General features: G+C 43.0%; 1 protein-coding gene across 2 annotated transcripts; it reads right to left on the bottom strand.

Moving 5' to 3' along the window:
* Positions 1 to 31,247: 31,247 nt before the first annotated feature.
* On the bottom strand, positions 31,248 to 96,046 carry UBE2E3 (ubiquitin conjugating enzyme E2 E3). Of its 2 annotated transcripts, none has more exons than XM_073646799.1 (6): positions 95,864 to 96,046; positions 94,274 to 94,499; positions 90,815 to 90,865; positions 41,816 to 41,948; positions 38,493 to 38,640; positions 31,248 to 31,860 (listed from the first exon to the last, which is right to left on the bottom strand). In XM_073646799.1, exons 2-6 carry the CDS (start codon positions 94,465 to 94,467, stop codon positions 31,763 to 31,765), a joined length of 624 nt encoding a protein of 207 aa, XP_073502900.1. In that variant the 5' UTR covers positions 94,468 to 94,499; positions 95,864 to 96,046; the 3' UTR covers positions 31,248 to 31,762. The 2 variants fall into 2 exon arrangements, with proteins under 2 accessions (XP_073502900.1, XP_073502901.1); XM_073646800.1 differs by lacking the exon at positions 95,864 to 96,046 and adding an exon at positions 95,635 to 95,658.
* Between the last annotated feature and the right edge of the window lie 48,133 nt (positions 96,047 to 144,179).

Genomic DNA, 144,179 nt, shown 5'->3' on the forward strand with positions numbered 1-144,179 from the left:
CCGGAGAAGACCTCATGGGGTTCACTCAGGAGACTCGGGCAGCCGCAGCGGAGCGTGCAGAGTGCTGCCGCCAGCAGCTCGAGGTCTTTGAGAGGGAGCGGAGAGAGAGGCGGGTCCGGGAACAACAAGCCCAAATAAGGAGCGCGGAGCAGAAGAGCCGGACCAGGAGAAACCCCCGTGCAGCGCATGGTCCCCGTACCATCGGGACTGTGATAAAGTTCAATCTGCAGCATGGGTGGGGTTTCATCAGGGATCACCGCACCCCAGGCGACGTCTTCGTGACCAGGAGAGACGTTGAGTCCCACCTACCGGAGGGACACAGAGGTCGTGACCTGTATTTAGGGGACGAGGTCACCTTCACCCGGCACAAGTGTGCCAAAGGACCCTACGCCCTCCATGTGCATCGCCTGACGGAGGAGGAGCTGCGGTGTGAGGAGGAGCAAGAGGACCCGGACGGGTCTGAAACTGAAACCAACCAACAAGAAAGAGCAGGAGGACGCCGTCGTTGAAGTACGGTAGAGAGAGACTGTATAAAGTTGCCCGTCAGGGTATAAGAACTGTTCTAGTTAAAATATAGTCCCCGTTGGGACCAGCCAAGAGTGAACTGTTAACCCCGTGTGTCCCTATTCCCACTGACCGAGGACTGAGAGCGGTCAATCCTCCCTAATACCTGGCCGAGGACTGAGAGCGGCCATATCCCCTTGTATATAGTTGCGCTTCCTAAAGCGCCCCCTACCGGTTTTATAGGAAACTGTTGTATTCCAAGAGAGACTGTCGCTCTTTACCCGGTCACAAGTTGCACCGTGACCGGAGGAACCAGAAACAAGAATGTTAATAATGAAAAGTTTTTATATGAAGAGTTTATTGCTGCTGATGATATATATAAAGCTTATATGTTCTATATGTTTATGTTATGAAAAAAAAAATTGTATGTTTTTGGATGTTTGTTCTTTTACAGCCCGAGGACGTGCTGTGATTTACCAGGGGGGAATGTAGCACCCTGAGGATTCGGCTGCTACAGGGGTATTGCACCTCAACCCAGAGGTGTGATATTCCACTCCCGGGTAAGGATGGAGTGTGGAACTGAGCTCAGTTAGCTGCATGCACTACACACATCCCATTTCCGAGGAACAGACCGATGGTACTCCCACTAGAGAAATGTGCAGGTACGACAGTGTCTGTTCCTGGCTGGAGTGGGAGGGGGGTGGAACATCCCAGTAGTGTAGGGGCAGATAGGGGGAGCAGCCTGGGTAAAGCTAGGAGCTCATTGGGTGCTGGTCACCTGAGCTCACACATAGAGGGAGTATATAAGGTGGGCACCATCTTAGATCAGGGTCAGTCTGTCAGTCTTTTGCAGAGTGAGGTCAGTCTGTCAGTCTTTAGTCAGAGAAGCAGAGCAGAGGAGAAGAGCAGCTCCAAGGCCAAGAGAGAGAGAGAGGAGAAAGAAAGACCCAGAGGGGGAGAAAGAAGGAACTCCAAGAGCCCAAATTAGACCAGAGGGTGAAGAGTTGGCAACAGGGTACCGGATCCCAAGCTGGCAGAGGCTACAGCACACCTTAGCCAGGAACCGGAGGTCGTGGGCAGGATCTGCCACGATCACCCACTAAATCCACCCGGAAGGCAGACCACGAATAGGGTCAGGGAACCCAGAGACAAGGGTTTACCACCAAGAGGCCCGAGGGAGCCGGACATAGGTGGATCCCTGGTGGGGAAGGCCAGAGAAGAGGACAGGACAGAAAGGGAGCTCAGGACCACGCTCCAGAATCACCTGGGGGTTGGCCGAGTCCAGGACCTGGTGGACGCAGCACAGCTCGGGTGGTCACTTAAGGCCGAAGTGACCAGAACAACTGCAGTAAGTAAACAAACCCTGAACTGCACAGCCCGACTCTGAGTCTCATTTCCATCCCCGCTGCACCACCACAACCCCCATCCTCTGCAACTGACCCCCTGAGGCTATACCCCTCCCGTTGGGGGTTATACTACCTGAGCTGCACATACATCACCAGCCTCAGCGGACCCTGCTGCAGCGGCGGCCGTATTGACCGCAAATCAACGGGTGGCGTAGTCGACACAAAAGAACATCTAGTAACATCATAAGGACTGCCACACACTGAGCTTGACACCCTGGGCACGGACCGGGTCACAGCCACTCGGAGACTACAACCCCCATCTGATCCGGCTCCGGGTATCCCTAACAGCACTGGCCCAGGGGGCGCGTCACATACATACATACTCCGGCAGGGCCGCCATCAGAGCATTACTTCCCTTATTGGCATATTGGGCTCGGTGAGCAGAGAGCGCCTGGTCTGCCGGTTCAGTGAACGTGCGTCCTTGGACGCAGGTTCACTTTAAATTTATTGCCGTGCGGGAAGCTTCCCTCACGGCAATAGTTAACAGCCGCAGGCCCAGCCAGCGGCTGAAGTCAGTGCGCATGTCGCTGGTGTATGATGTCACGGTCATGCGCCAGCGATCGTGCTTCTAGTGATGGGAGAGCTCGGCACTGGAGCACCGCAAGGTAAGGAGAAACGTTTCTTTATTTAACTTTTTTTTTAAAGCTGCACCAGGACAGGATGATGGACAATGAGGGCAGAAAGGAGACACATTGGGGCAGAAAGGAGACACATTAGGGAGCAGAAAGGAAACACATTTGGGAGCAGAAAGGAAATACATTTCAGGTCAGAAAGGAGTCACATTCGGGGTCAGAAAGGAGTCACATTCGGGGTCAGAAAGGAGTCACATTTGGGGTCAGAAAGGAGACACATTTGGGGTCAGAAAGGAGACACATTTGGGGTCAGAAAGGAGACACATTTGGGGGCAGAAAGGAGACACATTTGGGGGCAAGGAGACACATTTGGGAGCAGAAAGGAGACACATTTGGGAGCAGAATAGAGACACATTTGGGGGCAGAAAGGAGACACATTTGGGGGCAAGGAGACACATTTGGGGGCAAGGAGACACATTTGGGAGCAGAAAGGAGACACATTTGGGAGCAGAATAGAGACACATTTGGGGGTAGAAAGGAGACACATTTGGGGGCAGAAAGGAGACACATTTGGGAGCAGAATGGAGAGACAACGGGGGGAGAATGGAGAGACAATGGGGGGCAGAATGGAGACACATTTGGGGGCTGAATTGAGACACATTTGAGGGCATAATGGAGAGACATTTGGGTGCAGAATGGAGAGACATTGGGGGCAGAAAGGAGACACATTGGGGGCAGAATGGAGAGACATGGGGGGTTCAGAATGGAGTACATATGGGAGCAGGATGTGGGACATTATTACTGTAGGGGATAATTAAAGGATATTATTACTTCTGTAATGTATTTTATTTTTAAGGATACTGTTTTCAGTGAGGGGGGTCCTGTTACTGTGCAGGGTGGCGTTATGTCACTTTTTTTTTTCTTCATCTGGTGTCGTGTAGAAGTTGGGGGAATTGGGGAATGTGCTCTGTAAGCTGTTCTAGATAACTGTTATTTTATGCAGAGACGAGTCCCGGCTAGAAAAGGTGATAGCCATCTGCGCTGGATGAAGAGGAAAAGCGAAGATGAAGGACTTCATCTAGAGATGTCACTGGTGAGTCAGTGTGTTATCTGTACACTAACACTATACACTACATACTATACACAAAGCTCCTGTGTATAATGGCATTTAGGGTAATATTAGTATTCTGTTTTATTTATTACTGATCAGTATTGTAGTATTTGGTCACTATGTGGTGGTAATATATGATCTGGTGACGGTGTGGTGGTATTTGTCCCTTGTATGTGGTATTATTCGGTCACTATGTGGTGGTAATATGTGATATGGTCATGGTGTGACGGTATTTGTCTCTTGTATGTGATATTATTCGGTCACTATGTGGTGGTAATATGTGATATAGTCATGGTGTGACCGTATTTGTCCCTTGTATATGATATTATTGGTCATTTTAAAAAATGTATGTGAGAAATTCCCTAAATAAAAATATACCTAAAAAGAGTATTGGGTACTATAAGAAATGTTTAATAGTTTAGAGTAGAGTAGGGCCCAGCCAGAAGAGTCTCCTTGTCGTGGTGGCGGCTTAAAAAATCTTTTGGCGAAAACAAAAGCTGATGGCTATGTATGTGATATGGTGTTCTATGGGAACTGTTAATGTGTGATTGGTGAGGACGTGATGCAGAAAGTAGATTTTTTCCAAGAGTGGGTGGTGGGACTGTGGAAGGTTCGAGGGATGGAGGCGGAGCTGGGGTGGAGCCTGGGCGGAGTCTCAAGGGGGCCCGAAAATTTTGCCAGTATAGGGCCCCAAAAATCCTGGTGGCAGCCCTGTACACCGGTATCGTCACCGCCAAGCTTCCCAATAACCCAAGAGAAAATAGCTGCTACCACCAATCGTTTATACAGGCCAATTTGACACCCAACAGGTAGCGTATGGCTTCAAGAGTGCAGTTTACAGAGCAAGAGCAACGGAGCTATTAAATTTTATATATTTAATCTGGAAAAGTAGGCAGTGTTTCTAAAAAAAATATATGAACATGTTACGAAATGGGAACAAAAGAATACGGTATATACTATCATATGGCATAAAAGGGATAGTAAAAGAAAAAGTACTAAAGCTGTGTCATGGAAATGGCTCAGAGCTTAGAGGAGGGAAGCACTCCTTAGAGCAACAGCGAGAACCACAGAGCACTGTGTCTTCCAGACTCTGATTTTTATTAGATCAAGGATACGCTCACATACCTTCCTTTGGTGAACTCATATGGGGGCTGGTCATAGGATGTGCTAGGTCTTTAGAACATTATGATATCCCCAACTTTTGGGATATGTTCGCCCCTGGAGGTTTCAGGCGGTAGATATTGTTGTCATGTTACTTATCACGATTTTACCTTTCTATGGAGATGAAGCATCAGGGCCGTAACTACAACCGGGGCAGCCGGGGCACTGCCCCGGGGCCCCAACCACCCAAGGGGCCCCAAACTGATGGTAAAAAATTTTATTTTAATACTTTAATTTCTCATAAAATACCCAGCTCCTATATTCCAGTCAGACAATGTCACCCGGAGGACAGGAGAGACTATCATTTCAATAATTTCCAGGAGCTCTGCCAGCTGTCAATGAATGGAAACCTGCACTGGCCTGGAGAGTCTCATAGCACAAGATTTGTAACGATATGTTACTCTGGAGATCACAGAGAGTTGGCAAGGCAGGCACAGTGCACACTGACTGTAAAACTCTCAGCATCATTGAGAGGAGACAGTCTCAGCAGTCTCAGCAGACACAAAGATCTCTGTGACAAACTGTGAGAAGCCCTGCTATTTAATAAACATATACAGTTATTTGAAAATTGTGCAATATTTGGAATTATTCACCTTATTAATTTTCCAAACATATTCACTGAATATTTAACTTCTAAAACTTGCATCATAAACAACAAAATCTATTACAGGTCTTGCGGAACGTGGTGAAGCCTGTGTGTTGTATACAACAATGCGTAGCAGCTTCACCACGCTCCGCACAACCTCTAGTGATTGAAATGTTGAGGGGCCCCACTATGAAGTTTTGCCCCGGGGCCCCGAAGTTTATAGTTACGGCACTGCTGCAGGGCATGGATAGCATCATCCATTTGACGATATTAAGCTGGAGATGTTAAGACCGGCCTTACGGTGATGCGCGTGAATGCGTTATGTTCGTCACTTCACTACGACGCCAAAAATATATGTGCCATAAATATTTGATTGATGCAAACCCCAATATTCATCACTGACCACTGGCCCCAGAGTGTCTAAGATAATTCCTTTGAACAGTGGAATATTTTGCCTCGGGAAGTGTACATCTCTGCCTCTGAGTATACGAATCCTAGACTTGGTGGTTGGCTCTCAGCAGATCCCTTTGTAATTACCTGTTCACAACAGAAGGCCCCACTTCAATGGAGGTGGGCGTGTCAGCTTATTCTCTCTTCCCCAGTTATAACTAATCCCATATGTTCAATGTGAGGGTGATATGTCCCCTCTCCGGTGATATCTTTATGGATTTTACAATTTTTTTTCTATGAGAGTATGCCACCCAATAAAGACAAAGTAAAATAAAAAATATACAGCAGTTTATTTGGTAAATGTCTACAAAATGACACTTTCCAGGATATGTCTGGCCCATATCCATTTTGGGGCATGGCTTTTTCACCTCTAAGTTCTAAAGCTGAAATAAGTCACAAATGTGATGTATATAAAGTCTTATCTTGGTGCATGAACTGAGAGCCAAATCTTACTTGTGATTTCCAACCTTTCTTACCTTGAGAACTTGAAAACCACATTCTATGCAAAGAAATCTTAACACACCCCTGAGTAACCCTTTGAAGGTGATAATTCTCAGACTGTTAGCATATAAAATAATAATGCTGTGAGTGCCCCTTACTAAGTAATAATGACTTTTCAATGCACTTAAAAAGTAATCATGCTACTTAAAACGATCTTGGAGATGGGAATACCCTATCAAAATATTTATTATGTGTAATAATAATAATATTAGCAAATACCTCCAATTACAAATGTAGTATAGTTCTTCTGATTAGCTATGTCACTTATCCTATCTGCAGAGCATTGCTGTAGCTTATGTTATCATGGTTACGATCACTGATATAGTGACAGCTAGTTAGTTGCTAGTGGTCGTAAATATGGATATCTAAGCTACTGCAATGCCCTGCACATGGGGTAAGTGACATAGCTAATCAGAAGAACTATCCTACAATTGTAATTGGAGGTATTAGCTAATATTATTATTACACCTACTCCATATTGGGATAGGATCTTGGAGATGGGAATATCCCTTTAAGTATTCACTTATAAAGTAACAATGCCCCAAACATCCCTTACAAAGTAAAAATGTCTATTCAGTTCCACTTTTAAAAATAATGAAGCAAGGCGCACCCCAGAAAAAAAAAACACTTGCCAAAACCCAAGTTGGTGACAAGGACACCAGCTGAGTTTTCTTTCAGGGTCCAATTACAGACCGAGCAATATAATGACATCACTGTACCATCTGAGGCGGGACAGTGACCTCTCATGTGTGCTATGGGCTCCCTGTAAGGTACAGCCCTACAGCTACCTGCAGCCTACAAGACAGAAAGTGGAACAGCAGGGAGTTACAGGCTTTATTGGTGTGGCATCCTGTGGATGCCAGTACAGTTGAGAATGGTGCTCATCTTCTCACACAGACACACATCATGGACAATGGGTTTGGCACCCGTCTTACAGTATTTTCCCAAGTTGCTAATATGATGCAAGTTTTACATTGGAGATTTATGGGCAAAAAAACATACAGCAAATAACATTATCAGCAAAGTGGATGAGATTTACAAAATTGTATCCACATAGGACAAAAAATCCATCTGCAGTGTGAATTGCCCCATGTGTAGGTCTTAAATCTGCACTATACTAATTTATGCTGTCTTTTTTCACTGTGGAATTCACTCTTTTCAATGCAGCAAGTGAAATAAGTGGAAAATTCACAGCATAACTGCAACAAAAACAGCAACAAAAATGACACAATTTAATGCATCAGTCCCATCTGGATTTACCCAATCATAGAACAATAAAACAGAAGGTGATTGTTTCGAAAGCTGGGTGACGACAAAAGACATTATAAAGCAAAATGTAGAAATGTTTGTCATGCTAATCCCAGCCAAACTGCCTGTATATGTCAACTATCTAACACCTATAGTGGCAGATACATGACATATACAGATACTTTTCAGGATTTAGGAGCAAAAATATTTAAGGTCTATGGTTATTCCCATATTGGTTGTCATCTGGCATTCATTACCTTTATAGGAACAAATAATAAGTCAGAAATGGTAGACCAGTATATTAATGCAAGAAAACTTAGGGGTATATTTAATGTTTTATTCTAATCTTATTTTTCATTGTAGGTCTCATTTAGGTTCTGTTCAGATTTGTGGTTTTAGTTTATAAGAAATAAAGCCTTGCATCAACAAATCTTCACACGATGGACACAAATAGTATCCAATAGACCCTATAAATGTACATCAAGTTTAGTGTTGAGCGAGCATGCTCGACACTGCTCGGTACTCGCCCGAGCATCTCACTACTCGGGATGTTCGGCGAGCACCGAGCATTTTCGGGTTACTAGGGCGGGAGCTCGGGTCTCCGCCCTGCACGTTTGGCGCTCTTTACAGAGCCAATGAACATGCAGCGATTGCCAGCCAGTCACTGTAATGCCGCAGCCATGTTGGTTGTGGGCATTACAGTGATTGGCTGGCCGCACAGCGTCACCTCGAGTATTTAAAACTGGGCGCCCCCATCTTGGACACAGTCGCTCCAGATCAGACACTTTAGGGAGAGTGCTACTGAGCTAGGGAGAGATTTATACTGCGAAATAGGTAGTGTAGGGTCTCTAAAGCCTGCAAAATCAAACAAACAGTCCTTCTGAGGACTAATATCCATCCCAGATATCAGGCAGGCAGGCTGTATAGGAGACGCAGTGGATATATCAGCAAACGCTGCATTACAGTCCTGTGTGGTGCTTCTCAAATTGCTAGACTTAGCCCCAGGTCTCAGGGGTCAGGAAACATGCTTTTTTTTAATCTAAATCCTCTTTTTTTTTTTTTTCCTCAGTCAGACTGTACAAATACCCGTCTTATTAACCTTTTGGTATTCCCCCCCCCCAAAAAAAAAAATTGAGTGTGTCTGTGAGTGTTCAGACACAAATATATCTGTTTAAAAGAGTCTGGTTTCGGACAGATAACTAGAACTGTGGTTTTGCAGTTCCATGGGTCAAATCTCTGTATTATCCACTTTTTTGCCTTTTTTCCATAAAAAAAAACAGTTTGAGTTTCTCGCTGACTGTTCAGACACAAATATATCTCTTTAAAAGATTCTGATGTAGGCCAGAGAAATAGAACTGTGGTTTTCCTCTTCCACGGTTCAAATCTGGGTGTAATCCACCTTTTTGCCTTTTTTACAAAAAAAAAAACAGTTTGAGTGTCTCGCTGACTGTTCAGACACAAATATATCTGTTTAAAGGATTCTGGTGTAGGCCAGAGAAATAAAACAGTGGTTTTCCTCTTCCATGGTTCAAATCTGGGTGTAATCCACCTTTTTGCCTTTTTTACATAAAAAAAACAGTTTGAGTGTCTCGCTTACTGTTCAGACGCAAATATATCTGCTTAAAAGAGTCTGGTGTAGGCCAGAGAAATAGAACTGTGGTTTTCCTCTTCCACGGTTCTAATCTCCTTTTTATTACCCTTTTGCCATTGATAGTGCGAGTGTAAGCTATTTTACTTCATTTACAATGGGCAAGGCGCGTGGCAAGAGACGAGGAACTAGACGTTCAGGTGATGGTGCGTGCAAAGGATGGGGCCGTGGCCAAGGTGAAAATGTGCCACAACCAACAGCCACATCTTCTCGCTCCCACTTCTTGACCGAATTACTAGGGAACCACACAACAACACCACTATTGCAAACTGATCAGTGTGAACAGGTTATTAATTGGATAGCAGATAATACTTCCAGTTACCTGGGCACCACCACCTCCGGTCTGTCTTCCACACGGTCAAGTGTTAGTAGCCGTGAGTCTCGACCGCATACTCCTCCTCACCCTGATGCTCCTTCCTCCCATCATGCCGAGTGTCGTCAGACTGCAACTGATCCCACAGTTGTACACTCGGATGAGCTGTTCACTGGTCCATTTCCATATTTGGGCCCCTCGCCTGCTCCGCTTGAAGTGGTGGAAGAGGAGATCCCATGTAGCGATGGCCAAATATTTGGACAGCCACGGCCACAGGAAGGTGACGCTGGCAATTTGTCACAAGAGGTGGACGATGACGAGACACAATTGCCACGAAGTGAGGAGGAGGACCGTGGTGCGGAAGTGGAAGAGGAGGAGGTGGTGGATGATCTAGTAACTGACCCAACGTGGCAGGCGGACACGCAGAGCGAGGCCAGAAGCACACAGGGGGAGGGAGGCAGAGTACCCCAACAGGCAGGAAGAAGCAGTGTGGTGGCTGCAGTCAGAAGGCAGGCAACCGTTCCCCGTAACACCAACTGGAGGGACGTTGCCAGTACAACCGGTAGGTCTTCCAGAGCCTGGAATTTTTTTAATGACTCTGCTGATAACCCCAAAAAGGCCATTTGTACCACCTGCCAGGCCAGCATCAGCAGGGGTAACAAAACTACCAGCCTGACCACCACCAGCATGATCAAGCACATGTCAGCAAAGCACCCGACTTTGTGGGGCGAACCCCAGGGTCCACGACCAGTGTCAGCGGGTGTCACCACTGCTTCTTCCGCTGTTGTGCGTGTAAGAGAACCCCCTGTTGTGCGTGCAACGCAATCCCCTGTCCATACTGCATGCAAAGATGCCCCCTCCTCTCTGTCTTCACTTGTTATGGCAGTTTCTCAAGAAACAGCATCAACGTCCACGTCCCACCGCAGCGTTCAATTGTTCATATCACAGACCTTTGAACGAAAGCGCAAATTCGCAGCCAACGCCCCACAGGCCACAGTCCTAAATTCACACATTTCATGACTGCTTGAATTGGAAATGCTGCCTTTTAGGCTGGTGGAGACGGAATCCTTCCACAACCTTATGGGGGTGGCCGTCCCTCTGTACGCGGTCCCCAGCCGACACTATTTTGCCCGGTGTGCCAGCCCCGCACTACACAAGCACGTGTCCCAAAACATCTGCCGTGGCCTCAACAACGCAGTTACTGGGAGAGTCCACCTGACAACGGACACGTGGACAAGTGCTTTTGGCCAGGGATGGTACATCTCCCTGACGGCACACTGGGTAAACATAGTGGAAGCCGGGACCCAGTCAGACCTTGGGACGGAACACATCCTCCCCACACCGAGGATTGCGGGCCCTATGTCAGTCAGAGTTGCCCCCACAGTGTACAGCTCCTGCGCATCATCCTCCTCCTCCTCCTCATATTCAGCCTCCGTCTCAGATATCACCACATCAGTTACAAGCTGGAAGCACTGCAGTACTGCCTCAGACAAGCGACAACAGGTTGTGCTGAAACTCATAAGCTTAGGTGATAAACCTCACACTGCTTGTGAGTTGCGGACAGCTGTGAAAGAGCAGGCAGATCTGTGGCTGAGACCGCTGAACCTACATCCAGGCATGGTCGTGTGTGACAATGGCCGTAAACTGGTGGCGGCTCTGAGGCGAGGTGAGATCACACACGTACCATGCCTGGCTCATGTGCTTAACCTCGTGGTTCAGCGGTTTCTTAAATCGTACCCCGAGTTGCCAGATCTGCTCGTCAAAGTACGCCGCCTGTCAGCTCATTTTCGGAAGTGGGCTACAGCTTCCGCCGCCCTTGCTGTGTTGCAGCAGCGTTTGCAGCTTCCGGCACACCGACTGGTGTGTGATGTCCCCACACGTTGGAACTCTACCCTCCACATGTTGCAAAGGATTTGTGAGCAGAAGAGAGCAGTTGTGGAGTACCAGATGCAACAAGGCCGTCGATATTCAGGTCAGACTCCACACATAAGACCTCAGGAGTGGACCTGGATGTCTGACATATGTTCCATCCTGACAAACTTTGAGGAGTCCACCAAGTGAGTGGCGATGAAGCCATCATTAGCGTCAGCATGCCACTTGTCTGTCTTTTGCAACGCTCTCTGCAGAGAATTAAAGAGGAGGCATTGCAGCCAGAGTATGATGAGATGGATCAAGAACCCGTAATGGGCGATTACACACAGCCCAGCCTCATCTCATCCCAACGTGCATTGGGGGACAATGAGGGAGAGAGGGAGGAGGAGGAAGAACAGGAGCTTGTATCATGCACTGTAGACGGTAGTACCTGTACAACTGTCATACCATCGGCTCAGCGTGGGTGGCCTGAGAATAGGGGGGAGGAGGAGGAGGAGAGCATGGTCAGTCGTCATCTTGGTGAGGACATGGAAGTCTTGCCCGTTACAAGTCTGGCACCCATGGCTGACTTTATGTTACGCTGCCTTATCCGTGACCCTCGCGTTGTCAAAATGTTGGGTGACAGTCATTACTGGTTGGTGACACTTTTAGACCCCCGCTACAAGGAGAACTTTCACTCTCTTATTCCTGAGGTGGAGAGGTCTACAAAAATGCGGCAGTACCAGAAGGCCCTTGCTGCAGAACTGTTAAAAAAATTCCCATCTGAACACGCTAGCGGCAGAGGTCACAGTTCGTTGCCCAACCAAGGTGTACAGGCGAGAGAGACGCAACTCCAATCCAGCAGAGGCAGGAGAACACTGTCAACGTTCTGGGACAGTTTTATGAGACCCGCCCAGCTTACAGGCCCTCAGGCGTGGGGTACTCTCACAAGTAGTGGAAAGTTTCAAAAGATGGTGAGGGAGTACCTTGCCGACAATACCAGCATCCTCCGTGATTCCTCTGTGCCTTTTAATTATTGGGTATCCAAGCTGGACACTTGGAATGAACTCGCTCTGTATGCCTTGGAGGTCCTGGCCTGCCCTGCCGCTAGCGTGTTATCGGAGTGTGTTTTTAGTGCCGCTGGGGGAATTATAACTGATAAGCGCACTCGCCTGTCAACTGACAATGCTGACAAGCTGACCCTTATCAAAATTAACAAGGGCTGGATTGGGCCAGACTTCTCATCACCACCAAATGACAGCAGAGTAACATAAATTCAAATCCACTGTGTTATTTCGGGAGGTGTATTCCCATGCACCGCTTCACACGCACACATGGGTATACGCTACCTCATTTCGGCTGTTTTTTGCTCTTCTCCTTATCCTCAGCCTCCACCACCACTATACCACCAGGGTGACCGTGGTCCGTGTTGCCAGCATTGCAAGTTCCTCCATCCTAATTTTTGGCAGCTTTTGCTTGGAAGGCATAGGCAAAGACTATGGGAGACCCACTCCCTAACAATGGGAATGATGTTTTTAATATGCTGTACTGCATGGCTCTTGTAAGGGGCATTGCAAGTTCCTCCATCCTAATTTTTGGCAGCCTTTGCTTGGAAGGCATAGGCAAAGACTATGGGAGACCCACTCCCCAATAATGGGAATACTGTTTTTAATATGCTGTACTGCATGGCTCTTGTAAGGGGCATTGCAAGTTCCTCCTTCCTAATTTTTAGCAGCTTTTGCTTGGAATGCATAGGCAAAGACTATGGGAGACCCACGCCCCAATAATGGGAATAATGTTTTTAATATGCTGTACTGCATGGCTCTTGTAAGGGGTATTAAAATGGTCTTGTTAAGCTACTGTGACCTCCACGTCTCTTCCAAGGGTCATTGATATTGTCTTTTTATTCCACTGGGACCTCCACGTCTCTTCCAAGGGGCATTAAAACCGTCTTGTTAAGCTACTGTGACCTCCACGTCTCTTCCAAGGGGCATTAAAACCATCTTATTAAACCACTCTGAAGTCCACGTCTCTTCCAAGGGACATTAAAACTGTCTTGTTAAGCTACTGTGACCTCCACGTCTCTTCCAAGGGGCATTAAAACCGTCTTGTTAAACCACTCTGAACTCCACGTCTCTTCCAAGGGGCATTAAAATCATCTTGTTAAGCTACTGTGACCTCCACGTCTCTTCCAAGGGGCTTTGATATTGTCTTTTTATTCCACTACGACCTCCACCACTCTTCCAAGGGGCATTGATATTGTCTTTTTATTCCACTGCGACTTCCACCACTCTTCCAAGGGGCATTAGAACCATCTTGTTAAACCACTCTGAACTCCACGTCTATTCCAAGGGGCATTAAAACCGTCTTATTAAGCTACTGTGACCTCCACGTCTCTTCCAAGGGGCATTAAAAGTGTCTTGTTAAACCACTCTGAACTCCACAGCTTTTCCAAGGGGCATTGAAATGTTGTTTTTAATTACCTCTAACCTCCACGACTCTTCCAACGGGCATTGCATTTCCTCCTAATTTTAGTCAGCTTTTGCTTTTCAATGCATAGGCGAACACTAAGGGAGACCCACTCCCCAATAATGGGTAGAAGGTTTTTAGTACGCTGTAATCCACGTCTGTTTCAAGGGGCATTGCAGTTCCTCATAATTTTTATAAAGCCTTCCATTCACTGCTTAGGCCAACAGTGTACAGGAGACCCAGTTGCTATAAATGGAAAAAACGGTTTAGTTAAAGCCCTCTGACCTCCATGTCACTTCCAAGGGGCATTAGAGTGCCTCGAAATTTTTGGTAGGCTTTGCACTCACTGTATGCCCTATAACTGTGTAGCCGAACCACTCCTTTTGGTACAGAAACATATCCTGCAAGACATGTGTGGTTGACTGGCATGATATTGATGTGAATGGTCCCTGTTCCTCCTGCTCTTTCTCCTTTGCCACCACCTCATTCATCACCTGAAGCTTTGTTTTAACGGGAGTCATAGAACTGGGATAGTAGCAGGAAAACATCCAGCAATCCTCGGAGGAGGTAGGATATACGCCAAAACGCTAACCACCTCAGGACTAGCCGCTACTACATACATGCGCTTGTATTCCAAGGAACAGAAAGCTAAGGAGATGGATGGCCTCATGATCATGAATAATTTACTCGTTGTGTAGGAGGCCGACCACTGCTGCTGTCTACCTACTGAACTTTGTGTTGAAGCCTGATTGACCCAGGACCCGCAATCCTCTATGTCTGGAGGACGGGTTGCATCCCAGTGTCCAACTGTGTCCCGGCTTCCACAATATTAACCCAGTGTGAAGGTGTCAGTGAGATGGACCATCCCTGGCCACATTCACTTGTCCACGTGTTTGTGGTTAGGCTGTCCTTCCCACTAAATGCACTGGGGAGGGCACAGGTAATGTTTTGGTATGCGCGCTTGTGCATAAGGCGCACCGGGACAAATAGGGGCGGCTGGGGATTGTTTATGGACACCCGGCCGCTCCCAGACGGCTGGGGACCATGTGTGGGCACCCGGCCGCGGGGCGGCTGGGGACCGAGCATGGACACCCGGCCGCCCCCTGGCAGCTGGGGACCAAGTGTGGACACCCGGCCGCCGGGCGGCTGGGGACTGAGTATGGATACCAGGCCGCCATGCGCCATGACGTGGTGGCCAGATTCCCCCTCCACATGCCTAAAACGCCCAATTTAAAGTGCAAGCAAGCAAGCAGTATGGTATTGCAGCCTGGGGGTGGGTGGGTGGCAGGCTGCATACTTGCACTTGCATTGCAAGGAATGGGGGATGTACAATTGAACACTGCCCTGGGACAATGACTTGCACGGGGATAGTTGCAAGTCTGTATCTTCTGATGCGGCTAGGATCACTTCTGATGGGCACACTTTTAGGCAGTGACCTGGGTGTCAGAGATGCTTCCAGGGGTCTTCCCCATGCTGTTCCCATGTCTTTTCAGCACTGTATGCATGTGTCACACAGCACATGGCCAGATAAGGTTGTAAAATGTTAAAATGACATTTCCCGGTGAATGCATTTGTCACGGTTGAAAGCAATACAAAAGTGCAAAAACGCATTAAAAAATGCTACTTGTGAACATAGCCCAAGGTGTGGAGGAGTATTTTTGTTTTTGGTTATTTATTTTACCTTATACACAAGTCTTTACCCTAGAAAGGAAGTTCCTTAACATATTTCACAGGAAAACAGTTTCAGTTTCGTTTTTGAACGTTTTGTTGTGAGCCCGTAAAAGTGGCTTAATACCTCTGACCACGCTGTTGACAGCAGTGACCTGGGGGTCAGAAATGCTTACTGGGGCGATCCCCATGCTGTCCCCATGTCTTTTGAGCACTGTCACTATTGCTTTGGGCACTTTTTAGGCTTTCTACAGACTGCCGGGGGTGCCGCCGCAAAAATGCTCGGGTCTCCCATAGACTAACATTGGGCTCATTGCTCGGGTCGAGCACCCGAGTATCTCGGTGAGCTCGGCCCAAGCTTTGAGCACCTGAGCATTTTAGTGCTCGATCAACACTAATCAAGTTCCATCAAGGTGTACATCACTTTGAAAAATTCTGCTACTGTCAGAAATGCATAATTTGAGCTTAACATAGACACCTTGGATAACTTACATTTAGGACGGATGTTCCTAATCTGCCCTACATTCTGACCAGTTATAAGTGTTTTCTACTATATCGTCACACATCCCTTGTAGACTGTGAGCCCTTGCGGACAGGGTCTTCTCTCCTCCAGTATCAGTTGCTGATTTGTATTGTTTAAGATTATTGTATTTGTTTTTTATTATGTATACACCTTTTCATATGTAAAGTGCCATGTAATAAATGGCGCCATGATAATAAATATTAATAATAATACTTTCTGCATAGCTTCCCTGCCTCGGGGCTACCTGCTTTCAGGGGTTATTGCTCCCCTGTGTAATTGACAGTTCGGACCGGCAGCATCGTTGCACTCTGTGATGCTGCTTTGTCTCTGCAGCATTAGAGGAGCGCATTGGGACTGAAGTAGAAATCTAGCCAGCTTCAGAGCACTGCTTACAAGCTCTATTGGAATGCGCTTGTAAACACTGTTCTCCTTGCCTAGGAGACCAGTCACCTCTGATGGTTACAGGCTGCCACTGCAGACTTAGTCAACGAGTAGTAACCAAAATCTTCTTGTGAATGGAAAAGAGTTTTAAGAACCATTTATGATGGATGAGTACAACCATTTAAACCAACCAAGGTCTTCCTACATTTTTCCACCTCTTCCTTTAAACATGTTTTTTCTTCAGTGTTCTCTTTCACACTTGAAATCTTTTCATATAGTAAAAATGTATATAATATATTAATGTAATATATTCATTGGCTCAAATATCTGTTCCGTAACTACTGACCCCTAACTCAGAACTTTTATGACAATGCCTGATAAAGAGATCTGAGTATACTTAAAAGCTTACTATTTATTACCATCTTTTCATCTACTGAGGAGGACTCTCAAATTTTAATATTTTTCTATGAGATAGTCAGTACTTGGCTCTAATTTTCCTATTGCTGAATTATATTTCTTTGTAGGACCAGAGGTTTCACACACTTAGGTTGGATTTAAGCAAAGATTTTGATGCTGTATTTTAGGTCAAAGCCAGAAGTGGATCAAAAAATAGAAAGTAAAGACAGAAACTATTAAAAAGTGAGTATGTCCACCCAACCATATTGTTCCCATGAAGTACTGAAAATTCTTTCTGGTTCTGTTAAGTTAAAACATTTTAAGAATTGTGATACAATGCTTTCGTGTTTATTAGACAATATGTGTTATTCTTAAACACTCTTTTTCTAGATTAACTTTAGATAAGCCAAGCACTCTACAGCTAGTCTCCCCTTTGTCAATTTGACAGGTTCCTGGCATCCATCACTTTTAACCCAATGTAAACACACAAGCCAACTTGCTATTTGGAATGTTTCTTAGCAGACGTCTGGAAGTGAAATCATCATGACATCTGTTTTTTACAATAACTTTAATGATTATTGACCAGGAAAAGTCATGTTAAGACTATTGACTACACATATATTAGCTCACAAATCTGTCATGTTGCTGCTGGATTCAAAGCAGTCAAACATTCCAACTAGATCAAGAGGAATAGTAGCCATTACTGCAAATACAATGTGAAAGTGCAAGGTAACGATTTACAGAGAAGCACCCTGGATGTAAAACTTAAAACTGATACAACCCATAAGGGTTAAGGAGACAAGGCGTATAAAAGGCAAGCAGCAACTTTTGAAGAGAAATAAGCTGTAGGTCTTTAGAGCGGTAAATAAATACACACATGGAACAGTGCTCAATCAGAAGAGTTGGTCGCTGACCTTCATTGCTGTAATGTTTTTCAAACTAATGCCACCGCCATCCTTTCTTCTCCAATGCAATGTTTAGCCCCCAATACTACAAAACATCTTGTGATGTTATTACACGAGAGCATGATCTAATTACAGCAGGTCACGGTGATGTTTTGCCCATTGCCTTATCATTGGACATTTAAACATTAAAGAGAACCTATGACTACATCTAACGTGATTAAATTATAGTCAGTCTGCTATAGGGCTGGTAAACCCAGTTCTAACAATGTCCCTGTTTAACCTCTTAGTGACCTAGTCAATTTTGACCTCAAGGACCAGGCCAAATTTTTGAATTCTGACCAGTGTCATTTCATGCGGTAATAACTCTGAAACGCTTCAACGGATCCTGTTGATTCTGAGTGTTTTTTATTTCGTGACATATTGTACTTCATGATAGTAGTAAAATTTGTTTCATACGACTTGCGGTTTTTGGTGAAAATATCGGAAATGTTGAGAAAATTTAGAAAATTTCACAATTTTCAAACTGAATTCTTATGCTCTTAAACTAGAGAGTTGTCACCCAAAATAGTTAAAAAATAACAATTCCCACACGTCTACTTTACATCAGCACAATTTTTGAAACATATTTTTTTGTTGGTTAGGAAGTTAGAAGGGTTAAAAGCTGAATAGCGATTTCTCATTTTTCCAACAAAATTTACAAAATCATTTTTTTTAGGGACCACATCACATTTGAAGTGACTTTGGGGAGCCTATATGATAGAAAATACCCAAAAGTGACACCATTCTAAAAACTGCACATCTCAAAGTCCTCGAAACCACATTCAAGAAGTTTATTAACCCTTCAGGTGCTTCACAGGAACTAAAGCAATGTAGAAGGAAAAAATGAACATTTTACTTTTTTTTCACAAAATTTTTACTTTACCCCCAATTTTTTATTTTCACAAGGGTAACAGGATAAATTTAACCACAAAATTTGTTGTGCAAATTTGATGACTTTGTGAACGTAAAAATGGCTGGAATCGAGAGCTGATGCCATGTCACGTTTGGAGAGCCCCTGATGTGCCTAAGCAGTGGAAATTCTCCACAATTGACCCTATTTCAGAAACTAAACCCCTCAAAGAATATATCTAGATGTGTGGTGAGAACCTTGAACCCCCATGTGCTTCACAGAAGTTTATAAAGTAGAGGCATGAAAATAAGAAAATCACATTTTTCCCACAAAAATGTACTTTAGCCCAAAATTTTTCATTTTCACAAGGGTAACAGGAGAAAATGGACCCCAAAATTTGTTGTTCAATTTCTCCTGAGTACCTCATATGTAGGGGAAAACTATTGTTTGGGCGTACGGCAGGACTCGGAAGGGAAGGAGCACCATTTCACTTTTTGAATGCAAAAAAGGCTGGAATCGAGAGCGGATGCCATGTTGCATTTGGAGAGCCCCTGATGTGGCTAAACAGTGGAAACCCCCCACACGTGACTCCATTTTTAAAACTACACTCCTCAAGGCTTTTATCCAAGGATATAGTGAGCATTTTGAAGAAATAAGTACTACACAGAATTTGATATCATTAGGTCGTCATATGGCAAATTTTCATTTTTTTTCACAAAAATGTTGTGAAAACGGACGCCATAATTTGTTATGCAATTCCTCCCGAACGTGATGATACCCCATATGTGGTCAAAAACTTCTGTTTGGGAGCATGGCAGGGCTAGGGAGGAGCGTTATTTGTCTGGAATAGATTGTGAATGCCATGTCACATTTGGAGAGCCCCTGAAATGCGAAAACAGCAAAACCTCCCTCACAAGAGAGCCCATTTTGGAAACTAGAGCCCTCAAGGAATTCATCTAGGGGTGTACTGAGCATTTTTAACTTACAGGTGATTCACAAAACTTTATAACATTTAGATGTGAGAACAAAAAGTATTTTTTTTCCACTAAAATACTGTTTTAGCACCAAATTTATAATTTACACATGGAGTAATGGGAGAAATTGGACCAAACAATTTGTTATGCCATTTCTCCCGAATGTGGTAGTACCCCATATGTGGATGGGAAGGAGCGCTACTTGGCTTTTAGAACGCAAATTCCATTTGAATAGATTGTGGGCTCTATTAGCCGAGCCCCTGAGGAGCTAGAACAGCAGAAACCCCTCCAGGTTACCCCATATTGGAAACTTCACTGCCTAAGGAATTCATCTAGGGGTGTAGTAAGTATTTTGAACCCATAGGTGCCTCACAGAATTTTATAACATTGAGACATGGAAATATGACATTTTATTGGTAAAAATGTAATTATTGCATTTGCTGCAAAGTTTTCAGGTACATAAGAGTTAATAGGTGAAACTGGACCCAATAATGAATTGCGCAATTTCTCCCAAACATGGTGATGCCCCATATGTCATCAGAAATTACTGTTAGGCAACACATTAGGGTTGAGAAGGAAGGTGCGCAATTTGGCATATAGAGTACAGATTTTGATAGAATAGCTTACGGGTGACATTTGCGGAGCCCATAAGGTGCCAGAACAGCAGAGAAACCCCAAAAGGCGCCCGATTGTAGATATTGCACCTCTCAATAAATTTATGGCCGCAGTGACTATTTTGGAACATCCACGCCAGGCTTTATTCTGGAGAATTGCAAATATGCTTGTAGATTGTGAGCCCTTGCGGGCAAAGTCCTCGCTCCTCATGTACCAGTCGCCGTCACATTTTGTTCAAGATTATTGTAATTGTTTTTGCCATGTATACCCCTTTTCACATGTAAAGCGCCATGCAATAAATGGTGCTATAATAATAAATAATAATAATATGCCAGTCTAGTGCCCGTACATTGGGCCTCATATCCAGTTAAAACCAGAAGATTACATACACTATATAAAAAGACACATGTGCATATTTTTGTCAATATCTGACATGAAATCAGAATAAACCTTTCAATCAATTAGGATTACCATAATTTTTCAATATTTGCCAAATGCCAGAATAATGAGAAAGAATGTTTTAAGGCATTTTTATTACCTACTGCAAAGTGAAAAGTTTACATACATTTCATTAGTATTTGGCACCATTGCCCTTAAACTGAACGACTTGGGTCAAACGTTTGGGATATTGTTCCACAAGCTTCTCACAATAGTTGGTTGGAATTTGGGCCCATTCCTCCTGACAAAATTGGTGTAACTGATCCAGGTTTGTAGGTCGCCTTGCTCACACCTGCCTTTTCAGCTTTGCCCATAAATTTTAAATAGAATTGAGATCAGGGCTTTGTGATGGCCACTGCAAAACATTGACTTTGTTATCCTTAAGCCACATTGTTACCATTTTGGCAGTATGCTTCAGGTCATTGTCCACTTGGAAGACCCATTTCCGCCCAAGCTTTAACTTCCTGGCTGATGTCTTGAGATGTTGCTTCAGTATTGCCACATAATCTTCTTTTCTCATGATGCCATCTATTTTGTGAAGTGCACCAGTCCCTCCTGCAGCAAAACAACCCCACAGCATGATGCTGTCACCCCTGTGTTTCACAGTTGGGATGGTGTGTTAGGCTTCCAAGCTTCTCCCTTTTTCTTCCAAACGTAACGATGGTTATTATGCCCAAAAAGTTCAATTTTAGTTTGATCAGACCACAGGACATGTCTCCAAAAATTAAGGTCTTTGTTCCTGTGTTCATTTGTAAACATTAATCTGGCTTTTTTATGTTTCGTTTCGAGTAATGGCTTCTTCCCGGCAGAGTGGCCTTTCAGCCCATGTTGATACAGTACTTGTTATTGACACAATCTTAACAGCTTCCGCCATCATCTTCACAAGGTCTTTTGCTTTTGTCCTTAAGTTGATATGCACATGTCGGACCAAAAGCATGTTCATCTCTGGGACACAGAACCCGTCTCCTTCCTGAGCGGTATGATGGCTGGACATTCCCATTTTGTTTGTACTTGCGTATAATTGTTTGTACAGATGAACAAGGCACCTTCAGGTATCTTGAAATTGTACCTAAGGATGAGCCAGACTTGTGTAAGTCCACAATTCTCTTCCTGATATCTTGGCAGATTTCTTTAGACTTTCCTATGATGCTACACAAAGAAGCAGTGTGTTTCAGGCAGGTGTGCATTAAAATACATCCACAGGTGTGTCTCTAATTAACTTAGATGTGGCCAAAAAAGCTGTCAAAAGCTTCCAAACACATGACATCATCATATGGGCAGTCCAGAATTATTTAAAGGCATAGTAATCTTAGTGTATGTAAACTTTGGACTTTGCAGTAAGTACTAAAAATGCCGTATAACATTCTCTCTCTCTCATTATTCTGGCATTTGCCAAATATTAAAAATTATTGTAATTCTAATTGACCTAAAACGGGAAAGGTTTATTCTGATTTCATGTCAGATATTGAGAAAAACATGCATATTTGTCTTTTTATATAGTGTATGGAAACTTCTGGTTTCAACTGTATTGTAGCGCCCGTATACATTGTGCCAAGCTTGTGCTTCTGGCGATACGCACCCTGTAAATTGTTAAGTGCTCTGTCCCCACTACAATAATGCCAAACCTGTGGCTGCCTACTGCAGTTTAGGCACAGTGGGGCTCAGGAGGGGGGCATTTAGTTTTGGGAGTGTAGGATTTACTGGATTTTATTTGAGGGGGCAGGAGCCATGTCATTTTTCCAGTCTTTGTTCTACTAGTAACATGGGAACCCCCTATAGTTCCAGTGACAGATGACGGACCTGAGTGGGGACTGGTTTTGTGTGGGATAAATTAGGTTTTTTTATTGGTAACATTTTGGGGTACGTAATATTTTTGATCGCTTCCAGAATAAGGCTGGATCATATTCTTGTGTTCTACGCTGAGCACTTATGTCAGGGTTTCTGTGTAAATCCCACAAAAATGCGATTCAGACGAAATTCCCGATGGAACCACCGCCCATAATGAGGCAGATGGAGACACTTTGGGCTCCGTTTGGCGTCTCCTCCGGTGGTATCCATCTTTAGTGGAGCATTGGGTCAGACGATGTAGGACAGAGAAAAACTGTATATGGTAACTAAAGTATGGTAACTAAAGTACCTGTCAAAAGCTTGGTCACACTGGTTCATGCAACTGTTTTCCCTGTTCATATTGGAATGTGCACACTGTAGATTCAGACTGAAGGCAGCAAAACCACAAAGGAACACATAAGTAAATAAGGAGTACAGCCAAAACTTTCTCTTAAGTAGTTTCACCAGGTAGCCAACTGGAATGGCTTTCCAACAGTGGTGAAGGAGTTCCAAGATGTGCTGAGCACTTGTTGGCTGCTTTGCCTTCACTCTGTTTCTAAATCATCCAAAACCATATCAATTGGTTCAAGGTTGGGCGATTGTGGAGGCCATGTCATCAGACATAGCAATCCATCTTTCTCTTTCTTAATCACATAGCCCTTACACAGCCTGAAGGTGTGTTTTGGATCTTTTCTCTATACCAACACAAATAATGGTCCCACTAAGTGCAAACCAGCTGGATGGCATATCATTGCTGAATGCTGTGGTAGACCTTGTGTGACCAAGTGTACCTTGAATTTGGAATAAATCACCAATACTGTCATCAGCAAACGCCCCTCGCCATCACACATTCTCCTCCATGATTCATGGTTAGTAGTGTTGTGCAAACGTGCTCGGATAATGGGTTATCTGAGCATGCTCGAGTCCTAACAGGGTATCTTCAACGTGCTCGGAAAATATGTTCGCGTTGCCGCGGCTGCATGTCTCGACAGTTGCAACACATGCCGGGATTGCTCGTTTGTCAGACAATCCTGCATGAATCATGCAGCTAAGGCGACGAGAACTTATTTTACGAGAACACCGAAGATACTCAGTTACAACTCAAGAGTGTTCGGATAACCCCACACTTAGAAAAGGTGAGTGGATGGTTATTTTTGAGTATCATAAAGACGTGGTTGTTACGAAAATTCTAACATTTTGACTGATCATCCCACAGTACAGATTTTCACTTATCTAATGTGTATTCCTTAGCCCAAACATGTCTCTTCTTGTTTGCAATCCTCAATAGTGGCTTCTTTGAGGCAATTTGACCATAAAAGCCTGCTTCTCATAGTCTCCACTGTAAAATTGATTTTAAGATGGGTCTGCCAATTGAGGTCTGTGCGTCATTTATGAGGGCTATTATCTAAGCTGCAGTCAATTTGTGGTTTCTGAGGCTGGTAACTCTGATGAACATATCCTCTACAGTAGAGGTAATTCTTGGTCTTTACTGGGGGATTCTCAGCAGAACTTGTTTCCTCATAGTGATTGACGGATTTTATGAGGGCATTTGAGGATACCTTCAAGGTTCTGGCAATATTACAGATTGACTAATCTTTGTCTTAAACGTAATGGACAATTGTTTCTCTTTACTTTGTGGAGTGGTTCCTGTATGAAACGGTGTACCAACACTGCTTTTACAAAACACACATGGTGACCACAAACAATTATTGAAAACCAGTGATTCCACAAATGAACTCTTCACGAGGTACAACTTGTTTAGTGGAAGCCACTACCTGATGAATCGGCTTGCAAGAATTCCAAGGAAATGCAAAGCTTTCATCAGAGTAAAAGAGAGATACTTTGATGAATCTGTGGTTTAATACATAGTCTGGTCTGTTTCACAAGTATTTCTTTACTTCTTGGTTCCATATGTGTTCTGTCGTGGTTTTAGCACCTTTAGTCTGAATCTACAATGTGACCAATTCAATAAGAACAAGGAAAATTCTTGCATGAACAGGTGTGTTCAAACTTTTCACCACCAGTGCATTTAAGTACTAGTGGTTATTTATCTTGCGTTTTTCTTGGTAGAATTAAAAGAAAAAAAGACCAGAGGAAAAAAAATTATTTCTTTTTTATAATCAAGATTGTCATTTTTTTCTATAAACGTCTATAGCCCATTAATAAAAAAAATCCAGTGAAAAGTCTGCTTTACCAGAGCAGTTTGTCTTTATCTTCTGTGCCCCTCCAGTCAAAAGTTATTGCCCTCTGCAATAAAGATACAAATTTTCCCAACAAGGACTGGCGTATACCACAGAACTTCTCTGTAAACATTAGCATTTTCTCCTCGGATACGAACATGGCTGTATCGACAGAGGAGTTCTGTTATATATGCCCAGATGGTTGAAGGGAAAAGATGGATATTTTTTATTGAGGCAGGGAGGGCATAACTTTGTAACGGAGGGGCACAGAAGAAAAGCTGTTCCAGAATCAATGAAACGGTGGAAAACGGAGGAGACACAATTTAAATTAAATAAAAAAATCCAGCAAAAAGTCCTCGTTAAGAAAACGGTCAGCATAAAATGACTGTTCAGACCAAGCACAGGAATGCAGTGCTCCTTTGGTGTGGCCAAAAAGTTGAGCACACCTTCCCACCTACTGGTTTTCCATCTATTTCCACCCCCTCTTCCTTGAATGACAGCTCTGGCTGTACGGAAGCCAAAGGATGCCCAAGATTAGTGATGAGTGCAAGTGCACGCTACTCGAGTTTGCCTGGGGTACTCGAGTATGCACCAAGTATCGTGAGTGTTCGAGAGACATGTTCGAGTCCCCGCGGCCGCATGTTTCGCAGCTGTTATACAGCCACAAAAACATGTGGGGATTGCCTGACTATCGCCTCCTAATACCATTTTTAATGATACATTTTTTTATACCTAGATGCTACATTTACTTAAAAACTATCGTCATTCCTTTATGCCTGAGGATAGCCTATTAGTCAGCGATCACCATCAACCACTGCTACACTTGGATCATGCCAACAGCAGCATGACTGACATTCCAGCGGGTGCAGACTCCCAGCAGGGAGAGGTCTGGTCCTGCAAATGCAAGCTTCACAGCTGATCTGTTCATTATACGCTCCAGGTATGACAGATAAATAACTAATGATGCACATTACTGGACTGTATATGAGGATATTGCAAAATGTCCCTCCTCTCCCACATCACTCATTGCCTTGCTGCTTTTGACTAAAGTTAGCTCTCACATTTCCTGCACATATGACAATTAGAGAGGAGCGGACCCGTGGAAGTTGGGGGTTCTGGTACCCGACCCCAACTTTAGTCCAATGTTCAGTTACCAGAACTGTACCTGAACTTGAATCAGAACCTGAACCCCATTGAATACAATGGGAGACCCAAACTTTGGATCTGGAAAAGAAAAATCTCTCTCAACATTGCAACGGAATTCCGGCAGAAGTCAGTGTGCAGGCGTTTAATACCGGACACCAACTGTCTAGTACAAACCCTGAACTTTTAAAGTTTGGGTTCGCTCATCTATAAGGACTATTAATACTGAGTGCTTTCTACTCCCTTTTCCTGCATTTGGATCAGAAAGCAGGGGGAAGTAGCTAAAAGGAAGAGAGCCGTTCGCATAAAAAAAAGGTGTCCAGGTTTTTTTAAAAAAAAACTGATGCCGCTTGCTTTCAGAAACAGTGCCATGTCTGATTATGGATTCAGCTGAGCCAAATTCATTTTAATTGGGCTAGGTTGCAGTACCAGCCCAAATACCCGCTTTGCAGCCTAAAAGTCTCCTCACCTTGGCATGTCAGGCTTGTCATGTCACTCTCCGTAAAGGAGAAACATTACGCCTCTCACCCAGCCACACCAGATCTCACACTTTGCACTGACGAGGGGCAGTACCCCGAAACACAGTATCTGCAAATTGAGATTTTGGTTTTGGCTTTTTATCCTGAGTCATGTAACAAGGATCATTAGATAAATGAATATTTACCAGAGGAGCATTGTGGCTTAAAAGTCTCTTCACCTTGGCATGTTAGACTTGCCATGTCACTCTCCACAAGGAGAAACGTCACCCCTTGAAATCCTTAACATTATGTGAAAAGCTCAAGCAAAGAGACAGCTAGAGCAACAAGTTTTTGTTGTGTGAGGGGGGCCTACCATGTATCACGAAATCTCCATATTTTGTCTCCCCTTCCCTATTCCTCGCTTAGTGCTGATGCACATAAAGCAGTTTAGTAAAATGACTGAAACTTCGGCCATGCTAGTGTTGGCTGGAAAATAATTGGAAAACAAGGGCTCTGTACACATCTTATTGTGAAAACACATTTGGTGCATGCTCTAAACATAGGAACCCATCGGAGGGCAAGAGATTATCCATTCATCTTCTATAGGAGTTGAATCCGTATGAAATCCTTCTTTTATCGTATAGGCAAAAGCTGCAGATTGCCTTCTGTTGCCAATTAGGCCTAATGTACAGGTGCATCTCACCAAAAAGTTAATTCATTTCAGTTCTTCAATACAAAAAGTGAAATTCACATATTATATAGAGTCATTACAAAAAGAGTGATCTATTTCAAGTGTTTATTTCTGGCAATGTTGATGATTATGGCTTACAGCCAATGAAAACACAAAAGTCATTATCTCAGTAAATTAGAATATTGAACAAAAACCTACAAAGGCTTCCTAAGCGTTTAAAAGGGTTCCTTAGTCCATTTCAGTAGGCTCCACAATCATGGGGAAGAATGTAATTGTACATTTGAAGAATCATATTAACCAGAATAAAAGAGACAAAATAATTATGTTTTAAACTGGGACAATTTCAGGTTCGATAAATTTAATATGAAAATTACAATACACCGTAACGTGGACCTCTCAACGCTTTCTCACATTACATAAATGACTTACTGTTCCTATACCGCTAACCTCTCCAAATAATCAGCAGGAAACAACTTACTTGTTTATGTTCCCCCTTTAAACCTTCGTATGAAGCAATCAAACCTCTCTCTATCCATCAAGGCGTCCTTTATGCAATTTTAACTTCCATGTACACAAAACAGAGTAATTCAGAGTTAAAGTATTTTCCCTTCATTTTAATCAAGCGCTTAAACGGTAACAAGCATTTTGTAAAAAGGAACCTGTTCGGTTAGAAACAACCACTATAGCCTTATATATGCCGACTGTTAGAATAAAGCGAAGTCTTTTATGTGCCGTAGTAATGTTTCCATGCTTTAAAAAGAACTTTTACAACTACAAATGAATGCCAGATGTTACTTAAAAGCCTACAGCTAAATTATTTAAAAGTATCAACAATTAGAGGTTCAAAAAACGACTAAGCGAGCTTAGGACCACCGGCGTGTAACAGACATATATTTTGCCATAAATGTTTGAGATCTGAGAAAGAGATACCCCATTTAGGGTATGTGCACATGGCATCTTTTTTCAAGCAGAATAAGGCTGAAAATGTGCAACAAAAGTGCTCCATATAATGTACATAATGCACAGCAATGTCAAAACGATACTGCTGTGCACATGTTCTGTCATATATCATAGGGTTCGGAAATAGTGGGTAAAAGAAGAGGCATGATCATTCTTTGGACGGCTTCCATTTGAAAACCGCTCACTTTCTATACTAACAGTATAGTGTGGAATATGGACAAGAGAAAGGCTGAAAACATAGCGGCACTCACCACTGATGACTTAAAACTAGTGTTGAGAGAGTATGTTCTGTCCGAGTATGCTCGGGCCGAGCTCCGAGTATTTATAGCTGCTCGGTGATTAGGTTGAATCGCTCCCGTGTACATGATTTGTGACTGTTTGACAGCTTTATTACATGTGAGGAATGTGTAAGAAATTGACAGTTTTATTACATGTGAGGAATGTCTAACAGTTGCAAATCATGCACACGGGAGCGATTCAAGCATATCACCGAGCAGCTGTAAATACTCGGAGCTCGGCCCGAGCATACTCGGCGAAAGGGTTAATAGAACATACTCGCTCAACACTACTTAAAAAGCATCTTTATTGAGGGAACATGCACATGATCTGGAGCTAGGAAAGAAGATGAGAGACTGCTGTTTCGAGCGAAACGCGCTTCTTCCGGCTCAATGATGAGCCGGAAGCAGGTTTCACGCAAAACAGCTGTCATTCAACTATACTTTCCTAGGTCCAGATCATGTGCATGTTCCCTCAATAAAGATGTAGTTTTAAGTCACCAGTGGTGAGTGCCGCTATCTTTTCAGCCTTTTTCTTCTCCATATATGAAAACTTCTGCAGCTAAGTACCACCTTATACTGTTTTTTTTTCTGAACATTGTACAGATTCAGGTTTATTTTCAAATTTAACATGATACATCCCAATTATAAGTGATATGTACATGAAGGCACCTCAGGAAAATGATCACAGGCGTTTACCTGAAGTGGCTTTGACTGTGAAAATTTGGTGGCTGCGCTGGCATACGACACCGTGTCCACATAGCCTCAGGCTGTATTAAATGGTCTTCATCATGGAAACCTTCACAAGCCCTGTATTAGCACATTGAAAAAGAGATCTGCTTCCCCGATTCAATGACAAGCGCAGGAGCAGGCAAGAAAAACAGTAGTCCCATAAGATGAGTAGTCCCAACTTTTACCATGCAGGTACAGAAATACCATAGAAAATATATAAAATGTCTATTTTAAGTCAAGTAAATGTACCTTAACCTAAGACATATGGACAAATACATCAGTCTCCATATCCATGCTATAATGGTGACCCCTGAAATATAAAACAATCAGTATTAAGAGACCCCATGGTAAAGGAAAGCTAAAAGTGAATTTATCAACAGGCAGCAACACTTTCTCCCACTACTGTTTGCCACTTCCATCACTGATTTATAGGGCAGATGTTCAGAATGTTTTTTTTTCTCCCTAGGTGTCAGAGGTTAGTGCCCCCTACTCTTAGTCAATGAACACTATATAATGGAGAAAAGTATTTTGCATCCTCCACATTACAACTACATGGAGATTTTATGACTTCCCATTCTAAATCCAGAGATATTAATATGAAGATAGTCCCACGTTGCAGCTAAAACAGCTTCCATTATTCTGGGAAGGTTTTCTACAAGATTTTGTAAGGGGTCTGTGGGAAGTTTTGCCCAGTTATCCCGAAGAGCATTTGTGAGGTCAAAGGCTGATGTTTGAGGAGTTCTTTTTCGCAATTTCTTTCCTAGTTCTTCCCAAAGATATTGAATGGGGTTGATTAAGACTCGGTGGGGCCGGTTAAGTTCTTCCACACCAAACTCCCCCAACCATGTATTTATGGAATTTACTTGTGCTGATATTCTGACGCATTAAAGGGTTAAAGGGGTACTCCCATCTCCAAGATCCTATCCTAATATGGAGTAGGTGCAATAATAATAATAATAGTAAATACCTCCAATTAGAAATGTAGTATAGTTTTTCTGATTCACTATGTCTTTCCTCATGTGCAGGTATTGCTGGACCTTAGGTATCCATGGTTACTACCACTAGCAACTAGCTAACTGTCACTATATCAGTGATCATAACCATGGATACTTGAGGTTCTGCAATGCCTGCACATGAGGAAAGAGACATAGCGAATCAGAAGAACTATACTACATTTCTAATTGGAGGTATTTGCTAATATTATTATTATTATTACACATGCTAGATATTGGGATAGATTCTTGGACATGATAATACCCCTTTAAGATTTCTTTTTACTGGCCTGCCTGACTGTGCCATGCCAACTGCAAAAAGTATAGTAGAGGAGGTATAATGCAATCAAGCAGCTAACATCGACTCCTTCACCAAACTTTAAGGCTGGCAACATGCAGATAACATTCTCCTGGCATTCACCAGACTCATCCATCCGATGCCAGATAGAGAAGCATGATCAGTCATTGCACAGTATACGTTTTCTCAGGAGGCTTTACACCATTCCATCCAATACTTAGCATTGTGCTTGGTGATATAAGGCTTGCATGTAGAGGCTTGGCCATGAAGCTCCCGACGCGCAGTGTTTGTACTGATATTGATAGTAATAGAAGGCTGTGTGGCACTCTAAGATGAGTACTCAAGTAGGATCCACTCCAAATATTGTGAAAGTTATAGGCTTGACACTCCAGGGGTTGATGTGAAAATATGAATAAAGTTTATTTTTTTTGTATACTCTAGTTCTGATGAAGGCTAAATGACTGTCTGAAACGTCACTATATATACAGTGGAATGCCTGTGCTGATATTGATGCCAGAGAAGGTTTGGACTCTGCAGTTATTAAGCCAGCAGTCACTGACCCAGATCTGTAACTTTATGTGGTCTCCACTTTGTGGATGAGGTTCCTTTCACTTTATATCAATATCACTCTCAAGTGATTGTGGAATATTAAGGAGGGAAGAAATTTGATGACCTGTTACAATGATGACATCCCATTATAGGACCATGCTAGTGTCAGTGCGCTCTTTAGAAGAAGTCATTCTTCTACAAATGGTAGTAAACGGCAGAGGGCATGGTGAGGAGTCGGGTGTTATACATGACAATGGGACTGGATGAAAAACCTGACATTCAATGATCCCAATAGTTTTCTTCATATGGTGTACATATATCTGTCTGTCCTTCTATTTGTCTCAATTCCTCAGCAAAAAGAAGCAAAGAATAATTATCCCTTTTATAATTTCAGCCATAAATTACATTAGGAATCAAAATCCAAGATTATCACAAATTGTATTAAAAAGATCGATGCGTTGAATCCGAATAAAAGTCATTTCCACGCCTCTCAAAAGACCATTGATTTCATCATGTGGGAGCAAAGAAACGTACACCTTAGGGAACATGTTTATTGTGTTCGGGGTAATACATTGGGTGCTCTCGGAGCTACAAAGGGAATAAAGGAAATTCTTCAGTACAAACTGACAAAGGTTAAACAGTATTCACAACAGCATGTACCACATAATTGGAAATATTTCTGGGTTTAATACAAATGACATTTTCTAGTAATCTACAGCTAAACTTTAATAACGTCATCATACAGATAATGAATTAGGCTAAAATGCACTATAATATTTGGTTTGGAACGGTATCCTTAGTACATCACAAAATACATTTTGATATCCCAAAGAAGCAAGACTTGCAAGTAGGCATTTTAACATGACTAATCTACAGCTACAAACTTCTACTCTTGATAGCATTTACCTTTCTTGGGGCAGTATAACCATATAGGATAAAAGCAGAGAGTAGAATCAGTTTAACATATACACAGAAGTCCGTATTGTAAAGGCTATAAAGATTCCTTGCATGTTGTACAGATGCCTTGTGCTTCTTCCCGCTGTACAGCTTATGTAGCGTATCTCTTGGTCCACTGCCTGGCTATCCTGTCATGCTCTGCTCTGTTGGTCAAATACTGAGTGGCTATGCTTCCAACCAGGGGATCAGCTACAAGGAAGGAAAGAAAGAGGTTACATCAGCAAGATATTTCATGAGAATACATCCAATATGTGCCAACTAACAAGTCCAGCACGTGCAGCATCCTCAAATGCACTGACAAAACATGAAGTGGCTGCAGATGCAACTAAATTGTGTGTCCTATAAATATCCTTTGTCTTCAGTCGCTTTAAACTATTGGAAGAACTGACGTCATAAGCTTTAAAGCAAACTCTTATAAAGCCATACTGCCCTATGTAACTGTGGCGTAGTTCAGGCACCAGCTTGCTCTCTGTAAGGCTCCATTCACATTGCGTTTTTGCCCACGTTCAGTGGTCCCGTCAGGGCTTGCACCCGAACCACCCCGGAAAACAGGATTCAGCTTATGCACCAATTGAACTATAGACTATAATGGTGCCAACGTGTACTCTGGCGTGCATCATTTTTGGGCATGTACACCTACTGGACAGACAAGTAGATATAGTGGACTGCGTATGAGTGTCAACCTAGATCCACCCAGTGTCCTGAGTGTCCACTTAGAGTGTCTAGTAGATCATAAGTTGACTGTTGGCACCATTATATTCTATGGCCCTGTCGACGCATACGCCCGAAACATGTTTTTTTTGGAGGGGGAGGTTCGCAAACAAGCCCCGAAGGGACCACTGTATGCGAGCAAAAACGCAATGTGAAAGGAGCCTTAGCCAATAAGAGTAGGAAAAAAAGTGTGCTAAATAAGAGTATTTGAGGAATTTACTGGAATTGTAGGTATGAATCCAAAGTAGCCTTGACTAAAGTGTTTCCATGAAGTGTCCCGAAACCACTCAGCGGCTCACCAAATCACTGGAAGTAAGGGGAGAAGAGGTCGAGAGAGCGCCCCTTCTGACCATTTTGGACTCGTACCAATGAAACGGTTGTATTCTTTCGTCTCCCCTATTAGTAATTTTACATTTTTTGCACCATAATCACCAGTGGAGAACATCGGTCTGCCCACACTTGCACAGTTCAGCATAGTTTTTATTTATCTCGGCAACCTGAAGAGGGGGCTTTAAACCAGATGTGTCATTATATACTAATAGGCCAGGTGCAAACTTCCCAGTCACAGGTCTGAAGTCAGATTTGCTATAAATCATTGGAGCCAATTAGGCTGTGGATGCCTAGGTATCACATAAGGCGCCCACCAGAATGCTGGTATTAGAGTTCCTGCCAAGAAAGTTCACAGTGTCCTAACTTGGCTGCCGAGGACTATCGACGTGGACCCTGGACCAGGGCCCTGCAAATATTTTTTGCTCAACTGTATACACACTTCAATAGTGGGTATTTATGCCCTTATTAAAATCCGATTTGAATTATGGCGGCAATATGTACTAATTAGGTTGTCCCTAAAGCTGTATATAGCTGCATGATTGCTAGATCTACCATATGCCCATCAGAAGAGTCTAATAAAACGGCGGAGGTGTGCATGAGCAAGGCAAACCATTGTGAAGTGGTATTGAAATCTGAGAATGTGTGTGAAGCACAACCAGGGCTGCGGAGTCGGTAAGCCATACCTCCAACTCCAACATTTCCATGAGACAGACTCCGACTCCCTCATACATGGCTCATGTTTAAGTGATAAATTTACTGTAGCACAGATTCATCTCAGCTAAAAGTCTAGCTGAGATCAGGAATAGGACATTTCATAACTTTCCCAAATTCTTATGAAAAAATATTCCCCACAAACTGCATTGAACTACTGTACCCAATTTATTATATATTTTAGGAGTCGGAGATGGTCCATTTTGTACTGACTCCACAGCCCTGATACAACGACAATGGCGACATGACTTTGGAACAAACCCATCAACATGTCTGTCAATCGCTCGCATTTGTGATAAATTTGAAACCTTTGGCACTGACTGCACTACAGGAAGAATGGAAATGTCATGCAAAACTATCCGTGAGGACATTGCAACTAAAGTTGTTCCTACAGTAGTTTGCTGAAATCAGAAGTGTCTGGATGTGAATGGTGACCACTTGGAGCACCTAATGTGATTGCAGAAGTCAAACAGGTCTTATAGCTACAATTTGTTGTCTATATAAATCTAGTAATAAAGCTTTTATACAGATATTTTTCATGTTGAATTGTGTATAACGTTTTTTGGGCCACCCTGTATATTCGTTGCGTTTGATTTCTAGGAGAGATCAAAAAGATCAGGCACATAAGTAAATTGTGGGGAATGACAGCCTCCATTTCATAGCATCTGATGGGCTGCTGTGTACACAGGGCGAGCAGCCATTGCTAGAAGAGGCAGAGGGAACTCTCTCTGTAAAAAATGCTCCCTACTCATGAGATTGGGGTATTCGTTAAACATTTACTACAATTTTTTTGTGCAGTTTTGGCTCTAAGAAGAGAGTGCCTGTCGCCATACCATGCTGTTTAAGTGAGCAAAAACTTGCACATGATACACAACCACATTATGCTTTTGTCAATTAACTTCATCTCAATCCTAAACTTTGTAGGGTTTTTTTTCCACCATGAAATAATATTTTGGGTCACTGCCAGCACTAGGGAGAGGTGGGGGGAAGGTCGTCCAATCCACACACACTCTATACAGCTCACACATGAAGAATTGTCTGTACTATTACACTGACATGATCCAGAATTGAAGCAGGATTCCTAGAATCTCAAGATGAACTTTAGACATCTACAATCTGCGCATAGAGTAAAACTAGTGCCCTTCATGTGGCTGCACTCAGCTTACTGAATGTACTGGAGGAAACGTGCAAGGAGAGCTCTGCCAATCTGTATGACCAACTAGCCAGCGCGCCAACTGACCTCACCTGATGAAGCTGCAGTTGGATGCAGCGTAATGTGTGGGTTCCCTTTCCCTATTTTCCTAACCGTCCTCACCCCCATATACACAAATTTATTTTTTTTATTACGTTTGCAGATGTGTGCGTTTCTTTGCATCTTTTCAGTGAACCTTTTACTTTTGTATAATCATTGGTTTATATTTTCACATTGCAGCCCCCCCCCCCCCACACCACCAGTCTATTTTAAAAGGGAATTTTTCAACAGATTTTTCTATGTAATCTGAGTACAGCATGATGTAGGGACCAAGACCCTGATTCCAGCAATATTCCAGCTGGGATGCATACTGTGATTTTGATACAATCACAGTTTTCTCTGCTGCAGATCTAGCAGAGCTCAGAATGCCGAGCTGTGTATAACCCCGCCCACACCACTGATTGGCAGCTTTCTGTGCACTTGTGTTCTGTCAGAAAGCTGTTGATCAGTGGTGGGGGATGGGGCTATAGAGCAGATGACTAGAAGACAAGAAACACCTAGTCCTGTAGCGATAACCTCCTTCTGATAAAACACAGATTTTGTTGAAACAACAACACAACCTAGTAAGTGGGACATCCCTGGAATTGGGCTTTCTACCCCTACATCACTTTGCTCTCAGATTAAATAGCAAAATCAGAAAAGTCCCGGCACTCATAGAAGGTATAACCATATATCTTTAATGTTCAGTTGGGTCAGTGTTACGTAATACAGCCCATTCTGAGCTTTCTACAGCACTATTTACCCTCCAATTGCACCACCGCTATAGTGGAGTGCTGATTGTTAAACACCTACTAACAGAATCCATTTAATAGTGGTGCCTTCACCGAACATTTTTAATGATCTTCAATGTAGTCTGACCATAAGATAGCCGATACATTTGTACACCCCCGGTGAGACCTCAATATGCAGTTAAAACAGTTTGCATAGCTAGCATACAACTTTCGTGTGAGGGAGTTGGAAGGAGTTTTTCAAAGGATAGATAATAAATGTACACTGAGGGCCGGGCCCCTCTGCTAATTACCTTAAAGGGTAAGTTCATAAGAGCGCTGGCGCATGCGCACTGCAGTACTTTGCTCTGCCCTCAGCAGGGCAGAGAGAAGTATGCCTGAGAAGAAGCGCAAAGGGGAATAGTGTGGATGATGTAGGACGCGTCATCCACACGAAGCAGAGAAGGAGGACGGCATCGCAAGAAGAGAGGAGGCACCGGACCAAGACCAGTAATGCCCATCGGACTGGATCACCTGCAGGCGAGTACAAAAAAAGGTCTTTTTTTTTTGCCTTTCAGGGCGAATTGGTGTCATAGGTGGAGCATTATAGACTGCTGTAACAAAGGTCTGAAATGTGGTGGCTGTAGGTTATATCGGGAAAAAAAATTGTGACAGGTTCCATTTAACTACAATGGGGGTCTTATGTCCCCATTCCTCCTTACAGCATAAGTGCAATGCGTTTGAGTGGGTATACGATCAAGCAAGCCCCCCACCTCCCCAAGCTGATGGAGATCGCAAGAGTACAGCGCTCATCTGCTCCTTCAACCACTCAACTCTATGCAGAAAGGTCTTTCTTGAACCCAATTTTATTGCAAGGATCTCCCCAAATGTATGCTATCATTGAAAGAAGTTTTCCTCCATGAGAACGCAGCAGCACAGTATTTTTAATAGATACATTATTTTGCATTAAACCTTCGCCATCTGCTCTGCCCTGAAATGTAAGGACATCATTTACAGCAGAAATGATGACATGTAATTCAGGCTTGTAAGTGTATTCAATGAAGCAAAGCTTCAGATTCAGAAGTGATCACCACTGAAAGTGCTTGTGCTTTATGTAACATTTTTCAAACAAAAAAAACATTTATAGCAAATTATAAGGAAAATATTGTTTATTTCCATGATTTAATATTTCAAACTAAACTGTGTGTACAATTATTAGGCAAGTGTTTTCACCATATCATCATTTTTATGCAAATTTTCCAACTCTGCGCTGTATAAACTTGAATGCTTATTGGATCAAGCAGATCAGGTGATCTATATTTGTGTAATGTGGAGGATGGGGCCAAAGGATACAACGCCCTTTATCAAGGTGTGCAGAATTTTTAGGCAGCTTGTTTTCCTCAGGCAAAATGGGCCCAAAAAGAGAGATTTAACACTCGTGATGGTTCTGTGATTGCACCCCAACATCTGATCAATTTCACAAGTTTTTTTTGCAAATACTAAACAGGGTCGCAAAAAACATGTTGAGAAAAAAAAAAGACACATTAACGGTGAAAGATTTGAGAAGAATCAAACATGAAGCGACCATGAAGCCTTATCCTTCAGTGCTGTCATATCTTGAACTGTGACCTCCCTGGAGGCCCAAAAGTACAAGGTGTTCAGGGACGCGGCCAAGGAAAGAAGACTGAAACCCGACCACCACTGAGCAAGACCCAGAAGGTGAAACGTCAAGACTGGGACAAGAAATATCTGAAGACAGATTTTTCAAAGGTTTTATGGACTGATGAGATGAGAGTGACTCTTCACGGACCAGATGGATGGATTTGGGGCTGGATCAATAATGGACACAGACCTTCACTTCCACTCAGACGTCAGCAAGGTGGAGGTGGGGTACTGCTATGGGCTGGTATTGCTAAAGATGAGCTAGTTAAACATTACAGGGTTGACGATGGATTCAAAATCAGCTCCCAAACCTACTGACAGTTTTTAGAAGACACTTTCTTCAATCAATGGTAGAGTAAAGTCTGCATCTTTCAAGAAAACCATGATTTCCTGCAGGACAATGCTCCATCGCAGCATCTAAGTCTCCACTGCTCAGCTGAGAGTAAAGACCATAAAGATGAACAAATAATGACACGACCCCTTCCTCACCCGATTTAAACCTTAGGCCACATTCACACATTCAGTATTTGTAAACCAAAATCAGGAGTGGAACAATCAGAGAAAAAGTATACTAGAAACAAGTCACCACTTCTGTCTTTATTGCCCATGTTTGGCTTACAAACACTGAGGTAAAATACTGACCGTGGCCTTATTGAGAAGTTGTGGGCGACTTGGGTTGAAGGAAATCAGTCAACTCTCTGATTGGTATTTGGGAGGCTATGGTTGGTGCTGCCCAAAAAGTTGATCGTCCACAGATTAAGAAACTGAAAGACTCCATGGATGGAGCTTATGAATGTTGTTGAAAAGAAGGATTGCTATATTGGTCTCAGATATATTTTTGGAAATGTATTTTGCATATTTTGAGTTGTTTGGTCATTATTCTCACTGTAACAGATGAAAGTAAACAACTGTAATGGGAAAATGTACGTTTTTAATGTAGTTGCATAATAGTTCTGCACACTAATAGTTTTGAAATAATTCTGAACACATTCTCATAAGCAAGACAAAACCTCACTTTTACTTTTCGAAATATTCAGGTTTATTAACCTTTTGTATTGACCAACAACACTATATTTGATCAATAATAAAATCAATCAAAAATACAAATTGCCTGATAATTGTGCACACAGCTTACTTTGGCTTAGAAAATATTCATGCTTGAAATTTCTAAAATTTTCTTGCAGTTACCATGAATGTTACACTACATCCTCCTGGGTGTTGTCTGTTCAATGTCATCTTTTTTCTAGTCTATGGGGTAGGACGTTAGTGAAAACTGTCACTGTCACCCTGTAGTAAATGCGAGATCACGTGAAAGGCCAATGTATTCTATGGCAGCGGACAGCACGTCATGCAACCACTTCCGTCATACATCTAGCCTTTAATGCAAGTATTATTGGATTACTCCTATGACGTGTTGAATTGCCCATTTACCTAATATAATGGCTTACCAGGGTTGCAGTCTGTCAAGAGGGAACAAATAGATAGCAAAACTTTTGAGATAGTCAATGCCGGACTCCAGTTATCTTTCAGAATATCCAAGCAGATGACTCCTTGGCTGTTGATATTACAGTGATAGATTCTGGTTCTGAATGTGACCTAAAATTCAAGAAAGAGAAGGGTGCGTTAGGTGTAAACACACTGGATATACTGATAAGACACTGATGACATTATACCTTCCTTCTAAGTGTGTCACAGCCATGTGCTAATATTAATGACCAATCTTTATGAATTTGGAAACAATTGGAGAAAAAAAAAAACTGGAAATAAGTGGAAATGGGTTAGATAATGAAATCACCAGGTCATAAATATTAAAGGATGCGTCCAATTTTATAAAACTTTGATGTACCTTACATATATACTATTGGAAGATTTTAAGTTAAAGGGTTTCTTTCTTGGCTTTTGTCTTGAGTCGACAACGGTTGCAAAAAAGTCTCTCTGGAGGACTCGGTCTCTGCTGCAGTAGACAGGTAAACTATGGATTTAACCGAGTACTGTGTAATGCTTAATTTGTCCTCTGGTCGTGCTGCAGGGAAACTGAACACTTACTGCTAGGTCTCGTTACAGATCCCTAGGGTCCCTGCAGGAAGGACACTATGATCAGCTCTTTGCTTTAGACAACCCCTTCTTTGTTAGAGTCCATTGACAAAGAACCCATTTAGGTCTGAATTGACAGAAAAATCATTTGTTAAATTCCTTCAAACCAGGAGAAGATGAACGTTATTTTGCAGAAGAGTGAACATAGATAACCAATTAGGAAATTCCTTTGATTATGAGCGCAATATGAGCAGCAGATTGAGCGTTAACTGTCATAATCAGCTTTGTTCTCCAATGCTCAAGTCTGCTAGTTACTAGCTATAGGATCTCCTGCCTAATGTTGTTCGCCCCTACAATGTAGCCACATTCCCTCTTTCATTCGTATAGTATTTAGGGGCTGATTCATCAAGAGTCATGAAGAAACAACAGCTGGAGTAAGAAACGAGAAACTTATTAAGAGGCATTAATGGATTTGGTGCATCTTTCGGGGCAGATGTGTGCCAGAATCAGAAAAAACTACTGCTATGCGCCAGAGTCGATTCAAACTACAATTTAAGCTACTTTTCATTCTAACTTATAATGAATTTGTCGAAATGTGATTGGTAAACGTTCCTTTAACTTAGCATCACCAACTTAGAAAAGTTGTGTGTGACAGATAAAGCCACAAAAGTTGCAACATTTTTGCAGAACTTGCAAAATCTACAACTTTGTTAATAGATATTCCTATCTGATTGTTGCTTGGCGTTTACTTTTGTTTTGTTAGGATCACATACACATCATCCATGCTATTTGTGTATTTGCATCAACATTTTATTTTTTTTCCTAATTAAAAAGAACCAGTCACTAGGTTTTTCCCATATAAAGTAGGGCCAGCACCTGTAAGCCCTGTTAACAGTATTCGGGACTGCTGTATACAAGTCCCCAATAGGCTCTGCATAACACAAAAAATAGCTTTTATTATACTCACCTACGGCACAGTCCAACCCGATGGACGTCGCTAGACTTGATCCGGTTTCTCCTGTCTCCTTGAGATTGCCATCCTCCTCCATTCTTCGTGTGAATAACGCTTCCTACGGCATCCACAGTGTCCGCCATCGTTCTTTTGCACAGGTGTACTTCGCTTTGCCCTGCCGAGCGCAGAGCAAAGTGAGCATGCGCGGGAAAAGGACAAAAAGAACCAGCGCATGATCAATACTTTGCTCTACTCACGGCAGAGCAGAGAGAAGTACACCTACGCTGGAGCTCGATGGGGGACATTGTGTGGATCACGTAGGATGGGCCAGTCACACGAAGCAAGAGGGAGAAGGTGATTGCAAAAAGAAAAGAGGGGCCGGATTAAGACCAGCGAACCCTATCAGACTGGATTGTGCCATAGGAGAGTTTAATAAAAGCTTGCTTTTGAGTTCTGCAGAGAGGATTGGGAACTTCTATAAGGTTGCTTTCACATTGCATTCTGTGTCCCCGTCAGGGCATACGTCCTAAATTTCCCCACAAAAATGGGTCTGGACATATGCTGTAAGTCCAGACCCCGTTTTGAGGGAAATTTTAGGACGTATGCCCTGACGGGGACACAGAATGCAATGTGAAAGCACCCTAACATTGTAGAGTGCTGTAACAGATGGCGTACAGGCGCTGGCCTTACTTTACATGGAAAAAACTTGACGACAGGTTCCCTTTAAAAGGATAGTCTCTGCTTTCACCATGCCCAATCACAGCATGTGGATCATAAAGAAGGATGTCCCCCATTCGGGACTGCTTTCTATGGATGAAAAGTACAGCTGTTTAGGTTCCCTCTGGTAGATTGGGCCTGTCCAAATATTACGTGGAGGTCTACTCATCTGAACATCTGTCATGCAATATTAAATTTCCCCTTCAGCGACTAAAATTGATCATTTAGGGTTCCAAAAGCTGGACCCAAGGCTAAAACCAAAACAAAATCATTATGAATGGACCCTAGTCCAATAATTGCTATATATGTATATAACAGAAATACATCTATTAAAAGTTAACATATAATAATACTACTTCTCTTATTTAACTTCTGGAACAGAATAATGTCAGCCAACATATCTTATGGGGTAAAAAAGGTCCCTTGGCTCCTCGTACTATAATGTGTCTATAACACTTGTTAGAAGATATTTTGGATATCACAATTTACAGTTTTATGAGCCGATACTGGCAAAATATCTATTGGATAAGAATTCAGTATTCGTATGACCTAATCCCTGGTTTCTCCTTATAAAATAATAATACTTCTTGTGAGCCTTCCAAAAGAGAGCATGACTTAATAGAATACGGCTGAGCTCACTTATGGCAGTCATTTCTTTAAAAACAGAGAAGTAGAGTATTTTATTTCTGGCTGTACTAGATGTAAAAAGTCTGCTCGTGTCTTGCAATTTTATATTTGTCTCCTCCGAGTCAGATTTAGTATTGCGGTCTAGTCAGGTTACAGTCTCACGCCTCCACGTTACTGATCTGCTGGGACGTGCAGAAGTCTGCACTAGTCTGAAACTTCTGCCCAATTCTCACAGGCGACGGCCAAGTCACTGAAAGGAGCATCTCAAATACAAGCAACACAGCGTTAGATCGCCTCACGCTTTAATTAAAGGAGGTGGTATCCAAAACGGTGTCACTGCACAGCACAAGCTCCAAGAGATGACACCAGCCTCCAGAAATACTAGACCAGCTCCATTTTATATAAAGTGTGGGCAGAGTTTCTCTGAAGGGCTCGACTTACCTTTGGTGGCTTGAATGGATAATCGGATGAAAAAGTGATATCCAAAAAAAATACTCCTCCTTCATATACTGATCCAGGTGGTCCCAGAATAGTCGACCTCCACTCATATATGTTGTCTCCCTTTGGGCCAGCACTAGAAACAGGAAAATAAAGATATTTAATAGAGTAAACACCACAAACAATGGTAAACCTCGAAAATAGGTGTGTCAAAATGTAATTTAAAAGTGGACCAGTAAAAGAAAACCTGACCAATTTTAACTCATCAGGAAACAAAAATACATTCAGCAAAATAATTAAAATGACTAGAAATCATAAGGACCACGTCAAGAAACTGAGAAACAGTTGATTGTGTTAACTGCCTTCCGACCGCCAATGATAAATGTCGGCGCTTGCCGGGCTTTGTGCAGCGCCAACGTTTTACTATGGTCAGTGGTCTTGCAGCGCTTGGGACCCTCAAGCGCAGGAATTCCTAGCTCTGCACCGGCGACATAATCGGGACCTGATAGGGTTAACATCATCAGGACCTAAGCCAGTGTTATCTTCTTCATGCCATGATCAATAACAATCATGGCATTGAGAAGATTGTGAGAGGGAGTAGGCGTCTTCTCTCACTCCTTCAGCACCCCTGCAACATGATCATGCGGGAGAGGGTCATCACAGCAGTTGACAGTCAAGTCAAAATGATGAACTCCGGAACTGCCAGCTACGGTGGCCAGTTAGATCCTGCTGCTGGATGGGTCTAACAGGCGATCTGCCAGTGTAAAGCTGACAGGTCTCATGTATGGCAATACAGGTGTACTGCAATGCATGACACTAGTGATCAGTAAAATAAAAGTTAAAGTCACAGAGGGACAAAGTTCTTTTTAAAAAATATATTTTTAAAAATAAAATCACTAAATACCGTAATATAAAAAAAATGATACCAATAAACACGTATGTTTATGTAAAAACAAAAAAAGTACACATATTTGCTATAGCCGCTTCCGAAACGACTGGATCTATAAAAACCTGTCACATTAATTAACCCAGTCTGTGAATACTGTAAAAAAAAAAAATGTAATAAAAAACTTGACAAAAAAAACCCCTATGCTTTTTCATCATGCTACCCCCCCAAAATGTAATAAAACACGATCAAAAAAACTCGAATGTAAATAAAAATGGTATTCTTGAAAACGTTTTCTTGTTCCACAAAAAACAAACCGCCACACAGCTCGAGCAACGGAGAAATAAAAAAGCTATAGCTTTCAGAATAAAACTATGCAAAAATCATTTTTTTTTGTAAAATAGTTTTTATTGTGTGAAAGTGGCAAAACAAAAAATAATATAAATGTGGTATCGCTGTAGTAGTAAGGACCATAAGAATAAAGCTGTCTTAATCACTTTTACCACATGGTGAATGGCGTAAAAAATAAATAAATACATTTCCTGAATTGCTGGTTTTTGTTCATCTCCCAAATATTCAGAATAGAAAGCGAACAAAAAAAAAAAGGTTTAATGCCTGAAAACAGTACCAATAAAAATGTCAACTGGTCCGGAAAAAAAACAAGCCCTCACATGACTGAGCCCAAAAGTATAAAAAAAAATTATAGCTCTCAAAATGTGTCAATGCAAAAAAAAATTGTTGTTTGTATATAAAGCATTATTGTGTTATATCAACATAAAAAAAATAAATATAAATCTGGTATCTCTGTAATCGCACTGACCCAAAGAATGAAGTGGTCTAATCACTTATAAAAGCACAAGGAATGGCGTAAAAAAAAAAAAAATATATAGAAGAAAGTCTTGATCTGCTGTTGATTTGTTTATTCTGCCTCCCAAAGATCACCGTAAGGCTCGGCTCACATTTATCCTGCGCGCTACACTGAGAGCTTACACCGGGGTTTCCGTGTCTCTGAAATAAGTGATTCAAACGGAAGCCCCAGCGGAAGATTCCCTATAATGAGGCAGATGGAGACATTGTGGATTCTTTCTGGCCTATGATCAAGCGGTGTCAATCTTTTTAAGCTTGCATAAAAGCGCGGTCGACCACAGTTTTGTGCATGTCTGAAAAGAAGGCCTCCGCTGAACAGAGGGCAAACAGAACTCTGCTGCCTTATTATAGTGAATGGATCCTTCTGGCTTTCAGCTGAATCACGACAGTCGGAGAATTAGATGGAAACCTCGATGTAAGTGCTCAGCGTAGTGCGCAGGATAAATGTGATTTAAAATTTTATGTAAAAGGTTTCCAATAAAAGCCTCAACTCCATCCACAAAAAAATAAATAAATAAATAAATCCCCACTCAGGTCCGTCACCTGTTAACAGAATTATAGGGGGCTGCCATGATTTTTTATTTTCACAGTTTAACATTATAAAATTCTATGATGCATCAGTAGGTAGAAGGTGCTCACCACACCTCTATAGTTTCCAAAATGGGGTCACTGGTGAGGGGTTTCGGCTTTTTAGGCACATCAGGGGCTCTGCAAACACGGCACAGCGTCCGCTATCTATTCCAGCCATTTTTTGCGTTACAAAAGTCAAATGGCGCTCCTTCCCTTCTGAGCCCTGCCGTGCGCCTAAACAGTAGTTTGCCACCACATATGGAGTATCTGTGTACTCAGGAGAAATTTCACAACAAACTGTATGGTCCATTTTCTCCTGTTACTCCTGTGAAAATGCAAAATTTGAGGCTAAAAGTAACATTTTTTGTGGGACAAAGGTTACATTTTATTTTTTTTCCCTTTCACACTGCTTTAATTCCTGTGAAACACCTGAAGGGTTAATAAACTCCTTGAATGTGGTTTTAAGGACTTTGAGAGGTGCAGTTTTTAAAATGATGTCACTTTTTGATATTTTCTGTCTCTTAGGCCCCTCAAAGTCACTTCAAATGTGATGTGGTCCCTAAAAAATTGGTTTTGTAAATTTTGTTGGAAAAATGAGAAATTACTGATGAGCTTTTAACCCTTCTAACTTCCTAACAAAAAAAAATGTTCAAAAAATTATGTAGATGTAAAAGTATACTTGTGGGAAATGTTATTTATTAACTATTTTGTGTGACATAACTATCTGGTTTAAGGGCATAAAAATTGAAAGCTGAAAAATTGGGAATTTTTCAACATTTTCACCAAAATTCCGATATTTTCACAAATAAACGCAAAAAAATAATTGACCACTAACATGAAGTACAATATGTCCCGAAAAAAACAAATCTCAGAATCACTGGGATACGCTGAAGCATTCCAGAGTCTGGCCGGAAGTATGAAAATTGTATACTTGCAGTCACTTGGGCACCCGCTCGCACAAGAAATACCGGTGAATCTTGACAGTGTGCGCACCGCAGGGTACTTACACATCCGCCTCCTAATGATTTGAATAGGAGGTGGATGTGTAGTACCAAGCCGGGGGACACTATGATGAAGACTGCAAGCTCCGCAAGTGAGTACTTACAGGCGGCGACCAACGACGACACAGATAACAGATGATCGGCGGGTGTGTCAGGTGTCTGACCCTGGCCGATCAGACCTATTCTAAGAATAGGTCATCAATGAAAAAGTAGTGGATCAAGTCTTTAAAGATTATTAGGTCTCTCTGTCTACAGAAAAGCAAAAGAAACAGACTGTTGTTGCTTCAGTGAATAAATTGACCATCTCTATACGTCTACCATGATGGTGGCTAACTTGTCTACCAAAATGAGCCAGCAAGTTAGCCCCCTTAATATACTGACAAAGAGGCAGAAGTAGATCTCAGTGTATCAAAACAAAGCAAGAAGTTTAGCTGCTAGGCTAGAGGGTTTAAATTTTTCTCTTGAGCAAAAGCAATTTTTGTTTATCCTGAAAATCCCTTTTAATGATCACACATTATCATTTTAAATTTTAGGAATTCGCTGCCTGCAAACCCCACTGTAAAGACTGACATCCTCCTAATAGGAAAACATGGCCCAACAACCAAACATGTCCGCATACAGATCATCGCCACACGGCATTGTGCTGGGAGAGAGAAGAGCAAATGCAGCTGCAGATTGGTCACACCACAGGCTACTAATGTATTAATGAGATTTTTGCCATTGTTTTAATCCATACCAGCAGTGATCAGTAACACGTCATTCTGCTCTATAAAATTAACAACCACAATAAAATCAGATGGCAACATTCCTGAGTTTTATAAAACGTAACTCGATCACACAAAAATGTAATAGATAAGAGTGGCTATAAAACAAGTAATCTGTACCAGTGCTAGGTACTCAGTAATAGGCAGAGCGCAGGCAAGAACACAGCTTCTCTTCTAGGGACAGTAACCCACGTAAGTGGCATTCACCATTAATAAGTCCTCCTGCCGCCATCTGAAGAATGGATGAAATATGTCATCAAGTACATGTACAGAACATCCACAGAAATCATTATCTTCTTCTCGGTTTGTCAAATATAGTAATAAAATGTTTCAGACAAGAGTTCCAGGAAATCAAAGAATATGCAACTGTTTTTCAGCCTATTCTATGCTACAGAGTTATTCTGCATTTAACCATTTTTTTTTGCTCTACATACTCTGCAATACCCATGATTTAATATATGCCATCTGCTTTTTTAAAAGGGTTATGATGACCTAGCAACATTATTTTCCATGCAAATATGATTATGGTGATATTTGTTTTGCCATTTTTGTTTGCGTCACCAAATTTTGAGTAGTCGTTTTCTGAGACCAGTAAGTTTTTTTTCTCTCCTACATGGAGCGGCTTTTTGCACGGTGAGCTCTTTTTTATCATTACTATTATGGTATAAATACAATGTTTTGATGACACTTCGCTGCATTTTGGGGGGGGACAGGGAGTGTGGCGACCGACAAACAGCAATAATTACATTTTATTTACACGAGGAGCAAAGTTTTTTTTTACATTTTGAAGCATCAAAATTAATATACACACACACACACTATATATATATATATATATATATATATATATATATATATATATATATATATATATATATATATATATATATATATTATTTTTTTTTTAAATTTCTTCAGGCCCCACATGGCAGACTTGAACCTACGATCATGGATCAAACCCTACATGCTGCAATAACATAGTATTCTATATGCTACAAGTATTGTTCAGGTCCCATATACAGCAGTACCATAAAGAAGAAAATTAAATCATTAGAAAAATGGAGCACTGTACCATAAATTGATATTAAATTATAAAGTACAGAATTAAGGAACTGTTAGAAAAAAAATAAAATAAAAAACAAACAAACAAACAATCTAAAGTCAACTCCACCTGAAGGCAGAGCTGTTTGAGACAAAACCAAAATGAGCAAATACCCTGCAGTAAGTAAATAAATTAATAATAATAGTACATATAAATAACATAAGACCCGAACTCTTGAGCAAGAGTTAGGGTCTGTCCCTATTGGGTACACCTTGTCGTGGTGGGATGGGTTTTACTCTTTTTTGATTAAAATAGTGTCAACTAAGCACCCCATGTTATTTACAAGGACTATTACTATTCATTTATTTACTTACTGCAGGGTATTTGCATATTTTGTTTTTAGGTCTTAGGTTCTGTCTGTTAAATGGCCACAGTGTGAATGTGCACCTTCACGTTCACTTATACAGTGGGGAAAAGAAGTATTCGATACACTGCCGATTCTTCAAGTTTTCCCACCTATAACAGAATGGAGAGGTCTGTAATTTTTATCATAGGTACACTTCAATTGAGAGACAGAATCTTAAAAAAAAAAAATCCAGAACATTTTTACACAATTAATTTGCATTTTATTGCAGGAAATAAGTATTTGATACAATAGAGAAACAGAACTAAATATTTGGTCCAGAATCCTTTGGTTGCAATTACAGAGGTCAGATGTTTCCTGTAGTTCTTGACCACGTTTGCACACACTGCAGCAGGGATTTTCTCCAGATCTTTCAGGTTTCGGGCTTGTCGCTGGGAAACATGGAGTTTCAGCTCCCTCCAAAGATTTTCTATTGGGTTCAGATCTGGAGACTGGCTAGGCCACTCTAGGACCTTGAAATGCTTCTTACAGAGCCACTCCTTAGATGCCAGGCTGTGTGTTTTGAGTCATTGTCATGCTAGAAGACCCAGCAACGATCCATCTTCAATGCTCTTACTGAGGGAGGGAGGTGGTTGGCCAAAATTTTGCGATACATGATCCCATCCATCCTCCCTTCAATACGGTGCAGTTGTCCTATCCCCTTTGCAGAAAAGCACCCCCAAGTATGATGTTTCCCCCACCATGATTCACGGTTGGAACTGTGTTCTTGGGGTTGTACTCATCCTCCTTCTTCCAAAACACTGCGAGTTGAGTTGATCCCAAAAAGTTCTATTTTGGTCTAATCTGACCACATGACTTTCTCCCATGCCTTCTCTGTATCATCCAGATGGTCATTGGCGAACTTCACTGGACATGTGCTGGCATGAGCAGGGGGACCATGCATGCCCTGCAGGATTTTAATCCATGACGGGGTAGTGTCTTACTAACGGTAATGTTTGACACTCTGGTCCCAGCTCTCTTCAGGTCATTGACCAGATCCTCCCGTGTAGTTCTGGGCTGATTCCTGACCTTTCTCAGAATCATCCTTACCCCACAAGGCGAGATCTTGCATGGAGCCCTAGACGGAGGAAGACTGACAGTAATCTTGTGTTTCTTCCATTTTCTACGCAAATTGCCTCTTCAGAGATGAAGAGGACTTGAAATCTATTTTCTAATAATTGCGCCAACAGTTGTTGCTTTCTCACCAAGCTGCTTACCTATTGTCTTGTAGCCTTGTGCAGGTCTACAACTCTGTCCTGGGTGTCTTTAGACAGCTCTTTGGTCTTAGACATGTTGGAGAGGTTGGAATGTGATTGAGTGTATGGACAGGTGTCTTATACAGGTAACAAGTTCAAACAGATGCAATTAATACAGGTAATGAGTGCAGAGTATGAGGGCTTCTTAAAGAAAAACTAACAGGTCTGGAAGAGCCAGAATTATTGCTGGTTGGTAATTGATTAAATACTTATTTCATGCAATAAAATACAATTTAATTATTTAAAAATCATATAATATGATTTTCTGGCTTTTATTATAAGATTCTGTCTCTCACAGGTGAAGTGTACCTACGATAAAAATTACAGACCTCTCCATTCTCTTCGTAGGTGTGAAAACTTGCAAAATCGTCAGTGTATCAAATACTTATTTTCCCCACTTTACCAACATATGTTCCAGCTCATCTGTTTGGTTTTGCTTTCGTTTTCTAAACTTTGTACAAACAGGGGTATGGTCCCCCCTTTTTGGACTGGGCATTTTGTCAATATTGCTCTCCAGGGTCATGTGAATCAACAGACGGGTCTGGGTTCTGCTCTGCCGCCATCTATATTAAGGTCTGCTGACATATAGTGAGGTGAACTACAAGAGTTGGGGACCGTCCCGATAGGGTACACCTTGTTGTGGCAGGATGGCTTTTACACTTTTTTGATCAAAATAATGTCAAACTAAGTTCCCCATGTTATTTATATTTATTACTATTCATTTATTTACTTACTGCAAATATTTGCACATTTTGTTTTTATATTTGGCCATTTAACAGACAGAACCTCAGTGTAAATGTGCACCTACACATTGCACTTATACCAACATACACTGCTCAAAAAAATAAAGGGAACACTCAAATAACACATCCTAGATCTGAATGAATGAAATATTCTCATTGAATATTTTGTTCTGTACAAAGTTGAATGTGCTGACAACAAAATCACACAAAATTCATCAATGGAAATCAAATTTATTAACCAATGGAGGCCTAGATTTGGAGTCACTCCCAAAATTTAAGTGGAAAAACACACTATAGACTGATCCAACTTTGATGTAATGTACTTAGAACAAGTCAAAATGAGGCTCAGTATTGTGTGTGGCCTCCACGTGCCTGTATGACCTCCCTACAACACCTGTGCATGCTCCTGTTGAGGTTGCAGATGGTCTCCTGTGGGATCTCCTCCAAGACCGGGAATAAAGCATCCGCCAACTCCTGGACAGTCTGTGGTGCAACGTGACGTTGGTGGACGGAGCGAGACATGATGTCACAGATGTGCTCAATCGGATTCAGGTCTGGGGAACGGGCGGGCCAGTCCATAGCTTCAATGCCTTCATCTTGCAGGAACTGCTGACACACTCCAGCCACATGAGGTCTGGCATTGTCCTGCATTAGGAGGAACCCATGGCCAACCGCACCAGCATATGGTCTCACAAGGGGTCTGAGGATCTCATCTCGGTACCTAATGGCAGTCAGGCTACCTCTGGCGAGCACATGGAGGGCTGTGCGGCCCTCCAAAGAAATGCCACCCCACACCATTACTGACCCACTGCCAAACCGGTCATGCTGAAGGATGTTGCAGGCAGCAGATCGCTCTCCACTGCGTCTCCAGACTCGGTCACATCTGTCACATGTGCTCAGTGTGAACCTGCTTTCATCTGTGAAGAGCACAGGACGCCACTGGCGACTTTGTCAATCCTGGTGTTCTGTGGCAAATGCCAAGCGTCCTGCACGGTGTTGGGCTGTGAGCACAACCCCCATCTGTGGATGCCAGGCCCTCATACCACCCTCATAGAGTCTGTTTTGTAACCGTTTGTGCAGACACATGCACATTTGTGGCCTGCTGGAGGTCATTTTGCAGGGCTCTGGCAGTGCTCCTCCTGTTCGCCCTTGCGCAAAGGCGGAGGTAGCGGTCCTGCTGCTGGGTTGTTGCCCTCCCTATGGCCCCCTCCACGTCTCCAGGTGTACTGGCCTGTCTCCTGGTAGCGCCTCCAGCCTCTGGACACTACGCTGACAGACACAGCAAACCTTCTTGCCACAGCTCGCATTGATGTGCCATCCTGGATGAGCTGCACTACCTGAGCAACTTCTGTGGGTAGTAGAGTCCGTCTCATGCTACCACGAGTGTGACAGCACAACCAACATTCAAAAGTGACCAAAACATCAGCCAGAAAGCATTGGTACTGAGATGTGGTCTGTGCTCCCCACCTGCAGAACCACTCCTTTATTGAGTGGGTCTTGATAATTGCCAATAATTTCCATTTATTGTCTATTCCATTTGCACAACAGCATGTGAAATTGATTGTCAATCAGTGTTGCTTCCTAAGTGGACAGTTTGATTTCACAGAAGTTTGATTTACTTGGGAGTTATATTCTGTTTAAGTGTTCCCTTTATTTTTTTGAGCAGTGTATGTTCCAGCTCATTTCTTTGGTTTTGTTAAAACAGTAACTCCGCCATATCTCTTCATAAAAGTCAATGGTGTGATTGGTAATAAATATCTAGATGATAATAATGGCAGAAGCAGGGAACTCACGTCAAATACAGAAAAATAATAATGCAATGTAAGAGAAGTAGGACCAACTTCAAATTAATAAATCAGATATTAAAAAAAAAACATAACATTATAAATCTTTGACAAATTCTCACTACATACAACAGGACGGACAAAAGGGACAGTCATTGATGCAAGTGTTATTTACTGTCTCCCTCAATTGGAGAAGATCCGCTCTGAAAAACCTCATAAGTGGGATATTATTTCCTCAATGTGTTTATTTTTACGGCTGGAGGTGCATTATGTCCAATAAATCAATGTAAGGATTTCTAGCGCACGTTGAACCGATGACATTTACGGGAGCTTACTGAAACATTAATGTCACGTGTGAGCCAAGCTCAGATTGGGAGTCACTTATAGGGCCATTATTATATGTAGAGAAGTATAATGAAGTAATTACCGATCAAATACAGAAATTGTTTAAAAGATCCATTGTCAAAACAAAACTGTGCCTGAAAAAAAATAAACCAAATCAAGCTGCTAGTGAGAAGGGTCTACATACAGTGAGTGGCATGTAAAAGTTTGGGCACCCCATATCAAAATTACTGTTATTTTGAACAGTAAGGCTATGCTCACACATTGCGTTTTTTCAGTGTTTTTTTATGAAAAATTTCTGATGCGTTTTACAGTACCAGCAAAATCTATAAGATTACAAAAATCTCATGAACACGTTTTTTTTATCTTTTAAATCAGGATTTTGTGCTTTGCATGTTTTTTTGCAGAATGGAGCAAGGGAGCAAGTCACTTCTTTCAGCGTTTTTCACCCATTGGAAGTAATGGGTGGTGAAAAAAACGCAGGTGTCGTTTTTTTCAGCGTTTTTGGTGTCAAAACCTGATGAAATAAAAAAAATCTCATTCTATTATTATTTTTACACTGGACCGCCTGCCAGAAGTACTTACTTGCAGAACTGGCCATCTACTTGTAGTTGCTGCCGCAGGGTACTACACATCCGCCTCCTATTCAAATCAAATCAATAGGAGGCGGATGTGTAGTACCCTGCCTCGGCCACTACAAGTAGATGGGCAGTTCTGCAAGTAAGTACTTCAGACACCAACAGCTGATCAGCGGGGGTGCCGGGTGTCAGACCCTGGCCGATCAGACATTGATGACCTATCCTAAGGATAGGTCATCAATGTAAAAGTAGTGGACAACCTCTTTAATCAAGTTGAAGACTAAATGATCTCTAAAAGGCCTAAAGTTAAAAAGAGGACACAAAATGCCAGGCTACAGCTTTTGATGACTTGGATGGATGGACGGACGTGACCATGCCCCATCCTGGCTTTTACCCAGGTCTGCCCATTTTGGCGGAGCAGATTCAAACTGGTGTGAATAATGTAACAAGGACAAAGTTTTATTTACAATTCAAACAGTCCACAATAACAAATTTGAGGTTTTGATCCAACCGAAACCATCTTCAAAATGTTCTTGAGACACAATAACTGTGTCCTACATACATTAATTCCCTATCCTGCACAATCCTCTAGTTCCGATAAAGGTTCAGGTTGGATCGAAACGTCAAATTTGTTATTTTGCACTGTTTGGATTGTAAATAAAACTTCATCCTTGTTGCATACCCCGCTTGAGTGCAGAGTTCTACTTTTATTATTCATCGCTGATTGGAGCCCTACTCAGGCACCTTCCCATAGATCTGGAGTGTCAAATACTACTAGTATCAGACTGGTGTGAAAACGCCAAAAGTTCAATTTGTGACTTCCCAAAGCTTTTACAACATTTTTTTGGCATAAAAGCCTTTGATGAACCGGTCCCCAAGTGTGCAGCTACTGCAGTTCGTCAGTAGCAGGCCAGCGCTCGGAGACACTGAGAAATCAGAAGGATATATAATGATTTTAGACTTCATTCTTGCAAAGAACAATACATTTAAAACAGATTTTCATTTACAATTTTTGATTTTGCTGCTAATATAACTAAAAGAACTAGAAAAAAACATTATAGCATTGAAGCATATATGATTTCATAATGCCAATCCTTTTGTTCTCAACAAGATAAGTCGCTGCCAGAAGAGTCTAGTTGCAACTCTCTAGTAGAGAGCACAGGAGCGCTCCATTGCTCGGAGAAGTGGAGAGAGACCGCTTCAGCCCAATCGATCGGTTTGGCTGACAGCCATCTATTGTGTATGAGGTCCCTCACTGTGGCTGTATACCTTAGTTTCAAGTTGCTTAGGAAGGATGATTTCAACCAAAAAATCAATGACAAAAATATAATACAATAAATTTTAGCTAACTGATGACACAGCCATCATGCATAAAGAAGACAGCCATGTTTAACATTTTTGTCTTATAGTCTGTAATCTGAAAAAGATCTTCCCAAAAAAAAAAAAAAGTTCCCAGAAACATAGTTCATGCTTTTACCGGTATCATTGAAAATGTATGACCAGTTTGAGAGACTAACAGCCATGGAATAAATGGGTACGGTCATCTCAAGAAAAGGACTGTTCACAAGACTGTTTTTCTATCATTATCTCATTTTTATTTAATTTTACAATTCAGTAAATTTTCTTTCAAATCTCATTCACTTTCATGCAACATTATTAAGATGTGCAGAAGAACAAGCTGCAGGAAGGAAACAAGAAAAACAAATTATTCAAATATGATGTGAAAAGGCAACACAATATCCAACTATTTAGGAATAAATGGTGGGTAAATGGCTGGACAGGTTCAGAACTAATCATAGACTTCCCTAAAACACAATTTGCCATAAATTGGCATGAAGACATCTGGAGTCAGACAGTGACCTCATGAAGGAGGTCTTTTGGGTTCCCAGTAAAACTACAAACTTGGATGAAACGTTCTGGCATGTCAGAAAATGTAAGAAAATCCCTAGAAGTGCTCTAGATATATGCAGACAGGAGTATCAGTAACGACGTCTCCTTCAAAATGATAAAAATACAAAAGGAAATATGCCTCATCTCTGAGCTGAAAGGTGACAACCCCACGGTGCACAAAGCTCGGTCATTAAAAGGCTCAAGTTGTATCACCGGCTGTATGGAACTAGAGACAACTACTCACCACAGCTAATTATAGGAAAGAGCAAAGACCATCATCACTACCCCAGTGTGTAATCCATGATCTAAACTGTACAGATGTCCACTGACACAGGGATTATAGTCACATACGTGCAGGGCTGGATTTTAGCAAAGCTAGAAATGTATCTAGGTGATAACCCTTTAAGTTAAAGTTAATGTGCTATTACCAAAATAACAAGTTATCTATTATCCTATGGATGGGGGCTAACTTTCTATTTGCCTGTAGTCTGACCGCTGCCAACCTCAGCTATTCAGACATCGAGGGTCTGCAGAAACCTGTGTCCAATGAAGCCTAGGTGCGAATGTTCGATAGTTGCTCCATTCATGGCCTATGGGACTGCTGAAAATAGTCGAGCATTGTACTCTGCTTTCTCCGACAGTCCCATAGACAGTGAATGTAGTGGAGGCTCTGCTCCACTCAAGACAGGACTAGAATACCCTGTTCTCGAAGTTCCAGAGACCAGTTCTTGTGGTTGCTGGGGGTCAAAGCAATCAGACCCTTAGCAAATAGTAAGTTACCCCCTCTTCTATGGATAGGGGATAATGGGTTAATCCCCCAAAAAAAACAAGTTAAGGCCAGCATACACATTAAATTACAGTCAGCAAAACGTGCCAATTTCTGGCCATCTGATACACATGGGGACCTACAGACTCTTCCGACAGATGATGGGCAGCTAGAATTTCAATGCCTGATCCTTTTGTTTTCATGGAGACATACTGCTGCCAGAGCTGTCAGTAGCCTTCTCTTCTCCCCCATTGAAAACACAAACTATTGGCCGAACCAATGCGTATGGGGAGTTGGGAGATATAGCCATCGGTCGAAAGAAAATTTGGCCAACATCCCTCTCGTTTGTATGGCCAGCTTAACCACAGTGGCTAAGTGGTTAGCATTGTTGCTTTGCAGCGCTGGGGTCCTGGGGTCAAATCCCACCAAGGACAACATCTGTAAGTAGTTTGTATGTTCTCCCCATATTTGCGTGGGTTTCCTCCAGATACTCTGCTATCCTCCCACACTCGAAAAGACATACTGATAGGGAATGTAGATTATCACTGTCCCCACTGGGGCTCACTATATCTGTAAAAAGCTGAGGAATAGGATTGCGGTAGATACGCTTTAATAAATGTCTGAGATAATTGCAGCATGAACTGCTTGGCCCAATTCTCGGCCGAGTCTTCCCCACTCAAAGTCAAAGGGTCAGTAGTAAAAAGGAACAACACTCGGACATCAAAACGGATTCAGCTCTGATACAAAATTCATCACTCTACTTGTAAAAACAAACGTTTACATTGTTGCTCGATTACAGACTTAAGGCATTTGCAAACCGGTTATCTAAAAGTGAAGTAGAGGCGAATTATCACAGAAAATCCCTAATTATTTAGACAAGAAGGCATGATATATTTAGCAGTAAATGTACCTAATTTGTAAGGCATTTGGACAAGGGACTTTTGTCTCCACAGACTACAAATCCACATTATACTCATTTTATTGTTTTAGTAAATATGTTGTAAAACCGCGTTCCAGCTAGTAATATGCTCTGGCAAATACAGTGATACAAAATGTGGTAATAATCTAAAACTAAATTTCTGTTCACCAATCAGATCAGTTTATTACCGCAACGTAGCACAAAATCATTCCATTCGCCAAATCGCATTTTGCAATGGAAGGTCCGGGGTTAAAATCCAACATTTCAATGACAGGGGTTTCCACTAGAGATTAGTGTGAAGGTTGAGTGTGGTTTATTATTTATTGCATCTCGCCACAAATGCAACAAAAACCACATGACAAAGCTTCACGTCAATCACACAGGTGAAACCACCCATGAATCTGCACCATTATATGCCATGATCTCACGGAAATGCCCATTAGGATATTTAACCCATTATAACTCGTTGTCAGCATCAGTCATGAATATCAGATGAATTCTGGCTGCTGAGGCTTTTGGAGCCATGATGATAAGGAGCACTTCTGCTGTTTAGGACTCATGTTCAGGGAAGGCGTTTTTTAGGAAACTGGGCTACCCAGGGCCCCACTCCCCCAGGTGCCCCCAGCCAGAGGTCCCTGGGGGAGCATAGTGGGCAGCACGGTAGCACTACAGCCTTGGAGCGCTGGGGTCCTGGGTTCAAATCCAACAGAGGATAACATCTGCAGGGAGTTTGTTTGTTCTCCCAGTGTTCGCGTGGGTTTCCTCAGAGTTCTCTGGTTTCTTTCCACACTCCACAGACATACTGGTAGGGAATCTAGATTGTGAGCTCCAATGGGGACAGTGATGATATCTGTAAAGGGCTGTGGAATTAATGGCACTATACAGTGGTGGCCAAAAGTATTGGCACCCCTGCAATTCTGTCAGATAATACTCAGTTTCTTCCTGAAAATGATTGCAATCACAAATTCTTTGGTATTATTATCTTCATTTAATTTGCTTGCAAGGAAAAAACACAAAAGAGAATGAAGCAAAAATCAAATCATTGATCATTTCACACAAAACTCCAAAAAGGGGCCAGACAAAAGTATTGGCACCCTCAGCCTAATACTTGGCTGCACAACCTTTAGCCAAAATAACTGCGAACAACCGCTTCCGGTAACCATCAATGAGTTTCTTACAATGCTCTGCTGGAATTGTAGACCATTCTTCTTTGGCAAACTGCTCCAGGTCCCCGATATTTGAAGGGTGCCTTCTCCAAACTGCCATTTTGAGATCTCTCCACAGGTGTTCTAAGGTGGCCAGCAATGAGTCCAGACCTGAATCCCATAGAAGTCTCCAGTGCTTTCTCTCAAACCATTTTATAGTGCTTTTGGAAGTGTGTTTTGGGTCATTGTCCTGCTGGAAGACCCATGACCTCTGAGGGAGACCCAGCTTTCTCATACTGGGCCCTACATTATGCTGCAAAATTTGTTGGTAGTCTTCAGACTTCATAATGCCATGCACACGGTCAAGCAGTCCAGTGCCAAAGGCAGCAAAGCAAATCCAAAACATCAGGGAACCTCCGCCATGTTTGACTGTAGGGACCGTGTTCTTTTCTTTGAATGCCTCTTTTTTTTTCCTGTACACTCTATGTTGATGCTTTTTCCCAAAAAGCTCTACTTTTGTCTCATCTGACCAGAGAACATTCTTCCAAAACGTTTTAGGCTTTCTCAGGTAAGTTTTGGCAAACTCAAGCCTGGCTTTTTTATGTCTTGGGGTAAGAAGTGGGGTCTTCCTGGGTATCCTACCATGCAGTCCCTTTTCATTCAGACGCCGACGGATAGTACGGGTTAACACTGTTGTACCCTCGGACTGCAGGGCAGCTTGAACTTGTTTGGATGTTAGTCGAGGTTCTTTATCCACCATCCGCACAATCTTGCGTTGAAATCTCTCGTCAATTTTTCTTTTCCGTCCACATCTAGGGAGGTTAGCCACAGTGCCATGGGCTTTAAACTTCTTGATGACACTGCGCACGGAAGACACAGGAACATTCAGGTCTTTGGAGATGGACTTTTAGCCTTCAGATTGCTCATGCTTCCTCACAATTTGGTTTGTCAAGTCCTCAGACAGTTCTTTGGTCTTCTTTCTTTTCTCCATGCTCAATGTGGTACACACAAGGACACAGGACAGAGGACAGAGGTTGAGTCAACTTTAATCCATGTTAACTGGCTGCAAGTGTGATTTAGTTATTGCCAACACCTCTTAGGTGCCACAGGTAAGTTACAGGTGCTGTTAATTACACGAATTAGAGAAGCATCACATGATTTTTCAACCAGTGCCAATACTTTTGTCCACCCCCTTTTTTAGGTTTGGTGTGGAATTGTATCCAATTTGGCTTTAGGACAATTCTTTTTGTGTTTTTTCATTGAAGACAAATTAAATGAAGAGAATACCAAAGAATTTGTGATTGCAATCATTTTCAGGAAGAAACTCAGTCTTATCTGACAGAATTGCAGGGGTGCCAATACTTTTGGCCACCACTGTATAACTGAGTAAATAAATAAAAATATGGCGGACTATGGGGAGTGCATTATTCTATATGTAGGATTAGGGGAGTGCATTATACTATATGGAGGACTAGGGGGAGTGCATATCAAGGACTAAGGGTCCCATTATACTATATGGAGGACTATGCCTTCCATATAGTATAATGGTCCCCATAGTCCTCCATATAGTATAATGGTCCCCAATGTGGGGACAATTGTGTTTGGAGGGCTATGTGGGACCCATTATACTATATGGAAGGCAATGTGGGGACAATTGTGTTTGGAGGGCTATGTGGGACCCATTATACTATATGGAGGGCTTTGTTGGGACCATTATAATATTTGGAGGGCTATGTGGGGGCCATTATACTATATAGAGGGCAATGTGGGAGCCTTTATTCTTTATGGGAGGGCTATATGGGGGCCATTATACAGTGTTCAAGAAATTATACAGTGTGAAGGTTTGTGTGGGGTCCATCATACTATTTGTAGGGCTGTGAGGAGGACAATTATACTGTTTGAAGAGTTGTGCGGTGTCCATCATACTATGTCTCTGTATGTATGTGCTTCGTGCACACGTCAGTATGTATGTGCTCAATGTATGCATGAGTCTGTCTGTATGTAGGTGCTCTGTATACATGTATCTGTATGCATATGCACTATGTATATATGTGTGTGCTATGTGTATGTATATACAGGTGTGTGTAACATGCAGTTTTTGTATACGTGTGTGTCATATACTGTGTGTTTAGCATGCACATTTATAAATACCGGTAGCACAGACGAGAGTCCATAGGTGTAAACATCAGCAAATGCCCAATGAACGAGCAAAAACAATGGTTCTCAGCAGCACATCGCTCGATGCAAACTGCAGATGTGCAGCTGATAACATGATACTGTTTGGGGGACAGATTGATCTATTAGTGATCGTTCTGTCCCATCATTCTTCCTCAGCCGGTGTAAAGAGTTTGGGAAACAAGCGCCGAAGGGCTTCAATATTGTTGATCACGCTTGTTTAATGGCCTGAAGTCAGCCCGTGTAAAATGCAACGTAAATGTTTCTGTGGTGCAATATATAAGCAATTCGGACCCAACTTTAAACTTTTGCCCAGGGCCCACTTTGTCAAAAGCCAGTCCTGATTATGTTTATAAGCATCTGCCCTATAAAGAGCTAAAAACAAACACATTTAGCGCCAAACTATTCACTCCATTTAAAATTTGTTTCCTGTAAATAATTCAGTAAGGGAGATAGCTGGGATCAAAAATACATGGAAATGATCTGTAGAAAGATGTGGCTAAAGTTAGGTGGTAAAACAGTCATGTGAGGATACCTTTACCACCTAACTTTAGCCACGTCTTTCTACAGATTATTTCCATGTATTTTTGATCCCAGCTATCTCCCTTACTGAATTATTTACAGGAAACTGGAAACAAATTTTAAATGGAGTGAATAGTTTGGCGCTAAAGGTGTTTGTTTTTAGCTCTTTATACACACACAGTATATGTAGACATACATTTTCTGAATTCTGTACTATGCAACAGATTTTCTGCTTGCAAATTTGTAGGAGAAAATCCATTGAGTATTTTTGTTTAATTTTTTTTTTTTTGGACAGATACAGACCGTTGCACTTTGTGACTTTTGCGTGCGGCAGCCTAGATTTTAAGTGTACATTCCCAGGGTTTAAATACCCAATGTATTTTCTCCTACAGATTTGAGCGCAGACAATCTGAATTACAGAATCACACACTGGAGAAAACAATTTTAGCATACAGAAGATGAGAAAAACAAGAATTTCACACTTTGCAATCTATGGCTGTGGATTTAGCTGCACTTTTTCATAGGAACGTACCCTTATAACCATACAGTACACAAATAATGAGAACCTCTAGTTCTCTGCACTGCCAGCAGATTTCTTACATGGCGCATTTCATGATTTAAAAAGTGCTTGTGATCCAAAAATATTCTCAGCTTGTTGAAATAAGAAGTGAAATGTCACACCAGTTATTCTTTGTTGTATGGGCTTTGTTCTTTAGCATACAGTGGCCTTGAGTCTAGCGATCTGTGCTGCTCAGTTTCAATTAAAGAACTTGTAAACTACTTTATCCCCCCCCACCCCCCCAATGTATTCCCCCGGGGCCCCCAAGACTTCTTGTAAATACTTTCTGTTGCAGATAATGCCTGTGAGCGGCGCTATCCTTGGCCGCTCACAGGCATCATGTAACCCCCGTTGCTGACATCACGAGAAGTGAGGCGTGACTCCGCGCTGGGGGTCCCCGTGGTGGCTGCTGGGATGTGGGCGGGGTCACATCCCCCGCGTCACACCCAGCATCCACCGCGCGCTTTCCCACTGAATGGGGAGAGGCAAAGCGTGCGGTGGATGCTGGGTGTGAACAGTCCACTCAGATAATAAGTACCAACACGAGTTGCTAATCATAACCACTTCTTTACTAATAAAATAATTGGAAGGTTATTTTCATTGATATATTAATAGCACAACAATTTAAAAAACAAAATTACAGTAACAGCCTGGATTTCGCAAGCAAATTATTATCCATCAAAAATGTTAAAACTGGGGGGGGTAGTATCTTGACTCCCTTAACATAGTACTTATAAAATTTACTCGCTGTATTAAAACTGCGCATAATGAATTGTCTATTTGCATTTTGTACTGAAGCGCGGCTTCCCTCTAATTAGGCAGTATTAGGTTTTCTATTATTTGATTTTCCAAATACAGGGAAAGTTGCCATATCGCAGCAGGACTTCTCTTGAAAATAATAAAAGACTCTTGGGGCATCAAACCACTCGGAGGATTAAAAGAGTACAGTTAGTTAAAAAAAAGTCATCAATTTCTGTAGCGAATTTACATCTTACTATTAGTATTCTGTTTAAAAATAATCGGAGATAATACCACCACCACCGATAGAAAGTGATTCCTAATGACCTTGACATAGTGCTTGAGTGAAGTGATTAAGTAACTCATTAAGATGAATGATACAGACATTATGGATATTACTGAGCGGCACATTACCATGTAAAGTATGGGCTCATTCCTATGATGGAATAATCCGCAAACCATTCCAGATAAAGCAAGTTTTCCTTTGGAGTTATTTTAAAGAAAGACGAAACTATGTGTTTCTATTACGCTAAAAATCACAAAGGATTAGTGATGTTAATGCTTCGCTGCCTACTTTAAGAAATTTCTTCCAAAATAAAATGTATCAATCATTCCCCTGCTATTCACTGAGAGTTTTATAGCCTTCATATCTGAAACACTCAAAGTTAATCCCCATTATTATGACAAAGCTTCTATCTTGAGAAATCCTCTAATTAAAATTAACCAGGCAGTTGCTTTGAATGATCTGCACTTTTGATGTAACGCACATGTTACAGCAAGAGAACATGATAAAGGCTTTTACCAATGGCGACAAATTTGCCTGACCTCCTATAGAAGGCATGGGCACGTATTGTCTGACAACCACTTCTACATGGTTAAAAAAGAAAACAGATGTTGGGCATTATAGACCGCTCTGTACCTGGAATTACAGCTTTATATAGAAGATGTATACCTTCAATATATAAGGTAGCATGGTGGTTCATTGGTTAGCATTGGGGTTCTGGGGTCAAATCCCACCAAGGACATCTGCAAGGAGTCTGTATGTTCTCCCCATGTTTGCGTGGGTTTCCTCCGGGTTCTCCGGTTTCCTCCCACACTCCAAAGACATACTGATAGGGAATGTAGATTGTGAGCCCCAATGGGGACAGTGATACAAAGGAGACACGAACATTGGGAACAAAAAAAAGAAGAAAATACTGACACCCACATGGACACGCCACGTTTCCTGATAAGTAATAGATCTGAACCTCTAGATTGATTACTGATCATGAAAAAAAAATAAGCAAAAACTTAGAAATAGTGAGGGACTAAGCAGGAGCTGATAATCTGGGAAAAAATGATATCAGAAGGGTCAAAAGAAGAGAGCAACTTAAGGTTATTAGAAATAAAGCAAGCCTGAATAAGGATATTTTCATGCCATAAAAAGATCAAAGAATGGGGAAAAGTGGAAGCGAAAGCCAAAAAAAAAAAAAAAAAAAAAAAAAAAAAAAGGAAGGAAGAAACTTGATAGAATTGATGATCAAAAGATATTTAACCTTAGTAAATATAAGTTAAATGAGGAAGGAGAATATTCAAGGACAAGCCACAAGGTCAAAAGTGGCAGTGGCAAGCTTTGTTCTTATTTTTGTTCCTGCTGCTCCCCTGAGTGTTCAGTTTGTTTGTGTTTTTAAATTATACAGTTGCGGAGATATGGGCCTTTTAAATTGGTGCAGATTTTAAAAATGTTTACACCAACTCCTTGGTGCCTAGTTGATTCTCTGTAGACATAGCTTAAGGCTGTGTGCCCACTGCCCACGATGCGTTTTTTAAGCATTTCCGCAGCGGCAAAAACGCATGGTAGAAAGCCTGCCATGTTCCCCAATGATAATCCGCATGTGCTGTGCACATGCTGCAGAAATTTCCGCTGCGGGTTATCATTGCGGAAAAAAACGCAGCACTACCAATTATTTTGCGGAAGTGCTGCGTTTTCGCTGCCATTGACTTGCATTGGAACGCTTGGATTTTGTTAAGTATATAATTCCACATGTGTTCATTCATAGTTTTGATGCCTTTAGTGTGAATGTACAATTTTCATAGTCATGAAAATACAGAAAAATCTTTAAATGAGAAGGCGTGTCCAAACTTTTGGTCTGTACTGTATATTATAAAACCCTAAAGTTTGAAATGAGTCCTTACCCTGTAAGCACCGCCCCCTTGTAAAAGACCATAAAAATTACCAGTAAACAAAAAGGCTCATATCTCTAGATCAGTATGGCGGAGCAGTGGAATAAAATAGGAACATGAAGGGATCACTTTTGATCTGTAGACTGATCCATTTTAGTAAGCGTCTCAAGTTTGCTCCTCTGAGTTGCATTAACATCTTACATAGAGGGTACGTCATATGCGATTTCCTGACTGATGAAGGCTTGCAAGCCGAGCCCGCATCTTTCCAGGAAGATGATGGCTAATTTAATCAGACTTTATCTGCCTTGGGTGAAGCAGGGCTCTGCCCATGGCTGTTCAACCTGTCAAATACCGCTGTCTTCTATGCGCCCATCAGTGAGCCAGTGGGCAGCTGATGGGTTGCTATGATGGCCAGGGGTCTGCTGAAGACCCCTGTGCCTGTCATGATGGTACTCCTGTGAAAGTCTGTGGCCGATGTTCATAGGAGACTGTAGTTTTATACTGTGGCATTGATGTGTATAGCACAAGAAATCAGACAATTGCAGGTTCAAGTCCCCCTAATGGGACTAAGCAAATACAGAAAAAAACATTAAAAAAAAGTTTTTGAAAAAAAAAAAAGATATAAAAAAGTTAAAATAAACCCCATTTTCCCTAAAAAATACACATTTGTTATCACTGCATTTGTAAAAGTCCAATCAAAATATAAAATAAATCAGATTGCTAAACGACATAACGAGAGAAAAAAAAAAATCGAAAACGCCAGAACTGCGTTTTTTAGGCCGCCACAAATACAGACAAAAAAATGTAATAACAGGCGATCAATGCATCACATGTACCCTAAAATGATATCAATAAAACATTGTCTCAGGGAGCAAAAAATAAGCCCTCAAACAGCTTCATATCCTGAAAATTGAAAACGTTACGGTTCTCAAAAAATGGCAGCACAGGAGTTGTTATTGTTTTTTTTTTTTTTTTTTTAACTTTTTACAAAATTTGTGCATTTTTTTCACCACATTAATACAAAAACTATACATGCTTGGTGTCTGCGTAATCGTACAGACCTGGAGAATCACATTGCTAGGTCATTTTTTACCATAAAATGAAAACTGTATATAAAAAAAAAAAAAAAAAAAAACTGAGGAATTGCAATTTTTTTGCTACTTCACAACACCTGGAATGTTTTTCCCACTTTCCAGTACATCACATGATAAAATGGATGGAGTCATTCAAAAGTACAATTCGTCCTGCAAAAATTTTAAATCTCCTGGTCCGTAAGGGGTTATGAATTTTATCCGTTTGTGGGCATATACAGATGTATGTGTAATTTAGCCTCAGAAAAAAAACACTTAAAAGAAAAATGAACAATTTGTAAAAATATAAATAAATAAAAAACAAACAAATACACTGCTCAAAAAAAAAACGGGAACACTTAAACAACAGAATATAACTCCAAGTAAATCAAACTTCTGTGAAATCAAACTGTCCACTTAGGAACCAACACTGATTGACAATCAATTTCACATGCTGTTGTGCAAATGGAATAGACAATAGATGGAAATTATTGGCAATTATCAAGACACCTTCAATAAAGGAGTGGTTCTGCAGGTGGGGACCACAGACCACATCTCAGTACCAATGCTTTCTGGCTGATGTTTTGGTCACTTCTGAATGTTGGTTGTGCTTGCACACTCGTGGTAGCATGAGACGGACTCTACTACCCACAGAAGTTGCTCAGGTAGTGCAGCTCATCCAGGATGGCACATCAATGCGAGCTGTGGCAAGAAGGTTTGCTGTGTCTGTCAGCGTAGTGTCCAGAGGCTTGAGGCGCTACCAGGAGACAGGCCAGTACCCCAGGAGACGTGGAGGGGGCCGGAGGAGGGCAACAACCCAGCAGCAGGATCACTACCTCCGCCTTTGTGCAAGGAGGAACAGGAGGTGCACGGCCAGAGCCCTGCAAAATGACCTCCAGCAGGCCACAAATGGGCATGTGTCTGCACAAACGGTTAGAAACCGACTCCATGAGGGTGGTATGAGGGCCCGACATCCACAGATGGGGGTTGTGCTCACAGCCCAACACCGTGCAGGATACTTGGCATTTGCCACAGAACACCAGGATTGGCAAAGTAGCCACTGGCGCCCTGTGCTCTTCACAGATGAAAGCAGGATCACACTAGGCACATGTGACAGACATGACAGTCTGGAGACGCCGTGGAGAGCGATCTGCTGCCTGCAACATCCTTCAGTATGACCAGTTTGGCAGTCGGTCAGTAATGGTGTGGGGTGGCATTTCTTTGGAGGGCCGCACAGCTCTCCATGTGCTTGCCAGAGGTAGCCTGACTGCCATTAGGTACCAAGATGAGATCCTCAGTCCCCTTGTGAGACCATATGCTGGTGCGGTTGGCCCTGGGTTCCTCCTAATGTAGGACAACGCCAGACCTCATGTGGCTGGAGTGTGTCAGCAGTTCCTGCAGGATGAAGGCATGGAAGATATGGACTGGACCGCCCATTCTCCAGACCTGAATCCGATTGAGCACATCTGGGACATCATGTCTCGCTCCTTCCACCAACGTCAAGTTGCACCACAGACTGTCCAGGAGTTGGCGGATGCTTTAGTCCAGATCTGGGAGGAGATCCCACAGGAGACCATCCGCAACCTCATCAGGAGCATTCCCAGGCGTTGTAGGGAGGTCATACAGGCACGTGGAGGCCACACACAATACTGAGCCTCATTTTGACTTGTTTTAAGGACATTACATCAAAGTTGGATCAGCCTGTAGTGTGTTTTTCCACTTTAATTTTGGGGGTGACTCCAAATCCAGGCCTCCATTGGTTAATAAATTTGATTTCCATTGATGATTTTTGTGTGATTTTGTTGTCAGCACATTCAACTTTGTACAGAACAAAGTATTCAATGAGAATATTTCATTTATTCAGATCTAGGATGTGTTATTTGAGTGTTCCCTTTATTTTTTTGAGCAGTGTATATTTAAGCATCTCTACCAAATAAAATCAAACTTTAATCATCAGAATGAACATTCCGAAGCATTTATCATCTACTAGAATTTAGTCATTGCTGATATACGAAAAATCAAAGTATGAGAATTACACTGTGTGCAGAATTATTAGGCAAATGCATATTTTGATCACATGATACTTTTTATACATGTTGTCCTACTCCAAGCTGCATAGGCTTGAGAGCCAACTACCAATTAAGTAAATCTGGTGATGTGAATCTCTGTAATGAGGAGGGGTGTTGACTAATGACATCAACACCCTATATAAGGTGTGCTTAATTATTAGGCAACTTCCTTTCCTTTGGCAAAATGAGTCAGAAGAGAGATTTGACGGGCTCTGAAAAGTACAAAATTGTGAGCTGTTTTGCAGAGGGATGCAGCAGTCTTGAAATTTCCAAACTTTTGAAGTGTGATCACCGAACAATCAAGCGTTTCATGGCAAATAGCCAACAGGGTCGCAAGAAGCGTGTTGGCCAAAAAAGGCACAAAATAACTGCCCATGAATTGAGGAAAATCAAGCATGAAGCTGCCAAGATGCCATTCACCACCAGTTTTGCCATATTTCAGAGCTGCAACGTTACTTGAGTAACAAAAAGCACAAGGTGTGCGATACTCAGGGACATGGCCAAGGTAAGGAAGGCTGAAAAACGACCACTTTTGAACAAGAAACATAAGATAAAACGTCAAGAATGGGCCAAGAAATATCTTAAGACTGATTTTTCAAAGGTTTTATGGACTGATGAAATGAGAGTGACTCTAGATGGGCCAGATGGATGGGCGAGAGGCTGGATCAGTAAAGGGCAGAGAGCTCCACTCCGACTCAGACGCCAGCAAGGTGGAGGTGGGGTACTGGTATGGGCTGGTATCATCAAAGATGAACTTGTGGGACCTTTTCGGGTTGAGGATGGAGTGAAGCTCAACTCCCAGACCTACTGCCAGTTTCTGGAAGACAACTTCTTCAAGCAGTGGTACAGGAAGAAGTCGGTATCGTTCAAGAAAAACATGAATTTCATGCAGGACAATGCTCCATCATATGCATCCAACTACTCCACAGCGTGGCTGGCCAGTAAAGGTCTAAAAGAAGAAAAAATAATGACATGGCCCCCTTGTTCACCTGATCTGAATCCCATAGAGAACCTGTGGTCCATCATAAAATGTGAGATCTACAGGGAGGGAAAACAGTACACCTCTCGGAACAGTGTCTGGGAGGCTGTGGCGGCTGCTGCACGCAATGTTGATCGAAAACAGATCAAGCAACTGACAGAATCTATGGATGGAAGGCTGTTGAGTGTCATCATAAAGAAAGGTGGCTATATTGATCACTAATTTTTTGTTTTTGCATGTCAGAAATGTTTATTTCTAAATTTTGTGCACCGATATTGGTTTACCTGGTGAAAATAAACAAGTGAGGTGGGATTATATTTGGTTTTTATTAAGTTGCCTAATAATTCGGCACAGTAATAGTTACCTGCACAAACAGATATCCTCCTAAGGCTGCGTGCCCACGTTGCGTATTACAAGCGTATATGCTGCGGAATTTCCGCAGCGTAAACACTTGTAAAACGCATGTATATCCGCACCCCATGGTCCCCAATGGCATTCCGCAATGTCAATGCCCATGCTGCGGATTTTTCCGCAGCGTATATGCTGCGGTCAAAAATCCGCAGCATGTTCATTAATTTTGCGTTTCCGCATGCGGAATCAATGTGCGGATGGTACCCAAGTCTGGAAGAGGAGAGGAGACTCTCATCCAGACCTGGGTACCAAAGAACCTGTAAAAAAAAAAAAAAAGAATAAAATAAAGTTACTTATCTTCTGATGTTTTCCCTCCGTCGCGCTGTTGTGTGAAGGACCTGCCACGTCATTGAGTCATGTGACCCATCACATGACTCAATGACGTCACCGCAGGTCCTGCACACAACAGCGTGAGCCGCTCAAGACTCCGGACGGGGCAGAGAATGCATCGGAAGGTGAGTATAAACTTTATTTTTTTATTTTTTACCATTCTGATTCTTTTTTTTTTAACTATTACTTGGTCACACTATATAAATCCATGCCGGTTGCATGGATTTATATAGTGTGAACAAGTTGTCAAGCACTTTTCCAAGTGATGCTTAAATCACTTGGAGAAGTGCTTGATAACCCGCATGCGGAAATGCATGCAAAGACGCTGCAAAGACGCCTCACAAACGCTTCTACCTGGCGGGAAAACCGCATGTAAAATCTGCATGCGATTTTCCCGCCAGGGAGAAGCGTAAAAAATATGCTTCAGTTCCGCAACGTGGGCACATAGCCAAATCTAAAAAAAAAAACACTCCAACTTCCAAAAATATTAAGCTTGGATATTTGAGTCTTTTGGGTTGATTGAGAACATAGTTGTTGATCAATAATAAAAATAATCCTCTAAAATACAACTTGCCTAATAATTCTGCACACAGTGTATTACCTGAAACAGGCAGGCATTATTGTTCATTGTATGAGGACAAATTTTATCTGTAGACATAGGGGATTGCAATGGGGATCAGATTCTCGCCAAGTTACACAAATTTATATGTGGGGTACTGGGAACCAGGGCTGTGGAGTCGGGAGTCCATTTTGGTGGAGTCGGTATAAAATGGACCAACTCTGACTCCTAAAACATATAATAAATTGGGTACAGTAGTTTAATGCAGTTTGTGGGGAATATTTTTTCATAAGAATTTGGGGAAGTTATGAAATGTCCTATAAATGTCTGTCCTATTCCTGATCTAAGGGTGTAGACTTTTAGCTGAGATGAATCTGTGCTACAGTAAATTTATCACTTAAACATGAGCCATGTATGAGGGAGTCGGACTCTTGGAAATTGAGGAGTCGGAGGTTTGGTTTACCGACTCCACAGCCCTGCTGGGAACATGATGACATCTTCCCTAAGGAAGTCCTTGGTGTAGTTCTGGTCATCTGGAGAAGGTTTTCTTGATGATATATTTATTTGGTCAAGGACAGAAAAATTATTGGAGTCCATTTTAGGTGAAATTACTCAGAAAGGTTAACAAGAAATGAATCATTGTTGACTTTTACTCCATCATATAGTTTGACATCAGTGAATTTTTTAGACTTGACAATTTATCCGAGAACAGGATATAAACTAAGAGCTATAGAAAGGAGATGCGAACAGCTATATTTTTTTTTATCCAGTCATCTCCCAAATTGGCTCCTTAATATTCTAAAAGTCTGTTGCAACTGAATATCGAGGAACATGTGAAGGAAACAGGGGGAATAAGGAATTATTTATTTTCAAAATAGAGGCTATAAAAGAAGTGGACTGGAAGAGGCTATGGTAGGAATATGTAATATAACATGTAAAAGGTGACAATGGAAAGCATGATCAGCTCATAATCCCCCTTATCACACAATATAATGATAGTAGGTGATTTTATAATAACAAAGGGAGCAAATACTGGACCAAGTTTTAAAGCAGAAGATAAATTTTTAGACGGAAACTCCCTGACAAATCAAATTGTGCTTTCAGAAGGGCTAAAACTATGAGTAACCTAGTTGCACCAACTATGAGAGAAACTAGTTAATTGGGGGGGGGGGGAAAGTAAAAATTATATAAAATCAGCACAAAATGTAACCCCACTTTCAGAAACAACATTGTTTTGATAAGGGATATAGATTGTAAGTATTCTTTTACCATCAAAGATCCCATCACATGTTACACAAAAGGAGTGACATTTGTTGTCCTTATTCAAATTTTACAAAAAAAAAAAAAAAAAAGCTTAAGAGAGGAATTAAAGAGCATGTGTCAGAAAGATCAACACTTTTTGATCAAACTGCCCTGTTTTCCAAAAATGGTTTTATGGTTTCACATATATCTCACATTGTTCATGCTTCTGTGGTGGAAGCAAAGCTGAACTTTGAGATCCTGAAAAACTCAGCAAAAACTCAGCAAAACCTGTGTTTTTTTGTAAGCAGCTTCTTAACTGCCAAGAGAGTAGGTTTTGCCTGCACCAAAAATGCAACGTGTGAACATAGCCTTACATTTAAAATAATCTCTGGAGACAGATTCTCAGAGAGATCCAAGTCCAGCCCAACAGCTCACTTACATATAAAGAAAAAAAACTTGTATTTCTCTGGAATAAGATACTGGATTACAGATATCAAAGTATCAATTTAATAATAATAATAATCTTTTTTATTTATATAGCGCCAACATATTCCGCAGCGCTTTACAATTCAGATAATTTACAGACATTATCAGCACAGTCCCCATCGGGGCTCACAATCTACATTCCCTATCAGTATGTCTTTGGAGTGTGGGAGGAAACTGGAGAACCCGGAGGAAACCCAGCAAACACGGGGAGAACATACAAACTTCTTGCAGATGTTATCCTTGGTGAACCCCCATTGCTGCAAAGCAACAGTGCTAACTACTGAGCCACCGTGCTGCCCATTATTCAACTGTCTATGACCTACATGCCCATATAGACGGCTTAAGAGGGTTGATCCTACTGACATATTCCACTTAAAAAATGTTCCTTAATAATGTGATGAAAAAGTTTCTTGGTAGCATTATATTTAAACACACAGGACAGGGTTTAGAAGGCAAATCTGTTTTTTGGTTTTTGAAAAATTCCTGTTGGTAAAGAATTTCATTAAAAAAAAAAAAAAAAAAAAAAAAGCATGGATTTAAATCAAGTGGATTTTTAACCTAGATACAACTGACCCAAAAGAGCTTAAACAGAATTATTTGCTTTTCTATAATAAAATGGAAAATTGGTATCCTTACATATCGCCCTGCTCGCATATGCCAATGGATAATTGGAATACCAACAGGGATATAAAAACTTTTTTAAATTCAGTTATTATGCGCTGGGTATTTTGTTTATTCCATAGCGCTTTAGATATTATCGGCACTGTCCCCATTGGGGTCTACAATCCACATTCCCTATCAGTAAGTCTTTTGAGTGTGGGAGAAAACTGGAGAACCCGGAGGAAACCCACAAACTCCTTGCAGATGTTGTTCTAGGTGGGATTTGAACCCAGGACCCCAGCGCTGCAAAGCCACAATTCCCAATCACTGAGCTGCCCAGATCTAGGTCTCTCTGTATACGGGCCTTAACGGCTTGTGTTGTAGTGTACAACATAAATGGAAGACATTATCATCTTGTTTTCATATCTTGTTACTGCTCTAGCACCAAGCCCTGAAAAAAAGAAACAGATGTTTGTGAAACGTGTTGGAGATCTTGAGGTGAACTGCAGGGCTGTGGAGTCGGAGTCGGTATAAAATGGACCGACTCAGACTCCTAAAATATATAATAAATTGGGTGCAGTAGATCAATGCAGTTTGTGGGGAATATTTTTTCATAGGAATTTGGGAAAAAGTTATGAAATGTCCTATAAATGGCTGTTCTATTCCTGATCTAGGGCTACATTCACACACAGTGTTTTTGCTGTGTTTTTGAGGATACGTTTTTCAGCTGCAAAAGCAGATCAGCTTTTTAAAAAACCGCATCACCTGAAAGGTTTTTGAGCTCATAGATAAGGTTTTCAATAGCAAAAGCAGATTAGAAAAACGCCGAACAAACTGACATGCTCATTCTCTGTGAGGATCTGTTTTTGAGCCCAAAAACGGATCCTCACAAAACGATGTGTCTGAATGTCATATCTTGAAACCCATTGACTTTGCTAGGATGCCCAGAGACACTGCATTTTACTGCAAAAACCGGATCCGCAAAAACGCTGTGTCTGAATCATGGCCGTAGCCAGCGAGGGGCAGCTGCCCCCACCTCCTTAGAAGCAGGGGCACGCACCTATCAAAACTCACTTGTATGCTGCAGTGCTCCTGTCCTGCAGGGGGCAAGCTCCCCTCCTCTGTCCTGTCTTCTGCTGTCTTCACCAGAGAGAGGAGGGGGAGGGGTGCCTGCCCTGCACAGGATCCGATTCCTGGGCCCCGAGCTGGAGAAAGTGAAAGTACTACTGCTCATCTTTGTCACAGGAAGGTAACTAATGCTAATATTGTAGGTGATTATTATGTGCTCTCTGTACAATGTGTGTGAACTATATGTGCAATGTACTATTTGCTGTCTGTAGCTGTCATCTGTCTATCACACTCTATCCCTCCATCCATCATTATATTCTATCTAAATATCTTGATTATTGTATCATAAAAATTATTAAATGTCTGATGTTCACATTGTACTACAATAAATTTTTCACTTAAATATAAGCATTATATGTGGGAGTCGGAGTAAGGGTAATTGAGGAATCGGAGTCGGAGTCGCAGGTTTGGCTTACCGACTCCACAGCCCTGGTCAACTGTACTGGAACCAGTGACATTTCGGAGAATGACAGAAGTGAGAGGAAGACACTACTGGACTGAGCGCTCCCTCACGCCAGGGATTGTTGCAAGATTTCAGCTCTGAAAACTGCAAAACTGGGAAGGAAGATCTGAACTAAAATTCAAAAATGTCACTTTACATGCACAAAAGTTTTGCAACTCGAGCCACATAATGGGGTCAGAGAGTTCAGTTCATTACGTTTGGTCTATATCTTGAGAGATTCTTCCAACATACTGTATATGGCCCCATAGTGTGCAATCATGTGCCACCAATTGATTTTTAAAGTTAAAATGGCACAATACGGGTTTAACGCTTTTTTATTATTATTATTTAGAAAGATCCCCCTATATTGAAAAGCATTGTCACCAATTTGGACTCTTACTGGATAGAATAGGTCTCATTCCTGGGGACTAATAACACTGTAGTGTTTTAATGATTTCAGTCTACCCTTATTAAAAATGGTAGCATATTGAAATTCACTTCTGTAAACTGCTGAAAGTCTTTTCTCTGCTTGAGTGACATGCGGAAAACATTACTTCAATTAAAGAGCTGGTAAAGTGCCAGCAGGGTAGAGGAGGGGGACAGGCCTTCCATGTCACTCTGCTAGACAGCACACACGGCTATTTTGGCAGCCAAGTCTGAACTCGATAATGGAGTGATGTTAATTTAAAGAGAACCTGGCATACATAAAATCAGTTTTAGAATCTAATAAGCTACAGCCTTTACCATGCAAAAGGCAAAAGATTAAAAGCCGTCATATTATATTGATAAGTCACTTATCAAAACACATTACAGAGATGCCAGTTCTTTTTTACATCTCAGCTTTTTACACGATTACTGCAGAACGCCGGGTTATGGCCACATACATGTACAGGTATGGGCCCCGATGACACGAATTTACTGGATGCCAAAGCTAAAAACTCCAGAGACTACCATGCCAGTCATCCAAGGCCGGCATTATGCCATAATCCAGTACGTAAACAATGGTTTACATTGGTCAGGGATGGCAGATAATGCAGGCACATAGGACTGTTCCTTGGGAGGATACAGCACATTTGAACATCCCTCTATTAGACAAGCATGCACACAAAATATACACATTGGTCAACTCGGCCAAACAGGCAGGAAAAAAAAAGTAACTGGAAAAGCAAGAGCCATACACACTTGGTCGTTAAGTAGAAACAGTGTGAACCAGGCATTGGTGACATATAGAGATGGGGTGAATGAATTTCCAGGATCCAGTCCATCAGCCAGGTCAGTAGCCTTGAGAACCGCCTATTACCTCCCAATGTCCATGGCTCTTTTGATTTGCCTGCCTAGTGCAATGTCACATGGTCCATCCGGTAAGAGGTTTTGCTTTTTGTGGCCGCTGAATGAGAAACTGGAGAATCACCTCTAACCTTTCAGCATCCGTGGCTCTTCTTTTGATTAGACTGCCTACTGAACAAGCATATGTCAGTCATGCAGCAACAATGAGGTCGTTCCAGGCTGGCTAATCAAAAGAGCCATGGATGTCAGATGGTAAGAGGCAGTTTTCAGGACTCCAAAGTGGCGGCCACAGATTACTGAGCTGGCTGATTGACCTGGATCCTGCGAATTGACTCGCATCAACTCTAGTGACACGTCTTCACGCCATGAATAAATTTGGATAAAATGAGTCACACAAGATCCAGAACGTCCTCTATAATGCAATCAGATATACGGTCCACATGACTTCTCTACAAGAGGGAGACATAGACTAGAGCTGTGGAGTAAGAAGCCAAACCTCAGACTCCGGACACCACAGCACGGCCTCACTACTGAGCGTGTACATAAAGTGCAGCACAGATTCATCTCAACTAAAAGCAGAGATCCTTAGATCAGGAACAGAACAGACATTTATAGGACATTTCATAACTTTCCCAATTCTTATGCAAACATTTACAGCACATCCTGCACTGTACCAAATATACCAGGTTAACAGCAGCTCAGATTAGAGACCAGGTCAATGCCACACAGAGTTCTAGCAGCAGACACATCTCTTCAACAACTGTTAAGAGGAGACTTTGTGCAGCAGGCCTTCATAGTAAAATAGCTGCTAGGAAACCACTGCTAAGGACAGGCAACAAGCAGAAGAGACTTGTTTGGGCTAAAGAACACAAGGAATGGACATTAGACCAGTGGAAATCTGTGCTTTGGACTGATGAGTCCAAATTTGAGATCTTTGGTTCCAACCACCGTGTCTTTGTGCGACGCAGAAAAGGTGAACGGATGGACTCTACATGCCTGGTTCCCACCGTGAAGCATGGAGGAGGAGGTGTGATGGTGTGGGGGGGCTTTGCTGGTGACACTGTTGGGGATTTATACAAAATTGAAGGCATACTGAACCAGCATGGCTACCACAGCATCTTGCAGCGGCATGCTATTCCATCCGGTTTGCGTTTAGTTGGACCATCATTTGTTTTTCAAACAGGACAATGACCCCAAACACACCTCCAGGCTGTGTAAGGGCTATTTGACCAAGAAGGAGAGTGATGGGGTGCTACTCCAGATGGCCTGGCCTCCACAGTCACTAGACCTGAACCCAGAATATAAGACATATTTTCAGTTGTTTCACACTTTTTTGTTAAGTATATAATTCCACATGTGTTAATTCATAGTTTTGATGCCTTCAGTGTGAATGTACAATTTTCATACTCCTGAAAATACAGAAAAATCTTAAATGAGGTGTGTCCAAACTTTTGGTCTGTACTATATATATATATATATATATATATATATATATATATATATATATATATATATATATATATATATATATATATATATATATATATATATATATATATATATATATGTATATATATATATTATATTTATTTATTTTCCAGCACATATGAGGCACTACGTGTAACTTGGGTTATTTTATTTATCATCAGAAAGACTGGGGAGCATTATCTCCTCTTTTCTTAGTGTATGGGAGAAGACATAGCATCTCCCATACACTAAGATGTAGCAAAACTCTGGGAATATTGACAAAAGTTGAGCCGGGGGGGGGTGAAACAGGCAAAAAACCATTCCGTATAAAAGTTTTTACAACTGCCAAAAAGGGTTACTCATCAAGTAAGTGACGACTTCTTTCTTTGCTTTGGCTTATGATAAAAGTTCTAAGAAAATATGCTCCAGAACTGTTATCTGATGAGAAATACAAAGGTTTACTAAAACGGATGGGTCATCTTTAAGGTGACCACTTTCCTTAAGCAAGCCACATCTCCAGCAGCTGAAATCCCTAGCAATTAGCCAATACTGCCAGGTAGGCTGCGGACAGTCACTAAGTCTCACTGACAGCTGCTCATTAATCCTCTCACATAATCTTTTTATTTATTTTACAGAAAAATTAAGACATAGAACTCTGAACTAGCAACACTGGAAAACACAAATACACACACACACACATACATACATACATACACATATATATATACACATACATACATATATATATACACACACACACAAAGTACAGACCAAAAGTTTAGACACACCTTCTCATTTAAAGAAATTTCTGTATTTTCATGACTATGAAAATTGTACATTCACACTGAAGGAATCAAAACTATGAATTAACACATGTGGAATTATATACTTAACAAAAAAGTGTGAAACAACTGAAAATATGTCTTATATTCTAGGTTCTTCAAAGTAGCCACCTTTTGCTTTGATGACTGTTTTCCACACTCTTGGCATTCTCTTGATGAGCTTCAAGAGGTAGTCACCGGAAATGGTCTTCCAACAATCTTGAAGGAGTTCCCAGAGATGCTTAGCACTTGTTGGCCCTTTTGCCTTCGCTCTGAGGTCCAGCTCACCCCAAACCATCTCTATTGGGTTCAGGTCTGGTGACTGTGGAGGCCAGGTCATCAGGCGTAGCACCCCATCACTCTCCTTCTTGGTCAAATAGCCCTTACACAGCCTAGAGGTGTGTTTGGGGTCTTTGTCCTGTTGAAAAATAAATGATGGTCCAACTAAACGCAAACCGGATGGAATAGCATGCCGCTGCAAGATGCTGTGGTAGCCATGCTGGTTCAGTATGCCTTCAATTTTGAATAAATCCCAACAGTGTCACCAGCAAAGCACCCCCCACACCATCACACCTCCTCCTCCATGCTTCACGGTGGGAACCAGGCATGTAGAGTCCATCCGTTCACCTTTTCTGCGTCGCACAAAGACACGGTTGTTGGAACCAAAGATCTCAAATTTGGACTCATCAGACCAAAGCACAGATTTCCACTGGTCTAATGTCCATTCCTTGTGTTCTTTAGCCCAAACAATTCTCTTCTGCTTGTTGCCTGTCCTTAGCAGTGGTTTCCTAGCAGCTATTTTACCATGAAGGTCTGCTGCACAAAGTCTCCTCTTAACAGTTGTTGAAGAGATGTGTCTGCTGCTAGAACTCTGTGTGGCTTTGACCTGGTCTCTAATCTGAGCTGCTGTTAACCTGCAATTTCTGAGGCTGGTGACTCGGATAAACTTATCCTCAGAAGCAGAGGTGACTCTTGGTCTTCCTTTCGTGGAGCGATCTTCATGTGAGCCAGTTTCTTTGTAGCGCTTGATGGCTTTTGCAACTGCACTTGGGGACACTTTCAAAGTTTGCCCAATTTTTCGGACTGACTGACCTTCATTTCTTAAAGTAATGATGGCCACTCGTTTTTCTTTACTTAGAATTTGTATTATGGCAAGAAAAAAGCAGCTAACAGTCTATTCAGTAGGACTATCAGCTGTGTATCCACCAGACTTCTGAACAACACAACGGATGGTCCCAACCCCATTTATAAGGCAAGAAATCCCACTTATTAAACCTGACAGGGCACACCTGTGAAGTGAAAACCATTTCCGGTGACTACCTCTTGAAGCTCATCAAGAGAATGCCAAGAGTGTGCAAAGCAGTCATCAAAGCAAAATGTGGCTACTTTGAAGAACCTAGAATATAAGACATATTTTCAGTTGTTTCACACTTTTTTGTTAAGTATCTAATTCCACATGTGTTAATTCATAGTTTTGATGCCTTCAGTGTGAATGTACAATTTTTATAGTCATGAAAATACAGAAAAATCTTTAAAAGAGAAGGTGTGTCCAAACTTTTGGTCTGTACTGTATATATATATATATATATATATATATATATATATATATATATATATATATATATATATATATTTTTTTTTTTATTTTATTTATTTTTTTTTTTTTTTAGAGACGATTTATTGGATACACATTTATCAATGAATACGGTCTCTAAAATAACAGCCTGGTGGGAAAATGAGCAATGATATTGATTGTGCGGCACCTGCCTCGGGGAAAGTAATGCTAGCAAGAAATAACCAACGCGGCCCTGACCAGAAGAGGCTTCCCATGAAAAATGCAAGAGCCGGGATCTGCCAGAGCTGCTGCTTAATAGAATCATTTTTTGTTCAGCTTCCAGAAAATAAATGTCTTGAATTAAGCAAAAGGATTTTTTTTTTGGTGTGGGTTCTACTTTAATTAAATGCCCAAATGATTAATACAACATAAATAAATAGGCTAAAACTAAATTACATTTGCCGGTAAAGTCTTTACCTTTCGCAAATATCTTGGGTGAAGTTCCACGGTCACAGCGAGATAAGATCACAGCTATAAACGTTTTTTTTTTTTTTGCAAAAAAAACAACCTAATGGGCACCATATACAGCACACCACAAGAACGCGTCCATCGGACTATTAATTTGTACTCATTATTACTGCCGTAAAGACTCATCACATGGGGCATCGGAATTTATAAAGGACGCTTATCCCATCCTTTTTCTTGGCAAGTTCTGTAATACTGTCAGCCTTCATTTTTTTGCAATGCTCAGGGTTCAGCTTGTCCAAGAGCAAATTCGAAGTGTAAGACCTAGTTTATAATAGTATACATTCTCCCATGGATAGGGACACCCAATACTCCATTAGGCTGGGTTCACATGCAGTGGGGTTTTTCATGCAAATAAGCTGCGTTTTAGACCATCAGAAAAACTATGAGATTTCAGAAATCTCATGCACACGCTTATTTTTTTTCCTGACAATTAGAGAACTGCAATACGTCAATTCTTTCAGGGTTTTTTTCATCCATCTAAAGTGCAAAAAACGGAAAACAGGTTTTTCTGATTTTTTTTGCTGCCATTTTTTTGGTGAAAAAAAAACTTACTCTATTAATAAACATGTAGTGCAGACAAATCACACACAATGTGCACCAAATAAATGCAGCTAAATCTGCGTTTTGAAAGCAGCATTTTTACTGCCAAGAAAGCAGGTTTTGGCTTCAGAAAAAAGGGATTGCAAAACCACCGTTTGTGAATCTAGCCCAACCGTCAATGTCTTCATAGATCATTAAACATACCCAATGCCGTTATAAATATGACTAAAAGGCAGAAAGGACACAAGTTCGATAACGCTTGTATAAATGAAAATGCCAATTGTCTATTTACTAGCTAATAATATTGGGAATAAGCTCCAGTCAATGATTGAAGGCAATCCTTTACATAAAGATGACAGACTGTATGCGAAAACTAACAGTCTTCATGAGCCTTGGACACAAGAATAAGACAAAATCTAATAAACCTCTTCAGTTTACAACAATAAGAACTAAGCATTAGTGGTCGTCTTCTTCTCTAAGGTATTGCTCCCAATGACCTGATGTTGACTCCAGCCACACAAAAAAGCACGAGTGAGGGTGAAATAAGTATAAACCAAAATGGGCCTTTTTCTCTGCTTAAAAGGTTGTCCTAGGAAGTAGCTCAATAGGAAAATACCTACAAAATATATTTATATAGAAAATATATATTGGAACAGCACCATTTCACATATAATCACAGTGGGTTCCAGGCCTCCAAGCAACCTGTCCAAGTTGCATCTTAATAGAAAAAAATATATTAAAAGGCAGCACTCCAAGTAAACTCAGTTCTTAGAAAAAATGGACTTTATTTACCGGTACTTTAACATTTCAGTTCACAGAACCGCTCTCAATCACCGAGCGATTCAGGAAAGAATTGGAAGTGACATTACAGTAATAAGAAAAAAGCTTCTTGCTTAATAGTTAAATTTCATGTTCCCATATAACTCCTTTGGATGTGTTGCTACATTCATGCTGTTCTGTCCGCTTTACTTTACACTGCAGCGATGACTACTCAGACTTGGTAGGGTGCACAAAGCTTACAAGAAAAGCCTCTCCATAAAGCGATGCTTTCCCAGTACACCAAAGACCAGAAATAATATGAACCAGTGAGAAAAAGATCATCCTCAGACAGCCGCCACAGGTCTCTGGCAATCAGTGTTTTTTTTCCTTTACAGAACGATGTGGTCACAAAGTAAATTCACATTTTTTCCAGATGCTGATGTTTTTCTTCACATTAGTGAAAAATTAAAACCAGATCTTTATGCACAGTAGATCTATAAACTGTGGCCTAAAGTACAACACGGAAAATGTGTTCTCGGAGATGTCCAGACTATAAATGGAATTAGTATTGTTTACACGCTGAGCAAATGATGCAATTCCTAATGGAATTCAGTCTGCGAGCAGCTCCAGCCCTCCATCACAACAATGGCCTTTCCATGTAACACTTACAAATAAGCCATTAGGCCATTCTCACTCATTCATACCTTCGTGTATACAAATAAACTGCTACTTCTTCAAGGTATGGGAAGAGTAAACTAAACAGAGCTGAGAGTGGTGTGCAGGCAACGTCTACGCTTAGATTGCACTTTTTTTTTTTCTTTGCAAATTTTATTACTCCTATGCGTAAACTGGAATCTGGATGATAAGAGACATTAGATTTCCAAGAGACCCTGCAAAAATTGGCACAGTCCCTTAACAAATAGGATTACAATGTCTGTATATTTTCATCATCTATATAACAGGAATCAGCCAATAGCTATTGATGTCCTATCTGACAGCAGGCTAAGTAGTGACAAAGACAATGATAACTGTGCCGAGTTAATATTGCAAGGAAAGTAAGTAGTTTTCATACTATTATCATTTGTGTCCTACAATGCAGCTCGCCCACTATGGATTGGCAATTATTTTTCCCATACACGATATAAGGAGCAAGCTGTCAATCAGCGGCAGTGGGGGAAGGACAGCGCAGCGTATAATCAGAGGACGTGCAAACATAATGGGGCGCAACTGAGCCGCTGCATGGAGATAGGGAGTATGATGTGGAAAGAAAAATGTCCGGCATGTAATAAGAAGATGGCTCAAGTACACTGGAAATTGACCAACTTGTTTTTCTCCTCCTTTATGTGCACTATTAGCTCATATGTAGAAGTGGTGTCTTCATGAGAAAACCCCTCCAACATTACAGTAAAAATAAATCTAGAAGAAAAGTGTGACCAGTCCTTTTAAAAAAGTTAAATTAGGCTTCTAAATGCTAAAATACAGTACAGACCAAAAGTTTAGACACACCTTCTCATTTTAAGATTTTTCTGTATTTTCATGACTATGAAAATTGTACATTCACACTGAAGGCATCAAAACTATGAATTAACACATGTGGAATTAGATACTTAACAAAAAAGTGTGAAACAACTGAAAGTATGTCTTATATTCTAGGTTCTTCAAAGTAGCCACCTTTTGCTTTGATGACTGCTTTGCACACTCTTGGCATTCTCTTGATGAGCTTCAAGAGGTAGTTACCGGAAATGGTTTTCACTTCACAGGTGTGCCCTGTCAGGTTTAAGAAGTGGCATTTCTTGCCTTATAAATGGGGTTGGGACCATCAGTTCTGTTGTGCAGAAGTCTGGTGGATACACAGCTGATAGCCCTACTGAATAGACTGTTAGAATTTGTATTATGGCAAGAAAAAAGCAGCTAAGTAAAGAAAAACGAGTGGCCATCATTACTTTAAGAAATGAAGGTCAGTCATTCCGAAAAATTAGGAAAACTTTGAAAGTGTCCCCAAGTGCAGTTGCAAAAACCATCAAGAGCTACAAAGAAACTGGTTCACATGAGGACCGCCCCAGGAAAGGAAGACCAAGAGTCACCTCTGCTTCTGAGGATAAGTTTATCCGAGTCACCAGCCTCAGAAATCGCAGGTTAACAGCAGCTCAGATTAGAGACCAGGTCAATGCCACACAGAGTTCTAGCAGCAGACACATCTCTACAACAACTGTTAAGAGGAGACTTTGTGCAGCAGGCCTTCATGGTAAAATAGCTGCTAGGAAACCACTGTTAAGGACAGGCAACAAGCAGGAGAGACTTGTTTGGGCTAAAGAACACAAGGAATGGACATTAGACCAGTGGAAATCTGTGCTTTGGTCTGATGAGTCCAAATTTGAGATCTTTGGTTCCAAGCACCATGTTTTTGTGCGACGCAGAAAAGGTGAACGGATGGACTCTACATGCCTGGTTCCCACCGTGAAGCATGGAGGAGGAGGTGTGATGGTGTGGGGGTGCTTTGCTGGTGACACTGTTGGGGATTTATTCAAAATTGAAGGCATACCGAACCAGCATGGCTACCACAGCATCTTGCAGCGGCATGCTATTCCATCCGGTTTGCGTTTAGTTGGACCATCATTTATTTTTCAACAGGACAATGACCCCAAACACACCTCCAGGCTGTGTAAGGGCTATTTGACCAAGGGGGAGAGTGATGGGGTGCTACGCCAGATGACCTGGCCTCCACAGTCACCAGACCTGAACGCAATCAAGATGGTTTGGGGTGACCTGGACCGCAGAGTGAAGGCAAAAGGGCCAACAAGTGCTAAGCATCTCTGGAAACTCCTTCAAGATTGTTGGAAGACCATTTCCGGTGACTACCTCTTGAAGGTCATCAAGAGAATGCCAAGAGTGTGCAATGCAGTCATCAAAGCAAAAGGTGGCTACTTTGAAGAACCTAGAATAGAAGACATATTTTCAGTTGTTTCACACTTTTTTGTTAAGTATCTAATTCCACATGTGTTAATTCATAGTTTTGATGCCTTCAGTGTGAATGTACAATTTTCATAGTCATGAAAATACAGAAAAATCTTTAAATGAGAAGGTGTGTCCAAACTTTTGGTCTGTACTGTATGTATATTATATATCTATATATTAACAGTAACCATCTTTCCAACATCCAACCTTTACCATGTGGAAACTACTATAAAAGTATGCAACTCTTGCTATTGGTTTCTTTTAGGGACTACATAATCATGGAAACCTAGTTGGCAAACAGTGTCCTACAAACCATAAGTAGATGTAAACGACACCAATAGCCACGTTGACACATAGCGGCGGCACAGACCCCCACTAGCACACTGGTGGACACAGACAGAAGAGGCCCCAGTGCAAGAATATATGGGCCCTCTGCAGTCCAAATGCTCATCATTATGAACAATCCCTACTGCTTTGGAGGTAGATGTGGACCCCTTACCTCTTGGGTCCCTGTGTGGCTGCACAGGTTGCACCAACGATATGACCAATCCTGCACTTGCAGCATTATTTCGTTATGAAACAAGCAAAACGAATTCAGGTCGTGCATGGAAAGGAAAGAGCATTAACTTATTATTGGCCGGGTTCACGCAAGCATATAAAAAAATAGTCCGGGTTTCATGCAGAAATCTCTATATGCATTTCACCTTGGTATATGTTAGATATAAAATCACCCCACTTTGCATCAATCTTCGTTTTGACCAGTCATGAGAATGCTTAATAGAGCGCACTGTAGAGACAGATATTTTTCAGGATGCCTGATCGGTCATAATGAGGTACAACCACGGTCCCATCTGACCACAGATCCACACTAATAACATAGTAAATATTTGATTCAATGGTGAACACCCTAAACCTCAGCTTTTCCTAATTTTAACATTTCTCATAAAATATTTGTGGATCTTCATCTCTTATAACTGCTGGTATTCAGAATAATTAAATACAATATATATTCCTCTGAATCTCCCTGGACTGGACTTACAATTGAGATTAATACCCATTTGATGTCAATTCAGTGATTTATCTCCGGTTAACCCACAGTCAGTCATTGTTAGCAAGAAGACCACTCAGTAATATCCATTATCAGTGACAATGACAAAAGGATGAAAGGACTAGGTGAGAGCATTCACTGAGGTTAACGTTCAATTTGCTCCGCTATCGCTGGCCTGTCATTAGTTCCTTACTTTCCAGCCAAGCAGAAAGCCTATTGTCTGCTCCGGCTATTAGCTGGAGAAATTTAATTTTACCTAATAATCAGTCCTAGACAAATGTCTATAAAAGTTAGGAGCCAAGGCCAAAGCCTATGAGCCAACTGGTGTATTGTGAAATTATGTAAAAGTGTGTGTGAGCTGCATACGTACAAGCTGCCGGCGTGGGATGGGATTGCTGCGTTATAAAGGCACAATATATAACTAAGCAATGGCCTGAGAACGGTCCACAGCAGCAAATGATAAATGAAATGACTGTACTTACAGTCAAGGTAAAGGATTCTGGATGAGCAGCCTATAGCAAGGTTTGCTACACCTTTGCGCAATGTATACCTTTTGTGACAGTCACTGGTGTGATATACAAGGAGAGGTATGTGTCACTCAGGTTGCTAGCCTGTGTGAGCTGAAACTTACAAAATTTTATATGCTGGGGGTTAACTCACTAAAAGTGTGTGTTTTTTTGTGAGTGGCAAAGAGGGAGGGAAGCCATTCACACTACCTCCCTTCAGGGTGTGGCTGAGTAAGGTTTAAAAGCTCAGTCACTATTTTTCCTCGCTTTAGTGTGTGGTCTGGAGAGTGAAGTCTCCAGGCTGTGATGGGCTGAAGCAAGAGAGCAACACCGGAGGACTGATGTTGCTGAGACTTCACTGTGCTACCTGGAGCGGGCAAAGCCTCGCTGGCTAAAGTACTTTGTTATACTTTATTTTTTGTTTTCTCGTTAACCCGGAGAGGGACAGTTTATTTTTATGGGACGCTGCTGGAGTTTATGCCACTCAATAAACCCGCAGGAAGTTTGCCCAAACCGTGTGTCCTGTGTCTGCCTCCGGAGAGCCAAGCAAGTCGCTTTACCACACTATACAGAATTAGTTACATTAAGGGCGGTCTCAGCATAGACAACTCCTTCAACTTAGGAAGAATTTGTAGAAATTTAGGCTTCTTATTACCCCTAGAGTAGTCCTGAGCTGGAGATACTCCCAAAAGGATGTCCATAAGACAAGGGAGACCAGCTTAAAGAGGACCAGTTGCCAGGTCAAAAGTGGCCAGATTTTACTCTGATTTTATGCCTGCTGTTCCCCTTCCCAGATATTGGCCTTTTTATTTAGTGCTGCTTTTTATGGCCTTCCAAGAGGGCAGTGTTCACATTGCTCTATTGAGCAACGCCCCCTTGTAAAGACCATAAAAATGAGCACCAAATAAAAAAGGCCGATATTTCGCTGAAACAGTATGGCGAATTTAAAAAAAAAACACACAACACACAAGGGGAGTAGCAGGAATAAATTGAGAGCAAAAATTAGCCACTTTTTTTTTTAACCTGGTAACAGAAACTTAAAAAGTGTGGATGATATTGATGACCTATCGCTATAATAAGTCATCAATATCTGATCACTGGGAATCTGATATCTAGCTCCCACACTGATCAGATGTTTTTAAAAATAGCTCAGCGGCTCTTCAAATCTATAAGAGCTGAAAGGCAGATTGTGGCAGCGGTCACTACACAGTGAAAGGAGCTGTGATGTCCTAGCTCTATTCATTGCTACATCTGACCACTGCTGGAGCTGAAAGAAACCTATTTGGTGGGGCTGCCGGGTGCCGGACCCCCACTAATCAGATAATTAGTAAGAACGGACAATCCCCTTTAACGAAATGGGGGGGGAGGCAGGGTCAAATTATTAGCTGAGAGGGTTATTCTCATCTTAGCAAGTAATCACCTGTTCTGTGGACATTCAAAAAGACAATTTTCTGGAATGATGAAGATACAGTGCGAGGCTACAGTATAGGTTCCACTAATCTCCTTTCTTCTGTAGGGTCTAATGCTTTCTTCTCCCCAACGGCTTCCTCCACTGGGGACCAAACTTGTCTATAAATATGATATTCTATGTGAGAAAGTCATTGCTTAATAACGGAGGATAATTGGAAAACATTTTAAGAATTTAGATTAGATGGAAAAAAAGGTCTACGTAATCTGAGGGATTCGTATGCATGCAGAGTTGTAACTGTATACACTCACTCATTACACATAAAGCATCCAAGCAGTCTGTAGAGAACGAAAAACTATGGTTTAACCTCGATTCCGAATAAATGATGGCTGACACTTAACAAAACGTTTTATAAAAGCTCAACTACAGCCGCAAAACAATCAGGAGCTTGGGAACGATTTCATTTGAACCTGAAAAATCACAATAATGATGGAGAAAATAGGATTTTTTTTTTTTTTTTTTTTTTTTTTTTTTTTTTTGCTTCCGGGGTACTTGACGTTGTTTCTCAACAGCATGTGCATGGTTTATAACCGAGTCATTGAAAGTCATTTATCACACTATAATATTTCTGTTGAACTGCACTTATAAAACAACTGTATGACAAGGGCGCGTTCAGCCACCCCGTTAGGTAAATGTATTTCATTCTGGTGGTTGAACTCATAAAAACCAGATAAGAAAAGAGCGCCAGAGACATGCTGATTTATCTTATGACCTGCCGCCAGCGCTAGTGCCAGCCCTTTACACCTTTTCTAATTTTTATTGCCATGTGTAGGATTTAAATCGGATTCTGAAGAGGACTATCCTACAGCGATGGCTTGTCAGTGCCCTTCAGAGGAAATCAACAGCTATGAAGGCAACCACAGCAAAGCTAAAGAGATGGTGGCAGGCACACGATTTATCCACATGGCAGTGTCCTTGGTTGACGTCAGTACTGCGCAGGTGCTGAGCAGGCAGCAGTATTACCTGGATCTATGGCACAAACAAGGAAGCGATCATGTGGATAGGTCACAAAACCATCACCATCTTTCATCAATCACCAAGTCTACTGTGTACAGATATTGGGGTTACCTTTTTTTCTGCTGTATGGAACAAAGCAGCAGACTGCTATTCTGTACAAAAGAAAACAAAACATAATTTTGTATTAAAGGGAATCTCATCGACTTTTTGCTATCTTATTTGAGAGCAGCATGATGAAGGTGTAGAGACCCCGATTCCACTGATACGTCACTTACTTGGCTGATATATATATATATATCAGCCAAGTAAGTGACGTATCAGTGGAATCGGGGTCTCTACACTTTCCTCATCAAAAAGCATGCCTCATTTGTTATTTTCTCTACTGGAAGCATTGCTTGTAGGGAAAAGATCTCCACATAGATAGGCTATGTTCACATGCTGTGTTTTTGCTGCGTTTTATATGTAAATTTTAAGCTGCTCTTCACAGTACCAGCAAAAACCATGAGGTTTCAGAAATCTCATGCACACATTGATTTTTTTTCCTGCCTAAATTGGAAAACTGCTGCGTTTTTTTGCAAAATGCCGCATGTCACTTCTTTTAGCGATTTTTCACCCATAGAAAGCAATGAGAAAGTGCAAAAAACGCAGGTATCAGTTTTTGCTGGAAAAATCTAAGAAAGTTGCATCATCTTTTTTTTTTTTTTGGGGGGGGGGGGGTACTAAACTTTATCAGCATGGGCAAGAGACAATAAAAATGTAGCAAAAAAAAAAAACACAGCAAAACCTGCTTTTTGTAAGCAGCTTCTTTACTGCCAAGAAAGTAGGTTTTGCCTGCAGAACAAAAAGCAGTAAAAATGCAACGTGTGAACATAGCCAGAGTATGAAGGAACCTGTTCTGTATGTGAATAAGTCCTTACACGGCTTGTAGTGATAATATGAAGAAATTACCATACCCTTTTCAGCTCTCAGGCAGCAGAAGGACAGATAACTGAACAGTTATTTTTGTCAGCTACTGCCACCTGGACAGATTTTGTTACTTTTTCTTTTTTTTATTACAATTTTTGGAACATTGCTGTAAATCCCCCCCCCCCCCACAAAAATGAAATTAATAAATAATATTCCACAAACAGCAATGGGAGAATCCTGCCCAGACACAATTTCTGGTATCTTTTCATGTTCAGTCAAGTGATACATTCCCAAACACAATGTATAAGTATTTGCACTATGTCCCACTTATTATTACTGTTGCAGTGTAAACAGGCAAAGTGTGTGTTCTCTACAATAATAACTTGTGCCGGAAAGAAAGAAAGAAGAAAAAAATCATCTTATCTGACATGTTCTACTGTCTACTGATATGAAAGCAATGTAATACATGTATGGTAAGTGATGCTTAAAAGAGGTCAATAGTGACTTCGAGGAAGACCACAATGCTGCTGCTCTGTAAATAAAGACCTATGGGGAGTAGTTGGGACCCTTTTTATTTTATTTTTCTGCATCCGCTAATAACTGGGGGAACGTCTGACCGCTCCTAGAGGCCTCAGGCTAGAGGAGCATTCCGCAAAAAGGGAAGAGCTGATGCACGTGACGGGGCCATTCTCCATCAAGGTAAATAGGACATGAAAGAAGGGGGTTTCTCCATTTCAAAAGTTGTATTGCGGCTCTACAGGTAAGGTGGCTGATAGCGGCCATATCGAGCCACAGATTATAGAGGTGATCACACAAGTGTACAGCCATCTCCACTTGTCTATATAGGCCCTTAGATTAAGTCATCAATAAGAGATTAGGAGGTGTCCAACAACCCAGCTGTTATCAGCTCAGGACACAGTTCAATACCACATATGCTAGTGATCAATATCAAAGTACTGGGCGAGCCATTTAAAGGGTGGCTTGTAGAGCTTGCAGGTTATTCACTACACAACAAGCTGCTAGATCCTGTTTGGTCCTCCTTCTGGAATGTCTACAGCTGGTCTCAGACCAAACTCTTTTTGTGGCACATGCATATTACATTTTTAGATTTGATTCTGAATAGATTCGTTTTAGGAGGGGTCAGAGAGTGGCTGTTGATAATGTCATCAGGGAGGGATTGAGCAGCATGAACTGTAGTGTATTACATGCAAGCTCTACAGGCCAAAAAGTAGGAAATATATATATACACACAATACCGTAACTTCCCTCGGGATCAATAAAGTGCATCACAGCATCAGAACAGAAATTAATTACAACATATAAAAAAACAAAAACACACAATTGCAATTCTCTAAGTGTAAGGCTGAATGTGGCCCACTTCACTTGTAGAAACTTCTGTTTTTCCCTATAAATAAAAATGATATTTTTGTAGAAAATAAAATTTATGAGATAAGCTAACCACTTTAAAAGAAATTTTCCTACAAAGGAAAACCTCAAACGTTTTTGACATTACCAAAGTCATCTACAAATATCCAATGGATGGATTTTGCACAAGATCACATTATTTTTTTGCTATGCGCAGATGTCTTTTTACTAGTGTTGAGCGAGTATGTTCTGTCCGAGTATGCTCGGGCCGAGCTCTGAGTATTTACAGCTGCTCGGTGATGTGTTTGAATCGCTCCCGTGTGCATGATTTGCGACTGTTTGACAGCTTTATTACATGTGAGGAACGTGTAAGAAATAGACATTCCTCACATGTAATAAAACTGTCAAACAGTTGCAAATCATGCACACGGGAGCGATTCAAACACATCACCGAGCAGCTGTAAATACTCGGAGCTCGGCCGAGCATACTCGGCAAAAGGGTTAATAGAACATACTCGCTCAACACTACTTTTTACCTTTTCAAAAAAAAAAAAAAAAACCATTAAACCCCAAGAAATATACCATAAATTTAAATACATTGTGAAACCATGTAAGCAGCAGGACTGCGAAACTACAGTACAAGCCTTCCAAAAAGTGATAATGGTGCCTTCAATGGCACTAAAAAAAAATCTATTTACTAGATCTTATGTCCAGTAAAGAGCAGGTTTCATTTGAAGTAATGCCTTTAACGTACCATACAGCTGATATGGTAAATCATACGACCACACAGGATTAATAAAAAGCATCAGCTCAGCAGAGAACAGGATAAAATCATGTTATATTATATTCTAATATGCTGTCTTGAAGTTGGGATTTCATGAAGTGGATTAAAAAAAAAAAAAAAAAAAAAAAAATGTAGTCCCCAAATAAAATACATAAAGCACACAATCTCTCTCATGTGAAAACATAAAATTAGTTAAGTTTAACACACCACAACTTAAGCCAGCTCTGCTTTACATCTTAAATCATTCACTTAAGCCTTATACTACTGTGTGATAAATCAACTATTACAGTGGCACAGAAAGGCAAGCGCTACTGAAATGCCACATACACTACACATGCCAATCATGTCCTATTAAATGTTAACAATTGACAGTGATATTTCTATTATAATAAAAGATAAAAAAATAGAATTAAGAAAAACTGCAACAAAGTAAAAAAAAAAATAAAAAAAAAATAAAAAACGACTTCGGGCGGGCAAGCTCTCAGCAAGCCTCAACAGCCAGCAGCAGCTGTCAGTACATGCTGGGAGTTATAGTTTCAAAGCACTTGGAGAACCACAGGTTGATGACCACTGAATTAGTACAACAGACAAGATTATGATAATCGAGTCATAAAAACTTGTCTCACTAAACTTATAGTTGCAGCAGTTTCCTATATTTCCAGCAATTTCCCAAATGTAATTGAGGTTGTAAATTACTTTATTAAAGACTGACCAAAAAAAAAACTAATTAATCTATCTATCTAGATTACAAATAATAGGTACAATCATAGACACGTTATGCTAGACAAATCCAAGAAGTCAGGTAATCAGTAAGTTTTGAAAATTTGGCTGGGGCTTATTTTTTTGAGTATGTATTAAAAAAAAAAAAAAACTACATTTTTGTTAGATATTAACTTTTGAGTTGGCTGGCTATAAAGATGTTGAGGACAAATTGATTCCGGTAAAGCAAAATAGAAATCAATTATTCCCTTTGTATTGTACAGGGTGGCAGAACCTTAAAAAAATAAAAAAATTATATATATATATAATAATAATATTATTATTAATATGTATGGGTCTTAGAATATAATCATAGAAAACACATTTACAGAAACACAGTATCACGTTGCTGGTTATTTATATTTTCTATAAACGTGACAAACAAGGTATAAACACAGGAAGCAAAAAGTAACAATAAAACTTTCCCTTAGTCACACTAACTCTGAAGACATTACATTCTATCACTGGTATTCAAGAACTTTTTAGCAATGAAAATCCTCTTTTTTACAACAAGCTGAACTCGACCTTGCAAACTGACTATGCACAAAGCATATAAAACTTGCTTTAATGTGAGTACACCAATGCAGGCGTTCAGTAGAAATTAACAGCACATAGTAAAATAAATAAAAATAATGATCTCATTGCCTCCAAAGTCTCAAACTAAAAAAAAACAAAAAACTTCAGGGGAGTCAGAAGATAAAGCATGCGAGGTGTGAATTACTGCTGCACCTCCTTTATCAATGATTCTCCTTGCACATCAAAGCAGTTTTAAAGCCCAAACATTTCCTTTACTGCTAAACTAAGAGGCCATTAGATTGCTAATTTCTTGTGGAAACAAAGCAATTACAAAATAGGAATGGTTACCTACCTGCAGTTTGGAGGAGGATCAAGGGTTATTTCTGCTAACTCCTTCTGAATTCTGTAAGTGAAATGAGAAGCGTTTCAGACACTCTGCAGAATGAATCGGGGAATTACACTGCCCTCTACCATCATGTTGTTAAATGCAACATTGGCTTTGCCTTCAGTAACGCTAACATGGCTGCTTCCTCTTTGTTCTCAGAGGCATAACCCAAATCCTAGAACACAGGAATTTAGCAGCTTAATTCCAGGGGCAACCGAGCAGAAATACAGGATGCAGACCCTGGAGGATGCAAGAAGAGCCCACCACGTCCTTGGAAAAGTGAAAATGTTTTGGTGCCAGACACTTTTAACCAGGGAGAATTCCCTTTCTAGCTAATATGCAAATGAGGCAGAGAAGGGAGGGGTGAACCCCAGCGTTTTTTTTGACAGTGACTTTAAACCAATGCTGTGACGGAGGCTCCATTAACAGCGTGCACAAGCTGCAGTCCATGATCACTTTACACATCATTTCAGCCATAAACATGAAAAACAAGAAAACTTCCAGCAACGACAGATCTGCAGCCACAAGGCCAATACCAGCCGCCACAAATCTGATTAAAAAAAGTTCCACGACTATTAAGAAGAGGGATAATTAGATCTCATTGGAGTAAAGACAGTAAAAATAAATGCAAGATATATATGTACATTAATAAACGAGAATCTATAACTTTCTACCAAGTTTACAGAAAAAAAAAATCCTGGTGTATAATCCAATCTCTAATTGTTGATTTTAGAAGAAAACGTGTACAATTTTCCTTATAGACATGACAGACACATGATTGCTGCGTCCCTAGAGATGGAATCTCTGCCTTAGAACTGAATTTTAATTCAGTGGATAAACTACATAACATCTATATAAAATCTGTTTAAAAAGGGTATCCGGAAAAAAAAAACAAGAGAGATAGAAACTTGATAAGTTACTAGGGACAACTATAGCACTTATCTAGTGCACCCATATTAATAACACTCCCCTATATTGCCTCTATCATGGTCAGAAAATGCAGGGGTGACAACATTAAAACTCAAAATGATGTATAAATCACAGCTGAAGACATCTCCTTAGTTTACACGTATAACTTCCAAAAATCATTAACGCATTCACACTGATGTGCAGACGCTAATGAGTCTTAGGGTATGTGCCCACGTAGCGTTTTTCAAGCGTATATGCTGCGGAATTTCCGCAGCGTAAACGCTTGTGAAACGCTAGGTAATCCGGCCCCCATGGTCCCCAAGGGGATTCCGCAAGTTCAATGACGATGCTGCGGATTTTCCCGCAGCGTTTTTGTTGTGCAGAAAAATCCGCAGCATGTCAACTAATTTTGCGTTTCCGCAAGCGGAACTGCCTTTGCAATGCAATAAAAAACGCAAGGCAATTCCGCATGTGGAAATCGCGCGATAAACGCACGAAAAACGCGTGTGGAATTCCGCATGCAGAAATGAAGCAGAAAATTTCGGCTTCATTTCCGCAGCGTGGGCACATAGCCTTACTCAAAGCATTAAAGACACAAAAACATCATGCAATACAAGCTTTTGTGAAAGCCTAACCTCAAATGACATCTTCCTTAACAAGCAGTATGCACAATGCATCTCCAGTCCATACATCTCCAATATGAAGGAGAACAGACTAAACAATGCCATGTGTATTTCCAAAATTAATTAAGTCATATCATGTTCCAGTTGTGGGATTATTCCCAATCTAACAGAATAAAAAAAATTACACATCGCCAAATTTTACGGTCAGTTCAAGAAGTGACCCTTTATCAGATCAACTTGCACAGATAAAACACACCAAACCTATGGGTTTTGCCACCAGTGTAGCCTTTCTCTCCTGCTTACATTTGACGCCAGATCTTCAATTCAGATTACAGTCACAGAAGACAAAACACAAGACTATAATGGGCAATTAATTATTTTCATTATATTATTATCCGGACCATTTTCAGAATTTCCTAGAGAGACATGAATGACTTTCTCACCGGCTAACGTTACATTTAGGACTCCAATGTAAAATAATCATCTACATATCAGAAGATGGAGATTCTAGCCTGGGTAGAAAAAGCCCCAAACTTTCCCACCTCATAGTCTGCCAAAAAGGCAGCTGACAGTGTGCAAACAAGAGCCCCATAGTGAAGTATTGCTTATCACAATCAATAACCCCAGACCAATCAATAGGAGGAGGAAGGTTTTCTAGTAGATAAATCCTACATGGATTAGCTTGTAAATAGACTTTCAGTGGATATCTATCCACAAGAGGTAATAATACATTAGCAGAAATATTACAGATAAAAACTCCCCACCAACCACCTTCTGATACAATATAGAGTTCGAGTCAGAAACTGTCTCTGTAGAATAGTTCTGGAATCAACCATGAAGCTGACGATCGGGTAAATCTCATGTGTGATACAACATATAACTACAATCATTGTGAAGGTGAAAAGTTAAAAAGCATGTCTAAAAAAAAATGAGCTTTTGTTTTTTTAGGTCTTCCCCAGAAACAGTGTCACTCTTGTCCATGTGCTGTAGCTCAACTTAGATGCATTTATTTAATGCAAGACAACCCCTTTAATGGTACATCTAAAGCCCAATGGGTCCAGGGCATCACACACACTGTGTAATAAGGTTAGATGGTCAGAGATGGTTAAGACTTTAATATACAATATTCATATATACGCTTATGTATTGGGCTGCACAGCTGGAAAAAGTGGGGGCAGATGGGGATCAATTCAAGTATCTAAAATTAAAGGGATTATCCAGGACTTTAACAGTGATGGCCTACCCTTCAGATAGGTAGTCAATGTCTGATCGGTGCGACACTCGGCACTTGTGCCAATCAGTTGTTCCCCTCGGTGGCGGATGCAACTGCACAGCTCCGTCGACTGTATAGTGGCCGCGGCCAGGTACTGCAGATCCACCCCTATTCAAATCAATAGGGGGCGGATGTACAGGTTCCTGGCCACTATACAGCCGACGGAGCTGTGCAGCCCTGTAACTGAGCCGTTGCCTCTGTCGAGGGGAATAGCTGATCAGCGAGAGTACCGCACCGATCAGACATTGATGACCCATCCTAAAGATAGGCCATCAGTGCTTGAAGTCCCAGAAAACCCCTTTAACTTTTTCCACCTCTCTAGGCTCCAGATAGACATCTGTCTGACTAGTTATGCAGTAGAATAAGTTGCCTTTATATAGCTACAAATATAACAAAGCCATTCAAGAGTTCGGGAAAGTTGGGTTACAATCCCTTTACCAGGTTTAATGCAAATTAAAGAGATACAAAATCTCATTGTTAAGTAAATAGATAAAATCTCATTACAAAATGGCTCACTATATAGGATACATTTTTATAAATGGGGACTCCTACCCCAATTCCACGTGACAGTTTAATATGGCCAGGGTCATTATTTACTATATGTGGATGCCATGATTTTACCTTTTAGCACTAGTAGACAGCTTTGCAGTGGTTTTACTGGATAATTTGGTATTTTTCTTCTGTTGGACAGCTGAAGGTTTCCTCTCCTCTTGCTCCTCGGGTTCAGGGGCCGGGGGATCCCTTTGATCCGCATCTGAACTTCCACTGCTGGTACTAGGACTCTCATCATCTGACCTCTGCCGCTCACTGGACATCTTGGTAGATTGACTTATTCCTTATCTATATCCTGCGGACGTATAAAATTTGGATTATTTTAGATGAAACTGACGGTGATGAAGAGAACATGAAAGAGTTACTTTTTAAAATTAACAAAAGTTCCAGAACTCCTGGAAATTCCAGGTGGAACTATTGAGAAAAGCTTCTTGTAACTTTCCAAGATTGTGATAGCAAACCCTTGATCCTGGCAGCCAATGTACAGAGGTAAAATCCTATGCCAAAATGACCCACTCCTCTATATATCAATATTTGTCTTTTTGGGGGCATGGTCCTTTAGTATATGCACAAGGTAAAGACAACTGGCCATCATATGGCGAATTCTGATTCACCACAACCACCTCATGGCTACAAGGGGCCGAAGCTTTAAGGCCGTGTTCACATGCGGGCTTTATGGACAGATGCATTACAGGTCACATTCATGGGCTTTTATGTTTCCTAAAAAATAATGCATCCGCTCCGTCTGCACAATTTGTTTCTTTTTTTTTGTCCATCCCCAAAAGATAGATGTCATTTATTTATGTTTTTTTTTTAACATTTAGGTCTATGGGAAACGGATCATAGCAGCCGTTCATCCCACGCTGCGACCATTAGAGACATAGCTAGTAAAAACCGATCAAAAAGGAAAAAGAAGCTTCCAAAACATCAACATCTTTTTTACACGTCCATTTCTTCTTTTCTACTGGATCCGTTTAAAACCGATCACAAAAGGATGTGTGAACAAACAGCGCTGAACCCCGGCAGACAAATAATGAGGATTTATATATAATAAATAAATAATAATAATAAAAAAAAAAAAAAAAAAACACAATCACATGTGCTGGAAAAAAAAAGAATGGCACTGTAAAGTATGGTGGAACTCCAGCCTCCATGAAGAACTTCTGACATGTGTATAAATAAGACAAGTCTCCGATGTAAATATTTACACAGCGGAGGAATGTAGGATGACGCTTTAACCCCTTCCGGGCCGTGGATGGAGGGGGGTAGTGGGGATCCACGGAGCAGAGATAACCCGAGTGGGGCTATTGACATTGTTGGGAGCCACAATGAGGCGTCTGTCCGTGGGGTGAGCGCGGATCACACAGTCCCAGGACGCACTGACCACCAGGGATCCCCCCCCGGGTAAGGAGCAGAGTGGGGGCGCTCACCGAGTACAGCGGGGGCCGCTGTAAGGACAGACCTGGGGGGAACCATTCAGACTGGCGGGGAGGGGGGGTCAGCAGGTACGGCCGGGGGTGCTGGTAGGGGCACTCCGCGGTGTCTGTACCAGGTGATGCGTGAAGTCAGTCCCGGCCCCCCCTCGTCGCCTTCTCCGGGGCTGAAAACAAGAACAAAGCTCCGGCTCTGCCCCGGATCCCTCCCCCGCTTCTCGTTTACCTCAGCAGCTCTGCCCTTCCCTGCTCTCACGCCCGCTGGATGCCGTGCCGGGGAAGGGGGGGTAATCCTGGAGACACCGAGCCCGGGGGGGGAAAACGAGCAGGCTCCGGCCGGCTGCCGAACATTGAGAGTCGGAAGAAAGAAGAAGGAGGAGGCGGAGGGGGAGGAGGGAATGGGGAGCCGCCTGTACTGCGCCTCTACGGGCTGCTGGTGGCGCTGCCGAGTCGGAGGTGGGCGGAGAAATGGGCGGATCCTAGGGGCGGGCCTAAGACTGATGTGAAGAGAGCGAGAGGAGTTCAGGGGAACAAACCACGCCCATCTACAGTTGCTTTCTCCCGGTGACTAAAGCTCCGCCCATTGTTTCCCCGCTGCAGAACGGTGAAGTCAGCGAGTTTCGGCGCGTCCACCTGTGAGCGTGCACGTGCCTGTGCTGTGTGTGCGCGCCTCCGGGGGCGCTCGCTCATTAACCCTACAGTGCACCGGACAGACAGTGATATGATACCGATCTGGGGGGGGGGCTCATTAACCCCTTGTAGCTGCTGAGCAGAGGGTGATCCAGATCAAGGAGCTGTTATTAGCCGACAGTGCACATTATTAGTCTGGGACCGCACGTGTCTCAGCCATATACAGCTGTGCAACTTGTCTATCACTGACTGATCTAGAGCTCTGACTATGGGGAGAAATAATCAACAAAAGTCGCTCGCAACTATAGCGTCTATAGCGAGTCACGTGTGCACCGTGTCATCTATAGGGAGTTACATGTGCGTCGTGTCCTCTATAGCGAGTCACGTGTGCGTCGTGTCGTCTATAGTGAGTCACGTGTGCGTCGTGTCGTCTATAGCGAGTCACGTGTGCGTCGTGTCGTCTATAGTGAGTCACGTGTGCGTCGTGTCCTCTATAGCGAGTCACGTGTGCGTCGTGTCCTCTATAGCGAGTCACGTGTGCGTCGTGTCGTCTATAGTGAGTCACGTGTGCGTCGTGTCGTCTATAGCGAGTCACGTGTGCGTTGTGTCGTCTATAAGGAGTCACGTGTGCATCGTGTCGTCTATAGCGAGTCACGTGTGCGTCGTGTCCTCTATAGCGAGTCACGTGTGCACCGTGTCATCTATAGGGAGTCACATGTGCGTCGTGTCTATAGCGAGTCACGTGTGTGTCGTGTCGTCTATAGCGAGTCACGTGTGCGTCGTGTCGTCTATAGCGAGTCACGTGTGCGTCGTGTCGTCTATAGCGAGTCACGTGTGCGTCGTGTCTTCTATAGCGAGTCACGTGTGCGTCGTGTCTTCTATAGCGAGTCACGTGTGCGTCGTGTCTTCTATAGCGAGTCACGTGTGCGTCGTGTCGTCTATAGCGAGTCACGTGTGTGTCGTGTCTATAGCGAGTCACGTGTGCGTCGTGTCTATAGCGAGTCGCGTGTGTGTCGTGTCTATAGCGAGTCGCGTGTGCGTCGTGTCGTCTATAGCGAGTCGCGTGTGCGTCGTGTCGTCTATAGCGAGTCGCGTGTGCGACGTGTCGCCTATAGCGAGTCGCGTGTGTGTCGTGTCTATAGCGAGTCACGTGTGCTTCATGTCGTCTATAGCGAGTCACGTGTGGGTCGTGTCGTCTATAGCGAGTCACGTGTGCATCGTGTTGTCTATAGCGAGTCACGTGTGCATCGTGTCTATAGCGAGTCACGTGTGCATCGTGTCGTCTATAGCGAGTCGCGTGTGCGTCGTGTCGTCTATAGCGAGTCGCGTGTGCGTTGTGTCGTCTATAGCGAGTCGCGTGTGTGACGTGTCGCCTATAGCGAGTCGCGTGTGTGTCGTGTCTATAGCGAGTCACGTGTGCGTCGTGTCGTCTATAGCGAGTCACGTATGCGTCGTGTCGTCTATAGCGAGTCACGTGTGCGTCGTGTTGTCTATAGCGAGTCACGTGTGCGTCGTGTCGTCTATAGCGAGTCACGTGTGCATCGTGTGCGTCGTGTCGTCTATAGCGAGTCACGTGTGCGTCGTGTCATCTATAGGGAGTCACGTGTGCGTCGTGTCGTCTATAGCGAGTCACGTGTGCGTCGTGTTGTCTATAGCGAGTCACGTGTGCGTCCAGTCTATAGCGAGTCACGTGTGCGTCGTGTCGTCTATAGTGAGTCACGTGTGCGTCGTGTCGTCTATAGCGAGTCACGTGTGCGTTGTGTCGTCTATAAGGAGTCACGTGTGCATCGTGTCGTCTATAGCGAGTCACGTGTGCGTCGTGTCCTCTATAGCGAGTCACGTGTGCACCGTGTCATCTATAGGGAGTCACATGTGCGTCGTGTCTATAGCGAGTCACGTGTGTGTCGTGTCGTCTATAGCGAGTCACGTGTGCGTCGTGTCGTCTATAGCGAGTCACGTGTGCGTTGTGTCGTCTAGCGAGTCACGTGTGCGTCGTGTCTTCTATAGCGAGTCACGTGTGCGTCGTGTCTTCTATAGCGAGTCACGTGTGCGTCGTGTCTTCTATAGCGAGTCACGTGTGCGTCGTGTCTATAGCGAGTCACGTGTGCGTCGTGTCGTCTATAGCGAGTCGCGTGTGTGTCGTGTCTATAGCGAGTCGCGTGTGCGTTGTGTCGTCTATAGCGAGTCGCGTGTGTGTCGTGTCTATAGCGAGTCACGTGTGCTTCGTGTCGTCTATAGCGAGTCACGTGTGGGTCGTGTCGTCTATAGCGAGTCACGTGTGCATCGTGTCGTCTATAGCGAGTCACGTGTGCATCGTGTTGTCTATAGCGAGTCACGTGTGCATCGTGTCTATAGCGAGTCACGTGTGCATCGTGTCGTCTATAGCGAGTCGCGTGTGCGTCGTGTCGTCTATAGCGAGTCGCGTGTGTGACGTGTCGCCTATAGCGAGTCGCGTGTGTGTCGTGTCTATAGCGAGTCACGTGTGCGTCGTGTCGTCTATAGCGAGTCACGTATGCGTCGTGTCGTCTATAGCGAGTCACGTGTGCATCGTGTTGTCTATAGCGAGTCACGTGTGCGTCGTGTCTATAGCGAGTCACGTGTGCATCGTGTGCGTCGTGTCGTCTATAGCGAGTCACGTGTGCGTCGTGTCATCTATAGGGAGTCACGTGTGCGTCGTGTCGTCTATAGCGAGTCACGTGTGCGTCGTGTTGTCTATAGCGAGTCACGTGTGCGTCCAGTCGTCTATAGCGAGTCACGTGTGCGTCGTGTCGTCTATAGTGAGTCACGTGTGCGTCGTGTCGTCTATAGCGAGTCACGTGTGCGTTGTGTCGTCTATAACGAGTCGCGTGTGCGTTGTGTCTATAGCGAGTCACGTGTGCGTTGTGTCTATAGCGAGTCACTTGTGCGTTGTGTCGTCTATAACGAGTCGCGTGTGCGTTGTGTCTATAGCGAGTCACGTGTGTAGTGAGTTTTTTTGCAATTGGAAACATTTGCGAATCTGTTGCGGTTGCAGGAGGTCGTGGTAGAACATTAGATGCGATTTAATATGTTATCTTGTAGCCCCGGCATTACACTAAAGTCATCCAAACCCACCAATATTGGCACAATCGGCCAACATTCTAATGCGTATGGGAGTCTCTCAACCCTTCTCCTGACAGATGTTGTTGGGGGAGAGGAGAATCCCGCTGTTGGAATTTCAACGACCCATCATTTTTCTTAGGGCTCATACCCATATATGTGAAAAAAAATGTTCAGTTTTCTGGACCGAAAAAACAGCCGAGTGCCTTGCGAGTGCTATGCGATTTTCACACACCGTCACTTTAAAAGCCGGCAGCCCTGTACAGTTACAACACAGCGGTACCTGACAATTTAGAATAGAAAGAATAGATCTACACACATAGAATAGATAGATAGAAAGTCAGTCACATATATAATTAGTACTGTGACCCTTGTGATTACTGTACTTGTCATTTATTGTTAAATTAAGAATTTATAAAAAAAAAAATTGGCGTGGGGTTCCCCGTAATTTTACATTCTAGCAGAGGTTAAGCAGACGGCTGGGGCAGATGTTTGAAGCCTGGGAAGGGGGTAATACCCATGGAGCTTCCCAGGCTACTAATATCAGCCCCAAGGTGAATACTTAGCCTTTACTGGCTATTAAAATGGGGGAGCCCCCCCCAAAAAATGATGTGGGATCCTCCTATTTTAACAGTTAGCAAAGGCTATGCAGAAAGCTGGGGACTGATATTAATAGACTAGGAAGGGGCCATGAATATTGGCCTCCTCCGAGGCAAGAAACAGGAGCCCTCAGCCGCCCCAGAAATGGCGCATCCATAGGATGCGCCAATTCTGGCACTTAGCCTCGCTCTTCCCACTGCCCTGTAGCGGTGGCAGTGGGGTTATAGGGTTGGGGTTGATGCCAGCTTATAATGCCAGCTGACATCAAGCCCGGGTTAGTAATGGATAGGCGTCTATAAGACGCCCCCATTACTAACCCCATAGCGCAAGTGAAATGTGAAAGAAAAACACCCTCACCGTGACTAAAATATTTTATTTGAAATAAATACAGACACCTTTTAATCTTCTAAATTAAACTATACTTACCATTACGCCCATTCCATCTGAATCCCATGTCTCCTGTAATAAAAGTAAAATAATAAACCAACCTCATCCTTACCTTTCCGATGTGAGGAACATCCATGTGTCCTGCGAAGGCTCCAGCTTTGCTACATCTAGATGGCAGGCTGGATCATAGCTGGATGCAACCATCCAGCCTGCCATCCTGCAGATACACTGAGGAGCGCATGCTTGCGCTCCTCAGTGTCTGGCTGTGATGCATCAAGATAAGCTGAGTTAATGTCAAATGAACTCAGTTCACCTCATAGACGTCAGTGCAAGCATGGGAAAGTTCTCACGGTTGCCGTGCCGGCAAATGACATCAGCGCATGTGAGGTGAGAACCCCACGCCAATTTTTTTTAAATAAATTATTTAATTTAACAATAAATGACAAGTACAGTAACCAACACTGTCACTGTGCTAATTATGTATGTGACTGACATCTTTATATATATCTATTTTATGTGTGTAGATCTATTCTAAATTGTCGGGTACCGCTGTATTGTAACTGTCTGCGGCTGATGAATTGCCGGCTATTAAAGAGACGGGTGCGTGAAAATCGGACGACACTCGCATGATTCGAGTGCCATGCGATTTTTGTCACGCACCCATTGACTTCCATTGGCGAGTCTTGTCCGAGATACGTGGCAAATTGCAACATGCTGCGATTTTTTTTGCTCAGCCCGATTTCAGCTGAGAAAAAAATCGCAGATGAGATGTCACTCATTGATTAACTTTGGTCCGAGTGCAATCTGATGTTTTATCGGATTACACTCGTCCGTTTTAATCGCAAGTGAGTATGAGCCCTTAGGTGGGGGATTAGTCGCTCCCAGGGGTGCCGAGCGCTCCTGTATAGGGGTCAGATAGCTGTCGGCTCTACACTGTGTTCCAAATTATTATGCAAATAATATTTTCTCAGATTTTCCCAAATTACCTATATGAATTGCAGTCATTGTAATTTTCCAGTCAAATAACTATTAGAGTACAATTGAAAGGGTTTTGTACAAACTGCCTATGATAACAGTATATTTTTGAAAAAATAAAAAACTCAAACTGCACTCAAAATGCATGTTCCAAATTATTATGCACAGCAGAGTTTTCAACCTTTTCATTTTAATTACGAACAAAAAATTGTGCCCCGTCTCATGCTGCACATAACACATCTGCATCTCTGGCTGCTATGGGCATAAAAGGGGACAAACTTATGGTGTGGCCCCCATGCTCCCGTGACCTCAACCCCATTGAGAACCTCTGGAGCATCATCAAAAGGAGTGTCTATGATGGCGGGAGGCAGTTCACATCTAAGCAACAGCTCTGGGAGGGTATTCTGTCATCATGCAAAACAATTGAAGCAGAAACCATCCAAAACCTGACAAATTCAATGGACGAGAGAGTTCAGAAGCTCCTTTCGAACAAGGGGTCCTATGTGCAAATGTAACATCAACTAGAATAAAGTTTTGAGTTGAAAACTGTTTGATTTCAGTTTGTAATAACCTGCTAATGCTTATAATTTCAAAAATGACCATTTTTTTGTTCTTTATTAAAATGAAAAGGTTGAAAACTCTGCTGTGCATAATAATTTGGAACATGCATTTTGAGTGCAGTTTGAGTTTTTTAAAAATATACTGTTATTATAGGCAGTTTGTACAAAAACTTTTCAATTGTACTCTAATAGTTATTTGACTGGAAAATTACAATGACTGCAATTCATATAGGTAATTTGGGAAAATCTGAGAAAATATTATTTGCATAATAATTTGGAACACAGTGTATATGGGGGTCTTTATTGTACCACAACAGAGGTTGATCCACATCAGGGAGCTCTTAACAAATGATAGCACCTACACAGAGGTCTACAGACAGGTTTGCAGTCTCCTCAGTCTTATCCCTTCCTAGTCCTTCTCCAGCTTTTAAATGTACTTTACCCCCCCTCTTCCCTGACTACAGCCAGGACCCCTAATGATTTTTGCACCACAGCCTACTGGTATCAGTGACTGCCTAGTTTATCGCCCAATTTGCACCTCAGAGTGGTCACAGTCTCACTGGCCCGTTGTGACGCTGTGACTGAGATAAGCGGTCAGAGTGATAGTCACTAAATTATTACACAAGTCCAAAAATGTAAAAGAGCAGCAGAAAGGAACAGTCAGTGTTATCCCTGGAGCGGCTGTAAAAGAGGGGGCTTTTTTTTTCTCTCTGCCCTTAATAAAGGTGATACTCCCATGCGTGAGCACTGAGCAGGTCATTAGGATTGTAATGGTCCTGAATTTACGTTCACAAGCGATACCTTCACACGAGGCGGATGATTTTATCTGCAGATAATCAGCGGATTATAATAGACAATCTGTGGAAGATGTTTGGCCGATCTGATACACACACTTTCTTAGACTTTGACATGATGATGTGCTTATTTATTAATGACAGATCAGCAGATCTGCAGTAAAATCCGCAAACCTTTAATAAAATCCGTAACCAAATCTGCACAATTTGGAGCAGAATTGTCTTGTGGAAATAAAATGCAGCTAATCTGACGCCTGTAAACTGACCACTATGTTTGCAGGGTATTTTGAAGATATCCATTAGCTGTCGCCAACATATACCGTATGTGGCATACATTGTATACTTGTAGCATACATTGCCCATCATCTCCCTTGTTAAAATAACGGAAGAAAACATAAATCGGCATGGGTTTATTTTCTATTTGATACCTCTGCATAGATTAGACTAGTTAACTATGTTACTTTATATACAGCCAATAAAAAGGATAACCAGCCCCCTAAAAAATCATCCTGAATAATCACAGAACCTATTAAATGCTGGCTTCTTCAGTCAACAGATTTCACTCTTTCGATTTCAGTCTAGTCTTGTGCTCGCATAGACTTCTCATGATCCCTTGATTGTTGATGTAGACTACAATACTGCATATTCTGATCAGATCAGACCAAACCTTCTCTTTGCTTGATTCTTGAAGTGAAATGGAGCAAGTCTCATCTCCTTAAGATTAATGAATATATTCTATTTCAGAAAAGACCAGGAATACCTCACCAACTGCTCGATGATCGGACTCCCCCACATTGGACGGAATTATCTATAGTCATAACAATTTACTCCATCAGTTGAGAGTCCTCAGTGGTTGATACCTTTTAATGGCTAACTGAAAAGATGGTAACTAATTGCAAGCTTTCAAGAACTTGTTACCATCTTTTCAGTTAGCCATTAAAAGGTATCAACCACTGAGGACTCTCAAATCTAAATATTTTTCTATCTACTGGCTAACACGGTACAAGAATATATATTTTCCCAGGGGCGGACACAGACTGTAGTGGGCCCCTGTGCAAGAATTTTTTTTGGGCCCCCCCTGCCCTTTATAGGGGGCATAAAGGCCCCCCCCCCCCCGTGCATCTCTGATTCCCCCCACTCCTAGTTAATTAATTGTATTTAAAAAAAATAAAACTTGTTATACTTACCCCCAGGGCCAGCTCCAGGTTTTTCTGGGCCCTGGGCGACAGAGTTTCAGTGGGCCCCTTTAACACATACCATGATTCATGATGCACAGATACCGCAGAGAAATATATATATATAGTACAAGGCCAAGGATTTCACTTACTACATTACATGAGCGATATCTATTGTAAATTCTACAATAGCTCAGAAACTGGCGAATCCTCACAGCGCACAGTGCAGACCGGACAGTATATTCTTTTATACAGTATTATGGGCACCATACAATGCTCCATACAGGATACTGACCCCCTTTATAATGCTCCATACAGGATACTGGTCCCCATATAAAGCTCCATACAGGATACTGGCCCCCATATAACGCTCCATACAGAATACTGACCCCCATAAAATGCTCCATACAGGATACTGACCCCCTTATAATGCTCCATACAGGATACTGGTCCCCATATAATGCTCCATAGAGGATACTGGTCCCCATATAATGCTCCATACAGGATACTGGTCCCCATATAACACTGCATACAGAATACTGGCCCCCATATAACGCTCCATACAGAATACTGTTCCCCATATAACGCTCCATACAGAATACTGACCCCCATATAACGCTCCATACAGAATATTGGCTCCCATATAACGCTCTATGCAGGCTGTTCCCCCCTTATAATGCCCCATTACACGAGCGATATCTATTGTAAATTCTACAATAGCTCAGAAACCAGCGAATTCTCACAGCGCACAGTGCAGACCGGACAGTATAGTCCTCCATACAGTATTATGGGCACCATATAATGATCTATACAGGATACTGACCCCCTTATAATGCTCCATACAGGATACTGGTCCCCATATAATGCTCCATACAGGATACTGGTCCCCATATAACGCTCCATACAGGATACTGTCCCCCATATAACACTCCATACAGAATATTGGCCCCCATGTAACGCTCCATGCTGGCTGTTCCCCCCTTATAATGCCCCATGCAGGATGACACCCCCCTTTTAATGCCCTATGCAGGATGTCACCTCTACCCCCCATAAAATGTCCCATGCAGGATGTCACCTCCCCCCCCATATAATGCCCCTTGCAGGATGTCACTTCCCCCCTTTTCAATGCCCCATGCAGTATGTCAGACCACCCCCTCCCTTATAATGCCCCATGCAGGAGGTCACCCCCCCTTATAATGCCCCATGCAGTATGTCACACACACACCCTCCTTATAATGCCCCATGCAGGATGTCAATTCCCCCCTCCCCCTCTTATAATGCCCCATGCAGGATGTCACTTCCCCCTTCCCCTCTTATAATGCCCCATGCAGTATGTCACTTCCCCCCTTCCCCTCTTATAATGCCCCATGCAGGATGTCACGCCCACTCTCCCCCCACCATATAATGCCCCATGCGGTATGTCACCCCCCCATATAATGCCCCATGCAGTATGTCACACACACCCCATATAATGCCCCATGCGGTATGTCACCCCCCCCATATAATGCCCCATGCAGGACGTCACACCCACTCTCCCCCTACCATATAATGCCCCATGCGGTATGTCACCCCCCCATATAATGCCCCATGCAGTATGTCAGACACACCCCATATAATGCCCCATGCAGGATGTCACGCCCACTCTCCCCCCACCATATAATGCCCCATGCTCCCATACATAAAAAAAAAAAAAATCAAATACTCACCTCACTTCTCACCTGATGCTGATCCGGACTCCAGCATCGCCCGAGTCTTCCCGCTGTGACAGCTCAGGAGAGATCGCGCGCGGTGTAAACATATCACCGCGCCCTCTGACCCGAGACGTCACAGTCAGAGGACGCGGAAGACGCTGTGGAGGCACGGGGAGGGGTAAGTATTGTGCTGGCACCGTCACATGACCGGAGATATCCCTGCGCTCAGCATGGGGCCGGGGGCTCATGCTGAGCACAGGGACATCTCCGGTCATGTGACGGCGGGGGGTCCTGCGGGGGGGCCCCATGAGGAGACGCACAAGACGGGGGCTCTGAGGGGGCCCCGACAGCCCGGGCCCCATGCTGGAGTCAGGGCAGTCATGCCCTGATGGCGGCCCTGCTGAAGGCTGGAGGGGCCCCCTCTCCCTCGGGGCCCCCGTTCAATGAACCGGCTGCACGGGCGGTAGGTCCGCCCCTGTATTTTCCCTCCATCAGTTGAAAACATTTCCTTCTGAAAAGGTTGGTATGCTAAGTCCACCACAATAACTCCTGTAAGTCAGGGGAGCAATATTCTATTTCTTGTGAAAACTTGGAGAATCTTAGACAGAAAGAATTTCCTGCTGAAGAGCCTGAAAATATGAAAGCAGTTAACCGTCCCAGAACTTTGATGACAAATTGTATTGGGAGAGATGGAGAATAAATAACATGGCCAACTGAATTTAGAAATCTTTTCTTCAGGAAGAGACTTTATAGAGTCATCCATGAAACCATGGAACAATTTCTTGAAGTACCTGCCATACTGGCAACATAGTTCCCTAGAGGGCAAAGAAGGTGCAGAACCGCGGGTTGAGAAAAGAACTCTTGCTAACTGGACCTAATACTGAGCTGGGCTGTGGCGAAGTAGAGAGGAACGGCGAAGATAGAGGACAATAGAGAAAATAGGAAGGAATTGAAACTATGGGTGGAAATTGCTACAAATTGTGAATTAAACGTTCATCAAGCTATGTACCTGCTATCTACTGTATATAATGCCCAACAAGTTGCCGTAAAGTAAAACGTTTATTTTTGACTGGTGGTCTCCCTCATTAAACTGTCAAACACCAGGTCCTGGCCAACCCAAGTCATCGGTTACATGTGGCCTACAAGAGCATAGCGTCCCCATAGCACAAGACCACACACCCAGCCAGGACCCCTACCTTCATATAATGTGCCTGAGCATAAGAGTACGGGTACCTCGGCAAACGGCTATCGCCCTGCGCCATGTTGCAGTAATATAGCGAGGGACACTGAACGCTCAAGTGAAAGGGAGTTGACCTGCAATACACGAGAATGGCCATTACGCAGCATACAGAGCTGTGGTGGAGGTGCCAGATGTCGGACCCCCCCAACAATCTCATATTATTATCCCCTACTTAAACATTTCCGGCATAACCAATTGATCTGCTTCAGATGAAAATTTTCCTTTAGGATTTGTTTTTTATCTAAATTACCGTATATATTATTAAATCTGTCATTTTTATCAAAACCTCATTAATTCACCTGATCATTCAGTAGCTTATGAATATTACCATGATTCTGATATTCGCATTAATGTACATTACTGTCATTCCGTTGCCAAGAGCTTGATAATATTTCTATTAACGTTGTCTAAACTTTGCGTCTTACCTATTCCCAGTGTTCACATCTATGGTATATCATCCTCTCCCGCCTCCTCATACCTCGCGCTTGCTCAGTGCCTCGGGCAGCCTAACATGTGTTTACTTTGCTTCCTGAGAAACACTCTGCCTGCACTGCCCTGATGGCTGCAAATGGCCTCCACCTCCTTATACTCACAGTAATAAATGGAAAATGCAATTCTCTGCAAGGACAGCCGCCTTATAGTCAGTAACACCTGAGCTTATAGTAGCTCAGCATCACTCACAGCCGCCTGTATGAGATCAGGTTCACATAGGGACACGCTGAGAAATGCATCAGCTATTATGCAGTGCGTTCCTTACATAAAAAGCCAACAACTTACTTTATTTCCTACTGATCGAGCAGAACTGCTTGTAAAAGAACGGTGCAGAGTTTTTTTTTCTATATTCCATAAATTAACATCACGAAAAACCATGATGGATTGGGGGCTGCTTTGATATAAAAGGGCTCAAAACTGCACAAATGCTTAATGTACACAGGAATCCATCCATCTTCTCTAGACCCATGTACCCCATAATCATGCAGGGGATAAACTGCTATAGGAAATTATATTTTATTGAAAAAAATATTAATAGTAGGATAGAAAACAAAAACTGCTTTTATTACTGCCAAGCTTTCTTTTTCTTTCTTTCCTCATGTGTGTGCTAATTTTAATTTGATCTTAAAGGGAATCTGTCAGCAGGTTTTTGCTACCTCACGTGATAGCAGCATAATGTAGGGAAAGAGACCCTGATTACAGCAATGTATCACTTACTTTATTGGGTGCAGCAGCTGTGACACAATCAGAGTTTTTAGATGTAGCATGTAGCAGAGCTCAGAAAGTTGCCCATGCCCACACCAAGCTCTGTATGTATAAAGTCAATTGACAGTGAGCTGCTTATCAGAGGAGGGGGCGTGGTCAGACCAGGGCTCACAGGAGCTGTAGTCCAGGCAGTGATAATCTCCTGGTGATAAAACATTCATTGTATGGAAACAACAGCACACAGCCTAATAAGTGACACATACCTGAAATCTGTGTCTCAGCTCCTACCCAATGCTGTCCTCAAATTACATGGCAAAAACCTGCTGGCAGATTTCCTTTAATCTGAAAACCTAAATAACGTGAGGCAAACTTTTTTTACATTTTATTCTTTATTTTATTTGCTCTTTGAATGTTATTGCATACAAGCTATTGAACCAGTTCTACGCCCGGGTGGCGAGCATTTTTATTGGTATGCTGGTATGTGCTGCCCCCCTCCTGGTATTTGTGCCTCCCCCATCCTGTCCCTACCATCCTATCCTGGTATGCATGGCACCCCTCATCCCTCTCCTGGTATGCATGGCACCCCTCATCCCTATCCTGGTATGCATGGCACCCCTCATCCCTATCCTCGTATGCATGGCACCCCTCACCCCCAATCCTGGTATGCATGGCACCCCTCACCCCCAATCCTGGTATGCATGGCACCCCTCATCGCTATCCTGGTATGCATGGCACCCCTGACCCCCAATCCTGGTATGCATAGCACCCCTCACCCCTAATCCTGGAATGCATAGTACCCCTCACCCCCAATCCTGGTATGCATGGCACCCCTCACCCGCAATGCTGGTATGCATGGCACCCCTCACCCCCAATCCTGGAAGGCATGGCACCCCTCATCCCCAATCCTGGTAGGCATGGCACCCCTCACCCCTAATCCTAGTATGCGTTGGACCCCTCATCCCCAATCCTGGTATGCATGGCCCCCTCATCCCCAATCCTGGTATACATGGTACCCCTCATCCCTATCCTGGTATGTATGGTACCCCTCATCCCTATCCTGGTATGTATGGTACCCCTCATCCTGGTATGCATGGCACACCTCATCCTAATTCTGGTATGTATGGCCTCCTCATCCCAGAAACCTGGTATGCATGGCACCCAATCCCTCATCCTGGTATTCATGGTACTCCTCATTCCTATATTGGTATGTATGGTACCACTCATCCTGGTATGCATGGCACCCCTCATCCCTATTCTGGTATGTATGGTACCCCTCATCCTGGTATGCATGGCACCCCTCATCCCCAATCCTGGTATGCATGGTACCCCTCACTCCCAATGCTGGTATGCATGGCACCCCTCACCCCCAATCCTGGAATGCATGGCACCCCTCAACCACAATCCTGGAAGGCATGGCACCCCTCATCCCCAATCCTGGTATGCATGGCACCCCTCACCCCCAATCCTGGTATGCGTGGCACCCCTCATCCCCAATCCTGGTATGCATGGCACCCTTCATCCCCAATCCTGGTATACATGGTACCCCTCACCCCTATCCTGGTATACATGATACCCCTCATCCCTATCCTGGTATGTATGGTACCCCTCATCCTGGTATGCATGGTACCCCTTATCCTAATTCTGGTATGTATGGCCTCCTCATCCCAGAAACCTGGTATGCATGGCACCCAATCACTCATCCTAGTATGCATGGTACCCCTCATCCTTATCCTGGTATGCATGGTCCCCAATCCTGGTATGTGTGGCCCCCTCATCCCTTTCACGCTGTACACACATACAAAAAAATAAACAGTTATACTCACCTTTCTTCTCTGTGCTCCAGCGCTGCTTTGTCCTGTTCTGCCGGAGGCTGGGGGAGGAGTGCGGCACCGGAGCACCGCGCTGACCGGCGCCATTTTGCTGAAGACACACTGCAAATCTGTCGTCATTAAAACGTCGCTATGCGCATGCGCCAATCCGACGCCTCACTCCTGCCCCGGTTTCCGGTGAAGAGAGGCGCCGCAGCAACGCTCCTCCCGGTCAGGTAAGTATGTCAGTATGGTGCCGGAGATCGCGGTATGCGTTCAGTGTTTACGCACACCGTGATCTCCGGCGCCATACACTCCTCTTACCTGTAATGGCTGGATGCGGTCTTCTGTCTGGAGCCAGACTGCGCGTCGCGCATGCGCAGTCTATAAAGGCTTCAGACAGAGACACGCATCCCCAGTTATATTATAGATTAGGATATTCTGAAAATGTTACCATTGGGGTGAGGGGTAGAAGGTAGTCTAACATCTAGGACCTTATCCAGTCAAATGAATAAGACTGTGCTGCTGTCCTTGCATAGCAACCTATGGAAAGTGCTGCTAGGCAGAGAGAAAACTATGAGTTCAATTTAATGACTGGTGGGAGTCCTGACACCTGGACACCCCTCTCCAACAATTAGAAAGCCATAGGATATCCTAGAGATCACCACTAAAAATTGGTGTATGTCCACCAAAGTTCAGTCATTAAAGTATTGTATAGAGCACATATGTCAAACTCTGGCCTGCGGGCGAAATCTGGCCCACAGGGTGAGTATATTTGGTCCGCAACGCCTGGGCAGGCCCCCGCCACACTTCCAACTGTATCAGCATCCTGGCATTTATTTATTTTTTATGTGGGGCCCATTATGCTGTATGGAGGACTATGTGGGGCCCATTATACTGTATGGAGGGCTATGTGGGGCCCATTATACTGTATGGAGGACTATGTGGGGCCATTATTCTGTATGGAGAACTATGTGGGGCCCATTATTCTGTATGGAGGACTATATAGGGCCCATTATTCTGTATGAAGGACTATGTGGGCCCATTATTCTGTATGGAGGACAATGCAGTACCCTGTTATACTGTATGGAGCACTATGTGGGGCCATTACACTGTATGGAGGACTATGTGTGGCCCATTATACTGTATGGAGGACTATGTGGGGCCCATTATTCTGTATGGAGGACTATGTGGGGCCCATTATTCTGTATGGAGGATTATGTGGGGCCCATTATACTGTATGGAGGACTATGTGTGGCCCATTATACTGTATGGAGGACTATGTGGGGCCCATTATTCTGTATGGGGGACTATGTGGGGCCATTATTCTGTATGGAGGACTATGTGGGGCCATTATACTGTATGGAGGACTATGTGGGGCCCATTATACTGTATGGAGCACTATGTGGGGCGATTATACTGTATGGAGGACTATGTGGGGCCCATTATTCTGTATGGAGGACTGTGTGGGGCCCATTATTCTGTATGGAGGACTATGTGGGGCCCATTATTCTGTATGGAGGACTATGTGGGGCCCATTATTCTGTATGGAGCACTATGTGGGGCGTTTATACTGTATGGAGGACTATGTGGGCCCATTATTCTGTATGGAGGACTATGTGGGGCCCATTATTCTGTATGGAGGACTATGTGGGGCCATTATACTGTATGGAGCACTTTGTGGGGCCCATTATTCTGTGTGGAGGACTATGTGGGGTGATTATACTGTATGAAGGACTATGTGGGGCCATTTATTCTGTATGGAGGACTATGTGGGGCCCGTTATTCTGTATGGAGGACTATGTGGGGCCCATTATACTGTATGGAGCGCTATGTGGGACTATTATACTGTATGGATGACTATGTGGGGCCCATTATTCTGTATGGAGGACTATGTGGGGCCCATTATTCTGTATGGAAGACTATATGGGGCCCATTATTCTGTATGGAGGACTATGTGGGGCCATTATTCTGTATGGTGGACTATGTGGGGCCCATTATACTGTAGGAGGACTATGTAGGGCCCATTATTCTGTATGGAGAACTATGTGGGGCCCATTATACTGTATGGAGAACTATGTGGGGCCCATTATACTGTATGGAGGACTATGTGGGGCCCATTATACTGTATGGAACACTATGTGGGGAACATTATACTGTATGGAGGACTATGTGGGGTCCATTATAATGTGTGGAGGGCTGTGTGGGGATTACAGTTGGGAAATCATATTGTGATGGGGTCACCATACTTTGCCGGGATGGTTGATGGGGGAGGGGGGACAATAGGGTAATTTTACCTTGCGTGTGGATGAATTCACTATGGGGGTAGCTTATTGTGTTTGGGGGCACTTTTGTTGGCATCATACTTTATTATCTGTGTTATTCAAGGTTTTTAGTCCTTTGTTATTACAAATTTAAATTAGTCTGTTTGGCCATATGCTTTTCACTGCTCTTACATAACATACTATTTCAATAATTTATTCTAAGATCTATTAATTAAAATGTACTTTGTTGATGAGACAACCCCTTTAAGTTTATTTCCATATGAAAAGGTTCATCGTTATATTTGATGATAAGGAAAAACGTCCTCAATTGTAGACATTTTTTTTAATAAATAACAAGGCTGGCCCGCGATTTTGTCCAAGCTTTTCATTTTGGCCTCTGTGTATTTCAGTTTGACATCCCTGGCATAAAGAATTAAGCTAGTGCAGACGACCATAAAAATCAGATGAGTGCTATCTGTTGTATTGATGGATAGAATTTGTCCGCATGTTATTCTATGGGGCCGTGCACATGTCGGTCCAAGGAAAAAAATTGCAGCATGCCCAAGTTGCATGTCTATGGGTCCGTGGAAAAAATCGGACCGCACTCGGACTGACGGAATGGAGAAGATGGAGATTTTTTTTCTCCTTATCCGAGAAAATTGGATCACACTCTGATCATGCTCTGATCAAACTCTGATCAGAGTGTGATTTGTATAATCGGATCGAGTTTCTTGGAGGTTGGTTGACCCTAGTCTTAAAGTGTATGTACACTTTACCACCTTTTTCTATATGTTAAGTGCTGAAACACCATGCAGATCGGTGGGGGTCTGGGGCCCGAAAACCCCACCAATCACTCAGTTGTTCATTAGCATTTTGCTCAGCATGCACAGCTCAGGAGGCCATACACCACTATGTGCTAACGCTCATTGGAGCTGAGCTCTTCTGCCTCCTGAGCGCAGCACTTCTGCATGCCGTACAAACTCTAATGAACAGTATATTGAAGAATACCAGTGGTGGTCTCAGGTCCCTGACCCCCTCCGCTCCAGAGACCTTTTCAATGCTCACCACATGTAGAAAAACTTGGAAAAGTGTAGGTAGGTCCATTTAATTCTCTATACTGTTCTTTAATAACTGATTTTTGGTGGACGTGCACTAATTTTTAGGTCTGAGAACTAACTGTTGTTACGTGATCAACATTAGAAGCTACAATACTGAGTAATTTATGATTTGTGAATGTGAGCCAGTCTTCTCTGCTGTCTAGTTTAACCAAGTCTACAATTATCAGAGCACTTTAATTAGATAGCCAGGCACTCAGAAGCACAGAAGTACACTGTAATAATACTCCTGCGTCAGAGTGTTAAAACATTACCTGATTTTACAACATCTAAATAAATTAATGGCATGAGATTGCTTCGCATTTCCACCGAATGTGCAATTAGAAACAGGCTTGGTCTTATTTTAATGAATCACAAAGCTATAAAGTCATTGATTTATTAAAGAGCATAAGTAACATTATTGAGTAGAATAAGCAGAGCTGTACTATGTTGTATACAGTATTGTACTTTGTTTCTATAGGAGAAACAGTCAACAGATGTGAAATCTGAGATGGGCAAAAGATTATAGAACTTAGAAGCCAGTTAATAGGAATCTGTCAGGTGATTCATGCTGCCCGAATCTCGGATAGGCTTTCTCATTGCAAGCAATGCTATTGTGTTTCAGAAAAAAACATAGAGGCTGATTTATTAAAGCTTTTACGCCAGTTTTCTGGTGTAGAAACTTTGAAAAAGCACAATGGGGAGTTGCACCAAATTTTTGCAGCTTTTGGTGCCTTCATGCCACTTTGAATCAGCTCTGCCGAAATGGGCAGAGCTTGGAAGGAGCCAAAATGGGAATGGGGGCATGGCGACACCCGATTGTCAAGTTCATAAAAAATTACAGTGTTTTGTATGCCAGAAATGCTACTCCAGTCTCTGACGCACTGAATTCATTAAGTGTCGTGCACCTCTTAATGAATTCAGCACCTTCTACTCCAGCAAGAATGGTGTAGCACGAGCGTGCACTACGCTAGTCTTGATGAACCAACCCCATAGTCTAAAACCAGCCATACCCACTAGATGACTGTTGGCCAAACAAAGCCTTTGCCTGCCTTTCAGCTGACAATCATCTCAGCTTACTCTCCCGTACAACGAAGCGCTCGTTCTGCCGAGCACTCATGTGAGAAAGTCACCGACTGTCACATTGGCAGTCAGCTTATCTCTGAGAAAACAATGTGATTGGTAGTCCGAAATGTCATGCAATGCCTTGACTATAGGCGCTAACTAGGTCCCTAGAACTAGAGGCGCCCTAGTCTATCCCTCTCCCCCGGATTACTCCTAAAGATGGAGACGCTGGATTTTTGTGCCTTGCTTTGCTCCTTAATCAACCCTTATCTGTCCTCTCCCCCACCCAGGGAGGTGGGAAGCCAAAGTGTATAAGAACCAACTAGACCCCGTGATCATCTGGCCCCTCTCTATCGAGGTAGCCCCGTGACATGAAATCAGACATGCGTGATTGACATTTCTTCTAACCAACAGGGGCTTGCGCCTTCATGTACATTAGACCATTGGCCGAACTTGTCGATATTGGCTGTTTTGGCCAACATTAGTCTAATGTGCCACTCACTGGGCTGCTTGGTGCAGTTTTGATAGAATCCCTGTTTTCTCTGTTATAGATGTAGCAGTGCTATGAATGCTGAGCTGTGTATAACCACGCCCACACCACAGACTGGCAGCTTCCTGTGTACACTGTCCGCAAGCTGCCAATCAGTGGTGAGGGCGGGGTTACAAAGATTAGTTGGACTGGTTTGCATATAACACCTAGTTCTGCAGTGATAAACTCCTGCTGATAAAACACTGATTGTATTGAAATTACAGCACAAAGCCTAGCAAGTGACACATCCCTGGAATAAGGTTCTCTGCCCCACCATTATGCTTCTGTCAAATTTAAAAGTAAAAACCTATTGATAAATTCCCTTTAAGCATTCATATTAAATAAATATCAAAGTCTAAATGAGAAATCAAATGAGATAAATCATTAAATATATACACTACCCCCCCTCACCCATCAACAAATGGTACATTAACTATTTCTATTGTCCACCATATTTGGTGAAAAGGAAAATTACAAAATGTGTGGGATTCACATTCTTAATAGATCTAAGAATCATCCACTCTATTAAATCCTCATTAGTCAGGCGTTCAATTGACTGAGTTCAACAGAGCTGGATGCGAGACATGCAAACATTATAGACCGAACGTGTTCTTAGCGGAATACATTTATATACACAATGGACATACATAGATCTACCGCAGAAGGTTGTGGAATGAAGAATGCACTTTGTTGTTGTTTCTGTTAGAAATACATTTACAGTAATGTAGCTAAATCAATATGGATCTCTTTGGATTAGTATGTTTGAAGCCGTTTGGTCTAGTGTACTTTTTATGGAAAGGCTTAATAGGTTGTAATGTCATTTCATATAACACAGCTAGGAATTATATAAACATATGCATAAAAGAAAAATATACCAGCTTTTCACTCAGGAGAATATTTTCCAGGAAAAAATAGAATATTTAAAAATAAGTAATAAATAAAATAATAAGAAAAGAATATTAAGAATAAAAATCCAGGGGGAAAATACCTTACTAATTGCTTATTAAATGGGTTGTCCGATGTACAAAAAATTATTTTAAAATGCAGGGAATGCAGAACTAAGGTATGAACATCGGCTCTAACCTCTGTCACTCCAGTACAGTCCGCTCCATTTGTCTTTCTCTTGGGCAGAAAATAGTGGAGCTTGTGATTAGCTGCAGCAGTAATGCGACTGGCATAGGAGGTTGTCACTTAAAGGGAACCTGTCACCAGGTTTTCCCAATATAAACTACAGTTACCACCTTTAAGGCCCCTTTTACACTATTCTAATAACCTGTACATAAGTCTCCAATCCACTCTGCATAGCACAAAAAAATAGCCCCATATGGTGCGGACTGATCCAATGGACGTCTCTGGTCTTGCTTCGGTGCCTTCTCTATCCTCACAATCGCCGTCCTCCTTCTTGCTTCATGTGGATGACGCGTCCTACATCATCCACGCAGTGTCTTCCATCACGCTCCTGCACATATGCACTTCTCTGTGACCTGCCAAGGGAAGAGCAAAGTACTGCAAGACGTATGGGTTGGGAGAGGCCAAAAGTGCAGGTGACCTGGAAGGAAAAACGGCGTATGCACGCTGCAGTACTTTAATCTGCCCTCGACAGCACAGAGAGAAGTGTGCCTGGGCAGGAGTGCAATTAGGGGGCACTGGATGACGTAAGACGCGTCATCCGTATGAAGCAGGGATGCAGGAAGGTGACTGTAGGAAGAGAGGAAGCAGCAAAGCAAGACCTGTGATAGTTGACGTGACCCCTGGGGCCGTGGGGTACTCGGTAGCCAGGCCAGTGCTGTATCAGGGTAGCCACAGTGGCAGTGACCCAGTCCGTGGCCCTGGGTGGTCAAATAAAGAAAAGTCAATTGGGGAATAACGTTTTTGGGGATAATGTTCGTGACGCCACCCGTGGTATGCGGCTATATGGGGCCGCCGCTGTGGTGCAGATCCACTGGGGCTGATAGTGACGCAGCAGAGTTGGTTCAGGTCTCCACGGGTAGAGCTAAGCCCCAGAGCAGTATAGATGATTTTATGAGTTAGATGTTGTCGGCAGGGACAGTGTAGTGTAGGGCAAGTGACATAGTAATTAGTCAAGGACACAGCGGGGTGCAGTCTTCTTTACTCACAGTTGTTAAGTTGCTCCAGGTTACAACCGCCGGATTATAACCACCCACGTCGTCCTGTGTCCTCCGGGGAAGTGATCCAGCCAACTCTCAGGTATCTCAGGAGCACTTGAACGGAACCCTGTTCTGTGTACCTCTCCAGGTCGTCTCACTGCGCTGGCTCTCGCCCTCCTGCCCTGCACCTCACACCCAGTGTCCCAAGCCAGTGGCTGCGGGTCTTGTCGGGCGACGTCCGGTCTGTCCCCTTAGTCCTCTATGGCCACCTTTTCACCAATTAAGTGTGGAGTGTGGCTGCAGCACATGAAATACTGCAACCTCCGGTTTGCTAGCTGAACCCTAAAGTACTCCACCAGGCTGGGGCTGGTCCCCTACTGTGGCCTGATCCATCCACATCAGCGTGAATTTGGGCACACGGGTGGCATCTCGCACTCACCGTGCCCCTGGGATCCCTTCTCTTTCTCTGGAGCCCTCCTCACAGCTCTGGTCTCCTCTCCTCTCTTTCCTCCTGGCCCTCTCTGGCTGAGCCCTACTTCTCTCTCCACTCCTCTGGAACTGCTCACAACTCCTGCTCCAAGCACTGGAACAGGAGACTCCCCTTGCTCCCCTGAGCAGAACTCCTTCTGAACCCCTTCTAGATCTTTCTACCTTCCTTATATACTCCTACATCAGTGCTCCCCTACACTACTTCCTCCACCCACCTCCTCCACTTAGTTCCACCCTCCAGACAGGGACCAGGGACTGTGCTCTCCCTCAGGAGCAATCTCGCCCTTCCTTAATGAAATGGTGTTGTGTTGGATGTGGGTGTGTGGGTCCCGGGTAGTGCTCCCTCCTTACCTGAGAGTGGGGTACCACACCTCTGGGTGAGATGCAGTACCTCTTTGGCAACTGGACCTGCAGGGGCGCCACATATTCATCGGACCAGACAGCGCCATATGGGGTGGATTATGAAAGGTATTTCTTTGGCTATACAGAGGGCATGTGGTACTTATATACAGCTTCCTAGACTGCTGCAAAAGAGGCATTAAAGGTGGTGACCGTGCAAGTTCCTTTTAATAGCCCATGGTAGACCACCAAAATGATCTGCTCTAGCTCAACGGAAGTTTGAGCCAGTGAGCATACCTTCTTTTATGCCTTTTATACCATTTTCTGTCTTTTAAAAAATATGTTTGTAAGATGAACAGCCCTTTTAAAAGAGTTGTCCCAACTGGGCAACCAATTCTTTAAAGGAATCCATGGGTGGAGCTGCTGAAACGCTCAGAAATGATTTCATAGTTTTGTGTGAGCTGAAGGTAGTCACAAAAATTCCAAATTGCTGTAAGTGTGGTGTATTTGTGGCAATTTTTCCATATTACCGTAACTGCAAAGCATAAAAACCTATGTAAAAATGAGTTTTATATATATAGAAACAATTCAAAGACAGAACGTAATTGAAGTGTCCCAACATTGTATACCAAACGTTCAGTACCTTTTCTATTGTGGTGTTATTTTGTATGATTGGATTGCTTTTCTTGACTCTATTATTATCAGGCAGATACTGCCATGTGTGAACCTGTCCTAAAGTAGAGGGCTTTCGTCATTATTTTTTTAAACTACAAACTTTTCATGAATTTCGTATGTGAAGGGAGTTGAAGATAAAAACAGATGTTAATTCCTCTTAAAATGGTTTAACAGTACGTGGTAAAAGTGATTTATGATCTGACTGTGTCTAAACTATAGCACTGTAGCCAGCAACAAACTGTTGATATAGAATGGATCGGATGATAGGTGTGAACAAGGCTGTAGAATATATATGGACAGATGTCACAGGCATTCAGATAACAGGATAGTGCATCACTGGGCAGAGTACCACTCAAATATCTCATCACATCGCTGCTTTAGCAACGTGAGTACAAAAGCCAATAATGTTACAACACTCAATTTCTTTGCGAAGAAAACTAAGAAACTGTTATAGCTTTTGGCCAAGGAATCAAATATTGCACTTTGGAAAACTGGTAACACATTGTCTGTTCTGATTATTTCTGTTTCCCATTGCTGAAGAAAACGTGCATCCAGCAACCTATCATGAGATTTGTCAGCACAGCGCTCTAGCCATGTTGGCACAAGGTATGTGCTCCTTTATTGGAAATTATATTATTTAAATGAATAGTAAAGTGGTCAGGGTACCAAATGAGAATGTGGCCAAACAAAATGTTTCATTATGCAATGAAACCCAATATCTTTCCCCCCATTTTACATTCAGAAAGGACCAAAAAGCAGATATATGGATTGACAGGGTCGTTACACCAGTAAACTGGTGGTTAGATAGTAATAGTCTTTAGTCAATGGTGACTCTTTTTGAATGATGGTCTTGCATCATAATCCAATTATTTTACAATTGCAACTCATGGTCAGATATTTGTCAACTCCATTTAAAGGCCCCCATACTTATTACATTTGGCCAATTCCTGATTATAATGGGTTCAGCTGAGCATTATTGTGTATGGAGACCTCACAGCTCTTCCATAACAGATGATGTAGAAGGGGAAAATAAGATATTTTGTACTTAAACGCCTAATTCTTCTGTTTTAGCTAGTAATAATATTAGATGTGGCAGCCACTAAGGGCTCATTCAGACATTCGATTTTTGTTTACAAGTGGATATTTTATGAATATATATATATATATATATATATATATATAGTACAGACCAAAAGTTTGGACACACCTTCTCATTTAAAGATTTTTCTGTATTTTCATGACTATGAAAATTGTACATTCACACTGAAGGCATCAAAACTATGAATTAACACATGTGGAATTATATACTTAACAAAAAAGTGTGAAACAACTGAAAATATGTCTTATATTCTAGGTTCTTCAAAGTAGCCACCTTTTGCTTTGATGACTGCTTTGCACACTCTTGGCATTCTCTTGATGAGCTTCAAGAGATCGTCACCGGAAATGGTCTTCCAACAATCTTGAAGGAGTTCCCAGAGATGCTTAGCACTTGTTGGCCCTTTTGCCTTCACTCTGCGGTCCAGTTCACCCCAAACCATCTTGATTGGGTTCAGGTCTGGTGACTGTAGAGGCCAGGTCATCTGGCGTAGCACCCCATCACTCTCCCACTTGGTCAAATAGCCCTTACACAGCCTGGAGGTGTGTTTGAGGTCATTGTCCTGTTGAAAAATAAATGATGGTCCAACTAAACGCAGACCGGATGGAAAAGCATGCCACTGCAAGATGCTGTGGTAGCCATGCTGGTTCAGTATGCCTTCAATTTTGAATAAATCCCCAACAGTGTCACCAGCAAAGCACCCCCACACCATCAGACCACCTCCTCCATGCTTCACGGTGGGAACCAGGCATGTAGAGTCCATCCGTTCACCTTTTCTGCGTCGCACAAAGACACGGTGGTTGGAACCAAAGATCTCAAATTTGGACTCATCAGACCAAAGCACAGATTTCCACTGGTCTAATGTCCATTCCTTGTGTTCTTTAGCCCAAACAAATCTCTTCTGCTTGTTGCCTGTCCTTAGCAGTGGTTTCCTAGCAGCTATTTTACCATGAAGGCCTGCTGCACAAAGTCTCCTCTTAACAGTTGTTGTAGAGATGTGTCTGCTGCTAGAACTCTGTGTCGCATTGACCTGGTCTCTAATCTGAGCTGCTGTTAACCTGCGATTTCTGAGGCTGGTGACTCGGATAAACTTATCCTCAGATGCAGAGGTGACTCTTGGTCTTCCTTTCCTGGGGCGGTCCTCATGTGAGCCAGTTTCTTTGTAGCGCTTGATGGTTTTTGCAACTGCACTTGGGGACACTTTCAAAGTTTGCCCAATTTTTCGGACTGACAGACCTTCATTTCTTAAAGTAATGATGACCACTCATTTTTCTTTACTTAGCTGCTTTTTTCCTGCCATAATACAAATTCTAACAGTCTATTCAGTAGGACTATCAGCTGTGTATCCACCTGACTTCTGCACAACACAAATGATGGTCCCAACCCCATTAATAAGGCAAGAAATCCCACTTATTAAACCTGACAGGGCACACCTGTGAAGTGAAAACCATTTCCGGTGACTACCTCTTGAAGCTCATCAAGAGAATGCAAAGAGTGTGCAAAGCAGTCATCAAAGCAAAACGTGGCTACTTTGAAGAACTTAGAATATAAAACATATTGTCAGTTGTTTCACACTTTTTTGTTAAGTATATAATTGCACATGTGTTAATTCATAGTTTTGATGCCTTCAGTGTGAATGTACAATTTGCATAGTCATGAAAATACAGAAAAATCTTTAAATGAAAAGGTGTGTCCAAACTTTTGGTCTGTACTGTATATATATATATATATATATATATATATATATATATATATATATATATATATTTTTTTTTTTAATGCATATTCATTAAAGTATATACCATTTTTATCTAAGGGATATTTTTTTGTAAGATTGGTCGTTGTGAATCTCTGAATTGATTACTTACTTTTATGAGCTTATTCTCTACATACAAGGAAAACAGATGGCACTCGGACCACACTGTGATCAAACTCTTAGAGTTTGACCTGAATAATCGGTCCGTTTTTCTCGTATATGGAAAAATTGGACTTCTGAACTCTACTCTTCTCATACAGAACACATGCAAGCTGTTGGCTTAGGCCTCATTCAGACATCAGTTTTTTTTACATATGAGTAAAATTGACTGAGTTTCATCAGTGATCTTCATGGGAGTTTCATCAAATTTTCATCATTGTCATCATAGTGTCACGCTGGCAACTCGAACAGACAGTAAGTGCCACCCTACTTACTGCAGCCACCGCTCTGCTCTTCCCAGTCTCGGGTCATTTCGCTGAGCTGCCTCTTGCAGCATTTCCAGCTATATTGCATCCTGCTATTGTTGGTGAGTCTCCACCCCAGCATAGGGAGGCCTGGCCAGACTTTGCAGGAAATTAACTACCTGTGTCCTGCAGAGTTTGGTTTCCCTAGTCAATCCCTAGGCAGCAGGGGTTTATTAGGCAGCTCCTCCCATCACTTCTTGCCTGAATATAGGTTCCTAGTAGCTTGCCACTAGTTTCTGTTTGTGCATGTTCGTTCTGTCTCTCCTGTTATTGACCCAGCTCGTTTACTGTTTATCCTGATTAGCGATGGGCGAGTCCGTTGCTGTTCAAGTTCGGCTAATTCAGCCAAACAGTTTATTAAAAGTTCAGGTTTGGGTACAAGAACAGTACCCGAACCTGAACATGGACACCATTCATATGAAAGGGGAACCTGAACATACTTGGTTTATCCTGCTGTCATCTGCGTGACAGTGCGGCAACACGGGCTCTGATCGGCGGTAACATCATTACCGCTGTGAGCGCTGTGGGATCATGCTGTCAGATATCAGCATGATCCCGCAGCTGTGACAGTGACCCACAGTAAAAAGCTTACCATAAGTCATAGGCGCCGGCTGATGGGACTACTACCCCCATCAGCCGGAAACTCAGCCTCAATGACCGGCGGTAAACTCTATGACGTCACCGCTAGTCAGTGAGGCTGAGCGTGCAGCAGCTCATTCCTCAGTGGTTTTCAACCAGGATGGTCGCTTCTTGGCACCCTTCTGGTTGAAAACTTTTTAGCCCAGACTTGGATTACTGCGTGGGACACATCTTCAGACAGGTGAGAGATATGGTGTTTTTTTATTTTTCTTTTCTTACAGGAGATGAGGGCTTCAATGGAATAGGCATTAGGTAAGTATTTCTGGGGGGGGTAAATTATGAATCATTAATAAAAAATTGTGTGGTTATTTCAAATAAAGGATTTTATTTTGGGTGTTTGTCTTTATTTACATTTTGACTAGACACCTCTCCATTACTAACCCATGGGGTTGATGTCACCGGATAATGCAAAAGGTGACATCAACCCCACAAATTATACCCCACTTGATACCGCCACAGGGCAGTGGGAAGAGAGGAGGCTAAGCACCAGATTTGGCGCATGTTATTGATGCGCATTTTCTGGGACAGCTGAGAGCTGATGTTTTTAGTCTGGGAGAGGGACAATATCTATGGCCCTTTCCTTGGCTATTAATATCAGCCCGCAGCTGTTTGCCTAGCCTTTGCTGGTTCTTAAAAATAGAGGGGATCCCATGTAATTTCGGTTCCCCCCTTTTTAATAACCAGTAAAGGCTAAGCAAACAGCTGTGAGCTCTTATTAATAGGCTGGGAACCTTTATGGCTATATATTTTTTCTTCTGCATTCCTCTCAACTGATTTATAACCACATGAAAGTTGAAATGAATGTTGCGGTTATAAATCAGCTTAGAGGAATAAATGTTCCCTTTGGAACAAGATCATTGACAGATTCACAATTAACCCACTGATGACAGCCCCGGTACTGCCCCGATGACTGGATGTGTCATCATTGTGGTTTGTCCTGATGAAGAGGTTATATTACCTCTAAACGCATTGACGAATAAAACCTCACCCACACTCCTTTTGGTTTTTTATTGTGTATCGAATTTCTAGCAGCGCGGCTTTAAACCCACCCCATCTTCCAGCATTTGTACACTGTACAGAAGAGAGAGGATTCTGCTGACCATAAGAGCTGATACTCTACAGGAGAAAGAGAGAGAGATAGAGAGAGTGAGAGAGAAGACCTAACTCACTATAAGAGCTGATACTCTACAGGAGAGAGAGAGGACCTCATTGATCATAAGACTTGATACCCTACAGGAGAGAGAGCGGACCTCACTGACCATAAGAGCTTACAGTCCACAGGAAAGAGAGAGACTTACCCAATGACTCTGGAGACGGAAAACGACGTTGCCGTACAAACTGTGCTCCACTTGGAACCGCTGGTCTGCGATGACCCAGGTACTGACCACCACTGCACAAGGTATGATTATCTGCCATATGGCGTAGCTGCAGGGCATTCTGAGGAGCTGCGAGCATGGCCACACAAAAAGATATTAGCCCAATCTTTTATGCTTTAGCAGTGTGAGATATGATGCCAGGCAAGATTGTTTTTTATTTTGCGAATCAAGAATCAAATCTCAAAGTGTTCAAATTCGGGTGACACTGTGAATTTCAGGAAATTTGACTGCACGTTGTCTCTTCAGAGAGGAAGAAGACTAGAATTCTAGTGCCACCTATAGGGAGTAGCAATCCTAAAAGTCAATATCGACTCTCTAATGAGCCTTGTTACATGACTTAAGATAAATGCCAGAACCAGAATCTCAATTTGGAGACACTGTGTTTCGGGGTATTGCACCTCATCAGTACAAAGTATGAGATTTTGTTTGGCTGGGTGAGAGGCGTCTGACCGGAATCCAAGGGGTAAAGTTTCTCCTTGTGGTGAGGAGACTTTTAAGCCGCAATGCTCCTCTGGGAAACATTCAAATTGTCTCTTCAGAGAGGGAGAGGACTAGAACTCTAGTGCCACCTATAGGAAGTAGCAAAAAGTAGCCTAAAAGTCAATATCGACTCTATCGAGCCTTGTCACATGACTTAGGATAAAAGCCAGAACCAGAATCACAATTTGCATACACTGTGTTCGGGGTACTACCATATTTCCCAGAGGAGCATTGTGGCTTAAAAGTCTCCTCATCTTGACATGCTTAACATGTCATTCTCCACAAGGAGAAATGTTACCCCTTGGATCCTGGCCAGACTCTTCTCACCCAGCCAAACCAGATCTCACACTTTGCACTGATGAGAGGCAGTACCTTGAAACACAGTGTCTGCAAATTGAGATTATGGTTCTGGCTTTTATCCTAAGTCATGTGACAAGGCTTGTTATAGAGTCGATATTGACTTTTAGGATTGCTACTTCCTATATATGGCACTAGAGTTCTAGTCCTCTTCCTCTCTGAAGAGCCAATTTGCATATTTCCCAAAGGAGCATTGCGGCTTAAAAGTCTCTTCACCTTTACATGCTTAACATGTCACTCTCCGCAATGAGAAACGTTACCCCTTGGACCCAAGAAATTTGATTCAAACTCCATCTTCCACAGATCAATTAGCTCATCTTTACTATTAGTGAGGTCATTATCGTTAGCAGTGACAGTGAACCAAGCAAGCCAGCAGACCCCATTAAGATGTCCATTTTTTTCTCATACTGACCGATTTTCATCAAAGTGTTGGATTAGTTTTTCATCAGTGTTTGGTCAAAGTCTAAGATTTTACCATCAGTGTTTCATCAGTTTTTCTAGTATACAAAAAAAAATTAATTGAGGATTTTCAAGCTTCTCCTTTATATTAAATGGAAGTGAGCACTTAACATAAATAAATTACTGCCAACGAATATCACTTACTACAGATACCCAATAGAATTGCATTAAAAAAAAAATTGGCAAAAAAAAATTGAATAATAATCAAATAACTTTATTACAACAAACGCTACAAATAAAAGTCATAAATCACACTGGAGATAATTAAAATCTGTTAAAATCAAAACAGAAGCGAGGGGAGAGTGAAGCTGAATGAATAGCACGTTGGAGTGGTGTGTAAGGGAACGGAGGTGCTTTAGTTACTTTTGGCTCAGTACAATTTTTGTGGTGCATTATTAAAATGACTTCCTAAATATTAATCAATGACATTGGCAGCAATGACATTTCTTTCTGAGGTTTGTTCAATACTATTAATGAACAATAACTGTTTTTTGTGAAATACAATTATGGTGGATTCTTAATATTTCTTTGGAATTACATTAATTAGTATTTAATATTTATTGGTGATTATCCTAATTTATTATATTTTTACTTTGTCATGAAGCGGCTGTTATTATTAACTTACATTATCATTCTATTTATTTCCATTAGCCACATAATCATAAATTTACACCATTTGGAGTCATTATTTGTATAAAACAATTATTGTATAATCTAAACCCATATTGCTTTTGCATCAGTAATTATCACACGTCCTATCCACTGCCCACCCCCTTTTACTTTGATTTTATCATATTTTAATCATGTCCAGTGTAATTTATGGCTCACATTAATCAAAGTTCTTACGTCACAAATCGCTTTGAAAAGTGGCAAAAAAAAATTTGCAACACAAGGTAGCGCAACAGTTTTGCAACTTTTGGCGTTTTTACACTAGTATCAGTCAGCTCAGCCAAAATGGGCATAGCTGGGCATAAGGGGACATAAAGAAACCTGCCTCCTCTAATTCATGATGAGCTACGGCATACCTTACATCATAAATTTTACTTCAGTCTCCATCTGGAGTAAGATCTGCGGCGAGTCACACACCATTTTATGGTGCACCTGATTCATTAAGAGGCGTGCGCTTCTTAATGAGTCAGTCGCGTATAACTACAACATGAACCTTCAGCAACACCGGCATGAACAACGCCAGTCTTGATGAATTGGGGTTTATGACCTTTATATGTAGCCTTTCTTGTAATAAAGTTTTCTTATTATTAATTTTGAATCTTTTTTAACCCCTTTCTGGCCCAAGGTGTACTAATACGTATCTGTGCCCTGGGCCTTATGGGCCAGATACGTATTAGTACGCCTTGGCGTATTAGTACGCCGAGTGTCAGCTGATTGTCACAGCTGACACCCGGTGCTATGTCCAGGGAGCGGTCCCATACATTAACCCCTGCACATTAACCCCCAAAATGCTGCGAATGAAATCGATCGCAACATTGCGGGAGCAAGGGGGGAGGTAAGCGCGATATTTACCTTCTCTGCCGGTGTCATGCGGCATCTGAGTCCGGTCCCGGATGTTGTCATGGTGACCCGATGTCATCATGAAAACATCCGGGTCACCATAGATAAATAATCTAAAAAAGTACACATATTTCGCATCACCGCGTCCGGAGCAACCTGACCTATAAAACTGTCCCACTAGTTAACCCCTTTAGTGAACACGGTAAAAAAAAAAGCGAAACAAAAATGCTTTATCATCATACCACCAAACAAAAAAATTTAATAAAACGCGATCAAAAAGACGAATGTAAATAAAAAAAGTTATAGCTCTCATAAACGTACTGACCCGAAGAATAAAGCTGCCTTCTCAATTTTAATACACGCAGAACAGCATAAAAAAAAACAAAAAAACAATTCCTGAATTGTTGGTTTTTGTTTATTCTGCCTTCCAAAAATCAAAATAGAAAGCGATCAAAAAACGTCACATGCCCGAATATGGTACCAATAAAAACTTCAACTTGTCCCGCAAAAAACAAGCCATCACATGGCCGAAATATGGAAAAATTATAGCTCTCAAAATATGGCGATGCAAAAACTAGTCTTTGCAAAAACAAGGCTTTTTTTAGTGTGTGACAGCTGTCAATCATAAAAACCCGATATGAATCTAGTATCGCTGTAATTGCACCGACCCGAAGAATAAAGTCGTCTAATCACTTATACTGCATGAAGAACGGCGTAAAAAATAAACTCCAGGGTTAGGGTTGTGTTAGGCTTACAGTTGTGCGAGGATTAGGGTTGGGCTAGTGTTAGGGTTGGGCTAGGGTTAGGGTTGGGCTAGAGTTGGGTTAGGGTTGGGGTTGGGGTTGTATTAAGGTTGGGGTTGTATTAGGGGTGGGGTTAGGCTTGTGTTGGGGTTGGGATTTTTTCAGAAGTAAAGAAAAAAAAATGACGATATGGCGACTAATGTTGAGCGCAAGTGCTCGCTACTTGAGCTTGCATCAGGTGCTCGGGTATACGCCGAGTATTACGGGTGCTGGAGTGACATGCTCGAGTCTCCACCCCATATGTTTTGCAGCTGTTATACAGCCAAAAAAAACCTTGCGGGGATTGCCTGCCATGCACGAGCGATCCCCGCATGTTTTTTTTTGGGTGTCTAATAACCGTGAAACATGCGGGGCGGGGAATCGAGCATGTTACTTGAGCACCCGCGATACTTGGTGCATACCTGAGTACCCCATGTAAACTCGAGTAGAGAGCACTTGCACTCAAGACTAATGACAACTTATTCAATATGATGACCTAATGTTATCAAATTCTGTGTCGTACCTCTGGGTTCAAAATGTTTACTATACCCCTTGATAAAATCTTTGACGTGTGTAGTTTCCAAAATGGAGTCTCTTGGGGGGGATTTTCACTGTTTAGGCACATCAGGGGCTCTCCAAGCACAACATGGCATCCGCTAATTATTCAAGCAAATTTTACATTCAAAAAGTCAAATGGTGCTCCTTCCCTTCCGAACCCTGCCGTGCGCCCAAACAGTGGTTTCCCTAACATACTTACTCAGGAGAAATTGAACAACAAATTGCATAGTGCAATTTCTCCTGTTACCCTTATGAAAATGCAAAATTGGAGGCTGAAAAACATTTTTGTTGGAAAAATGTGAAAATTTTATTTTTATGGCTCAATGTTATAAACTTCTGTGAAGCACCTTGTTGTTCAAGGTGCTCACCACACATCTAGATAAGTTACCTGGGGGTCTAGTTTCCAAAATGGGGTCACTTGTGGGGGGGTTCCACTGTTTAGGCACATCAGGGGTTCCCCAAACGCAACATGGCGCCCGCTAATTATTCAAGCAAATTTTACATTCAAAAAGTCAAATAGTGCTCCTTCCTTTCTGAACCCTGCCGTGTGCCCAAACAGTGGTTTTCCCCCACATATGGGGTATCAGCTTACTCAGGAGAAATCGAACAACAAATTGCATGGTGCAATTTTTCCTGTTACTTTTATGAAAATGCAAAATTGGAGGCTAAAAAACATTTTTGTTTGAAAAATGTGAAAATTTTATTTTTACAGCTAAATGTTATAAACTTCTGTGAAACACCTTGTTGTTCAAGGTGCTCACCATACATCTAGATAAGTTCCCTGAGGGGTGTAGTTTCCAAAATGGGGTCACTTGTGGGGGGTTTCCACTGTTTAGGCACATCAGGGGATCTCCAAACGCAACATGGCATCTGCTAATTATTCAAGCAAATTTTACATTCAAAAAGTCAAATTGCGCTTGTTCCCTTCCGAACCCTGCCGTGTGCCCAAACATTGTTTTATCCCCACATATGGGGTATCAGTGTGCTCAGGAGGAATTGCACAACAAATTTTGGGATTCATTTTTTAATGATACTCTTGAAAAAATATAAAAATTGGGGTCTAAAGTAACATTTTTGTGAAAAAAAATAAAAGTTCATTTTTTTCTTCCACATTCCAAAAATTCCTGTGAAGCACCTGAAGGGTTAATAAACATCTTGAATGTGGTTTTGAGCACCTTGCGGGGTGCAGTTTTTAGAATGGTGTCACTTTTGGGTGTTTTTTCTCATAAAGGCCCCTCAAAGTCATTTTAAATGTGAAGTGGTCCCTAAAAAATGGTTTTGTAAATTTTGTTGTAAAAATGAGAAATCGCTGGTCAATTTTTAACCCTTATAGCTCCCTAACAAAAAAAAAATTGGTTCCAAAATTGTGCTGATGTAAAGTAGACATGTGGGAAATGTTATTTATTAACTTTTTTTTGTGACATATTTATTTCACAAATAAACGCAAGTCATATCGAATAAACTTTACCACTATCATGAAGTACAATATGTCACGAAAAAACAATCTCATAATCAGTGGGATCCGTTGAAGCGTTCCAGAGTAATTACCTCATAAAGTGACAATGGTCAGAATTGTAAAAATTGGCCTGGTCGTTAAAGCAAACCACCCTCGGGGGTAAAGGGGTTAAAGAGAATACAGTTCTTTTAGGTATTCATTAGCAAACATGCAAATTGCCTCTTCAGAGAGGAAGAGGACTTGAACTCTAGTGCCACCTATTGGAAGTAGCAATCCTGAAAGTCAATATCGACCTTTTAATCAGTCCTACAATATGACTCAGGATAAAATCCAAAGCAGAATCTCAATTTATAAACACGTGTTTCAGGGTGTTACCCCTCATCAGAGCAAAGTATGAGACCGGTTTTGCCTCTATGAGCTGCCTTTGACTGGGGTCTAAAGGGTAATGTCTCTTCTTCTGGAGAGTGACATGCCAGTCTAAAGAGACATATAGGCCACGCAATGCTCCTCTATGAAATTAAATATGCAAATTGACTCTTCAGAGAGTATGAGGACTCTACTGCCACCTAGGTGACACTAGAGTTCAAGTCCTCTTTATCCCTTAAGAGGCAATTTGCATATTTAATTTCCCAGAGGAGCATTGCAGGGTCTATAAGTCTTCTTAAACTGGTATGTCTAGCATGTCACTCTCCACAAGGAGAGACATTACGTCTTAGCAAAGTCAGTGAAAAATGAGAAGAAGTTGAAAGCAGTTAGGATACTATCAGTGGATCAGAGGATCTACTGTAACATATATGGTATGGACTGATGATTCATGGACTAGCTATGGATTTTACAACGCAAACTTACTTTCCTCATATATCTCTATGAGGCTGTCAAGTTCATGATAATGTATGTAATGCGCTGTGGAATATGTTGGCTCTATATAAAAATAAAGATTATTATTATTATTATTAAGTTCGGGTCAAAAGACGCTCTCCCGGTCCATGAATCATGGTCCTTACCTGAACCGTGGCACACAGATGTGTGAATGTGGCATTATCCAGTGGACGTATAGAATGAGCTTGGATTCAGAGAATTATTATTTTAAAGGGTTATTCTTATTTTACAATATGCTTAAAATTTCTGATAGATGCTATTTATTTATTTTACTCTCTGAGTCAGATGATCGTATAAATCGGACCGAGATCGAATTGCAATTCATCGACTGGCCAGCAGATCTCCCAACCAAAGCATGACAGCTTTATAGAAATATATGAAGCTGCCATGTATGGGTCGGGAGATCCGCAAGCCAGTCCATGCATTGTGATCTAATTTATACGGTAGCCTGACTGCGCCCTTGTATAACACCATTAATTTCCGTAGCACTACATCATCACTGTCCCCATTGAGACTCACAATTCAAATTCCCTATCAAAATGGCTTTGGAGTGTGGTAGAAAGACAAAATACTTGGAAAAAAACTCACATCAACATTAAACCTCCTTGCAGATTTTGTCCTTGGTGGGATTTGAACCCAGGACCCCAGCGCAGAAAAGCAACAATGCTAATCACTGAGCCACCGTGCTGCCCACAATTCACATTCACAATCAATGTCCTATTTTTTGCCTTTGATATTACTTTGATTTACCTTTTATTAAGATCTTGTTTTAATTGATGATGATTAATTGATTTTATTGCTATTTACTGACTTCCTGACTACAGAGTAAAAGGATCCTCTCTTGTGCAAAAAGAATCCTTTTTTTAGTGACACAGATGCCTCTTTGTTAGGCAAGTTTACACATCATTAACTTCTAGTTCTAACCTTTCTAATTAAGCCAAAAGCAGCATTTATGTCACAAAGGTTTGTAATTAAATTTTTTTCATCTTATTTTGTATGTGGCTACATTATTCTACTTTTTTTTCTACAATAAGACCATACAGAACTGGATTAAGAATAAAAAAAAGAAAAATGTATGTGTAAAAAATCATGAGTATAATGAAACCTTGCTAAGTGCTACTTCAGATTTTATGCTGAAGAATTTTAAATTATTCCTTTATAACTTTTACCAATTTTAAATTAAAATACTGAAAAATTAGAAACTGTTTTTTTTTTTCTTATCATGAGGTCAGCGTTGCCTAATTTTTCTCCTTATTGTATTGTACTAATAGCAGAGACGTTGGAACATTTAAACACCTTGGCCCTAAGAATGGCACACTTGTGGAAAATTATTAACATTTATCCATAGGACACAGTGTAAGCCTCTGAGTGCTACTATGATGAAAACCAGACAGACTGTGAAATAAGAGTAAAACAGATCAATGTAGGAGCCGACGTGTGAGTCTCACAAGAGCAGACGACTTGCAGAATGAGCCGGGGAAGCCAAGGAAGTGATTCCAGACTCCTAAAATGATGAGTAATCTGCCCCCACAAAGACATATTTTTATTTTAATGCTGATGTATTAGACAGCGCTGCTCATCCTGGAAACAAACATTGACTGAAAATTAATGATGAGTCGCTGTGTTCTTAGAGAAGGACTTGAAAAGAATCAAGTGTATAAAATACTGTAAAACTGTTGTGAGTTATAAAACTGCTACATATAAAATACTTGCAGCGACTTCACCTTTTTTGACCCCGATGGTAAACAAGTCGCACAATTATTGCCAATATACTTTGAAGAAAATAGAATATTTATGATTGAGTTTTGCAAAGTGAAGTCTCTGAAAAAGAAAAGGAACAGTCAGATATATATTTATTTATTTTACTCACTTATATAGCGCCATTAATTCCACAGCACTTTACCGACATTATATATTCGTATATAGTAGTATAATACAACCCATAGTCATATATAATAGTATAATGCACCCCCATGGTCATATATAGCAGTATAATGCATCCCCATAGTCATATATAGCAGTATAATGCACCCCATAGGCATACATAGTATAATAATTCAACCCATAGTCATATATAGCAGTATAATGCACCCCATAGCCATATATAGTAGTATAATGCACCCCATAGCCATATATAGTAGTATAATGCATCCCATAGCCATATATAGTAGTATAATGCACCCCATAGGCATACATAGTAGTATAATGCACCCCATAGTCATATATAGCTGTATAATGCACTCCACAGTCATACATAGCAGTATGGCCACATATTTAAAAATAAATAAATACTCTACTCACCTTCCCTTCCCGTCTCTGCCATGAGCCCCGTCACGTGCATGCCGACGTTAGCTGCTGGCCTCTGATTGTCTGGCAGCACGTATTGACATGGATGAACCCATTGGGTCTGTCCGCGGCAACACACTTCAACTGGATGTGCGTCTGAGGACAGTTATCTAGAGCACCGCTTCCAGAGAACATTGCCAAATTTTTCCCCAACTTCTACATTGCACGAGATGAAGAAAAAAAATGACATAGTGCCGCCCTGCACAGTAACAGGAACCCCCCTCACTGAAAACAGTATCCTCAAAAATAAAATACATCACAGCTGTAATAATATCCATAATTAGCCCCTACAGTAATAATGTCTCATATTATGCCCCCATGTCTCCATCCATCCCCCATTTGTCTCCATTCTGCACTATGTCTCCATTCTGCCCCCATGTCTCCAACCTGCCCCCATTTGTCTCCATTCTGCCGCCATTTGTCTCTATTCTGCTCAATGTCTCGATGCTGCCCCATGTCTCCATTCTGCCCCATTTGTCTCCATTCTGCCCCCAGTGTCTCCATTCTGTCCCCATTGTCTCCATCGTGCCCCTAATATCTCCATCCTACCCCAAATATCTCCATTCTGCCTCAATGTATCTCCATTCTGCCCCCATGTCTCCATCCTGCTCCCATGTCTCTCCATTCTGCCTCCATGTCTCTCCATCCTGACCCCAATGACTCTCTATTCTGCCCCGTTTATCTATTCTGCTCTTATTTCTTTATTCTGCTCCCAATGTCTCCATCCTGCCCCCATGTCTCCATCCTGCCTCCATGTCTCCATCCTGTCCTCATGTCTCTCCATTCTGTCCCCATGTGTCTCCATTCTGCCCCATGTGTCTCCATTCTGCCCCCAATGTCTCTCCATTCTGCCCCCATTTGTCTCTCCATCCTGCCCCCATGTTTCCATACATGTTTCCGATGTCACTCCATTCTGCTACCATGTCTCTCCATTCTGCCCCAATGTCTCCATTCTGCTCTCATTTGTCTCTCCATCCTGCCCCCAACGTCTCCATCCTGCCCCCAATGTCTCGTCATCCTGCCCCCATGTCTCCATCCTGCCTCCATGTCTCTCCATCCTGCACAGTAACAGGACCCTCACTGAAAACAGTATCCTCAAAAATAAAATACATCACAGCAGTAATAATATATACAATTAGCCCGTACAGTAATAATGTTCCACATCCTGCCCCCATGTCTCCATCCTGCCCTCATTTGTCTCCATTCTCCCCCCATGTCTCCATCCTGCCCTCATTTGTCTCCATTCTGCCCCCATGTCTCCATCCTGCCCTCATTTGTCTCCATCCTGCCCCATGTCTCCATCCTGCCCCCATGTCTCCATCCTGCACCCATTTGTCTCCATTTTGTCTCCATGTCTCCATTCTGCCCTCATGTGTCTCCATTCTGCCCCCAATGTCTCTCCATTCTGCCCCCATGTCTCTCCATTCTTCCCCAATGTCTTCATTCTGCCCCCATTTGTCTCTCCATCCTTCCCCCAATGTCTCCATCCTGCCCCCATGTCTCCATCCTGCCCCCATGTCTCCATCCTGCCCCCATGTCTCCATCCTGCCCCTATGTCTCCATTCTGCCCCAATATGTCTCCATTCTGCCCCAAATGTCTCTCCATTCTGCCCCCATGTCTCTCCATTCTGCCCCAATGTCTCCATTCTGCCCCATTTGTCTCTCGATCCTTCCCCCAATGTCTCCATCCTACCCCAATGTCTCTTCATCCCGCCTGTAGCGTCGGCGTCCCTGCCTCCTGCTAGGCAGGGACGCTGTTCCTCTCTGCTCCGTGCCCGGCGGCTTCCTCCCGCTCTGCTTGCAGCGCCCGCTCTCCCCCGGTCACTGTGCTTAGGGCGCGCGCGCGCTCCCCCTCTCTTAAAGGGGCCGCGCGCGCCGCCCTAAGGAGTCCCCGGCCAATGGCCGGAGGATCCCTCCATATATAAGGCACCTCCTCCAAAATGAAGGTGCCCGAGCAATGTTGTTGCACTGTTCACTACTCTGCTTCAGCCCTCAGGTCCCGTATCCAGTTACCTGCCAGTTACCTGCCAGTTTCCTGCCAGTTTGCTGTCTGATTCCTGCCTGTTATCCGCTTACCTGCTTGCTTGCCAGAGGTCCGACGGTCTGCCTTCCGACACCTGTCAGTCTGTCTATGGACCAGCTTGCCCGCTCTCCTAGGAGCGCTCACCTGCTACCTGTCTGCTAGCCTACCTGGAGGCTCCGCCGTCACGTGCTGTGACCACCTGCCAGTCCAGAGACTCTCGCCCGCTCACCTGGGAGCGCCCATCTGCTACCTGCCTGTTAGCCTACCTGGAGGCTCCGCCGTCACGTGCTGTGACCACCTGCCAGTCCAGAGACTCTTGCCCGCTCACCTGGGAGCGCTCATCTACTACCTGCCTGTTAGCCTACCTGGAGGCTCCGCCGTCACATGCTGTGACCACCTGCTTATCCAGAGACTCTCGCCTGCTCACCTGGGAGCACACATCTGCCATCTGCCTGCTAGCCTACCTGGAGGCTCTGCCATCACAGGTCGTACCTACCCTTTACCCAGAGACTGTCCCGGTCACTTGCCGTGACCTCCTGCCCGTTCACCCAGAGACTGTCCCGGTCACTTGCCGTGACCTCCTGCCCGTTTACCCAGAGACTGTCCCGGTCACCTGCCGTGACCTCCTGCCCGTTTACCCAGAGACTGTCCCGGTCACCTGCCGTGACCTCCTGCCCGTTTACCCAGAGACTGTCCCGGTCACCTGCTGTGACTACCTGCCCATCTTCCCTGGGCGCCACCCGCTTCCGTACAAGGACCGCCCCCTTGTATAGTTGCTCAGAGGTTCCGCCTCCCAGACCCGTTACAGTTTGCTCGGGCCATGGAACCCGGTGGCACCCAAGCTCCCTCGCTCTCGGACCTTTGTCATGAACTGTCCCGACAGAGGTCCCAACAGGAGTCCATCCTGGGTCACCTGCGGAATGTCAATTCTCGCCTGGACACTTTGACTGCTCCGCCAGCAACCACCGCTAGTGTCATGACTCGCAGCCCGGCTGCTCCGCTGTCCACCAATACCATAGTATCCTGCTCCGGAACCTGGCTTTCTGCACCTCCTCGCTTCGGAGGCGACTCCGCTCAAGCTTGGGGCTTCATTAACCAGTGCACCCTGCACTTTGAACTCCTGCCCCACCAGTTTAATTCCGACCGGGCCAAGGTAGCCTTCATCATGTCCCATCTCACGGGGGAGGCACTGGCTTGGCTAAATCCTCTATGGGAGAGAGGAGATCCCCTAGTGTCCGACCTGCCAGCCTTTCTCACGGCTTTCCGGAAGGTCTTCGACGAACCCGGACGGAAGACCTCATCCGCCTCATCTCTGCTACGCCTCCGCCAAGGGAGTCTCACCGTGGGCCAATATGCCATACGGTTCCGTACCCTTGCTTCGGAGCTGGCTTGGGATAACGACGCCCTGGTGTCCGTCTTCTGGGAGGGTCTGTCCGGCCGTATTAAAGATGAACTCGCCGGTCGGGACATTCCTACCACTCTCGACGACTTAATTACACTTGCCACCCGGATTGACATCCGGTTCCAGGAGCGCGCCAGGGAGGTCACCCGTGAGAGGAGGTTTCCACGTCTAGCCCCTACCTTCCAGAGACCCGTCACTCCCTCTGTTACTCCCCAGGCACACTCACCTGAGCCTATGCAGGTCGACCAGACCAAGATGGTCAAGACCCGTCAAGACTTAAGTCGTGCCGAGGGGAGCTGTTTCTACTGTGGCAGTAAGGAGCACCGGATCCCTTCCTGCCCAGAGAGGTCGGGAAACGCCTGTGTCTAGGATCGCTCAGAGAGGTCGCCCTAGACAAAAGTAAACCCTCTCCATCCCTGATGCTGTCTGTTTCTATCTTCTGCGGAGAGAACCGCTATTTTGAACTGGCTCAACTTGACTCAGGAGCTGCTGGAAATCTCATCTCTCAATCCCTGGTAGAAAAATACCGCATTCCCACCAAACCTCTGGCCATACCTTTATCTGTCGCCGCCGTGGATGGGGGTCTCTTACCACATCCCATCCAACTCATCACCGAATCTCTGACTCTACAGGTGGGAATGCTGCATTCTGAGAGCATCTCCTTTCATGTTCTGCCTGGACTCTCTCACGCACTATTGCTTGGTCTGCCTTGGCTCCAGAAACATGCACCCGTGCTTGACTGGCAGACTGGAGAGGTCCTTCGCTGGGGACAGGACTGCCATAAGACTTGTCTAGTTCCCGTTCGTCCTGCCCGACCTTCTCCTACCCCAGCCAATCTGCCCGGTCTTCCGGTTCCCTATTGGTCTTATGCGGATGTCTTCAATAAAAAAGAGGCAGAGACTTTACCTCCTCATAGACCATACGACTGCCCAATCGACCTGATGCCCGGCTCTACTCCTCCCCGTGGGCGAATCTACCCTTTGTCCGCTGCAGAGACCCGGTCCATGTCTGAATATATTGAGGAGAACCTGGCCCGGGGATTTATCCAGAAATCTATCTCCCCGGCGGGAGCAGGCTTCTTCTTTGTCAAAAAGAAGGACGGCTCACTCCGTCCATGTATAGCCTATAGAGGCCTAAACCAGATTACTGTGAAGAATAAATACCCCCTTCCGCTTATTCCTGAATTATTTGACCGTCTGAGGGGGGCTAGAATCTTCACCAAACTGGATCTCCGTGGGGCGTATAACCTGGTCCGTATCCGTCAGGGGGATGAGTGGAAGACGGCATTCAACACCCGGGACGGCCACTATGAGTACCTTGTGATGCCCTTCGGTCTCTGTAACGCTCCTGCCGTCTTTCAAGAGTTGGTCAATGACATCTTCCGTGATCTTCTCTACTCCTGCGTGGTGGTGTACCTGGACGACATCTTGGTCTTCTCTCCGGATCTTCCTACTCACCGGAGGGACGTTCGTCAGGTCCTGCTCAGGCTCAGGCAGAACCACCTCTACGCTAAATATGAGAAGTGCATCTTTGAGCAGACCTCTCTTCCATTTCTGGGCTACATAATCTCTCAGACAGGTCTACAAATGGATCCTGAGAAACTGTCTGCCATCCAGAAGTGGCCATGACCAGAGGGGTTGAAGGCTATTCAGCGGTTCCTGGGCTTCGCCAACTATTACCGCCTGTTCATACCGCACTTCTCTTCCCGGACCGCCCCTATCTCTGCGCTCACCCGTAAAGGTACGAACCCCAGAGAATGGCCGCCTGAAGCAGAGGAGGCCTTTCTTTCCTTAAAACAGGCCTTCCTCTCCGCCTCGGTGCTGCATCGTCCGGACGGCAACAAACAATTTTTCCTAGAAGTTGACGCCTCCACCTCCGGAGCTGGGGCGGTACTTACCCAAAAGTCATCTTCCGGAAGAAAGGTAACCTGCGGCTTTTTCTCCAAACTTTTCTCCTCTTCTGAGCGCAACTATTCTATAGGAGACGAGAATTGTTTGCTTAAGATGGCACTGGAGGAGTGGCGTTACCTGCTCGAGGGGGCTCTCCACCCGGTAATAATTTACACTGATCACAAGAACTTGGCATATCTCCAGAGCGCCCAGAGACTTAACCCGCGCCAAGCCCGGTGGTCTTTGTTTTTTGCCCGCTTTGATTTCATTCTTCATTTTCGTCCGGCTGACAAAAATATCAAAGCTGACGCCCTGTCCCGATCCTTTCTGGTGTCTGATCTTGAGGAGGAGCCTAAACACATCATCGATCCCGCCAGAGTAATGCAGGTAGCCCCCGTGGGCCTAAATCGTCTCCCTCCCGGTAAGACGTTCGTAACGGTGTCCGATCGGGAGAAGATTCTACACTGGGGTCACTCGTATAAGCTAGCTGGGCACGCCGGTCAGAAAAAGACCCTCCAGCTTATTACCCGGCACTACTGGTGGAATACCCTGCACAAGGACGTAATTGACTTTGTTTCTGCCTGTGTGTCCTGCGCCCGCAACAAAGTTCCGAGACACCTGCCTGCCGGCCGCCTTCTTCATCTTCCAGTACCTGCTGCCCCGTGGCAACATATAGCTATGGACTTCATAACTGATCTCCCCGTCTCTGCCGGTTGTACGGTCATTTGGGTGGTCGCTGACCGCTTTTCCAAAATGGCTCATTTCATTCCCCTGCCAGGCCTCCCGTCTGCACCCGAGCTAGCTAAAGACTTTATCCGCCACATCTTCCGTCTCCATGGTCTGCCTCTCCACATCGTGTCGGATCGTGGGGTTCAGTTCACCTCACGCTTCTGGAGAGCCACATGTTAACTGCTCGACGTCACCCTGGACTTCTCCTCCGCATACCACCCACAGTCCAATGGTCAAGTGGAGCGGATCAATCAGAATTTGACCAGTTACCTCCGGCACTTCGTTAATGCCCACCATTCAGACTGGATGGATCTCCTACCATGGGCCGAGTTCTCTTACAACAATCACGAGAGCGAATCTTCCTCTAAATCCCCGTTTTTTGTAGTCTTCGGTCAGCATCCTCAGATCCCTTTTCCTGTCTCCACCTCTGTGGACAACCCGGCCGCGGAATCTCTCGTTAGCAAATTTTCCTCCATTTGGGAGAGTACCCGATCCGCACTCCTTCAGTCGTCCGAGCGGATGAAGAGACACGCCGACAAAAAACGCCTGGATTCCCCACAATTTCGTCCCGGAGATAAAGTCTGGCTCTCATCCAAATATGTCCAGCTCAAGATTCCTTCCTATAAGTTAGGGCCTCGATTCATCGGCCCACTGGAGGTTATCAAACAGATCAACCCGGTGGCCTATAAATTGAAACTCCCGGCCAACTTACGGATCCCTAACTACTTCCATGTATCTCTTCTCAAACCCGTGGTACTTAACTCCTTTTCCAAGTCTACAGGTACGCCTCCTGCTTCGGTTTCTGCTGAAGACGAGTTTGAGGTAGAGAACATTCTGACCACCAAAAGGGTAAGAGGAAAGACCTTTTTTCTAGTGGATTGGAAGGGGTTTAGTCCTGAGGAGAGAACATGGGAGCCCCGGGAGAACATCCATGCCCCTCTCATCCTTGCTAAATTTCTGTCTGGCCTAAAAAAGGGGGGGCCTAAAGGGGGGGGTACTGTAGCGTCGGCGTCCCTGCCTCCTGCTAGGCAGGGACGCTGTTCCCCTCACCTCTCTGCTCCGTGCCCGGCGGCTTCCTCCCGCTCTGCTTTCAGCGCCCGCTCTCCCCCGGTCACTGTGCTTAGGGCGCGTGCGCGCGCGCGCTCCCCCTCTCTTAAAGGGGCCGCGCGCGTCGCCCTAAGGAGTCCCCGGCCAATGGCCGGAGGATCCCTCCATATATAAGGCACCTCCTCCAAAATGGAGGTGCCCGAGCAATGTTGTTGCACTGTTCACTACTCTGCTTCAGCCCTCAGGTCCCGTATCCAGTTACCTGCCAGTTACCTGCCAGTTTGCTGTCTGATTCCTGCCTGTTATCCGCTTACCTGCTTGCTTGCCAGAGGTCCGACGGTCTGCCTTCCGACACCTGTCAGTCTGTCTATGGACCAGCTTGCCCGCTCTCCTAGGAGCGCTCACCTGCTACCTGTCTGCTAGTCTACCTGGAGGCTCCGCCGTCATGTGCTGTGACCACCTGCCAGTCCAGAGACTCTCGCCCGCTCACCTGGGAGCGCCCATCTGCTACCTGCCTGTTAGCCTACCTGGAGGCTCCGCCGTCACGTGCTGTGACCACCTGCCAGTCCAGAGACTCTTGCCCGCTCACCTGGGAGCGCTCATCTACTACCTGCCTGTTAGCCTACCTGGAGGCTCCGCCGTCACATGCTGTGACCACCTGCTTATCCAGAGACTCTCGCCTGCTCACCTGGGAGCACACATCTGCCATCTGCCTGCTAGCCTACCTGGAGGCTCTGCCGTCACAGGTCGTACCTACCCTTTACCCAGAGACTGTCCCGGTCACTTGCCGTGACCTCCTGCCCGTTCACCCAGAGACTGTCCCGGTCACTTGCCGTGACCTCCTGCCCGTTTACCCAGAGACTGTCCCGGTCACCTGCCGTGACCTCCTGCCCGTTTACCCAGAGACTGTCCCGGTCACTTTCCGTGACCTCCTGCCCATTTACCCAGAGACTGTCCCGGTCACCTGCCGTGACCTCCTGCCCGTTTACCCAGAGACTGTCCCGGTCACCTGCTGTGACTACCTGCCCATCTTCCCTGGGCGCCACCCGCTTCCTTACAAGGACCGCCCCCTTGTATAGTTGCTCAGAGGTTCCGCCTCCCAGACCCGTTACACCGCCCCCATGTCTTCATTCTGCCCCCATGTCTCTATTCTGACCCAATGTCTCCATCCTGCCCCCATATCTCGCCATCCTGCCCCCATGTCTCCATTCTGCCCCCAATGTCTCCATCCTGCCCCCATGTCTCCATCCTGGCCGCATATCTCCATTTTGCCCCCAATGTATCCATCCTGCCACCATACAGTTGTCTCAAAAAGTTTACATACCCCGGCAGAATTTTTCCTTCCTTGGCCTTGTTTCACAGAATATGAATGATAACCAAAAAACTTTTTCTCCACTCATGGTTATTGGTTGGGTGAAGCCATTTATTGTGAAACTACTGTGTTTTCTCTTCTTAAATCTTAAAGAAGTTGTCCACTACTTTTACATTGATGCCCTAGCTATCAAAAGTTCACATACCCCAGTTCTTAATACCGTGTATTGTCCCCTCTAACATCAATGACACCTTGAAGTCTTTTGTGGTAGTTGTGGATGAGGTTCTTTATTTTCTCTGCTGCCTATTCTTCTTGGCAAAAAGCCTCCAGTTTATGTAAATACCTGGGCTGTCTAGCATGTACTGGGTGCTTGAGATCTCCCCAGAGTGGCTCAATGATCTTGAGGTCAGAAGACTGAGATGGCCAATCCAGAACCTTCCCTTTGTTCTGCTGTAGCCAATGACAGGACGACTTGACCTTGTGTTTTGGATCATTGTTATGTTGGAATGTCCAAGTACGTCCCATGCGCAGCTAACGGGTTGATGAGTGCAAATTTGCCTCCAGTATTTGGTGATAACGTGCTACATTCATCTTTCCTTGAACTTTTACCAAGTTTCCTGTGCCTTTGTAACTCACACATCTCCAAAAGATCAGTGATCCACCGCCGTGCTTTACTGTAGGAATGGTATTCCTTTCATCAAAGGCCTTGTTGACCTCTCTCCAAATGTAACGTTTATGGTTGTGGCCAAAAAGTTAAATTTTGGTCTCATCACTCCAAATAACCTTGTTCCAGAAGTTTTGAGGCTTGTCTCTGTGCTGTTTGACGTATTGTAGGCAAGATACTTTGTGGCATTTGCACTGTAATGGCTTTCTTCTGGCGACTCGACCATGCAGCCCATTTTTCTTCAAGTGCCTCCTTATTGTGCATCTTGAAACAGCCACACCACTAGTTTTCAGAGTCCTGAATTTCAGTTGATGTTATTTGTGGGTTTTTCTTTGCATCCCGGACAATTTTCCTGGCAGTTGTGGCCTAAATTTTTGTTGGTCTATCTGACCATGGTTTGGTTTTTACAGAGCCCCTGATTTTCTACTTGTTAATCATAGTTTGAACGCTGCTGACTGGCATTATCAATTCATTGGATATTTTTTTGTATTCCTTTCCTGTGTTATACAGTTCAACTACCTTTTCCCGTAGATCCGTTGACAATTCCTTTGCTTTCCCCATGACTCACAATTTACAGAAATGTCAGTGGCTGGATGAAAGATGCAAGAGTCTGTCTGGATCCTGGAAACTCACTCAGCTTTTATGCACACACACTGATTACAAGCAAACAGGTCACAGGTGAGGATGTTACCTTTAGTAGCCATTCAAACCCATTTGTGTCAAATCCTGTGCATGTTATCAGGCCAAAATCACCAGGGTATGTGAATTTTGGTCAGGGTCATTTGGATGTTTTTAGTTGTCATTAAGATTTAAAGAGAGAAAACACAGTAGTTTGACAATAAATGGCTTCACCCAATCAATAACCATGAGTGGAGAAAAAGTTTTTTTGTTATCATTCATATTCTCTAAAACAAGGCCAAGAAAGGAAAAATTCTGCCGGGGTATGTAAACTTTTGAGCACCACTGTATCTCTCTATCCTGCCCTCATGTCTCCATTCCGCCCCCAATGTCTCTATCCTGCCCCCATATCTCTCCATCCTGTACAGTAACAGGACCCCCCTCACTGAAAACAGTATCCTCAAAAATAAAATACATCACAGCAGTAATAATATCCATAAGTAGCTCGTACAGTAATAATGTCCCACATCCTGCCCCCATGTCTCCATCCTGCCCCCATTTGTCTCCATTCTTCTCCCATGTCTCCATTCTGCCCTCATGTCTCCATGGTGCCCCCATTTGTCTGCATTCTGCACCCATGTCTCCATCGTGCCCCCATTTGTCTCTTTTCTGCTCAATGTATCCATCCTGCCCCATGTCTCCATCCTGCCACCATTGTCTCAATTCTGCCCTTAATGTCTCTCCATCCTGCCCCCAATGTCTCCATCCTTCCACTATGTCTCCATCCTGCCCCCAATGTCTCCATCCTGCCCCCAATGTCTCCATCCTGCCTCAATGTCTCCATTCTGCCCCCATGTCTCTCCATTCTGCCCCATGTCTCTCCATTCTGCCCCATTTGTCTCTCCATTCTGCCCCCATGTCTCTACATTCTGCCCCATGTCTCTATTCTGCTCCCAATGTCTCCATCCTACCCCCATGTCTCCATTCTGCCCCCATGTATCCATTCTGCCCCATGTCTCCATCCTGCCCCCATATTTCTCCATCCTGCCCACATGTCTCCATTCTGCTCCCAATGTCGCCATCCTACTCCCAATGTCTCCATCCTGCCCCCATGTCTCTCCATCCTGGCCCATGTTTCCATCCTGCCCCCATTTGTCTCCATTCTTCTCCCATGTCTCCATTCTGCCCTCATGTCTCCATGGTGCCCCCATTTGTCTGCATTCTGCACCCATGTCTCCATCGTGCCCCCATTTGTCTCTTTTCTGCTCAATGTATCCATCCTGCCCCATGTCTCCATCCTGCCACCATTGTCTCAATTCTGCCCTTAATGTCTCTCCATCCTGCCCCCAATGTCTCCATCCTTCCACTATGTCTCCATCCTGCCCCCAATGTCTCCATCCTGCCTCAGTGTCTCCATTCTGCCCCCATGTCTCTCCATTCTGCCCCATGTCTCTCCATTCTGCCCCATTTGTCTCTCCATTCTGCCCCCATGTCTCTACATTCTGCCCCATGTCTCTATTCTGCTCCCAATGTCTCCATCCTACCCCCATGTCTCCATTCTGCCCCCATGTATCCATTCTGCCCCATGTCTCCATCCTGCCCCCATATTTCTCCATCCTGCCCACATGTCTCCATTCTGCTCCCAATGTCGCCATCCTGCCCCCATGTCTCTCCATCCTGGCCCATGTTTCCATCCTGCCCTAATGTCTCTCCATTCTGCCTCATGTCTCTCCATTCTGCCCCCATAATGCGACCGCGGTCTAGCTGCACCCGGCTTTTCCATCATCCAAGGCATGGTCACGTGACGTTATACGCCGGTGACATGTGCGCTGATGTCAGCTGCAGGCCTGTGAATGGCTGGCAGCTGTTAACTATTGCCGTGTGGGAAACTTCCCGCACGGCAATAGATTTCAACTGAATGTGCGTCCGAGGACGCACGTTCATTAACTGAACTGGCAGAATCCTGCTGCTGTTGCCCGGTGAGCAGAAAGACCCAGACCGGG

This window comes from Phyllobates terribilis, unplaced genomic scaffold (genome assembly GCF_046119375.1).
Source record: "Phyllobates terribilis strain yellow unplaced genomic scaffold, ASM4611937v1 Scaffold_9__5_contigs__length_417890890, whole genome shotgun sequence".
NCBI lineage: Eukaryota > Metazoa > Chordata > Amphibia > Anura > Dendrobatidae > Phyllobates > Phyllobates terribilis.

Excerpts from the sequence above, each read along its gene's own strand:
- UBE2E3 (XM_073646799.1), bottom strand. The coding sequence starts at position 94,467 with ATGTCCAGTGAGCGGCAGAGGTCAGATGATGAGAGTCCTAGTACCAGC. Across the intron at positions 90,866-94,273 it reads CTGTCTACTAGTGCTAAAAG|AATTCAGAAGGAGTTAGCAG; the intron begins GTAAAATCATGG and ends TTTCACTTACAG. Across the intron at positions 41,949-90,814 it reads GATCCTCCTCCAAACTGCAG|TGCTGGCCCAAAGGGAGACA; the intron begins GTAGGTAACCAT and ends TCCTGTTTCTAG.